Here is a 109,855-nt window from a genome sequence, read left to right on the forward strand (position 1 = left end):
AGTAATTCAAGATTTATTGAAATTTATCGGAAATTCTAATAAAACTGAAAGTGTAATTTCCAATACAGTAAAATATTTTATAAAAATTAATTAGAAACTTTTGAATATATCAGATTTTTTTTTTGTACTACTACAGATTACAGATAATTTTACCAAACCTGTCCAAACTTTTATCTGATTACAGATATACATCATTGCAGGTAAAGTCAAGAAACCGAAATCTGCATAGAACAAAAGATTGTAGATTCCTTCCAGATTTCAATTTTCACTAAATTTATTAAATTCAAAATAAGAGATACCTCCCCAAACAAAAAGCTGAATTAAATACAAAATCAAATCTTAGATACCAATAATAATATCCGTAATAATATCTATATATTATCCGAAACAACAAATCCAAGTATCCAACAGATACGTTCACAACGAAAACGCATCAATGCGATATTTTAAAAAAAACGCTCAACAAGTTTCCCGTTGGCAACGCACACGTGTTACTCACCAAAACGGAACGGAGTCTCAAAACCTCACTATAAAAACACCCCCGTTCGTTTCTTTCGTTTTTGTCTCAGACATCCTCAATCTCGAACACAAAATTAACAACTACTTCGTACAACAGGTTCTCACTCGTAAATTGTTATAACAATAACAATAATTTTCTTATTACACAACACATTTTCGGTCTTAATTTCATGAAATTGATCGTATTCTGAGCGGGATATATTATTTATCTTTATATTTTGTTATATATGTAACGATTTTGGTTCGATTTATCATCATCGAACACATTTTTGATTTTAGTGTCACCGTTTTTGTTATTACATGTTAAATTTCATTTTACGAGCGGGATATATCGGGTATGGTTGTACGCTGTTATATTCGGTTTCGGTTTGGTTCGGAAAAGTATATAAAGGGGCAAATTTGTATTTGCAGGGTGTGAGAAAAGAAAGCCCTATGGAAATGGGACGATCAAGCACTGGAGTCTCCGGCGATTCTGTGGCCGACGGTGTTGACTTGATGGCTTGTGATGAGCGTCTTTATGTTCAAGGTGAAAAAGTCTGGGCTTCTCATAAGGGAGAATGGTACCCGGCCAAGGTATATGTTTATCTGTGTGTTTGTGTGTGTGTGTTTTAGTGTGTGTTTAGAGTGTTTTTCATTTGTTTGGTTTTTTTTGATGTGTGTGATTTTGTATGGCTGATTACTTGTGTTTTTGTTGTGATTGTGAGTTTATGATGAATGAAAAAGTCGTTAGTGATATCCCCATGGTTTCCGAATTTTGTTAAAAATAAGATGGTCTCGTTTTTCGGATTTTGTCAAAAATTTTATGATTAATTGTTTTAATTTGGCATTCTGGTGTCATGTATAAGAGTTCTATTTTTATATATTTACAAGATTGATACACAGGTATTATTTATTTATTTGTCTATTTTGGATGTGATGACCCAATCACTAGGCTAAGATGAATAAAAAAAGTTCATATGTTGTATTTTTTGATTTATATTGGACTAGCAGTTTTGTGTTGGTTTTGACTTAAGTAGAGTCATATTTCTAAAACAAATGTTTTGTTTGATGAAGATTTTTTTTTTTTGACTGAATTTTTTTTTCCTCCCTAAATTTAAAGATTTGTAGTTTTTTTTTCATGCACATGTATATTTTTTTTTATAGAAACTGAAAATATTGATTTTTTGAAGAAACTTGAATTTGAAGAATTTCAGATGCATTAAAATAGAATAACTTACAACTGCTTCATGGATCCCAAAATGCTAAATGCTGGTTCACCTTGGTCACTTTTTCTAAGGCTTTACAGCATCTGAAGCCTAGAACAAGTATCTCTTATTGTCCTCATCGGTATTCACACTGTTTCAAGGAGCTAATACATTCTTGCAATGTGGTTATATCAGAAACAGAAACCATGACTTGGCTTTAAGCTTGCAATCTATGTACACTGTAAAAGTATTTGAATTTTCCTGTACAATCTTTCCTTCATAATTAAACAGCACAATTCATGGATTTAAGTCTCAATTATGTTGATGCAGCTCTGCTACTAGCTCTACTGGTGCCCAACCTTATGATGTGTGTACTTACTACCATTTAGTGTTTGTTCCTTCCAGTAACTGATGAAAGTCGTTTGATGCACTTTGATTGCCATTGACCATTATAGATAGGATTTGGAATTTTTTTCGTGCTTCTAAGGTTGCTACATGTGCATGCGTTATTGAGCAAATGGCTGTTTACCAATTTTCTTGCCTTTGTATATTTGACATACATTCTGGTGGGTTTTCACAACAAAAAGGGTAAAATCATGTTTCTTTCCTTTAAAGGTGCAGAAAGTCGAATCTCGGATGGAGGCATTTACATATTTTGTTCATTATCTTGTGAGTATATTTTTGTAACATTTACTGCTTTATTAGATCAGCCCTCTTTTTTTTGATAAGTGATGACTGTTTATATTAGAACCTTGTCGACTATTAATTATAATTTATTGACTTGGTCTCTTTATATCTGCAGGGTTGGAAGAAAAGGTTGGTATAATTTGCCATTTAAAGAGTAGATATGTGGATGCAGGTTCCAGTTGGAATTAAATGTTTATTCTTGTTTCTTGTTTTTTCAATTCTTTTTGTAAAGAATTGTGCCTGCAACCTTTACATTATGTTCAATCTTTTGTAATCTAGTCCAATATGCTATTTGCAGGCTGTTTGGCTCACCGTTTTCACTTCTTATAAGAGGCAAAAGTACCTCCTAAGGTACATGTTCATCTCTTATAGGAGGTGAAAACTTTGAATCAGACAGCAGTTCATGTCTTTATTTATTTCTGCAAAACAGGGCCACTTTTACAGAAGTTATTATATAGCTGTAGTTATATCAGTTAATCCTAATGTTATCTAACAAAGACTGCCCGCTCTGCAAGTAGTGAACAGTGAGGTCGATAAAAACTTTTGTGCAGGACAATCGTTTTAATTCTATCGTTGCCGAAGTGTTTAATTTTCAAGCTTACAAATATCTTTGAGCATGACAGTCCAGTTTTTAAAACTATTTATATTAGCAGATGGGATGAATGGCTGGATACTAAGAAGCTGATGAAATTTACTGAAGCGGATGTCCAAAAGCAGTTGGCGCAGTCTGATAGACCAGCTGTGGTGAAGAACATCAAGCCTGGCCAGAAGAATAAAACAAAAATATCTGCTGGTAGAACTACTTTATGTTTCATACATCCATTATGATAGAATATAAGCAGCTTTTTACGGACATCTCTCTCTCTCTCTCTCTCTCTCTAATTGTCTCTCTAATTGTTACAATCACTTTATTATTCTTTGTTATGGTTTCATGGTAGTCTGTACACCTATTCAGTCAAAAAACACATATTACATCGAAGAGAAGAATCGTTTTTACAGTCAGTAAGACAGTCTAATCCTAATTTTTGATAAAAAGCATGATTGAGTGGGGTTTTCCCAACCATATTGATGTCAATCTGTTGAGACTAAATAACTGATGCTTTATGATCGTAAACTTTGCATGCTTTTTATTTACTTACGCTTTCAAGTACCATTATATCCACTACTGTTTTTATTAGGCCTTTGTACATGATGTGCGTTAATAGTATTTAATGTCAGTTTTGCTACTTTGTTTTGGTGAGGCTACTTGAGTAGGTTTGCAGGAGCATAGAAAGCTTATAGTTAACGTGACTGCATATTTGAACAATTCTGAACTTTTCATGTAATGTTCTTGACAGCAGCTAGAGGCAAGAAAGGCAAGGGTGGAAGCAATTTCAAGGTACATCTTTGTTTTCAGTTCTCTTTTCACAGATTATATTGAGTTTTGACGTTATTTTATAATATATCTTCATTTCTATTACTTACTTTATTCATTTATGTTCAGAAGTTGAGTTGGTTTACAAATAACAATGTCATGTTCTTCACATGATTACAAGTTCTTTAGTTAAAAAGTTTTTCTTTGACAAATTACTTTGAATTACTTGAAGAATGCGAAGTCTTTCCAGCATAGGTTTGAACTCAGATAAACCACTTTAACTTCTCCAACTCTCATATCTGGTTCCTAAATTCTCTAAATTTTCATATAGATCTTGGCGACAGCTAACTACTTTTTTTGATCCTTAATTTACTATATTTTCAAGGAGATAAGTTATAAGTTTATTTCTTTTTATTTATCAGGAGAACTGTTTGATAACGGAGGAAAACATGTTGAATATTGAAATACCACCCACACTAAAGAAGCAACTCCTAGATGATTGTGAATTTGTAACTCATCTAGGCAAGGTACGCCAATCATTGTCCTTCATTTACCTAGTTAAATTATTCAATTGTTTTTCCTTAAATTTTATTGTATTGGTTTACTGTGCAATGCAATAATATTATCTTTTGCTATGTAAATCAAAGTTATTATTCTTTTACATTCATCCTTAGTTTGTAAGAAAACTAATCACAATATTTCATTTATCTGGGTATGGTATATTTAGTCGCAAGACTATTAAATACCTTTATCTGGGGCTATTTTGTTTTTATGGTTAGTTGAAATTGTTTTTACCTATTCAGGCACTTCTGAATTCTCATATATGCACATAGCTGGCTAGAAAATTCTAAGTAACATTTACAACTATGTCGGTTCAGGACACACTGAAAGTATTAGACCATTATCAGTTATTAAATGTTTTTCATCTACTATCAATTTTTAACATCCCCTTTTTGTTAAATAATGTCTGTCATAGTAATTTGACTTGTCTGGTGACTCCTTGCAGCTTGTTAAGCTCCCGCGTACGCCCACTGTTGATGACATACTGAAAAAGTATTTTGTGGCTAGAGTCAGAAAGAATGACGAGTAAGCTCTTGTTTCGTTATTGCTGTTTCCAATAATCTGAATTTTGTGACTGTCAAATCACCTAACAGCTATGTATATTATATATTATATTAATTAATATGTGTAAATATATAGGGCGACGAGAACCCTAGGGTACTAGTAATTAGTATGTAGTGAGAAAACCGGTAAGAAATATGCAGTGAATAGTAATCAGTTAAGAAATTATTAATGTAATAATCCCTGAATTTTGTGATCAGGCAGTGAATGATAGATCTTTCTGTCAGGAAGTTTTAAATTTGTAATTCCTTGCCAAAATCTGCAATTGTGTGCTATATATAGGCCTATATCTAAAAGACCTGCCTGACTTCTAGCTTTAGTATAAGCATGTTTATTATCTCATCTGATTAATTGAACATCATTATATATACATATAATTCTTGTTTAAGGTTATTTCTAAGAATAGACTATTACGAGCTAGGTTTTTAGCGTTTTTCCTGTTCATTTGGTGGTCATCTATATTCTGACCTGCTATATGGTGAAAGGTCTAAGGAGGCAATTCAAGAAATCCTAAGCGGGTTACGCTGTTACTTTGACAAAGCATTGCCTGCAATGCTCCTGTACAAAAGTGAGCGTAAACAATACGAAGAAGTGACTGCAGAGGACATTCCCCCTTCGACAGTATATGGAGCTGAACATTTGTTGCGCCTCTTCGGTAAGCTTAGCTAACCTTGAAGGGTTATCTTAATTATATTTTAATGAAGTTCATGGTATATTCTTTTCGATACTAATTTTTTATTCTTATTATATAATGGTCTGTTGCTGATTTCCGAAAAAAATCAGTTTTAATAGCATGGAAGGTACATTTTAATACCTATTAATCATTGATAGATTTTTTGTGGATTTATAGCTGATATATTTCTTACCTAAAAATCATGATTTTTCTTGAAGCAGCTTGATTGTAGTGCAAGGAAAAATAAAATAAAAATTAATGAAGTTATTAGTTACTAGGGATAGAGAAAGGTTTGAGATTCAGTGAAATGAAGGAACAATCTTGTAAAAGTTAAAACAGAGAGCCTGAGATTAAATATATTTACAATATTGCCATATTAGTATATTTGAGCCCCATGATATATTTGTGGTGCTGGTAACACGTCTTCTAATTCAGTTATCTTATTACTTGTTTAATTCATATAGTTATATATTCCCTGGAAACACTAAAGATATATTGAATCACACGCAGTTGCCATTTTTTTGCTAAATAGCAGTGCAATTTATGTAGGTTTAAAAGGTTCATTTTTTTTTTTTTTTGATTTAACACTTCATGTAGGAGAAAAGTTATGAATTATGATGTTGGTGGACGACAACACATTATGATTAGTTATAACATGCCTTTCAGCTAATTGCTTACTCTTTGCAATTACAGTTAAGTTGCCAGAGATATTGTATGATGCAAAGATTGAAGAGGAAACACTGATGAAGCTCCAGCCAAAGATACTTGACTTGCTGAAGTAAGTCTTATTCATCAAACTGCATTGCAGAAGATTTTTTTTATTTATTTTGCAAATAGGCCATTGAAACTAAATCCTTATGTTCATCTTCTAGCCAATTATCAGACAAACCCACATACACAAGAAGGATAATTGTGTAGGCAATGAGATGCGAAATGCTGTGAATTCCTAAGTAAAATATATTTGATCATCAAAGAAGCACCAAACCATAAAAGGTTGTTAGGTTTCTCGTCCATGGAAGAGGAAAATTTGGAATTAAGAAATGAGATTACCATTTCAACCCCACTAACACTAATAGATGAGAACTAGACTCGATTTCCATCAAAGGGGTTAAAATCCTTTTTACCATTTTTTCCTTTTACCTTTTCTTCAGTCTGATATCATCATATCTTAAGAATATTAAAAAATGAAACCATTTCAGCTCGGCAAATTCTGTTAATATGAGCCAAATAACTAACATTATGAATTATATTGTTGTGCAGGTTTTTGCAGAAGAACCAAAGTACCTACTTCCTTTCTACTTACCAGAGCCCTGAAGAGTTGGACCCTGAGATGCAAGAATGATGCTAAAGCTCGACACAGGCGTAAAAGCGTAATATAGATGTGTATAACATAATGGTGAGAAAGGATAGGTGGGTCAATCAGTATAGGTTAAACCGTGTGTTTTGGTTACCTAATCTTGAATTGATACTCAATTGTTTTGTAGCAGCAACTGCATCAGTTGTAATTGGCTGTAATCTGTTACTAGAATATTTGAATGACCAGGATTTTCATGATCAAGGTTTGATTATCTTTCTGCTCCCAGATGTTTGATTAAATTGCCTTGAAATATCAAAGGCTGAATAGCTATCAACAATGTTGTTTGTCTTTTCTAAATTACTATTTCTCCATATCAGGCACAATGCTCAATAATAATAATGACATACTAGGTCGAATATTTTCTTGTTTTGGTGGTGGGGAGTCTTTACCCCAACTTAGATATGAATTCTATATATATAGATATGAAGAAGGGGAAGATCAACATTTTATCCCTAGAGTAAATTTTATTCGTTGAGTGACTGCTCTTTCATTCGGTGCCGTCGGATCACTAAGGCCGACTTTCTTCCCTGCTCGATGGATGGTCTTGCAGTCAAGCTCCTTTCTGCCTTTGCACTCGAGGGCCGATCTCAGTCCGGTCTGAGGAAATCTTTGCACGCCTCCGTTAGACCTACGCCCCGTAGAAACTATCATCATGTCCGCTTGCCGTTTATGTTTTGTAATGTTTTATACACAGAACATATATTGCTAAGGAATTGATATGAGTATTTTCTAATATTTTATATGCAGAACATGTTAGAGAGGACATATATGTCTCTATTTAATACTCAATATAAACTACTCTATCGAAATTTAGCCCATCAAGTAAATGTATATAGAGTAAACTTTGAAGTTGTGGCCAAAGTTTACATCGATTTTCAAAACGTTGGCTGGAATTTAAAATTCTTAAAAAGATGGCCAAACTTTGGTTTCACTTTTTAAAAATATGCTCCCGTTAAATGTCACTAACGGGAGCCTAACGGGAGCCACATTTTTGAAAAGCGGACCAAAGTTTGGCCACTTTTTTGAGAATTTGAAACTCATTTTTACCCTTCTATTCGTTCCAAATTCTCAGAAAATTGGCCAAACTTTGATCCGCTTTTCAAAAATGTGGCTCCCGTTAGTGACATTTAACGGGAGCCACAATTTTAAAAAGCGGAGCCAAAGTTTGGCCATCTTTTTGGAAATTTGGAACTTTAGCCAACTTTTTAAAAATCGGTGTAAATTTTGGCCACAATTTTGATGTTTACTCATGTATATACCAGACTACAGATTTGAGTCTAAATAACTGCGCATTGTGTGATAATGTGTAATGAACTGAAGCACTGAACATGTGAAACAAGTCTATATCTTTCTGAGCAAAATTTTCTTTCCATAAATTGATGAAGAATGTAATGAAGTGATCTATTAACGAACAACAATGGCCTAAATGACAAGGATGGATTGTAGAATCAAAGAATATATCAACATTCTCACTAACTAGTGTCCCACACCCGGGCTCGGACCAGATTCATCACCACTTTCTTGAACGGGAACATCTGCTGCAATGCTCAGATCACCTCCAGTTTTCACTTCCGCGACATACAGAGCACCTAAAATTGTATTAGTTCCTCTGCCTGCAGAGTTCAGATCTTTGGCATCATCGAGAGGACGGGCTGTGGCTGCTAGAATCAGAGAGCATGCCATAAGCAGCACTAGTAATACCGTGACCTCGGGCTTGATACTCTTCGCCATCACTTCCAAATATCTTGATGCAAAATATAACTTCGATTAAGAGGGCAAAGTTACCTTAAATTGAATGCAATGAAACAATGCGTGCCTCGTGTCAATTGATTTTGTTTCAGAATTGAGAGGGAAATCTTGTAGTTGCCTTGTTTCAGAATGTTGATTCTAACTTTCTAAGTCTGTATATATACTATATGCATGCATGCATGGAATCTGAAGGCAACATATGAAGCTAATCTTGACCAGAAACAGAGGAAAAAGTGTTTAATTAGTTGTAAGCTGCCGCCACGCCAGCCCCCTAATGCATAACTGTCTGTAACAGAGATTCATAGACTAAACACTTGTATTTTAGTACATTTTCAAAGATTTCAACTATTTTAGTACTTGGATTGAGATTATACATATGTCGTTTACTCGTGATGATTCCCTAGCTGGATGAAAGAAATTCGATACTTTTAGCCGGATGTGATTAACCATTATGTCCATCATATGACTGCCTGGTCATCAAATTTCGACTCAAACATTTGACAGAATGCTCCAACGCGGTGAAATCTCACGTCCTGTACTTGCATCGGTTTAAACTTAATCTCCATGGACCGATCTGTTGAGTGACTAGTTCTCCTAAAACTTATCACTTATACCATGTCAAGTGACCAATTATCTTAAAACTTTGAAGTTTCAGGGAAAGACTTTTTACCAGGATTATTAAATTTTTAACACGATCTAACCGGCTTAAGTTTAATACTAGCAACATTGACGACATCATATATAATATACCTCTGTCCATGCGTGTGCAATTACGTTTCCAATATTATTGTTCTGTAGAGTACTGACATATGGAAGCACTCATGTTCTAACTGTTCGGCCGCACGGTGTGGCTTATTTAATTCGGAATGTTTATAAGCGTGTTGGCTGCACCAACTCGTCTGATTAATATATCAGAGCATTGCAGACTTTCCTCCTAACTTAATTATAATGACTACCTAATTGTTATACTTATACATATCCAGCTAACTAATTGCTTTTCAACCAATTAAAGGCGGGAAAAGTATTCTGAGACGAAGTCTTCAATTTCTTAGCGATTTTTTAAACTAATATTTCTTCGTTAAAATTTCAGCTCTGAAGAGTGAGTTTGACCATGTGTATGCAGGAATCAGGATACTTCCATGAAGGCATTTCACAAAGCACTTTTTTTTGCTGTCACCCTTGGTTCGCACTTCAGTAGATGTGTATCCACGGCCTAATGATGATTTCCCTTCTGTTCTCCAAGATCAAGCTCTAGCTTTAGATACATATATATTTGGAAAGTTAGAAGGGGATTCAATGTAAACGCTTTTCCTCGAACCTACTAAAGTTTTGTCTGCCCTCTTTAAACCTTAATTGTGTTCCGTCCAGCTTTGGTAATTTCGCGGTGATGGTAATGCCGTATGGACAGGGCTGGCCCTAGTGATTTGGATGCCCTAGATGAATTTTGAAAATGGTGCCCCTACTTTTCAAGATTGTAAAAGAAAATTTACATACATTTGAAATCCATATACAATGACATAATCAAAACATTGTTTTAAGATTAACAACACAATCAATTCAAGTTCAAGTAAATATGTATAGATTTTTTGGTGCCCCTGGGATAGTGGTGTCCTAGGCGTTCGCCTTGGTCGCCTTACCCAAGGGCCGGCCCTGCGTATGGACATGGTACCATCCGTCCATTAGTGACTACTGATACAAAAGTTGATGTGTCGTACCTGCAGCATTTCCTCGTATTTGCATGAACTGTAAGTTACTAAATTACTTAGCTATTAAATCCCCATCTTTCCATTTAACCACCCTTTGAGTGTAAATTGAAGAACTCACTCTATGTGCAAAAGAAGAAATTAAGGGATATTTTTCGTGTTTCGTTCAATCCACGTTTCTATAACCTTGCTGTGCATCAGGTATTAGTAGGGGATCTGAGTACTCCACATATTCTTCGATTTCACTGGAAGAAGGTAAATGTGCAAGCGCACTCCTTTAGCTTGGACATCCTACAACTTCAATACTTGTAATGTACAAACATAAACCACCTGTACGGCAGATAATGTTATGCATAAACCATCTGAATATGCATAAGCTAATGTTATGCTGATTAATAGGATTATATAATACAGAAGATACGTTTTTCCAAAGATTTTTCTGCATAAACATAATCCTGCAGATATGTTATCAAACCACAATTCCACAGATACGTACACTCAAAGATTTTTTTCTATAAAAACACCAACAGATACATATATAATGCTACACATAAACCACTTGTCCTCTCGGACAGTATGAGATTAAGGCCACATATTGGCACAATCAAATTCAGATTTTTGGAGGAAATTTTCACAACAACAAATTGGGCTATTTACGACGGAAATTAAGTCTTAAATCCGTCGTAAATTGTTTCCTTCATAAATTTTCAATTTACGACGGAAAATTTAAATCATTTTTACTCAAGTGGTAAGTTCAAAAAATTTCACAATTTTCCACGCGTCTCAAGTATGGTCAAGCGTCGTAAGTACGATCAAGCGTCATAAGTTGACCTGATAGGACCCATAATTTCATTATAATAACAGTTAAAATTACGACATATATTCCGTCGTATGTACATTATGGCCCCCCAATTTCACATTTTTGGTTTTGATCTTGCGACGGAAAGTTCCATCGGTAGTGAAAATTCAAATGTGGCCGGTGACATTAAATACGGTAGGTGAATTTATGACCTAATGTGATAGAAGTCGTAAGTTCCGGTAGAAAAATGCCACCGCTATCATGAATGGAATTTTTTGGAATAATTTTTAATCAAGAAAAATTATTTATATAAGTGAATTTGCAACGGAAAGTTTAGCCGTCATAAGTTCCAGTGCGCAAACCACGTCTTCTTACCAACGGGGACTTTTTGATTATTTTTTAATCAATAAAAAATTTAAATAAATGAATTTACGACGGATAGTTTTTTAGTCGTAAAAATTTACGACGGAATCCTACTTTCCGTCGTAAGTTGAGGCTTTTTTTACGCTAACATTTTCACAATCTTGGGCTCCAACCCTATTTAACTAGATAAGGAATTTTTTTAGTCACTTAACTTTTTCATTATAAAGCAGTTATTAGGATTGTTAGTAATTGACCAATTTTTCTAAATTTTCTCACTTTTACTTCGAACCAACTTTCATGAGGTGGAATGGTTTCCCTCGTCAGCAACACCCAACTAAAAATTTGATGAATTCACAATTGTGACTATTTAAAACCTAGCCCTAGCTTGTCCAAAACATACACCACAGAAAATGCAGTCATTTTTTATTGTCAAAAAATGGCCGCAAATGTAATTTTTCGAACAATTCTGGTTGAAATAAACTATTTTCGATCGAAATTTAAGTGGTCAAGAAAAGCTGAGTTAAAAATTAAAAAACGGCCAAATTTTAATAAATTCGACCGAACTTTTTGACCGCTCATTTTAGTGGAAAACCGAACAAAATTATTTTGCTGTTTTTTTGTCAAAAATTTAGAAACTCAGCCAAATCTTTGAAAATTTAAATTAACACCTAAAATTTCCCAAAGAATTGAATCTCACACCCGTTTCAGTCCAATCTAAATTATTTTAAACTATTATTCTTTTCAATATTTTGACCATCTTTTGATACCAAACTCCTATTTTGTAAGATTCATTAATTTTTTGATTAACCACTTTATCACCAATAAAGATAAATATTATTGTTCTACACCCTGCTGCCTTTCACTTCCATCACAAGGCAACCATCAATATTATTGAATGATTAACCAACCTTTTAAAAATCTTAAGGTAATAGTTGGTGTGATTTTAATTTAATTTGTTAGTTTATTCAGCATGGTTTCATTTGATATAATTTTTGTGATTTTGATTTTGACAACGATTTGCTCATCCCTAATTAGATTCTCCATTAATTTTGACTCATACCTAATTAAAAATAAACGAATTTTCTATGGTGTGCCCATAGGCACACAATAGTCACCGACTCCCATGATAATACTAGCTAAAAGTTGGTGCTTATTGTATGCCTTTGGGCACACATTAGAAAGACCGAAAAATAAATTCTTATACCTTGATGTAGGAAAATGACTCTTATTTTCCTTCAAACCAACTTTAATTAATGAGGTGGAATGGTTTCCCTCGTTCTGGATACCCAAGTAAAAACTGATGATGACTTCACAGTTCTTACTCTTTCAAAACTAGCCCTAGCCTGTTCAAAACACAGGTAATAAGGATATATAACCATTCTAAAGGTTGATGCTCTATACTGCAACTACCTCATTATTAAAATGTCTTAAAAGAAATAAGTTCATATCATATAGACAGGAGGAAGTTGATCAATTCAGGCTGACCAGTACTCCATGGTTGGATAGTATTTGGTTTTAAACATCCTTTGCTGGTATTAATGGTACGGTTGGTACTCAGCCATCGTCATCTTCCTTAATTTGCTTTTACAAGAATGAACTGTTCTTTAAGCTAATATTTAAGTTCTTAGACCATTTTAGGAAGGATTCAAATATAAAAACAAATCAATATGTAAGATTAAGTGTAATGTCATAAAAACTAAATGCTCCGAGTAATGATATAGCCTACTTATGATAATGATCAGTATATACAGTATGTTTATCCCTTCACTTGGCCCTATAAATTATGGTTTCAACCTAGAAACCTAAACTTAACTGTAGATTCATATTTACAAATCACCGGACATCAAGAAATAAACACCGTAAAACAAATCACTAGTTGTGTTTAATATTAATGATGTAGTCTTAACTAATATTGTTTGATTAGTATATTGCCCTACCCATTTCCATATTACTATTAGTTCCAACTCTTTTTTTCCATGGAGAAGAAAATCCAGGACTTCTATATATATAACAGCGGAAATTGGGAGCCAAATTGGTGCATCATTATGTAAATAATTTCATACCAAATTAAGGAGCAAAAAAGGATATACAGAGGCAACAAATTTACCCTAACCCTTGACCAATATGGCAATTTCCCTTGCATTGTCACCATAAGTGAACAGAAAGAGTCAACATAAGCTAGCAAGACTATCTACAGTGAATCTGAAATCTTCTGTATAAGATTTTACAAGACATGCCATGTCATTAAGTAAGATGACTCGGTTTAATTTTTTTTGGTCATATAGCAGATATATGGTATATTAATTTTGGACGGACATTTGAATGTATGAAACATCAAAATAAGGTTGATATAGCAGATTTAAAGTTTTGAGTTGAAGGCTACTAATAGAGAAGATATATATGAGCACAAAGGGGTGAAACTATCGTTTAACCTCTTCGAGAAATAGAAGCAAGTAGGAAGGGCTAGCTATTCCTTTCATTCATATATCAAGGTAAGCTAAAGCAACTATCATATTCCTGTTAATGAGGCATGAAAAAGGTGGGAAGTGGCATGAAGGGGGTCCTAACTTGTTAGAGAATACTTTCTTTAGTTACATTTTGTACCATATTCTTCAAAATTATAATTTAGGACAACATATAGTTAATCTCGAGATGTTCTGAGACAACTCTGTATTATCTGGTCATGAAGTACTCATGGTCAGTCAATTTTCAACAGAGGTAAAATTTAGGGCTAATTACAGAGAATTGTAAGTATTTCTATGACAATCTATGCCTTTTGTTCCAATATCAGGCTAAGCTAAAGCGACCATCACATTCCTATCTCAATGAACTTTTCATCTGTTTTAACAGCAAGACCCCTAATATATGTACTGACTACATCTTAACGAATCTATTCTGCAAGGCAGCATGAGTGAGGGCGCGGAGGTATGTAGAAAGGGATACGGAGACTTTTTCCATTTCCTCGTTCAACACTACAAGAAAAGCGGACATTTCCGACCGCACAATTCGGTCAGAAATGAACGAAATTCGGTCGGTTTTGAGGTCATAACCAACCACCGACCGACCGACCACGTCGGTCCCTTAAAATCGAGTCGGAAATGATGGATCGGTCCGAAATGAGACATATTTCTGACCGCTGCCTTTGGTCGGTAACGTTTTGTCATTTTCTTAGAAAGCTGGCCCCACCTTTGACGTGTCATACGCATGGATAGACCTAAAACCGACTACACAGGCGGTCGGAAATATAATTCAATATATAGTATACATATATTGTCAGAGTTTTGTTTAAATTAAACTAAATAGTCAATTAAATTAGATCTTACCCTTAATAATATGGTTGTTATTACTTGATAATACAACTAATGCGCTTTAACATATTTAATCGACTAAGTTACTAAATATCTAAGTTATGTTCTCACTTGTGGGTAAGAGAAGAATCCCCAGGAATCCATGTTCATCCAAAACATCTTGAAGTATTGGATGCGTAGTAGGTGGGAAATCCACTTCCTAGCTATTCTGGATTTAGTATTGACGAAAATTGATAGCATGGCCAGCTAATACAAAAAATTAAGCAAGCACGTAAAACCCTCATAAAGAGCAAAAATTCCAGTACGTTATAAGATCATAATTCTTAACAGGAAAAACATAAAAGAGAAACATAAAGAGAAAATATACAACATAAAAACGCACATAGATCATAATGCTTAATTAACAGAAAGAACATAAAAGAAACATAAAGAGAAAATATACAACATAACAACGCACCTGACCATAATTCTTAACAGAAAAAATATAAAAGAAACATATATAAAGAGAAAATATACAACATAACAACGCATCTAGACCATGTAATTCTTAACAGAAGAAACATAAGGAGAAACATATACAACATGGGTTGCATAACCGTTTCATTTTGGAGAATCAAAGACAAGCTTGTATGTGTCTCAAACTCCAAACTTAAACATTGTACCGCTGGTAACAGAAAACATGAGAAAATGCAGATAAGAGTTAATTTACAGTTGGAACAGTTTGTTAAAGTAGGAGTAAAACCAATATTTATAGCTAACCATCACACACCACTGGTGATCATGGAGGTTATTAGACAAGAAATTACTCGTCACATATCAATGACTGCTTGAGTGACTCCTTTCCTGGGGCGAGGAAGCGGTGCAGGCCACATGGAAAGCACAACTGGAATCACCACACGCCAAGAGAGGTCTCCAACGCCACCATCAACTTCACAAGTGACATCCATCCGTTTAGCTCTGAAATTAAAAGTTACAATACAAGACCGTTCCACACAGCGCATATACACAACATCAGCATCAAACTGGTGGAATGACAGAGGGATAAAAGTGGCTGTTGGCAACAAGTTGCTCAAACTCTCGTCATCTGAGAAGAGATCATTACGGCTTACTTGAAACTCCATAAGCCACTCCCCTTTCTCATAATCTTCGAGCACCCACATTTTAAAACAAATGAGTTCAGAAGGCTCCGGAGCTATTTCAAAATATCTTAGCTTCCCTTGACTCACATTGCATAACCGGTACAGACCGTCATGCTTTTCCACATTTTTAGTGTCGCAGCCATCTGGAAACTGAATAAACCGGCATTGGTTATCAGTCCTGTAGGGGTCAAAAGCCACCATCATGTCATGCACAAACCAATGCACTATCCCATTAAAATCGATAGGTCCAATGCCTCGCCTGAGCAACTGAATCTTCTTAGGGCAAACTAGCGTATGAGCTGTCCACACACCAGTTTCTGAGGCAAACACCTCCAGATCCATGGAAAAGGACTCCACATCTTGGCACTCAACGCGCACAGCCCTAAAGCTTGTAACAACATTATTCTCATTTACCTTACTAACAAGTCCCTCCCCAAAATACCTCCTTTGAAAAATCGAAGAATTCTGCCTCCCCCTAGGAAGACTCACCCACTGCCTAGTCACAGGATCACAAACAAAATAAACCAAAGGCGCAAACGAACAAAACATAACCAAACCATTAGTCACAGCCAGCACCTTAAACTGCTTGGACATCTGTTGTTCCTCCAAACTGGACAGAAACACCACGGAAAACTCCCTCGAAACAAGAACATCAGGCTTCAGCCTTCTCAAAACCTCCTCAAACTCAGGAGCATAGACATAACGATAAAATAATCTAAAGCCTGAGGAAGCCTTGAGCTTAGAAGACACATATAACCTCGAACACGAGGGATGTGAAATCAAATCCAACCAATTCTTGCACACACACTTATATCTAAACAAGGATTTGACAGGCAACCTAATCAAGATCTCTAGCAAAGCAGATTCGGCAAAATTAGACAAATCATAAAACCAATCAAGATCCTTACCAGACATTTCATTCTTATTCTCATCATCCTCGTCCCCCTTTAAAGTACCTGAATAAGATTCAAAGTAATGCCTATAATCTTCTTGCCTAGCTAAGCTCATCCAAGGTGACCATGGGGCAATTACTATATCATTTGCGTTCATTACAATTGGGTGGTTGTTCTGAAATGGGTTGATTTCATTTGGGTTGTTCTGATTTTCTTGGCCACCGTTTCCTCCGGCGGCAGCGGCATCCATTTTTCTGAAATGTACAGACACAAACAAGTATGTTCTTACTGCTGGGGTTAGGATTTCTAAACTTACCTTGTTTTCTGTATATTAGCTGAGTTTGTGGTAAATGTTAAGATTTATCCTGTTAATTTTATCACTAAAGTTACCTCAAGTGGATAAATGAAATTTTCAAATTTACCTTGTGTGTTAATGGATAATAGAAAATATGGTTTATAATTTTTAATAAAAATAATATTTTATAATTATAAATTTTATACCTTGTATTTCCATCACATTTGAAAAAAATTCGAAATATTTTATTAAAAGTTTTTATATCATGCAAACTCTTTTAATTAGATTTAAAGTTACAATTTCACTAAATAATAATATCTATTATTTATATTCAAAAAAATTGATTTACTTATAATTTCTCTTTATTATTGATTCACATGTCATGTATTTTTGAATTGTAAAAATTAAATATACATTAACATAAAGAAAGTTATTAAAGAAATTCAAATAACTCTCCTCTATAGTACAACCCGTTATAAGATAAAATTTAGTAAAATTATTAAAGCAATAACATGATTGTATAAAAACCATAATGAAAATATAAATATGATATTCAAATAATATTCATGACCATTAATTATATATATATATATATTTATTTAATTTTGTAAAATTATCAGATATTAAAAGTAAATTTTTTGTTCATCATTGGGCGAAAACAAATAATTTTTAATAATTAATAATAAAGTTTAAATTTTAATATAATATTTTGTGCAAACCTTACTTCTGATTTGAATTAAACTAATCAAATTTGTTCTTGGCATAATTCACGTAAATAGGTTATCTATATTTTTGTGAAATCGATCATTTATTTTAATTTTTGTATAAAATTTCAATTTTGATATGATATTGTGTATTATATCTTTTTTTAATTACACGGAACTAGCTTAAAGTTCAGTGGAGACATATGCCACTCATATAATATTGTTATTTATAATTTTTTTTTCATTTTTAAATCGAAAGTTTTAATTTTTTGACTTATGATTTGATTATTTTTTTCATGATACATTTTGAACTGCTGAAGTTGCTTGGTGGATTAAATTTTTTTGTTCTTCTCCTTCTTCAAAAATTAAAAAAAATACAAACATTTTAAAAATCTTAATATAATATTGTAGATTAAAAAAAAATACAAAATCTTAAAGATAGATTAGTTTAGTTAATGGGCTGGGCTCAGATAAGTTCATTTTATTTGGGGGCTCGTTTATAAATAAACATTTTTTAAATGAAGATGTTATGAACTGAGGCTGGGCCAAAGCCCTGGCCCCTTTTAAATGAAGATGTTATGAACTGAGGCTGGGCCAAAGCCCTGGCCCCTCCCAGCCCTGGCCCCTGGAAAGTAAAAGGGTGATCTTTAGAATTTTTGTCATATTGTAATTTCTAAAATTGACCTACAAAAATAATTTAAAATGAACAAGCTCGTAAATTGTCCAAATACCGATCATGACCGAAACTTTTAATGTTAGAAAATTAATAGTACAAAAGTGTTGAATTTCGACTTTTTATATAAATTGCTGAGTCACACACATATTGAAACATACATAGTTTCGATTTCAAATAAATTTAATTTAAATTAGTAAATAAAACTTATCATTCTTTGATATAACTGGAAAATTCGATTTAACTATATATCATTTAACAAATTTTCATTTGTTCATTAAACATATTTATAGAGTAAGTATTAATTTATTAAATTAATGAAATACATGTTTTAAAAATGATTGTAAAATAACATCAACAACAATAATTATATATTTTATATTTTTAAATTTTTTTATATTATAAAAGAGTATACCCACGCATTTTTAATAATTATCTTATTTTTCCAGAGCACTTCTCACTTAAATATTTTGAAAAATTTAACTTTAGCCTACCGGAAGACGTTCATACTTTACGAGAACAAAAAAAACCTAGTTTGGATAACATCTTTGCAATCTTAGGATTGATTTTAAAAAAAAGAAGATCTCCAATCTCTAAATAATTCAATAAACTAAATCTATGTTACTTTGTTTATTATACTCAAATTATTAATATAATTCATTCACATATATATATATATATATATATATATATATATATATATTCATATAAATATATAAATATATATGTATATATATACATACACACATATATATATTAATAAAATGTTAAAATTTTATATTAGAGAATAAATGTATATAATAAAAACACAATATGAACTATAAGATTTAAAATATTATTTTTTCGAGAGATTTTTTAACTAAAATATATAAAAAATATATATGTAATTATATATGTATAAAAATTAATGAACCCCTTTTTTAAGAAGACACGACTATTAGAACATCACATAACGAAAAGACGCGACTCTTGAGACAAGTTACCGTTGACATGTACACGTGTCAACTAGGTCAGGGCAAAAGGGAGCGGAGTTTTAAAATCTCACAGTATAAAAGGCCGCTTTCTGTTCTCAGACACAGTCACACAGCAAAGACAAAGCAACCCTAGTTTCTAGTATACTTACTCAGATATATAGGTCCTATCATCTATTTGCAGGTCGTAAAAACCAAGTCCTATGGAAGTGGGAGGATCAAACACTGGAGTTACCTTGATGAATTGTTCCTCTGACCGTTGCCTTTATCAAGAAGGTGAAAAAGTTTTGGCTTCTTACGGTGGCAAATGGTACGAGGCCAAGGTATGTATATATATACATGTGTGGACATACAAATTCACAGCTGTCATACGAATTTTTTGCAATTTAATCCTCGATTAAATATATTTATGGGTCGATGAATTAGATTGAAAGATGATGTTTTTATAAATATTATCAAGCATACAACTGATGGACTCGTCTATTATTTTTTTCCTAAATATCTTTTCTATTCTTTGGTGTCTTTGAATTTTTTTCATTGGCTAAATTTATGCTTTTTGTAGGTGCAGAAAGTTGAATCAACCAGGACAAAGGGATGCTTACACTTTGTTCATTATCCTGTGAGTACATCTTTGTAATATTAATCACATCTTTATTATGCCCCCTTATGATAATTGATGGCTTATTGTGTGGGAAAATTAAGAAAAGTCGGTCATATTTTAGTAACTTGGTCTTCTTATATTTTGCAGGGCTGGAATAAAAAGTGAGTACAGTTACATAATTAGAATATGGTTGAGGTTTGAATTTATTGTTTGTTGTTGTTTACCGTTTTTTCAATTATATGCTTTTTGTTGGTTTATTAGTGCATCTTTAAAAGTCTGTGTACATAAAATACTATGGAGTCATATATGAAATCTGGTACCAATTAATTTTGTTTCTTAAGTTTGAGTGACATCCTTTTACAACAAAAGGAACCTTAATTTGCTCCTATCCGAGGTAAAATCTCAGTCAATATATAGTCAAAGGACATGGCAAGTCTCTTTTTTACAATCCATATATAAGTCTTTTACTACTCCTATAATAAAAATTTGGTATCAATCAATGTATATGTTCTGTAGTTATACTTCTATTCTTAAACATTTGAAAACAATTTTTGTAAGTAGATGGGATGAATGGCTACAAGCTGAGCGTCTGAAGAAATTTACTGAAGAAACTGTTCCAAATCAGTCAAAGGAGTGTGGTGAATCAGCTAGGGCGAGGAACAGAAAATGTGGCATTAAGAATAAAGAAAAGCAATCCACTGGTTAGCGACGTTACTCTCTCACTCTTCCCCCCTCCCCCTCCCCCTCCCCACCATAATAACACTAAAGAAGTAAGAGGAAGTGAATCATCCATGATATATATAGGACTGTCATAACTGAGTAATCTTGAAAAGATTATAATACATTTTGTTTCTAATTTGACTATATTAATTCAGATATCTCACAGACCGAGAAAAATATAAATATTGAAATACCACCCACGCTGAAGAAACAACTGGTGGATGACTTTGAATTTGTAACCCGTCTGGGCCAGGTATATATACTTCTACCATTAAGTTAATTGAGTTATTGTGCAGTGGCACAAGATTATCATTGTTATCATTTCTGACATTCCTTGGAGAGAAATGTTGTCTATGGTATTGATTTGAGGTTTCTGGTGATGCCTTGCAGCTTGTTAACCTTCCTCGTACTCCAAATGTCAGTGACATATTGAACAAATATTCTGCATTTAGGGTGAAAAAAGATAACGGGTAAGTCTGTGTTCTATTTTATTATTGATTTGTGAATGCCAAAAAACCTAATTAACTTCTAAAATGGCCAAATAACATTATAAGGCAAAGAGAAAATTTTTGTACTCTAGACAATGTATGATATGTATAAACCTTAAGGCCCTAGTATGTAATATATACCGGGGAACAACAATCACCTCTCGTGAGGATTATCCATCCTTTTTGTTAAGAGATTTTTTGTGTCCTACTCCTACATATATGCATTGGTTGGAAAGAATCAGCTGGTTCTTTAATAGAATTAATTCAATTCATTTTTGTTTCTTACTATTCATTTATCATCAACTAAAAAACTGAACCATAATATACTTCTTACTTTATTATGTTTACCGGAGATTATATAGTCTTATGTACACATGTAGTTTTACAGCCTAGGGTTGTATTCGTCTATGTACTGACATTCTTTCCACTAAAAGGTTGAACGAGGAAATGGAAGAATTCTCAAGAGGGTTGTGTGGTTACTTTGACAAAGCACTGCCTGCAATGCTCCTGTATGACAGTGAGCGCAAACAGTATCAAGCATTGAGTGAAGAACACAAACCCCCTTCAGGTGTATATGGAGCTGAACATTTATTGCGTCTCTTCGGTATGGTTGACTATTCTTATTGATCATAGCTTTTCATATCTTACTAGTATTTCATTTATTTAAATAGCAGGCCTGCTACTATTAATTATAGTTCTCAAGGTGTGTTTTTGTCCGTGCTTCTAAATTGTGTTTTTCAATGGGCTTCTTAAATCTATCAAATTGGTTCATAATTCTTTCACTTGGTAAGAATTGGCGTATTTATGTAATTAAATTATTCTGAGGTAATTTGATTATTTTTTAATGACAGTTAAATTACCAGAGATACTGGAACCAGTAAAGATTGAAGAGGAAACACTGATAAAGCTCCAACATGAAATACAATTTTTGCTGAAGTATGTCTTACTCCTTCAAGCAATATTAGTCAAAACGACCAGAACTGTCTGTACTAATTAACATTAATGTTGTTCAGGTTTCTGAGGAAGAATCAAAGTAAATTTTTTCTTTCCACTTACCAGCGGATCCCTGAACATTCGGAGAGCCAGAATAGAGAATGAAGACAAAGCTAAAACCCCAGCTGAGTGGTTTAGCAGGATAGGCGGTTCGCAGACTTGTATGTGTCTGGCCTTGCTGCAGTGTTTATATATGTTTAATATTGGTTCAAACAGCTTGGCTTCAAGATGAAGTTCTGGAAGCTACAGTGCACATAGTGGAGCTAGGAAACATATTTTAAGTGCAAGGGACCAAATCTCTTGATCAACCTGCAGATTGCCGAGGTCTTCCACCAATCAATTATGTTTCTTATTGTAGTTCATCTTCCTATGAAAAGGAGATAGATGCCTCTTATGAGGTTTTTCTTGTAATGCTTGTGTTCTTGTTTAGTCCCCTTCATTTCGCACTCCCTCCCTCTTGTATGAGGTGTGTTGCCATCAGATCTCTCGGTTTGAGAAATCAAAATAAGAGGATCGGATCATCTCTTCTGATTCTTTTCCAAGCAAAAAAAAATGAAAATGGCCATTTTAAGAATTTTCTAAATCATGCAATTAATTGTCCTGGAACATCTTAGAATTATTATATATATAGTCATTTGTGGGTATATATGTGAGTACTTTTTTGTATACATAGTAACACTAATAAATTATCAAATTAATGTTATTTTCTCTTACAAATTAATTCACAACAAAAATGTATGAAATATATCTTGTATAATTACAATATATACATACATTATTTTTTGTAAAAATATTTTAACATGTGAATTATTAGTCCATAATATGAAATTAACAATAAAAAATATATAATTAACAATCATAACATAATAACCAAGTTAATTGTAAGACATCTGGATTAAAAAATGTAGAATATATTCTACGATATCAGTTGTACGTCTTTCTTATTTTCAATCATTTTTTATTGAATTAATTTAAAATGAATCTGAAATTTTCATTTCTAAGTAAGTGGTAAAATTCTTGACTGAAAATTTATTTTGTTTGACTTTAAATTTGACCAGATTCAGCGGTTGAAAATAGTCTGTCACTTTTAGCTAAATTTTCTTCTAGGGAGAAAATATGTAAATTACAAGCTCAAAATTTATGCAATAAGTAATACATGAATGTTAGGGAAGTATATAATGAGAGATATAACTTATTGAACTGTTAGCTGCACTTGAACTGCTAAGACATCAGTAAACATAGATTATAAAAGTATTGGTTGGAAAGAATTAAAATAAATAAACAATCAGGCATCCTTAGTACTAGTGATGAACACAATTCGTGCTAGTGTCCTTTTCCTCTAGGAGATGGTCCAGCAGTGTTCTCCTCCCCCAAAGTGTTAAACTCGTGTCCCTTTCCTCCTGCCCAAGGCCCTGAAATATTCTTAGCTTCTTCTATTTCGGCATTTGTCAATTCACTGCCTTTCCCCCCTGCAGATGGTTCAGCATTTTTCATTCCTTCTGTAGTTTCTGAGTTTACGAATGCATGTCCTTTTCCTCCAGCAGATGGCCCAGAATTCTTCATTTCTTCAGTAATGTCTGCATGTCCCTTCCCTCCTGCAGATGGTCCAGAATTCTTCATTTCTTCTGTAATTTCTGCATTAACGTATCCATGTCCATTTCCTCCAGCGGATGGCCCAGAATTTTTAATATCTCCAAAACCTACACGACTAGGATCACCACCGGTTCTCCTTGCAGCAACATTGAATTCAGAGAACAAATCTTGAATCGCGTTGTTCATATTGTTGGAAACGTGTATGGGCCTTAAACCAAAACTTTTGATAATAATAAGATTCAAACACACAACTACTATATTAATGTAACACGCAGCTACACTACTTATAATTTTGTTACACACGCTAGTTAGGCTTCAGCCTTTCTTGTTACACACAGAGATGGCACACGGCCTTTTCACTCAGAGCTTCAGCTCTTCTAAATTTCTCTCTACAACTGCTGTTGTAGTTTTTCTCAGTGTGTTCAATTTCTTCTTCCTCTAGCAGCCTTATATATAGGTCACAGATTACAACTTGTAACACATATTTATTGCTGTTCAAGTAAATATGTATAGATTTTTTGGTGCCCCTGGGATAGTGGTGTCCTAGGCGTTCGCCTTGGTCGCCTTACCCAAGGGCCGGCCCTGCGTATGGACATGGTACCATCCGTCCATTAGTGACTACTGATACAAAAGTTGATGTGTCGTACCTGCAGCATTTCCTCGTATTTGCATGAACTGTAAGTTACTAAATTACTTAGCTATTAAATCCCCATCTTTCCATTTAACCACCCTTTGAGTGTAAATTGAAGAACTCACTCTATGTGCAAAAGAAGAAATTAAGGGATATTTTTCGTGTTTCGTTCAATCCACGTTTCTATAACCTTGCTGTGCATCAGGTATTAGTAGGGGATCTGAGTACTCCACATATTCTTCGATTTCACTGGAAGAAGGTAAATGTGCAAGCGCACTCCTTTAGCTTGGACATCCTACAACTTCAATACTTGTAATGTACAAACATAAACCACCTGTACGGCAGATAATGTTATGCATAAACCATCTGAATATGCATAAGCTAATGTTATGCTGATTAATAGGATTATATAATACAGAAGATACGTTTTTCCAAAGATTTTTCTGCATAAACATAATCCTGCAGATATGTTATCAAACCACAATTCCACAGATACGTACACTCAAAGATTTTTTTCTATAAAAACACCAACAGATACATATATAATGCTACACATAAACCACTTGTCCTCTCGGACAGTATGAGATTAAGGCCACATATTGGCACAATCAAATTCAGATTTTTGGAGGAAATTTTCACAACAACAAATTGGGCTATTTACGACGGAAATTAAGTCTTAAATCCGTCGTAAATTGTTTCCTTCATAAATTTTCAATTTACGACGGAAAATTTAAATCATTTTTACTCAAGTGGTAAGTTCAAAAAATTTCACAATTTTCCACGCGTCTCAAGTATGGTCAAGCGTCGTAAGTACGATCAAGCGTCATAAGTTGACCTGATAGGACCCATAATTTCATTATAATAACAGTTAAAATTACGACATATATTCCGTCGTATGTACATTATGGCCCCCCAATTTCACATTTTTGGTTTTGATCTTGCGACGGAAAGTTCCATCGGTAGTGAAAATTCAAATGTGGCCGGTGACATTAAATACGGTAGGTGAATTTATGACCTAATGTGATAGAAGTCGTAAGTTCCGGTAGAAAAATGCCACCGCTATCATGAATGGAATTTTTTGGAATAATTTTTAATCAAGAAAAAATATTTATATAAGTGAATTTGCAACGGAAAGTTTAGCCGTCATAAGTTCCAGTGCGCAAACCACGTCTTCTTACCAACGGGGACTTTTTGATTATTTTTTAATCAATAAAAAATTTAAATAAATGAATTTACGACGGATAGTTTTTTAGTCGTAAAAATTTACGACGGAATCCTACTTTCCGTCGTAAGTTGAAGCTTTTTTTACGCTAACATTTTCACAATCTTGGGCTCCAACCCTATTTAACTAGATAAGGAATTTTTTTAGTCACTTAACTTTTTCATTATAAAGCAGTTATTAGGATTGTTAGTAATTGACCAATTTTTCTAAATTTTCTCACTTTTACTTCGAACCAACTTTCATGAGGTGGAATGGTTTCCCTCGTCAGCAACACCCAACTAAAAATTTGATGAATTCACAATTGTGACTATTTAAAACCTAGCCCTAGCTTGTCCAAAACATACACCACAGAAAATGCAGTCATTTTTTATTGTCAAAAAATGGCCGCAAATGTAATTTTTCGAACAATTCTGGTTGAAATAAACTATTTTCGATCGAAATTTAAGTGGTCAAGAAAAGCTGAGTTAAAAATTAAAAAACGGCCAAATTTTAATAAATTCGACCGAACTTTTTGACCGCTCATTTTAGTGGAAAACCGAACAAAATTATTTTGCTGTTTTTTTGTCAAAAATTTAGAAACTCAGCCAAATCTTTGAAAATTTAAATTAACACCTAAAATTTCCCAAAGAATTGAATCTCACACCCGTTTCAGTCCAATCTAAATTATTTTAAACTATTATTCTTTTCAATATTTTGACCATCTTTTGATACCAAACTCCAATTTTGTAAGATTCATTAATTTTTTGATTAACCACTTTATCACCAATAAAGATAAATATTATTGTTCTACACCCTGCTGCCTTTCACTTCCATCACAAGGCAACCATCAATATTATTGAATGATTAACCAACCTTTTAAAAATCTTAAGGTAATAGTTGGTGTGATTTTAATTTAATTTGTTAGTTTATTCAGCATGGTTTCATTTGATATAATTTTTGTGATTTTGATTTTGACAACGATTTGCTCATCCCTAATTAGATTCTCCATTAATTTTGACTCATACCTAATTAAAAATAAACGAATTTTCTATGGTGTGCCCATAGGCACACAATAGTCACTGACTCCCATGATAATACTAGCTAAAAGTTGGTGCTTATTGTATGCCTTTGGCACACATTAGAAAGACCGAAAAATAAATTCTTATACCTTGATGTAGGAAAATGACTCTTATTTTCCTTCAAACCAACTTTAATTAATGAGGTGGAATGGTTTCCCTCGTTCTGGATACCCAAGTAAAAACTGATGATGACTTCACAGTTCTTACTCTCTCAAAACTAGCCCTAGCCTGTTCAAAACACAGGTAATAAGGATATATAACCATTCTAAAGGTTGATGCTCTATACTGCAACTACCTCATTATTAAAATGTCTTAAAAGAAATAAGTTCATATCATATAGACAGGAGGAAGTTGATCAATTCAGGCTGACCAGTACTCCATGGTTGGATAGTATTTGGTTTTAAACATCCTTTGCTGGTATTAATGGTACGGTTGGTACTCAGCCATCGTCATCTTCCTTAATTTGCTTTTACAAGAATGAACTGTTCTTTAAGCTAATATTTAAGTTCTTAGACCATTTTAGGAAGGATTCAAATATAAAAACAAATCAATATTTAAGATTAAGTGTAATGTCATAAAAACTAAATGCTCCGAGTAATGATATAGCCTACTTATGATAATGATCAGTATATACAGTATGTTTATCCCTTCACTTGGCCCTATAAATTATGGTTTCAACCTAGAAACCTAAACTTAACTGTAGATTCATATTTACAAATCACCGGACATCAAGAAATAAACACCGTAAAACAAATCACTAGTTGTGTTTAATATTAATGATGTAGTCTTAACTAATATTGTTTGATTAGTATATTGCCCTACCCATTTCCATATATATTACTATTAGTTCCAACTCTTTTTTTCCATGGAGAAGAAAATCCAGGACTTCTATATATATAACAGCGGAAATTGGGAGCCAAATTGGTGCATCATTATGTAAATAATTTCATACCAAATTAAGGAGCAAAAAAGGATATACAGAGGCAACAAATTTACCCTAACCCTTGACCAATATGGCAATTTCCCTTGCATTGTCACCATAAGTGAACAGAAAGAGTCAACATAAGCTAGCAAGACTATCTACAGTGAATCTGAAATCTTCTGTATAAGATTTTACAAGACATGCCATGTCATTAAGTAAGATGACTCGGTTTAATTTTTTTTGGTCATATAGCAGATAAATGGTATATTAATTTTGGACGGACATTTGAATGTATGAAACATCAAAATAAGGTTGATATAGCAGATTTAAAGTTTTGAGTTGAGGGCTACTAATAGAGAAGATATATATGAGCACAAAGGGGTGAAACTATCGTTTAACCTCTTCGAGAAATAGAAGCAAGTAGGAAGGGCTAGCTATTCCTTTCATTCATATATCAAGGTAAGCTAACACTACAAGAAAAATAACTAAAAGCTACCAACGAAATCTGGTCGCTTTTACTTAAAAGCGACCGTATTTGGTCGCTTTTAAGTAAAAGCGACCGAAAAGAGTTGGTCGCTTTGAAGGGGGTCGCTTTTACTGATTTGGTCGCTTTTATATATAAAAGCTACCGCTTTGCTGGTCGCTTTTGTTGAAAAATAAATTCCTTTAAACCACTCCAAATTTTTGGCCATATTTTGAATTTCCCGCCTTACAAAATTGGTGGAATTTAAAAAGCGACCATAATTCATTCGGTAGCTTTTATATGGCTATTTTAAAAAAAAAAAATTATTTTTGTTGCTAACCCTGTTTAGTGCACAGCTCAATAAACCATTCAATCATCCAAATAAGTTACGTATCCATATACTAGGGAGAGGTGGGAACAAAATATAAATTAATAAACACAAAATATTAATAATAGATAAATCTTTATCAACAAACAACAACATTAGAACAGGATTCAGACACACACTCACAAGCACAGAAACGCATTACTCCCTACGCCACTAGGAAACTAGTGTAATCCATGGCTAAATGAAAGTTACTTCCAAGTTTACAACTCGTTCCAACCCAAGCACCAGCATGCTTGATGATGGTGATCTGCAACTCATCTTTCTTTGCACCATCAACCCTGTCCAGAATTTGCCCTTCTTTTATGAGCACAAAGGTTGGCATGGCTTCCACTTCATATTCCTTGGAAACAGCCTGAAATTGCGACTTACATATCACTATACTGAAAAAATAATAAATTTCAAACTCGAAGAAAACGAAAAAAACTGCCATAATGATTAAGCTGGCCTCTGAAAAGTTGGCTTACCTCAAGTTCATCAACATCGACTTTAAGAAAGATGACATGAGGCATCTTTTTAGCAAACTCTGCCAGAACTGGGGCAATGAAATGGCAAGGTCCACACCATGAAGCGGTGAAATCCACAACCACCCATCATCAAAATTCAACTAGCTAGTCAAATTCGTGACCATATCACCTGAGCTAACCAAAAAAGTTGAAAATGCACGACTAATAACACAATGAAAATTAATAAACAAGATATCACATAAAACTGAAGTAAATATGATGACTATTAGCCAATACATCATGAATATGCTAACCACTAACTAAACAGTATCTGCCACACGACAGACCATAAAAAAAGCCCAAAAAAATTGTATTCAACACAATTCTTGGCCCCAAAATTACACAAAATACCCAAATCCAAACCTCTGAAAAAACAAAACATACTAGCAGAGTTTGTCAAAGTAGTACCAGGCTTATTCATGTTATGGCGAACCATGGGAGTGTAAACAGTTATACCAGCACATAGCAAAGGCGCTGCTGATGCCGGAGGGTAGTTCTCAAGTATTTTATAACAGTACCTACTCAATAAAATAATACAGACTACATATAAACAGTTTCCTTTCAACTCCTGATCTTCAAAGGAAAAGCAAACTTCGATATACAAAAGCTCTGGGTATAAGATAAAATTTTAATTTTTCTCCTTAAAAACTTATTTTCAATGGACATAGGACATATGATAAACATTGATTCTGACACACAATCGGCAAATACAAAACCCAAAAAAATAGCAATTCGACAAATACGAAAAATAAGAAACCAACCAATTGAAACATAAACATTAAACCCGTATAAAACATACCAAACCCTCATTGTAAAAACATCAAAATCGAACCCACATAACTTACAAAAACATGGAAATCGACCAACGGAAACCCAAAATTCGAAGTCATACCAGAGAAAAGCGGAGTAAAACCCTAATTCTGAAAACGCCCCAATTGAAACCCTGATTCTCGGAGACAAAACATCGGACAGGTTGTGCGCGCACCTGGGCCGCCTATAAATTTCTCTCTGAAAACGATCTGAGGCTATACCCATCTCAAACCCTAGCTCTAGAAGCTAAAATCTCAGCAGGGCCGAATTCGGTGAAAACGGCACGGTCGATTTTGGGGATGACCATGTCGTTTTGGTGAGTGTTAAGGGCGGAGGAAGAGCAAAGGGAGCTGAGAGAGAAGAGTTTGACTCACAGGGAGGGGGGCCGTCGGTGACGTCTGCCGATGCCATAGGTGTTTTGGTCTGTGATATTTTGAGACAGAGAGCAAGAGATGGAGATGTTGACTCTGTGTGCGAGATTATGAGAAATATTATGAGAAATAAAAGGGATATAGAAAATCTTTTTTTTTTTTTTTTTTTTTTGCTAATCGATTACACACGCACACGTGGGGAGTCGAACTCCCGACCTCCCGCAAGGGGTACAAGAGCTCTACCACCACACGAAAATCTTATGTTCACCAAATTGAAGATTTTCATTAAATAGGAAAATTTTAAAATACTTTTAGAATCCCACTGATATAATTCTTTTAAAAATGAATTTTTTGAATAATATTTACTAACTCCAACACAATTTTTACAAATTAGCCACCTTTAATTGAAAGAAAAATCTAACGTTTTTTTGAATACCTCAAATATTTATATATTTCACAAAATTTAATCGATTATCACAAGATTTTGATATATAATTTATGATTTGATTATTAAATCTAACTATTTTTTAGTCTCCAATTCAAAAGATAGATGACAAGATTAATATATTTTACTTAAATTCTTATATTTTTTAAAAAATATTGTTAACTACTAATTTTGCTGTAACATCTAAACGGTGTCTAAATGGTGTATACTCCTGGTATGGTACTTTGAATTTTTTAAAAATATTTATCAATAATCCAACCTTACACATGTTAAGATTGATATATTTTAGTCATATTCTTAAAATTTCAATAAATATTTAGTTTATTTGATTTGAGATTTTAACAGTCAATTGATAATTTGACTATTACATCTTAATGGTGTATACTCCTGGTTTGACAGTTTGAATTTTTTAAAAATAATTATCAATGATCGAACCTTATAGATGTTAAGATCGATATATTTTAGTCATATTCCTAAAATTTCAATAAATATTCAATTTATATGAGTTGAGTTTTTAACAGTCAACTGATAATTTGACTATTACATCTAAATGGTGTATATTCCTGGTTTGGTAGTTTGAATTTTTTTAAAATAACTATCGATGATCCAACCTTATAGATGTCAAGATCAATATATTTTAGTTATATTCCAAAATTTTCAATAAATATTCAATTTATATGAGTTGAGTTTTTAACAGTCAACTGATAATTTGACTATTACATCTAAATGGTGTATATTCCTGGTTTGGTAGTTTGAATTTTTTTAAAAATAACTATCGATGATCCAACCTTATAGATGTCAAGATCAATATATTTTAGTCATATTCCAAAAAAATTAATAAATATTCAATTTATATAATTTGAGATTTTAACAGTCAACTGATAATTTGACTATTACGTTTCAATACAATCAAGTCGTTGCATGAAAAAATAATTTTCGAAAAATGGAAATAATCATGCGTGACAAGACTAGTTAAAAATAATTGTTTAATTTTCTTGACTATTATGAGAATACACAATTAAATTGTTATTTTTTATTTCTTCACATAACTAAAATCAACACATATTAAGATATTTATGATTGAATGGTAAAAAAAATAAATCAAATATCATAGACCACAAGACAAGTTATTTAAAAATAATTATTTAATCTTGACTATTATAATAAAATATAAATAAATATTTACTTTTATTTCTTTACATCACAAAAATCAACTCATAATATTTTTATAAAAATCATAAATTAATTATTCTTGACAAAAGCGACCGGCTATAACATGGTGGCTTTTGTTTTTATATAGTTTTACTTCTCTCAGGCGGGAAATTTCCCGCTCAAACACATGAAAGTTAAAAGCGACCGCAAGATTTAGCCGGTTGCTTTTATATTCAAAAGCCACCAAACAAAAGCGACCCCTCGTAAAAGCCACCAAACAAAAGCGACCGCCAATAAAAGCGACCAAACACGGTCGCTTTTGTTTATCAGTCAACTTAAATTTCTATTTTGAATAAAAGCCACCGTTTTTGGTGGCTTTTATACTTGGTCGCTTTTATTTGGTGGCTTTTAGTGTTTTTTCTTGTAGTGTAAAGCAACTATCATATTCCTGTAAATGAGGCATGAAAAAGGTGGGAAGTGGCATGAAGGGGGTCCTAACTTGTTAGAGAATACTTTCTTTAGTTACATTTTGTACCATATTCTTCAAAATTATAATTTAGGACAACATATAGTTAATCTCGAGATGTTATGAGACAACTCTGTATTATCTGGTCATGAAGTACACATGGTCAGTCAATTTTCAACAGAGGTAAAATTTAGGGCTAATTACAGAGAATTGTAAGTATTTCTATGACAATCTATGCCTTTTGTTCCAATATCAGGCTAAGCTAAAGCAACCATCACATTCCTATCTCAATGAACTTTTCATCTGTTTTAACAGCAAGACCCCTAATATATGTACTGACTACATCTTAACGAATCTATTCTGCAAGGCAGCATGAGTGAGGGCGCGGAGGTACGTAGAAAGGGATACGGAGACTTTTTCCATTTCCTCGTTCAACACTACAAGAAAAGCGGACATTTCCGACCGCACAATTCGGTCAGAAATGAACGAAATTCGGTCGGTTTTGAGGTCATAACCAACCACCGACGGACCGACCGACCACGTCGGTCCCTTAAAATCGAGTCGGAAATGATGGATCGGTCCGAAATGAGACATATTTCTGACCGCTGCCTTTGGTCGGTAACGTTTTGTCATTTTCTTAGAAAGCTGGCCCCACCTTTAACGTGTCATACGCATGGATAGACCTAAAACCGACTACAGGCGGTCGGAAATATAATTCAATATATAGTATACATATATTGTCAGAGTTTTGTTTAAATTAAACTAAATAGTCAATTAAATTAGATCTTACCCTTAATAATATGGTTGTTATTACTTGATAATACAACTAATGCGCTTTAACATATTTAATCGACTAAGTTACTAAATATCTAAGTTATGTTCTCACTTGTGGGTAAGAGAAGAATCCCCAGGAATCCATGTTCATCCAAAACATCTTGAAGTATTGGATGCGTAGTAGGTGGGAAATCCACTTCCTAGCTATTCTGGATTTAGTATTGACGAAAATTGATAGCATGGCCAGCTAATACAAAAAATTAAGCAAGCACGTAAAACCCTCATAAAGAGCAAAAATTCCAGTACGTTATAAGATCATAATTCTTAACAGGAAAAACATAAAAGAGAAACATAAAGAGAAAATATACAACATAAAAACGCACATAGATCATAATGCTTAATTAACAGAAAGAACATAAAAGAAACATAAAGAGAAAATATACAACATAACAACGCACCTGACCATAATTCTTAACAGAAAAAATATAAAAGAAACATATATAAAGAGAAAATATACAACATAACAACGCATCTAGACCATGTAATTCTTAACAGAAGAAACATAAGGAGAAACATATACAACATGGGTTGCATAACCGTTTCATTTTGGAGAATCAAAGACAAGCTTGTATGTGTCTCAAACTCCAAACTTAAACATTGTACCGCTGGTAACAGAAAACATGAGAAAATGCAGATAAGAGTTAATTTACAGTTGGAACAGTTTGTTAAAGTAGGAGTAAAACCAATATTTATAGCTAACCATCACACACCACTGGTGATCATGGAGGTTATTAGACAAGAAATTACTCGTCACATATCAATGACTGCTTGAGTGACTCCTTTCCTGGGGCGAGGAAGCGGTGCAGGCCACATGGAAAGCACAACTGGAATCACCACACGCCAAGAGAGGTCTCCAACGCCACCATCAACTTCACAAGTGACATCCATCCGTTTAGCTCTGAAATTAAAAGTTACAATACAAGACCGTTCCACACAGCGCATATACACAACATCAGCATCAAACTGGTGGAATGACAGAGGGATAAAAGTGGCTGTTGGCAACAAGTTGCTCAAACTCTCGTCATCTGAGAAGAGATCATTACGGCTTACTTGAAACTCCATAAGCCACTCCCCTTTCTCATAATCTTCGAGCACCCACATTTTAAAACAAATGAGTTCAGAAGGCTCCGGAGCTATTTCAAAATATCTTAGCTTCCCTTGACTCACATTGCATAACCGGTACAGACCGTCATGCTTTTCCACATTTTTAGTGTCGCAGCCATCTGGAAACTGAATAAACCGGCATTGGTTATCATTCCTGTAGGGGTCAAAAGCCACCATCATGTCATGCACAAACCAATGCACTATCCCATTAAAATCGATAGGTCCAATGCCTCGCCTGAGCAACTGAATCTTCTTAGGGCAAACTAGCGTATGAGCTGTCCACACACCAGTTTCTGAGGCAAACACCTCCAGATCCATGGAAAAGGACTCCACATCTTGGCACTCAACGCGCACAGCCCTAAAGCTTGTAACAACATTATTCTCATTTACCTTACTAACAAGTCCCTCCCCAAAATACCTCCTTTGAAAAATCGAAGAATTCTGCCTCCCCCTAGGAAGACTCACCCACTGCCTAGTCACAGGATCACAAACAAAATAAACCAAAGGCGCAAACGAACAAAACATAACCAAACCATTAGTCACAGCCAGCACCTTAAACTGCTTGGACATCTGTTGTTCCTCCAAACTGGACAGAAACACCACGGAAAACTCCCTCGAAACAAGAACATCAGGCTTCAGCCTTCTCAAAACCTCCTCAAACTCAGGAGCATAGACATAACGATAAAATAATCTAAAGCCTGAGGAAGCCTTGAGCTTAGAAGACACATATAACCTCGAACACGAGGGATGTGAAATCAAATCCAACCAATTCTTGCACACACACTCATATCTAAACAAGGATTTGACAGGCAACCTAATCAAGATCTCTAGCAAAGCAGATTCGGCAAAATTAGACAAATCATAAAACCAATCAAGATCCTTACCAGACATTTCATTCTTATTCTCATCATCCTCGTCCCCCTTTAAAGTACCTGAATAAGATTCAAAGTAATGCCTATAATCTTCTTGCCTAGCTAAGCTCATCCAAGGTGACCATGGGGCAATTACTATATCATTTGCGTTCATTACAATTGGGTGGTTGTTCTGAAATGGGTTGATTTCATTTGGGTTGTTCTGATTTTCTTGGCCACCGTTTCCTCCGGCGGCAGCGGCATCCATTTTTCTGAAATGTACAGACACAAACAAGTATGTTCTTACTGCTTGGGGTTATGGTTTCTAAACTTACCTTGTTTTCTGTATATTAGCTGAGTTTGTGGTAAATGTTAAGATTTATCCTGTTAATTTTATCACTAAAGTTACCTCAAGTGGATAAATGAAATTTTCAAGTTTACCTTGTGTGTTAATGGATAATAGAAAATATGGTTTATAATTTTTAATAAAAATAATATTTTATAATTATAAATTTTATACCTTGTATTTCCATCACATTTGAAAAAAATTCAAAATATTTTATTAAAAGTTTTTATATCATGCAAACTCTTTTAATTAGATTTAAAGTTACAATTTCACTAAATAATAATATCTATTATTTATATTCAAAAAAATTGATTTACTTATAATTTCTCTTTATTATTGATTCACATGTCATGTATTTTTGAATTGTAAAAATTAAATATACATTAACCATAAATAAAGTTATTAAAGAAATTCAAATAACTCTCCTCTATAGTACAACCCCGTTATAAGATAAAATTTAGTAAAATTATTAAAGCAATAACATGATTGTATAAAAACCATAATGAAAATATAAATATGATATTCAAATAATATTCATGACCATTAATTATATATATATATATTTATTTAATTTTGTAAAATTATCAGATATTAAAAGTAAATTTTTTGTTCATCATTGGGCGAAAACAAATAATTTTTAATAATTAATAATAAAGTTTAAATTTTAATATAATATTTTGTGCAAACCTTATTTCTGATTTGAATTAAACTAATCAAATTTGTTCTTGGCATAATTCACGTAAATAGGTTATCTATATTTTTGTGAAATCGATCATTTATTTTAATTTTTGTATAAAATTTCAATTTTGATATGATATTGTGTATTATATCTTTTTTTAATTACACGGAACTAGCTTAAAGTTCAGTGGAGACATATGCCACTCATATAATATTGTTATTTATAATTTTTTTTTCATTTTTAAATCGAAAGTTTTAATTTTTTGACTTATGATTTGATTATTTTTTTCATGATACATTTTGAACTGCTGAAGTTGCTTGTTGGATTAATTTTTTTTGTTCTTCTCCTTCTTCAAAAATTTAAAAAAAACACAAACATTTTAAAAATTTTAATATAATATTGTAGATTAAAAAAAAATACAAAATCTTAAAGATAGATTAGGTTAGTTAATGGGCTGGGCTCAGATGGGTTCATTTTATTTGGGGGCTCGTTTATAAATAAACATTTTTTAAATGAAGATGTTATGAACTGAGGCTGGGCCAAAGCCCAGGCCCCTTTTAAATGAAGATGTTATGAACTGGGCCAAAGCCCTGGCCCCTGGAAAGTAAAAGGGTGATCTTTAGTATTTTTCTCATATTGTAATTTCTAAAATTGACCTCCAAAAATAATTTAAAATGAACAAGCTCGTAAATTGTCCAAATACCGATCATGACCGAAACTTTTAATGTTAGAAAATTAATAGTACAAAAGTGTTGAATTTCGACTTTTTATATAAATTGCTGAGTCACACACATATTGAAACGTACATAGTTTCGATTTCAAATAAATTTAATTTAAATTAGTAAATAAAACTTATCATTCTTTGATATAACTGGAAAATTCGATTTAACTATATATCATTTAACAAATTTTCATTTGTTCATTAAACATATTTATAGAGTAAGTATTAATTTATTAAATTAATGAAATACATGTTTTAAAAATGATTGTAAAATAACATCAACAACAATAATTATATATTTTATATTTTTAAATTTTTTTATATTATAAAAGAGTATACCCACGCATTTTTAATAATTATCTTATTTTTCCAGAGCACTTCTCACTTAAATATTTTGAAAAATTTAACTTTAGCCTACCGGAAGACGTTCATACTTTACCAGAACAAAAAAAACCTAGTTTGGATAATATCTTTGCAATCTTAGGATTGATTTTAAATAAAAGAAGATCTCCAATCTCTAAATAATTCAATAAACTAAATCTATGTTACTTTGTTTATTATACTCAAATTATTAATATAATTCATTCACACACACATATATATATATATATATATATTCATATAAATATATAAATATATATGTATATATATACATACACATATATATATATATTAATAAAATGTTAAAATTTTATATTAGAGAATAAATGTATATAATAAAAACACAATATGAACTATAAGATTTAAAATATTATTTTTTCGAGAGATTTTTTAACTAAAATATATAAAAAATATATATGTAATTATATATGTATAAAAATTAATGAACCCCTTTTTTAAGAAGACACGACTATTAGAACATCATATAACGAAAAGACGCGACTCTTGAGACAAGTTACCGTTGACATGTACACGTGTCAACTAGGTCAGGGCAAAAGGGAGCGGAGTTTTAAAATCTCACAGTATAAAAGGCCGCTTTCTGTTCTCAGACACAGTCACACAGCAAAGACAAAGCAACCCTAGTTTCTAGTATACTTACTCAGATATATAGGTCCTATCATCTATTTGCAGGTCGTAAAAACCAAGTCCTATGGAAGTGGGAGGATCAAACACTGGAGTTACCTTGATGAATTGTTCCTCTGACCGTTGCCTTTATCAAGAAGGTGAAAAAGTTTTGGCTTCTTACGGTGGCAAATGGTACGAGGCCAAGGTATGTATATATATACATGTGTGGACATACAAATTCACAGCTGTCATACGAATTTTTTGCAATTTAATCCTCGATTAAATATATTTATGGGTCGATGAATTAGATTGAAAGATGTTGTTTTTATAAATATTATCAAGCATACAACTGATGGTCTCGTCTATTATTTTTTTCCTAAATATCTTTTCTATTCTTTGGTGTCTTTGAATTTTTTTCATTGGCTAAATTTATGCTTTTTGTAGGTGCAGAAAGTTGAATCAACCAGGACAAAGGGATGCTTACACTTTGTTCATTATCCTGTGAGTACATGTTTGTAATATTAATCACATCTTTATTATGCCCCCTTATGATAATTGATGGCTTATTGTGTGGGAAAATTAAGAAAAGTCGGTCATATTTTAGTAACTTGGTCTTCTTATATTTTGCAGGGCTGGAATAAAAAGTGAGTACAGTTACATAATTAGAATATGGTTGAGGTTTGAATTTATTGTTTGTTGTTGTTTACCGTTTTTTCAATTATATGCTTTTTGTTGGTTTATTAGTGCATCTTTAAAAGTCTGTGTACATAAAATACTATGGAGTCATATATGAAATCTGGTACCAATTAATTTTGTTTCTTAAGTTTGAGTGACATCCTTTTACAACAAAAGGAACCTTAATTTGCTCCTATCCGAGGTAAAATCTCAGTCAATATATAATCAAAGGACATGGCAAGTCTCTTTTTTACAATCCATATATAAGTCTTTTACTACTCCTATAATAAAAATTTGGTATCAATCAATGTATATGTTCTGTAGTTATACTTCTATTCTTAAACATTTGAAAACAATTTTTGTAAGTAGATGGGATGAATGGCTACAAGCTGAGCGTCTGAAGAAATTTACTGAAGAAACTGTTCCAAATCAGTCAAAGGAGTGTGGTGAATCAGCTAGGGCGAGGAACAGAAAATGTGGCATTAAGAATAAAGAAAAGCAATCCACTGGTTAGCGACGTTACTCTCTCACTCTTCCCCCCTCCCCCTCCCCCTCCCCACCATAATAACACTAAAGAAGTAAGAGGAAGTGAATCATCCATGATATATATAGGACTGTCATAACTGAGTAATCTTGAAAAGATTATAATACATTTTGTTTCTAATTTGACTATATTAATTCAGATATCTCACAGACCGAGAAAAATATAAATATTGAAATACCACCCACGCTGAAGAAACAACTGGTGGATGACTTTGAATTTGTAACCCGTCTGGGCCAGGTATATATACTTCTACCATTAAGTTAATTGAGTTATTGTGCAGTGGCACAAGATTATCATTGTTATCATTTCTGACATTCCTTGGAGAGAAATGTTGTCTATGGTATTGATTTGAGGTTTCTGGTGATGCCTTGCAGCTTGTTAACCTTCCTCGTACTCCAAATGTCAGTGACATATTGAACAAATATTCTGCATTTAGGGTGAAAAAAGATAACGGGTAAGTCTGTGTTCTATTTTATTATTGATTTGTGAATGCCAAAAAACCTAATTAACTTCTAAAATGGCCAAATAACATTATAAGGCAAAGAGAAAATTTTTGTACTCTAGACAATGTATGATATGTATAAACCTTAAGGCCCTAGTATGTAATATATACCGGGGAACAACAATCACCTCTCGTGAGGATTATCCATCCTTTTTGTTAAGAGATTTTTTGTGTCCTACTCCTACATATATGCATTGGTTGGAAAGAATCAGCTGGTTCTTTAATAGAATTAATTCAATTCATTTTTGTTTCTTACTATTCATTTATCATCAACTAAAAAACTGAACCATAATATACTTCTTACTTTATTATGTTTACCGGAGATTATATAGTCTTATGTACACATGTAGTTTTACAGCCTAGGGTTGTATTCGTCTATGTACTGACATTCTTTCCACTAAAAGGTTGAACGAGGAAATGGAAGAATTCTCAAGAGGGTTGTGTGGTTACTTTGACAAAGCACTGCCTGCAATGCTCCTGTATGACAGTGAGCGCAAACAGTATCAAGCATTGAGTGAAGAGCACAAACCCCCTTCAGGTGTATATGGAGCTGAACATTTATTGCGTCTCTTCGGTATGGTTAACTATTCTTATTGATCATAGCTTTTCATATCTTACTAGTATTTCATTTATTTAAATAGCAGGCCTGCTACTATTAATTATAGTTCTCAAGGTGTGTTTTTGTCCGTGCTTCCAAATTGTGTTTTTCAATGGGCTTCTTAAATCTATCAAATTGGTTCATAATTCTTTCATTTGGTAAGAATTGGCGTATTTATGTAATTAAATTATTCTGAGGTAATTTGATTATTTTTCAATGACAGTTAAATTACCAGAGATACTGGAACCAGTAAAGATTGAAGAGGAAACACTGATAAAGCTCCAACATGAAATACAATTTTTGTTGAAGTATGTCTTACTCCTTCAAGCAATATTAGTCAAAACGACCAGAACTGTCTGTACTAATTAACATTAATGTTGTTCAGGTTTCTGAGGAAGAATCAAAGTAAATTTTTTCTTTCCACTTACCAGCGGATCCCTGAACATTCGGAGAGCCAGAATAGAGAATGAAGACAAAGCTAAAACCCCAGCTGAGTGGTTTAGCAGGATAGGCGGTTCGCAGACTTGTATGTGTCTGGCCTTGCTGCAGTGTTTATATATGTTTAATATTGGTTCAAACAGCTTGGCTTCAAGATGAAGTTCTGGAAGCTACAGTGCACATAGTGGAGCTAGGAAACATATTTTAAGTGCAAGGGACCAAATCTCTTGATCAACCTGCAGATTGCCGAGGTCTTCCACCAATCAATTATGTTTCTTATTGTAGTTCATCTTCCTATGAAAAGGAGATAGATGCCTCTTATGAGGTTTTTCTTGTAATGCTTGTGTTCTTGTTTAGTCCCCTTCATTTCGCACTCCCTCCCTCTTGTATGAGGTGTGTTGCCATCAGATCTCTCGGTTTGAGAAATCAAAATAAGAGGATCGGATCATCTTTTCTGATTCTTTTTCAAGCAAAAAAAAATGAAAATGGCCATTTTAAGAATTTTCTAAATCATGCAATTAATTGTCCTGGAACATCTTAGAATTATTATATATATAGTCATTTGTGGGTATATATGTGAGTACTTTTTTGTATACATAGTAACACTAATAAATTATCAAATTAATGTTATTTTCTCTTACAAATTAATTCACAACAAAAATGTATGAAATATATCTTGTATAATTACAATATATACATACATTATTTTTTGTAAAAATATTTTAACATGTGAATTATTAGTCCATAATATGAAATTAACAATAAAAAATATATAATTAACAATCATAACATAATAACCAAGTTAATTGTAAGACATCTGGATTAAAAAATGTAGAATATATTCTACGATATCAGTTGTACGTCTTTCTTATTTTCAATCATTTTTTATTGAATTAATTTAAAATGAATCTGAAATTTTCATTTCTAAGTAAGTGGTAAAATTCTTGACTGAAAATTTATTTTGTTTGACTTTAAATTTGACCACATTCAGCGGTTGAAAATAGTCTGTCACTTTTAGCTAAATTTTCTTCTAGGGAGAAAATATGTAAATTACAAGCTCAAAATTTATGCAATAAGTAATACATGAATGTTAGGGAAGTATATAATGAGAGATATAACTTATTGAACTGTTAGCTGCACTTGAACTGCTAAGACATCAATAAACATAGATTATAAAAGTATTGGTTGGAAAGAATTAAAATAAATAAACAATCAGGCATCCTTAGTACTAGTGATGAACACAATTCGTGCTAGTGTCCTTTTCCTCTAGGAGATGGTCCAGCAGTGTTCTCCTCCCCCAAAGTGTTAAACTCGTGTCCCTTTCCTCCTGCCCAAGGCCCTGAAATATTCTTAGCTTCTTCTATTTCGGCATTTGTCAATTCACTGCCTTTCCCCCCTGCAGATGGTTCAGCATTTTTCATTCCTTCTGTAGTTTCTGAGTTTACGAATGCATGTCCTTTTCCTCCAGCAGATGGCCCAGAATTCTTCATTTCTTCAGTAATGTCTGCATGTCCCTTCCCTCCTGCAGATGGTCCAGAATTCTTCATTTCTTCTGTAATGTCTGCATTAACGTATCCATGTCCCTTTCCTCCAGCGGATGGCCCAGAATTTTTAATATCTCCAAAACCTACACGACTAGGATCACCACCGGTTCTCCTTGCAGCAACATTGAATTCAGAGAACAAATCTTGAATCGCGTTGTTCATATTGTTGGAAACGTGTATGGGCCTTAAACCAAAACTTTTGATAATAATAATATTCAAACACACAACTACTATATTAATGTAACACGCAGCTACACTACTTATAATTTTGTTACACACGCTAGTTAGGCTTCAGCCTTTCTTGTTACACACAGAGATGGCACACGGCCTTTTCACTCAGAGCTTCAGCTCTTCTAAATTTCTCTCTACAACTGCTGTTGTAGTTTTTCTCAGTGTGTTCAATTTCTTCTTCCTCTAGCAGCCTTATATATAGGTCACAGATTACAACTTGTAACACATATTTATTGCTGTTCAAGTAAATATGTATAGATTTTTTGGTGCCCCTGGGATAGTGGTGTCCTAGGCGTTCGCCTTGGTCGCCTTACCCAAGGGCCGGCCCTGCGTATGGACATGGTACCATCCGTCCATTAGTGACTACTGATACAAAAGTTGATGTGTCGTACCTGCAGCATTTCCTCGTATTTGCATGAACTGTAAGTTACTAAATTACTTAGCTATTAAATCCCCATCTTTCCATTTAACCACCCTTTGAGTGTAAATTGAAGAACTCACTCTATGTGCAAAAGAAGAAATTAAGGGATATTTTTCGTGTTTCGTTCAATCCACGTTTCTATAACCTTGCTGTGCATCAGGTATTAGTAGGGGATCTGAGTACTCCACATATTCTTCGATTTCACTGGAAGAAGGTAAATGTGCAAGCGCACTCCTTTAGCTTGGACATCCTACAACTTCAATACTTGTAATGTACAAACATAAACCACCTGTACGGCAGATAATGTTATGCATAAACCATCTGAATATGCATAAGCTAATGTTATGCTGATTAATAGGATTATATAATACAGAAGATACGTTTTTCCAAAGATTTTTCTGCATAAACATAATCCTGCAGATATGTTATCAAACCACAATTCCACAGATACGTACACTCAAAGATTTTTTCTATAAAAACACCAACAGATACATATATAATGCTACACATAAACCACTTGTCCTCTCGGACAGTATGAGATTAAGGCCACATATTGGCACAATCAAATTCAGATTTTTGGAGGAAATTTTCACAACAACAAATTGGGCTATTTACGACGGAAATTAAGTCTTAAATCCATCGTAAATTGTTTCCTTCATAAATTTTCAATTTACGACGGAAAATTTAAATCATTTTTACTCAAGTGGTAAGTTCAAAAAATTTTACAATTTTCCACGCGTCTCAAGTATGGTCAAGCGTCGTAAGTACGATCAAGCGTCATAAGTTGACCTGATAGGACCCATAATTTCATTATAATAACAGTTAAAATTACGACATATATTCCGTCGTATGTACATTATGGCCCCCCAATTTCACATTTTTGGTTTTGATCTTGCGACGGAAAGTTCCATCGGTAGTGAAAATTCAAATGTGGCCGGTGACATTAAATACGGTAGGTGAATTTATGACCTAATGTGATAGAAGTCGTAAGTTCCGGTAGAAAAATGCCACCGCTATCATGAATGGAATTTTTTGGAATAATTTTTAATCAAGAAAAATTATTTATATAAGTGAATTTGCAACGAAAGTTTAGCCGTCATAAGTTCCAGTGCGCAAACCACGTCTTCTTACCAACGGGGACTTTTTGATTATTTTTTAATCAATAAAAAATTTAAATAAATGAATTTACGACGGATAGTTTTTTAGTCGTAAAATTTACGACGGAATCCTACTTTCCGTCGTAAGTTGAGGCTTTTTTTACGCTAACATTTTCACAATCTTGGGCTCCAACCCTATTTAACTAGATAAGGAATTTTTTAGTCACTCAACTTTTTCATTATAAAGCAGTTATTAGGATTGTTAGTAATTGACCAATTTTTCTAAATTTTCTCACTTTTACTTCGAACCAACTTTCATGAGGTGGAATGGTTTCCCTCGTCAGCAACACCCAACTAAAAATTTGATGAATTCACAATTGTGACTATTTAAAACCTAGCCCTAGCTTGTCCAAAACATACACCACAGAAAATGCAGTCATTTTTTATTGTCAAAAAATGGCCGCAAATGTAATTTTTCGAACAATTCTGGTTGAAATAAACTATTTTCGATCGAAATTTAAGTGGTCAAGAAAAGCTGAGTTAAAAATTAAAAAGCGGCCAAATTTTAATAAATTCGACCGAACTTTTTGACCGCTCATTTTAGTGGAAAACCGAACAAAATTATTTTGCTGTTTTTTTGTCAAAAATTTAGAAACTCAGCCAAATCTTTGAAAATTTAAATTAACACCTAAAATTTCCCAAAGAATTGAATCTCACACCCGTTTCAGTCCAATCTAAATTATTTTAAACTATTATTCTTTTCAATATTTTGACCATCTTTTGATACCAAACTCCAATTTTGTAAGATTCATTAATTTTTTGATTAACCACTTTATCACCAATAAAGATAAATATTATTGTTCTACACCCTGCTGCCTTTCACTTCCATCACAAGGCAACCATCAATATTATTGAATGATTAACCAACCTTTTAAAAATCTTAAGGTAATAGTTGGTGTGATTTTAATTTAATTTGTTAGTTTATTCAGCATGGTTTCATTTGATATAATTTTTGTGATTTTGATTTTGACAACGATTTGCTCATCCCTAATTAGATTCTCCATTAATTTTGACTCATACCTAATTAAAAATAAACGAATTTTCTATGGTGTGCCCATAGGCACACAATAGTCACTGACTCCCATGATAATACTAGCTAAAAGTTGGTGCTTATTGTATGCCTTTGGGCACACATTAGAAAGACCGAAAAATAAATTCTTATACCTTGATGTAGGAAAATGACTCTTATTTCCTTCAAACCAACTTTAATTAATGAGGTGGAATGGTTTCCCTCGTTCTGGATACCCAAGTAAAAACTGATGATGACTTCACAGTTCTTACTCTCTCAAAACTAGCCCTAGCCTGTTCAAAACACAGGTAATAAGGATATATAACCATTCTAAAGGTTGATGCTCTATACTGCAACTACCTCATTATTAAAATGTCTTAAAAGAAATAAGTTCATATCATATAGACAGGAGGAAGTTGATCAATTCAGGCTGACCAGTACTCCATGGTTGGATAGTATTTGGTTTTAAACATCCTTTGCTGGTATTAATGGTACGGTTGGTACTCAGCCATCGTCATCTTCCTTAATTTGCTTTTACAAGAATGAACTGTTCTTTAAGCTAATATTTAAGTTCTTAGACCATTTTAGGAAGGATTCAAATATAAAAACAAATCAATATTTAAGATTAAGTGTAATGTCATAAAAACTAAATGCTCCGAGTAATGATATAGCCTACTTATGATAATGATCAGTATATACAGTATGTTTATCCCTTCACTTGGCCCTATAAATTATGGTTTCAACCTAGAAACCTAAACTTAACTGTAGATTCATATTTACAAATCACCGGACATCAAGAAATAAACACCGTAAAACAAATCACTAGTTGTGTTTAATATTAATGATGTAGTCTTAACTAATATTGTTTGATTAGTATATTGCCCTACCCATTTCCATATTACTATTAGTTCCAACTCTTTTTTTCCATGGAGAAGAAAATCCAGGACTTCTATATATATAACAGCGGAAATTGGGAGCCAAATTGGTGCATCATTATGTAAATAATTTCATACCAAATTAAGGAGCAAAAAAGGATATACAGAGGCAACAAATTTACCCTAACCCTTGACCAATATGGCAATTTCCCTTGCATTGTCACCATAAGTGAACAGAAAGAGTCAACATAAGCTAGCAAGACTATCTACAGTGAATCTGAAATCTTCTGTATAAGATTTTACAAGACATGCCATGTCATTAAGTAAGATGACTCGGTTTAATTTTTTTTGGTCATATAGCAGATAAATGGTATATTAATTTTGGACGGACATTTGAATGTATGAAACATCAAAATAAGGTTGATATAGCAGATTTAAAGTTTTGAGTTGAAGGCTACTAATAGAGAAGATATATATGAGCACAAAGGGGTGAAACTATCGTTTAACCTCTTCGAGAAATAGAAGCAAGTAGGAAGGGCTAGCTATTCCTTTCATTCATATATCAAGGTAAGCTAAAGCAACTATCATATTCCTGTAAATGAGGCATGAAAAAGGTGGGAAGTGGCATGAAGGGGGTCCTAACTTGTTAGAGAATACTTTCTTTAGTTACATTTTGTACCATATTCTTCAAAATTATAATTTAGGACAACATATAGTTAATCTCGAGATGTTATGAGACAACTCTGTATTATCTGGTCATGAAGTACACATGGTCAGTCAATTTTCAACAGAGGTAAAATTTAGGGCTAATTACAGAGAATTGTAAGTATTTCTATGACAATCTATGCCTTTTGTTCCAATATCAGGCTAAGCTAAAGCAACCATCACATTCCTATCTCAATGAACTTTTCATCTGTTTTAACAGCAAGACCCCTAATATATGTACTGACTACATCTTAACGAATCTATTCTGCAAGGCAGCATGAGTGAGGGCGCGGAGGTACGTAGAAAGGGATACGGAGACTTTTTCCATTTCCTCGTTCAACACTACATGAAAAGCGGACATTTCCGACCGCACAATTCGGTCAGAAATGAACGAAATTCGGTCGGTTTTGAGGTCATAACCAACCACCGACCGACCGACCGACCACGTCGGTCCCTTAAAATCGAGTCGGAAATGATGGATCGGTCCGAAATGAGACATATTTCTGACCGCTGCCTTTGGTCGGTAACGTTTTGTCATTTTCTTAGAAAGCTGGCCCCACCTTTGACGTGTCATACGCATGGATAGACCTAAAACCGACTACAGGCGGTCGGAAATATAATTCAATATATAGTATACATATATTGTCAGAGTTTTGTTTAAATTAAACTAAATAGTCAATTAAATTAGATCTTACCCTTAATAATATGGTTGTTATTACTTGATAATACAACTAATGCGCTTTAACATATTTAATCGACTAAGTTACTAAATATCTAAGTTATGTTCTCACTTGTGGGTAAGAGAAGAATCCCCAGGAATCCATGTTCATCCAAAACATCTTGAAGTATTGGATGCGTAGTAGGTGGGAAATCCACTTCCTAGCTATTCTGGATTTAGTATTGACGAAAATTGATAGCATGGCCAGCTAATACAAAAAATTAAGCAAGCAGGTAAAACTCTCATAAAGAGCAAAAATTCCAGTACGTTATAAGATCATAATTCTTAACTATACAACATAAAAACGCACATAGATCATAATGCTTAATTAACAGAAAGAACATAAAAGAAACATAAAGAGAAAATATACAACATAACAACGCACCTGACCATAATTCTTAACAGAAAAAATATAAAAGAAACATATATAAAGAGAAAATATACAACATAACAACGCATCTAGACCATGTAATTCTTAACAGAAGAAACATAAGGAGAAACATATACAACATGGGTTGCATAACCGTTTCATTTTGGAGAATCAAAGACAAGCTTGTATGTGTCTCAAACTCCAAACTTAAACATTGTACCGCTGGTAACAGAAAACATGAGAAAATGCAGATAAGAGTTAATTTACAGTTGGAACAGTTTGTTAAAGTAGGAGTAAAACCAATATTTATAGCTAACCATCACACACCACTGGTGATCATGGAGGTTATTAGACAAGAAATTACTCGTCACATATCAATGACTGCTTGAGTGACTCCTTTCCTGGGGCGAGGAAGCGGTGCAGGCCACATGGAAAGCACAACTGGAATCACCACACGCCAAGAGAGGTCTCCAACGCCACCATCAACTTCACAAGTGACATCCATCCGTTTAGCTCTGAAATTAAAAGTTACAATACAAGACCGTTCCACACAGCGCATATACACAACATCAGCATCAAACTGGTGGAATGACAGAGGGATAAAAGTGGCTGTTGGCAACAAGTTGCTCAAACTCTCGTCATCTGAGAAGAGATCATTACGGCTTACTTGAAACTCCATAAGCCACTCCCCTTTCTCATAATCTTCGAGCACCCACATTTTAAAACAAATGAGTTCAGAAGGCTCCGGAGCTATTTCAAAATATCTTAGCTTCCCTTGACTCACATTGCATAACCGGTACAGACCGTCATGCTTTTCCACATTTTTAGTGTCGCAGCCATCTGGAAACTGAATAAACCGGCATTGGTTATCAGTCCTGTAGGGGTCAAAAGCCACCATCATGTCATGCACAAACCAATGCACTATCCCATTAAAATCGATAGGTCCAATGCCTCGCCTGAGCAACTGAATCTTCTTAGGGCAAACTAGCGTATGAGCTGTCCACACACCAGTTTCTGAGGCAAACACCTCCAGATCCATGGAAAAGGACTCCACATCTTGGCACTCAACGCGCACAGCCCTAAAGCTTGTAACAACATTATTCTCATTTACCTTACTAACAAGTCCCTCCCCAAAATACCTCCTTTGAAAAATCGAAGAATTCTGCCTCCCCCTAGGAAGACTCACCCACTGCCTAGTCACAGGATCACAAACAAAATAAACCAAAGGCGCAAACGAACAAAACATAACCAAACCATTAGTCACAGCCAGCACCTTAAACTGCTTGGACATCTGTTGTTCCTCCAAACTGGACAGAAACACCACGGAAAACTCCCTCGAAACAAGAACATCAGGCTTCAGCCTTCTCAAAACCTCCTCAAACTCAGGAGCATAGACATAACGATAAAATAATATAAAACCTGAGGAAGCCTTGAGCTTAGAAGACACATATAACCTCGAACACGAGGGATGTGAAATCAAATCCAACCAATTCTTGCACACACACTTATATCTAAACAAGGATTTGACAGGCAACCTAATCAAGATCTCTAGCAAAGCAGATTCGGCAAAATTAGACAAATCATAAAACCAATCAAGATCCTTACCAGACATTTCATTCTTATTCTCATCATCCTCGTCCCCCTTTAAAGTACCTGAATAAGATTCAAAGTAATGCCTATAATCTTCTTGCCTAGCTAAGCTCACCCAAGGTGACCATGGGGCAATTACTATATCATTTGCGTTCATTACAATTGGGTGGTTGTTCTGAAATGGGTTGATTTCATTTGGGTTGTTCTGATTTTCTTGGCCACCGTTTCCTCCGGCGGCAGCGGCATCCATTTTTCTGAAATGTACAGACACAAACAAGTATGTTCTTAATGCTGGGGTTAGGGTTTTCTGTATATTAGCTGAGTTTGTGGTAAATGTTAAGATTTATCCTGTTAATTTTATCACTAAAGTTACCACAAGTGGATAAACGAAATTTTCAAGTTTACCTGGTAGGTTAATGGGTAATAGAAAATATGGTTTATAATTTTTAATAAAAATAATATTTTATAATTATAAATTTTATACCTTGAATTTCCATCACATTTGAAAAAAATTCAAAATATTTTCTTAAAAATTTTTATATCATGCAAACTCTTTTAATTAGATTTAAAATTACAATTTCACTAAATAATAATATCTATTATTTATATTCAAAAAAATTGATTTAATTACTTATAATTTCTCCTTATTATAGATTCACATGTCATGTATTTTTCAATAGTAAAAATTAAATATACATTAACATAAAGAAAGTTATTAAAGAAAATCAAATAACTGAAAATCAAATAACTTTCCTCTGTACTACAACCCCGTTATAAGATAAAATTTAGTAAAATTATTAAATCAATGACATGATTGTATTAAAACCATAATGAAAATATAAATATGATATTCAAATAATATTCATGACCATTATATATATATATATATATATATATATATATATATATATATATAATTTTGTAAAATTATCCGATATTAAAAGTAAATTTTTTGTTCAATATTGAGCGAAAACAAATAATTTTTAATAATTAATAATAAAGTTTAAATATAACATAATTTTTTGTGCAAACCTTACTTCTGATTTGAATTAAACAAATCAAATTTGTTCTCGACATAATTCACGTAAATAGGTTATCTATATTTTTGTGAAATCGATCATTTATTTTAATTTTTGTATAAAATTCCAATTTTGATATGATATTGTGTACTATATCTTTTTTTAATTACACGAAACTAGCCTAAAGTTCAGTGGAGACATATGACTCTCATATAATATTGTTATTTTTAAATTTGTTTTATTATTTTTAAATCGAAAAATTTAATTTTTTGACTCATGATTTGATTATTTTTTTCATGATACATTTTGAACGGCTGAAGTTGCTTGGTGGATTATTTTTTTTGTTCTTCCCCTTCTTGAAAAATTTAAAAAAAATATAAAATTTTCAAAAATCTTAATATAATATTGTAGCTTAAAAAAAATACAAAATCTGAAAGATAGATTAGTTTAGTTAATGGGCTGGGCTCAGATGGATTCATTTTATTTTGAGGCTTGTTTATAAATAAGTTTTTAAATAAAGATGTTATGAACTCAGGATGAGCCAAAGCCCTGGCCCCTTCTTTGGAAAGTAAAAGGGTGATCTTTAAAATGAACAAACTCGTAAATTGTCCAAATACCGATCATGACCGAAACTTTTAATATTAGGAAATTAATATTTGAGTACAAAAGTACGTGTTGAATTTCGACTTTTTATATAAATTGCTGAGTCACACACATAGTTTCGATTTCAAATAAATTTAATTTAAATTAGTAAATAAAACTTATCATTCTTTGATATAATTGGAAAATCCGATTTAACTATATATCATTTAACAAATTTTCATTTGTTCATTAAATACATTTATAAAGTAAGTATTAATTTATTAAATTAATGATATACATGTTTTAAAAATGATTGTAAAATAACATTAACAACAATAATTATATTTTTTATATTTTTAAAAATTTTTATATTATAAAAGAGTATACCCACGCATTTTTAATAATTATCTTATTTTTCGAGAGCACTTCTCACTTAGATATTTTGAGAAATTTAACTATTTTATTAGCCTACTCGAAGACGTTCATATTTTACAAGAAAAACGAAACCTAGTTTGGATAACATCTTTGCAATCTTAGGGTTGAAGAACCAAGATTTAAAATAAAAGAAGATCTCTAATCTCTAAATAATTCAATAAACTAAATCTATGTTATTTTGTTTATTATACTCAAATTAAATAATTCATTCATATATATATATATATATATATATATATATATTCATATAAATATATATGTATATATATACGTACATACATATATATTAATAAAATGTTAAAATTTTATATTATAGAATAAATGTATATAATAAAAACACAATATAAACTATAAGATTTAAAATATTACTTTTTCGAGAGATATATAAAAAATATGTAATTGTACATATATAAAAATTAATAAACCTTTAAGAAGACACGACTATTAGAACATCACATAACGAAAAGACGCGACTCTTAGAGACAAGTTACCGTTGACATGTACACGTGTCAACTAGGTCAGGGCAAAAGGGAGCGGAGTTTTAAAATCTCACAGTATAAAAGGCTGCTTTCTCTGTTCTCAGACACAGTCACACAGCAAAGATAAAGCAACCCTAGTTTCTAGTATACTTACACACACATATATATAGGTCCTATCATCTATTTGCAGGTCGTAAAAACCAAGTCCTATGGAAGTGGGAGGATCAAAGGCAGGTGTTACCTTGATGAATTGTCGCTCTGACCGTTGCCTTTATCAAGAAGGTGAAAAAGTTTTGGCTTCTTATGGTGGCAGATGGTACGAGGCCAAGGTATGTATATATATACATGTGTGCATGGACATACAAATTCACACCTGTCATACGATTTTTTTTGCTATTTAATCCTCAATTATATATATTTACGAGTTTGACGAATTAGATTGTATGATGATTTTTTCTAAATTTTTTATCTAGCATAGAACTGATTGTCTGGTCTATTGATGTTATTTTCTTAAATATCTTTTCTATTCTTCCGTGTCTTGGAAATTCTTTCATTGGCTAAATTTATGCTTTTTGTAGGTGCAGAAAGTTGAATCAACCAGGACAAAGGGATGCTTACACTTTGTTCATTATCTTGTGAGTACATCTTTGTAATATTCACATCTTTATTATGCCCCTTTATGATAAGTGATGGCTTATAATTATCGGGGAAAATTAATAAAAGTCAGTCTAATAACTTGGTCTTCTTATATTTTGCAGGGCTGGAATAAAAAGTGAGTACAGTTACATAATATTAGTATGTGGTTGAGGTTTGAATTTAATGTTTGTTGTTCTTTACCGTTTCTGCAGTTATATGCTTTTTGTTGGCTTGTTAGTGCATCTTTGAAAGTCTGTGTACATAAAATTTTATGGGGTCATATATAAAATTTTGTACCAAATTTGTTGCTTGAGTTTGAGTGACATCCTTTTTCAATGAAAAGAACCTTAATCTGCTCCTATAGGAGGTAAAATCTCCGTTAATAATCGAAGGACATGGCAAGTCTCATTCTGTAGTTATACTCCTATTCTTAAACAATTCGAAAACAATTTCTGTGAGCAGATGGGATGAATGGCTAGAAGCTGAGCGTCTGAAGAAATTTACTGAAGAAACTGTCCGAAATCAGTCAAAGGAGTGTGGTGAATCAGCTAGGGCGAGGAACAGGAAAATATCACAGACTGAGAAAAATATGAATATTGAAATACCACCCACACTGAAGAAACAACTGGTGGATGACTTTGAATTTGTAACCCATCTCGGCCAGGTACTTCTACCATATATTAAGTTATTTGAGTTATTGTGCAGTGGCACAAAATTATCATTACTATCATTTCTGACATTCCTTGGAGAGAAATGTTGTCTATGGTATTGACTTGAGGTTTCTGGTGATGCCTTGCAGCTTGTTAACCTTCCTCGCACTCCGAATGTCAATGACATATTGAACAAATATTCTGCATTTAGGGTGAAAACAAATAACGGGTAAGTCTGTGTTCTATTTTATTATTAATTTCTGAATGCCGAAAAACCTAATTAATTTCCAAATGACCAAATAACATAAGAAGGCAAAGGGAACATTTGTGTACTCTATACAATGTAAATACTTATAAACCTTAAGGTACTAGTATGTAATATATACCGGGGAACAACAATGATCTCTCATGAGGATTATCCATTTTTTGTTTAGAGATTTTTCGTGTCCAACATATAGGCATTGGTTGAAAAGAATCAGGTCCCTTAATAGAATTAATTTTCTTACTTATTCATTTATCATATCATCTGAAAAACTGAACCATGTTACTTCTTATTTTATCATGTTTACCGACGATTATATAGCCTTACACCTATGTAGTTTTACAGCCTAGGTTTGTATTCATACGTCTATGTACTGACATTCTTTCCACTAAAAGGTTGAACGAGGAAATGGAAGAATTCTCAAGAGGGTTGTGTGGTTACTTTGACAAAGCACTGCCTGCAATGCTCCTGTATGACAGTGAACGCACACAGTATCAAGCATTGAGTGAAGAGCACAAACCCCCTTCAAGTGTATATGGAGCTGAACATTTATTGCGTCTCTTCGGTATGGTTAACTATTCTTATAGACATAGCTTTTAATATCTTACTAGTATTTCATTAATTTAAATAGCAGGCCTGTTACTATTAATTATAGTTCTCAAGGTGTCTTTTTGTTCGTGCTCTGAAATTGTGTTTTTCAATGGGCTTCTAAATCCATCAATTGGTTCATAATTCTTTCATTTGGTAAGGATTGGCGTATTTATGTAATTAAATTATTCTGAGGTAATTTGATTATTTTTCAATGACAGTTAAATTACCAGAGATACTGGAATCAGTAAAGATTGAAGAGGAAACGCTGATAAAGCTCCAGCATGAAATAATAGGTTTGCTGAAGTATGTCTTACTCCTTCAAGCGGCATTTACAGCAAAAATATTTGTTTTTGATCCCTTTGTTTATCCAGTAGCTAGTACTTAATTATTAGGTAATACTTCAATAGTAAAATAAGGACAGTACGTTGTGTATGTAAGAATTGTCTGTACTAATTAACATGAATGTTGTTCAGGTTTCTGAGGAAGAATCAAAGTAAATTTTTTCTTTCCACTTACCAGCAGATCCCCGAATATTCCGAGACCCAGGATAGAGAATGAAGACAAAGCTAAAACCCCAGCGGAGTGGTTTAGCAGGAGATGGGCGGTTCCGAGACTTGTATATATGATTAATATTGGTTCAAACAGATTGGCTTCAAGATCAAGTTCTGGTAGCTACTGTGCACATAGTGGAGCTAGGAAACATTTTAAGTGCAAGGACCAAATCTCTTGTTCAACCTGCAGATCGCCAGTCTTCCACCAATAAATTATGTTTCTTATTGTAGTTCATCTTCCTATGAAAAGGAGATGACCACTTTACCAATTTTCTAAATCATGCAATTTAATTATCCTTGAACATCTTGGAATTATGATCATTTGTGAGTATATATGTGAGTACTTTTTTGTAAACATAGGAATACGAACAAATTATCAAATGTTATTTTCTCTTACAAATTCACAAAAAAATATATAAAATATATCCTTGTATAATTATAATATATACATACATTAATTTTTGTAAAATATTTTAACATGTGAATTATCAGTCCATAATATGAAATTAACAATATAAAATATTACAAAACTAATTAACAATCATAACATAATAACCAAGTTAATCGTAAAATATCCTGAATTAAAAAACAGTGGAATATTTTATATTCTACGATATCAGTCATCTTTCTTATTTTCAATCATTTATCATTGAATTAATTTAAAATGAATTTGAATTTTTTATTTCTGAATAAGTGGTAAAATTCCCTTGACTGAAAATTTATTTAATTTGACCTTAGTTTTGGCCAGATTCCACCGTTGAACTTTTAGCTGAACTTTCTTGTAAGGAGAGAATATGTAAATTTCAAGCTCAAAATTTATGTAATAAGTGCTACATGAATGTTAGGGAAGTATATAATGAGAGATATAACTTATTGTACTGTTACCTGCACTTGAAGTGCTAAGAAATCAATAAACATAGATTAATATAAAAAAATATATTGGTTGGAAAGAATTATTAAAATAAATAAACAATCAGGCATCCTTAGTACTAGCTAGTGATGAACACAACGTCTTAGTGTCCTTTTCCTCTAGGAGATGGTCCAGCAGTGTTCTCCTCCCCCAAAGTGTTAAACTCGTGTCCCTTCCCTCCTGCCCAAGGCCCTAAATTCTTAGCTTCTTCTCTTTCGGCATTTGTCAATTCACTACCTTTCCCCCCTTCAGATGGTTCAGCATTTTTCATTCCTTCTGCAGTATCTGCGTTTACGAATGCATGTCCTTTTCCTCCAGCAGATGGTCCGGAATATTTCTTTTCTTCAGTAATATCTGCATGTCCCTTCCCTCCGCTAGATGGTCCAGAATTCTTCATTTCTGCATTAACGTATCCATGTCCCCTTCCTCCAGCGGATGGCCCAGAATTTTTAATATCTCCGAAACCTACACCACTAGGACCACCGGTTCTCCTTGCAGCAACGTAGAATTCAGAGAACAAATCTTGAATCGCGATGTTCATATAACTCCGATCGGGCTTTGAATCAGTGAGGGGTCTGGATTCAATGAAATAGTTTGATGATGTGAGTAGATGAAAAATAAAAAAGATAGCAATAAATTTTGTTGCCATTGTAGGTTGAATTTGAGAGTACTTTAGGTATATTTAGAAGATGACTGATGAGAATGCTTAGAAGTGGAATGGTAATAGCTTATTTATAGTCCATTCATTCATGCAACATAGTAGCTAGTGACGTTAGGATTATTTGAGAAGGATTTGAAAAGTGGCAGTCAAATTTGCTGGTTATATATCGAAGCAGCCGCCTTTAGTTAAGGCCAAAACCTAGCTAGTTTTTTCTTCAAAAATATAAACTGAAGTAAATAACTATTCACACTTTCTGTAAGAAATTGTATATTAACTTATTTATAATATACAGATAATTAGTAAGAAACCTAACGTGGAGATTTTATATAATTTTCCCCTTAATTAGTTTTATAATTTCACTTAAAGATGAATCAGTGATTTCATTATAATATCAAATATAAAACGTAATAACTAAGTTCAATTGTCTATTATTGTTTCTATAATATCCTATGATACAATAATCAATTAAATTATTTATTATTATTGTTATTTTTGTAACAGTTGATTCAACCATATTGGCTCAAATGCACATGTTTTACTCTGATCAGTCAATAGTCGTATGGATTAGGTTTGTAACTTAAGACGAAGCTAATTTTGAATGTTTTACATAAAAGAGATTATCTTCCGGATAGAGGAGACCAAATCGAAGTTTTATATTTCTGAGTCATCAGTTTTGTCAAACCGGTCAAAATGTTTAATCTGATCTGTGAATATTAGACTGAATATATGTTTCTGGGAAACATCGTTTCTTCTGGATATTTTAATATAAGAATATTTAGCAATTTGTGATATAAAATGGTTATACATAATGTATCTTCGACTGTTGATTTTACCTACTTGCTTTTCTGTATAGTGATCAGCTCTCAATGCTCACAACAGTACATGAAAACAGGTCAAAACCGACCACTATTATCAATCAGTTATCAAAGATATCAGTCAAATAACCGTCGTCGGTTAAAACCTAATCGGTTATGTAAATTAGTCGTATTTAAAAGTTATAACCGACAGCATAGGTCGTCTTTAATATGATTTTGGATTCTCAGAAACGTACATCATGTGAGTTTAACTAAAACTAAAATCAATATAAAACAAGATTTATCCTTTTTAAAAAAAAACGAGATTTATCTTAATGTAACTATATCATAGCTATGCTTAATTATTTGTTTTATTTATATTTGTTAATATTTTTTAATTATAATATTGAACTTAACTAAGACAATGATTATGTTCCGCGTCTATGGCTAATTAATTATAAATGTTTCTAATCCAACAATGGGAACAATATATAGAGAAAATAAATATCTTTCTCATCCTATCTCCTTCATTCTAATTAAACTGTATCTATCTACTATATAACTAGTATCAAATCAAATATATTTTCTGGGGAAGAATGATAAATAAATTTATTGTTTTTTGAGAACTCTTACAAATAATGATTTGTATATATGTTATGACATTCTTTGAAAAAATGACCAAAATATCAACATTTTAAAAAGTGAATGTTCGGATTATCGATTACCATACAAGTTGCCCTGATTAACTACTAACATACGCATATTCCACTTGCGTATGTCTTGAAAATATCAGCACTAGTCTTTTCTCATCCTTGCTTAAAAAACAAAAAAATTTATCATCTCTCCTTTCTTGACTACTCTTTTTTAATTAGTATAGATATTTAAACATACACATGCTCCTCGATCTATGTGCACATGTTTAGTGCTATAGTTTTTATATAAATATTTCCAACAATTGATTTAAGTATCATGAAGTAAATGGATTGTATTCACATGTGTAAATAATGGTGCCCACAAGATGAAGAAAGAGTAATGACTGATACGTGAGAAACACTATAGTGTTGAAGATGTTGTTATTACTAATACTCTGACACGCATTACTATTATGCGTAAGCAGACACGCATTGTTATTATGCGTACAGTGACACTCATTATTATTGTTATCTGTGTGCATTATAATTGGAGAGAGATTGAAATTACATGTACAAACATGAGAGATGCATCACTAAAATGAGATGCATCACTAAAATACGTATAGGAGATACGCATTTGGAACATCGAGTACATGTCGTTATTTTTATTACGCATTCTGAAATTAGTTATTTTGATCAATCATATTTTGAATAACGTTAAATTGGACTTTCACCCACATTCTTTCTGTCTTGTAATAGATTTTCTTAATTACTATATTAATTAACCAACTCAGGACAATAAAAATTTATATGTATTCCTGTCAAACGTTGGGATAATATTTGTTTCTATAAAAATAAGTTGATAGAATAATTATTTATTTAAAATTACATTATTTAAATTAAATATACCCGATTTAAACTGAAAGGAAAATTCTTATGAAGTGATAGAATAATTTTTTCTGTTTTTGCTGTACATTTTTTTTAAAGAAATGGCTGGTCATATCTAGAAATAAATTTACTCTTTCAATGCAACCGAAGAATCATGGCTTGTGATTTTAGTTATTTTCAAATAAATAACAAAATTTAGAATTCAAGTGCTTCTCATTAGATAAAATACTAAAATGATTTCAACTTTGTATTGAACACTAAACAATGATAATTTTTCCTGCATTGCTTTTCCTGCATGTAATAAAGAACTATAATATTCTCAAAAAGAAAAAACTATAACAATGATAATTTTTTTTTTAACATACTCCTTATTTCCCATAGCGAATAGTTAACATCTATGTCGGATACGAAAATTAATTATATGCAAAAAATAAAAAAATAAAAAAGAATTTAATTACAGTCAAAAGATTTAAAAATACCTACAAAAATTCGAAAAGGGAGAAGTAATTGTCGGAGTCGAGCAGCACTCGAGCATACTACGGTCAAACCTAATGACAGGGCTGAAATCTGGGCGGTCCGAAAGGCAAACAGAGCAACTACCGACTCTCGTATATCCTTTCATTCTTCCTGTCCCTCCAATTTTTTTAAGTTATCCTCTTATTTATTGGTCAACCAATTCTAAAAACTACTTATAATATCATAACATAAAACAAATATGAAAAGTGCCAAATTTGTTATTCACTTGCTTATCTAATGCCTATCTTTCCATGGCAGGTGACTTTTTAGTTTAGATGGGGCTTAAGAGTGCTCTTTACGGAAGACCGACCTAAAAAATTACTGTTTTAAAGAATTTTCGATTATATTTTGAGATATGATATACAAATTTACTTATTTTTTGCAAGATTTGAGGAAATATTTCATAAAAACTAAAATACATATTATTTTAGAAATACAGGGGAGAATACCCCCTCTCTCAAATATTAGGTTTGAAAAACTGTCTCTCATCTTTTATCATTGTCCTTTTTCAAGCTAGTCGAGAGACTTTCACTAGTTTTTCTCCTGTGGGAAGCCCTACTCTTTTTATTTTTTCTTCATTAACTTTGTTTCAATAAAGCCTAAATTTCTGATCGTTATCGTTCTCCATCCGAAATAGTTGTTTTGTCTCTCTCTTTAAAGTGTTTGTTTATGTTTTTGTTTAGTTATACTCCCTCTGTTTTTTTTATATGACGCTTTGATTTTTGACATACACTTTTAAGTGTTTTGACCGGATAGTTAAAGATATTATTTTTTGAATTTTCTTTTTCTGGATAAAAATTTTGATTATATATTATTATTCAGAGAAGGAAATTTTAAAAAATAATTTTTTTAACTATCCGATCAAAGCACTTAAAAATGTGTGCCAAAAGTCAAAGCGTCATATAAGAAAACAGAAGGAGTATATATGTGGGAGATGTTTCCTTTACAAACTAAACAGCCGGTGTGTGTCCGTGGTGGGATATTCAGAAACTTGACTTTATTCCTCCACCGTCTTGTCGGAATCACAAGGCACTTTGGACTTTCCTTTGCACAAAAATAAAGAACACAGTTCAAAAGCATGAGATCCTAACTACCATCTTTTTGGATCCCTCACATTCCACACGCACAGACAAGACATCCTAGAAAAACATGCAAGGAAGACGAACTAGACACGTTACAGATGTATTGTACGCGTTGATCAGCGAGAGCCGTAGGTTGAACACCTTTATCAGGGGAATATTGAAAACAAAAAGCAGTTAATATTGGAACCAGTCTCCGAATTCATAAATTTATAATTTTTTGAGGAGCCTACTACTTACAATTTATAAATAAAAATTTTTCATCATTTTGTTTCAAATTTTAATATTTTGACTCCATAAAAAAGTAAATATCAATCTAATAGATAATTTATCATACTTTATTATAATTTTACTAAATTTCTATCAAATAAATTTATCAAAACTGAGAAATCAAATTTTTTGGTCTATTTATATATTTTTTAATTTTTAATAATAACTATTTTTTTTAAAAAAACTAAGTCAAATATAATTGTGGCGACATAAGCTGGCAAAAAAATCAAACAAATGGAGCGGAATTCTAGTGTGCAAGCTGAGAAAGAATGTACCCGTGACACGAGAAGTAATATATTTGCAAAATGTCAATATCAAACAGCATGGAATCAAGACTGGAGACACAGGATTTTCAAAGTAAAAGATTTACATGGAGTTTCCAAATTGTCTGGTTCTTGCTTTTAATTCACACACCTGCGGATATAAGCTTTCACATCACATAACTGCTTGCATCTTGCTCCCTATATAATACCAATATCTTCATTCCTTGATTCCTCATCTACACTTCACAAACTAAGATCTACTATATTATTAAGATCTACACTGCAGAATTTACGATGGCAATGAAGAGTTTGTCCACAATATTAATGAAGAGCTTCTCTCTAGTCTTTGTGATCATGGTCTTGCTCACTGGTTCACAGCTCAGAGTTGTCGAATGTCGAGCCTTGCGAGGAACGAGAGCTAATGGATGTGACCAAGCAGGTGAAGGAGCTGGCTTGATCGGAGTGACTCAGTTCGGTGTGGCTTCAGATGATAATTCGAGTACTGATGGGAGCAATGGTGGTTCTGCTATGAGGAGTTTGATGTTCAAGTTGGCTTCTGGACCTAGTAGAAAGGGTAAAGGACATTAGGTAGCATTTCCACAAGTTTATTTTCTTCTCATTTAGGTACATATAATCTATACTTTGAATTTAAGATACAGTACTCCATCTCCTCTAAAATAAGAAGGGTAAAGTATAAACAGAGATATTACTCGAAGTGAAGGAGTAATTAGTATATTGTTCATTTAAACATCATATGTAATTTTCCGGTTTTTTGATTCATACATATATATGTATATTTTATCCGGTTCATTAGTTTTGTGATCAATTTATTGTCAATATAGTACTCTTGCACATAGAGTGCAGTCCATATATACAAATGAAATTCTTACTTCCCAGCAACAAAACTGAGTACTTACGATAAATAACTTACAACGAGAAAGCCGGGCGCACATATAAATTATGATGGAAAGACAAAATCGTCGTATGACACATTGCAAACATATGACGAACACCGTCTATAATATGCACGTAATAAAATTTTGGCGCTAATAAATAAAATAACAATAATAAATTTTGGCGCTGAAGATCTCTTTTCGTCGTAAGTTAAAAATCGTTTTCAAAAGCGTTGTTTTTTAGAAATTTACAGTTCCAATAAAAACGAAGGTTTGCCATCATACATACAAATTATAGGCGAGCTCTTATTATTATAAATTAAAAATAAAATCAAATTAAAAAGCAGCTCTCCACAACTTACGACGATATTTTCGTCATAATATCACTGATACTACCGTCGAACTTACTGTCGTAAAATCTATCCCAAAAATATGTGAGGGTCTCATATATGACTAACGATGATAGTTCTGTTATAAAATACTATATCTAACGACAGTATATCTATCGTAAATATAATGAGCCCACACTAATATACGACGAAACTGCATCGTCGCATATATTGTGATTGATATATTGGGTTGTGGGAACTTACGACAGCATTGTGAACTCGCGACGGAAAGTAAACTATCAATCATTTTTTAACTTAAAACACTAGCAAAAACGATATAAAAGTTCTGTCATAATTGAGACGGAGGGAGTAGTAATTATGATGAAAAAGGCGTTAATTTTCCATCCTAATATACCCAACTTTCTTGTAGTGCTTGTAAGATTCTACGCTTCTCTCGATTTCTGTGAAGAAAAACATTTACATCTTATTTAATATGATATTATCAATTAATATTAGTTGTATATAATTTGATATGTGATTGGTAAGCTGTAACATTTTCTGTATGAGAATGGACATAGTAGCATGTTTCCTGCTTAGTTTCCTTATTATTCAGGTTCAATTTTCCTCCATGCGAGTTGAATCAATAGTTATTATTCTTAGATCAATATAAATCGAGTTGTTTGCCGGCTAAAAAAAAGGAAAAGCAGGTGCTTTAGGATGTAGTACAATGACATACATCGAGCGAAAAAATATTGATGAGAAAAATCTAGAATTAGTCCATTTTTGCTAGACTACACTGTAGCTCTGTTTATATTAATAAAAAATTTAGAATTAAAACTATCCAACAATTTTCGGGTTGATCCTGATATTCGTATGTCAACCCGTACCAAAAAATATCAATAATGACAATATATATTATAGGAAAAGAGGCTGATTTTGACCGGCAAAAACGATCGAAATTGATTGTTTTTAACAGATCTCCTCACATTCACTTATTTTCGACCAGGCCAACAATGGTCGAAATAAGGCTGGTCGAAAATAAGTGCCCGGTCAAAATTAAATTATTTTTGACTGCTTATATTCAATTCTTCACATGAAACTATCTTCGACCGCAGCTTGCCAATATATAATCGACTCTTTCATCGAAAATAAATCTCGTAAATTTTAAGTTGAATAATTGAATTTCCCCCTTTCTCCGAAACATTGATTTTCCAAATTAGACTTCTGACTAGATTTAGTTGTCGATTATTTTCGACCAACAACAGTCGCAACAACTTTTTCAACTTGATAGAGTTGATAGGATATTTTCGACCAAAATTGTCAAAAATATATTTTTGTACGGAAAAATGTTGGTGCTGGGTTGCAAAGAGTGGAGGTAAAATATTCTGTCAAAAACTTAAATTCAACTAGCATTAGTTTCGACCAAATCATCGATGGAAAACGTCCACAAAATCTTCGGAGGAATATTTTCGATTGAAGATACAACGGTCGATTATATCTTTACTTTTGATCGATTATTTTCGACAGTCGTGTATCAGTAAAAAAAAAGTTATTTTCGACCATTTTCATTGTTGATGAAACTCGGTCACCAAATTCAAATTCAACTAAGCATTTTTTACCGGCTTTATGTATTAAAATCCTGATCTAATAAGATGCTTTTGCAATGCCAATATCGAACAAAAGCATACTTACTGTTAAGAAACACAGCGGCCGATAAACTAACAGCGAAAATATCTATATCTTTATTTGTTTGTCTAGTGAGCACGCACTAAGAATAAAATTCTATGCATTTAGCTCATTTTAATTGGTGTGTTTGTCCACCATTATTAAAAAGTAAGAGCAAATCAAAATGAGTGAAATGCATAGAACTTGGTGTTTAGCATCTATGCCCATGGGCAAATCATTAAAAAAAAAAAAACGTACCTTTATTATTAGTTTCTTCTCTGTCTACACTTGACATAATCTGAAATATATACACAATCACAAATATATTAATCTATTGTTTTCAAGGTCTGCTGTATTGAAAAATATAAATTTAACCGAGACTGCTGCAGAATTAAGAATGGGAATTTTTAGAGTTCGCCCACAATAGCGAAGAGCTTCTATCTAGTCCTTGTAATCATGATCTTGCTCACCAACTAGTTCACAGCTCAGAGTCCAATGTCGAGCGATGAGATCAACCAGGTCAAGAAGCTGGCTCGCTTGGCATGACTCGGTAAACTAGTGTAGCTTTCCATGATACCTTGAGTACTAAGTAGTGTGTTTTTTTATATAATTTGGGGTTTCTAACATGTTGGGTTTATAAGAAATGGACATGCTAGCTGGTTTAAGTTATTAGCAGCTGAATATTGTGCAGATCAGTCTGCAAATATTTTCGGTCTTTTCTTAGTAAATTGATCTTTAAATCATGGCAGGTACTATAACAATACATGACTGGTCTCCTTCATTATAGTTCATATTTAATTTTTCAATTCTTTACATTTCAAGACTTTCTGAACGTAGCAAGTATTTTCATGATTTGAACTTCCAGTCGAATCATAATTGAACAAGAATAGAGCAAGTTTATTACTGCTTCTTAACTAACAAATAACAATGATAGAATACAGAAATGTAACTGACCTCATAATTCAAATTTCCTTAACATGACTGTACGCCATTACTCTCATCAACCAAGTCCATGTACTTGTCTGATGTGTTGGACTTTAGACCATTCCGGCTCACTTCCCTTCCTGTATCTTTCTTCTATTACAGGACATCCACATATCAACAGGAAATGAAAGTAGTCATGGAACTTTGGTAAGCTCTCCAAATTTTCACAAAACTCAATAGTTAACCTCTCCAGAAATGAAAGCTTTGCTAGTGAAATGGGAAGAGATTTCACTCCTTCAAAACTCCATATCACTGTATGATGTTACTCTCATCAGTCAAGCCCGCGTATTTGTTTGATGTGTTGGATTTTGGACCATTCCGCCCCACTTCCCTTCCTGTATCTTTCTTGTATTTTAGGACATTCATATATGTCCAGGTACTGAAAGTTGTCATGGAACTCTGGCAAACTCTCCAAATTTCCACAAAACTTGATAGATAACCGCTCTAGATATCGGTTACAACATCTCTATTGTAAACCATACGAGCAAGAGTTGTTTTGCCTTGACCTCCCATCCCCATTACAGCAATGACTGGTAAATCCTCCGCATGATTTGTGCACACTGCATCGACTAAAAATGATATATCATCATTTCTTCCAACTATGAGTGACTCGTCTTCAAAGGGGGGAGTATTGCGCATTTCCCTGGGCTGCACAGTAGTAGTTAATTGTGCCACAGGTTGAAGCCCGAGTTTTCCAGCCCATTCGAAAATTTTGTCGAAAGAAGAATTGATGGACTTGATCTTATTGGCAACTTTGAAACGATAAAGTACGCCCTTCTTAGTAGAAAAGAAGTCCCTCACCTTACTACGATTTTCAACCTTTCTTCGAGTGACTTCATAAGCAAGTTGATCCATAAAAGCATCAGCTATATGAGCAACGTCCGCCAGTTTGTTGAACCAGCTCTGGACAGCAAACATGTTTAGTCTTTTGCTATCAGCATCGGACAAGAGAGCATCAATGTCTTCCAACCTTTCTCGCAGCATTACCAAATCTTCCTGAATATTCCAAGCCTGAATCACTTCTTCAGCTGCAAGTTAAACAAGCTTGAAAACCAGGCCACCAGCAACATCAGCTACAAATACATCAGCCATCTTTATCAGTATAGCTCATGTATAGGAAAACAAATATTTGTTATGGATGAAAATTATAATTTGATACCCCAACAACTCCACCGCGTTGAAGTTAAATTACAAAGAAAAAATGCAGATTCTTGCTTCGTATAGGGTTCAGCAGAAACCAGTGAATGATGGGTACGTTTGCACTAAAAATACAATTTTTGTTAGCATCTACTTGGTCAACTCGTCGATAATTAATTTACACCCACCATAATCCAACATTTTCCTCAATGACCAACCACCCTAGTATCGACTCCCCGTGCCAACTCGTCTCGCCAGATACAATACATTATTACTCTGGCACTATAAGTTGAACCCCAGAATATACCCTTGCCTAAAAATTACTTAATTTTGACTTTGTTTAAAAATGAAGAATTTTTTGAAACACAAATCTTTAGAAGTAAGTTTTCGGAATATTATTTTCCCAGAAAATATTTCCCATCACCTGACTATTGCAATTTTTTCCTGAAAATTGGTGAAAAATATCTTCCACTACCGACGTTTTGTCATTTTTCCAGAAATCATGTTATATTTTAGAGAAATTTTCCTCCCACAATAAATATTTCAAATTCCAGAAAGTACACAAGCCTACAAATTTTTTCCATAAGTTTTGACTATAAGCAGAAGTCGAGTCTTAAGAAAAGCCAGGTTTTTATAACTTCTTTTCTGAACTTCTTTTGCTTTTATTAGGGGCTTCATTTCTTTTGCCAAACAGCCAACGAAAAAGAGGAAGTGAGCTTCTAGGCTTTTAAGCTCAGAAGCTTCATTCCCAAACATCCACAACATCATCTTTAAAATGATATGGGACAAGTAGAAAATTGTGATTGGGTGATTGATGTATATACAAGAGGTCTCATTCTTATTGGAGTGAATGCAACAAATTAGGTTTCGACACATCATTTGAGAAAATAATATGAGATAACAGGTTGAGGCAGTACTTAGCATTTTCCACCGATGTGTTTCTACAATCATAAAAGAACTAATACAATCATGTACTCTCGTTATGTCATTTAAAATCATTCCCGTCATCAAAACTTCGATAAATGATCCTATACATGATTTCCTATTCCATTTTCTCGTTTTGACCTTATCCTAATTACGGACTTCAGAAATCAGAAGTCCATTTTCTAGTTGCACAGATCTATAATAATTTTAAAATTATCTCAATTTTGTAATTCTCTCTATATAACCATAGAGATTGCAATCACTTGATATGGATGGGTGTGTGTAAAAAGAAAAGAATTTATCACAGAGTAATATGATGCCAACCATTTAACAATTATAACATTTTTAGCCTAGCTTTCGCAGAACCATTTGCGAAAATGAATTTATCTAAGAGTAATATGATGCATCAAATATTTACAATGAGAGCAAGTTATTATTGCTTGTTAACTACTCACAAATAAAAATGACAGAATACAGTAATGTAACATACCTCATTCAAATTTCCTTAACATCACTGTGTACTGTGTTACGTTACTGTTACTCTCATCAATCAAGGCCATTTATTTGTTTGATATGTTGGATTTTGGACCATTCCGGCCCACTTCCCTTCTTATATCTTTCTTCTATTATAGGAGATCCATATATTTCCAGGAACTGAAATTTGTCATGGAATTTTGGCAAGCTCTCCAAGTTTCCACAACGTATGATAGATAACCGCTCCAGAAATGGAAGCTTTGCCAGTGAAATGGGAAGAGATTTCACTCCTTTAAAACTGTCTATGCGTAATTGACGCAATGCAGGGAAGATGGAGGTGAGATAATCATCAGGTTGCCTTTCATCCACTATCCACTTTAGCTTTTCCCACCCCCACACTGTTAGGTTGATTAGATTGGGAAATGAAAAGGATAAGGGCCATGGGAATTCATCTAAATTCTCCGAGAAGGGGCCTAATTCCAATCTTTCAATTGTAGAACTCACACTTTGGGCAAACACCACATAGTTCGGACATCTCGAAACAGAAAGATCTTTTAGACCATCCGACCCTTTGATAACATTAATAGTATTCAGGTCATGCAAATCATGTACCCTCAATCCTCAAAGTTTCCAAAGTCACAGAATTGTTTTTCAAGAGCTCGCCCATTATGCAGTTCATACTTGAAGAAGAAGAGGAGGAGGAAGAGCATCCTACCCCGCCACTGATATTCAGGAGTTGTCAATCTGTGAGACCACATGCCTTTGTGCTTATTGATTCCAGTAGCTTGCTCCTGTCCTATTTCTCCTCATCTTTTTCCCTGCGATTTTCTCTATAGTAGATATTTAACATGCAGAAAATTAGAGTTACATGGAAGAAATATGAATTTATTTTATGTGCTAAGCAGTCGAGAATTAGAAGTTCAGAAGCTCTAATTTTAGTGTTATTATATAACAAAGATTTGCTAAGTAAAGAAATTGCTAAACATACAGTAGTAAGAGCATCTCCAACCATCTAAAGCCCTTGGCTAAAAGATGAGTTGGCTTACTTAAAATAAAAAAATTTAGTCAACAGCTCCAAAAACTCAACTCCAACCATGCTCACCTGTTGTCTGTAAATTTAGCCAACCTCCTATGGATGGCTAAATTTGTCGAACCTCTACAGGTCTGTAAGAAAATCTGTAGGAAGATTGTACATCATTTATTACCATATTGAACTGATATATTCTATTTTAACAATTTAAAATATTAATAACATACTATTTTTAAATTATAGCCAACCAATATAGTCAGTACCATTGAAGCAAAATGTCTTGCAGGTTCAGCAAATTTTACATAATGTCTTACAGGTTCAATTTAGCCAACGATTATAGCGAACGCCGTTGGAGATGCTCTAATCCGTAACCTGTAAATACAAGTTTATTATCTAAAAGAACAAAGAGATAAATATCACATAATTAACGTGGCATCCTCTGCACGTCCTCCAGCCATGTCTGATATGCTATCTTTGCGGGTGAATATGACTGTCATGACATTACTCTCATCAATCAAGCCCATCTATTTGTTTGATGTGTTGGATTTTTGACCATTCCGGCCCACTTCCCTTCCTGTATCTTTCTTTTATTATAGGACAGTTAAATATATTCAGAAACTGAAAGTTGTGATGGAACTTTGGTAAACTCTCCAAATTTCCACAACTCTCAATATATAACCTTTCCAGAAATGGAAGTTTTTCTAGTGAAATGGGAAGAGTTTTCACTCCTTCAAACCTCCTTATACTCAAATCACGCAAGGCAGGGAAGATGGAGGTGAGATAATCATCAGGCTGCCCTTCATCCACTATCCACTCTAGCTTTTCCCACCCCCACAATGTTAGCTTGATTACATTCGGAAAAGAAAAGGATAAGGGCCATGGGAATTTATCTAAATCCTCCGAGGAGCGTCCTAATTCCAAAATTTCAATTGTTGAACTCACACTTGAGGCAAACACCTCATAGTTCGGACACCTCGAAATAGAGAGATCTTTTAGAGCATCCGACCCTTTGACAACATTAATAGTATTCAGCTCTAGCAAATTAGTCAATCTTAAGCTCTTTAAACCTGCACCAAGTGTCAGGTATGTCAATCCCTGTAACTTTCCTACACACAAAGTTTCCAAAGACACAGAATTGTTTTTCAAGAGCTCGCCCATTATGAAGTTCATACTCGAAGAAGAGGAGCATCCTACTCCGCCACTGATATTCTGGAGTTGTAAATCTTTGAGACCGCATGCCTTTTCGCTCATTGATTCCAGTAGCTTGCTGCTGTCCAAGTCTGTGATATGCAGTGTCTTCATCAATGGATAACAACTACCCGGAATCCTTGTCAACTTTGGACATTCTAGAATCCGTAACTCCTCGAGTTTAGGAAATACTAGCACATTATCCATAGCTGGGTCTTGCCATTCTTCTAGATTTGGCAAAATGCGTAAATGAAGATTTTTCAATGACGGATACATTGTTGCAACTGTTTCTTCTTCCCCATTTTCACCACTAATGCTACTTTGACTTCCACATAAATGGCTCCTGATAACCTTGACGTTATCCATCCCCTCTATCCAGATCTTCCTCAATTTAGGAAGATGACCCAGCTGTGGAAACTCTTCACATCTTTTGCAATTGTCAAATGTGATCACTTCCAAGTTTATCATCATTATAATCCAAGTTGCAAACTTCTTTCCCCAAAAGATCTCAACAGCCAATTCTTTTAGATTTGTGTGAGGTTGTAATCCTTCCATCACATCCTCATGGTTGTTTTCTTTTTCTTCCATCACATCTATATTCCAGCTCCAGACTAACTTTAAATGCTCAATATTAGATTTTGTATGCAAACTCGCCTTTCTTGCTTCTTCCATATTCTCTACATCATTAAGCCCATAAATCTTCAGAGTACCTTGAAGATTTTTTAAACTTCCCAATTGTCCGATAAGACACTGATGATCTCTACTCACAACATATTGAGGCAGTGTTTGAAGACAAGTTAACCTCTCTATCTTAGAAAACATGTCCGAACTCCCCAACTCAACGTCATGAACGACAAGAATATGTCTTAAATTGATTAAGTTGCAAATCTTTCTTGGAAGCTGTGTTGTAATCCAAACGCTCAATGTCTGCAAGTTGTAGAGTCTCGTGAAGTAATCAGGCAATTTATAAATAATGCCGAAATTTGAGATATCCAAATACTTAAGATACTTCAGATTGCTCAATGAATTTGGCAACTCACCCCTTAAGCTATGTTTTAGAACCAAACCAATCAAGTGACTGGGGTAAGGCACCAAGTCGTTGACGATGTAGGCCTCTGCGTACAATACTTGTACTTTCTCAAACTTTCTCTTAAGAATGGGTGGTTTAATATTCGAAATCCCTTCATCAACCCTCACATATATGGCGTTGGAAATATGGTTTAACTCATGATCAGCCTCCACAGTTACAGAATGATTTTTAGAAAGATCTAGTGCTAGATCGTGCACTAGATCATGCATCTTGCAACTGGTACCATATTTATTCCTTCTCACATCTTGTAACAAACAATTCCACACCAATATGTTAAAGTATTCGCTCCCAACGTCTTCCATGAGAATATTGCTACCTTTAGGAGGCAAAAGGAATCCTAATGCCATCCATATACGTATCATTTCATTTTTCCAAACAGTAGAATCCTTTGGCAAAATTGAACAATATGTAAAACATTTTTTTAGAGAAGAATAAGGTAGATTATCATAAGACAGTCTCAAGGAAGACAATACACCATCCGAATTCCACCTTGGATTATTTTGAATCCCCCTAGTGTCTTTATTGCCAAAGGCAGGCCACCACACCTTTCCACCATTCTTTTTCCCATGGCCGTAAATTTTGGCGTTTCTAAAACTCCTCCTGGTGAAAATGCTCTTCGCTTGAACAATTCCCAACTATCTTCTTCTGATAATTTGCCCACCTTATAAGAAATAACACTTCGCATGGCATTAACGACTTCCTGTTTGCGAGTAGTAACTAAAATCTTGCTTCCACTCGCTCCACGAACACCGAGCAAGGAATTCCTTAAGTTATCCCACTCCTCTGGTCTCTCATTCCAGACATCATCTAAGACGAGTAAAAACTTTACCCCGCTTAGAGAGTTTTGAAGTTTTTTAATGACGCCTTCTGGATTTTCTATCGAGGAGGCAGTTGAAGTGAGTGAAGCTACCATTTGATTTAAAATCTTCATGAAATCAAAATCATCTGAGACAGAGACCCAGATCCTCTCGGTGAACATATCAGTTACAACATCTCTATTGTAAACCATACGAGCAAGAGTTGTTTTGCCTTGACCTCCCATCCCCATTACAGCAATTACTGGTAAATCCTCCGCATGATTTGTGCACACTGTTTCGACCAAAAATGATATATCATCCTCTCTTCCAACTATCTGTGACTCATCTTCACAGGGGGGAGTATTGCGGATTTCCCTGGGCTGCACAGTACTAGTTAACTGCGCCACAGGCTGAAGCCCGAGTTTTCCAGCCCATTCAAAAATTTTGTCGAAAGAAGAATTGATAGACTTGATCTTTTGAGCAACTTTAAAACGATAAAGTATGCTATTCTTAGTAGAAAACAAGTCCCTCAACGTACTGCGATTTTCAACCTTTCGCCGAGTGATTTCATAAGCAAGTTGATCCATGAAAGCATCAGCTACACGAGCAACAGCCTCCAGTTTGCTGAACCAGCTCTGGACAGCAGACAGCTTTAGTCTTTTGCTATCAGCATCGGACAAGAGAGCATTAATCTCTTCCAACCTTTCTTGCAGCGTTACCAGATCTTCCTGAAGATTCCAAGCCTGGATCAATTCTTCAGCTGCAAGTGAAACAAGCCTGAAAACCAGGCCACTAGCAAGATCAACTACCAATGCATCAGCCATCTTTATGAGCACAGGAAAAGAAATGTTTGTAATGTATGGAGATTATAATTTGATACAGTGTAATACAAGTTCAATTACAATGTAAGAATACAGATTCTTGGCCCGAATAAGCAGGGGCGGTCCTGGCCCAGTGCAGCCAGTGCCCCCGCACTTGGCCCACTGGAGTCGAGGGCCCAAAATAAAGTTCACAGTTAAGATGGCCTGATGAGTGATGCAGCCATCCCATGCAGAGTTTTATATGTATTTCAGTTTTTATCACCTACGTTTCAGACTTTCTGTTGCTAGTAATCAGTCCTACTTAATTTAAAATTTATTTTATACTTTTTATTTATTTTAATTAATTTGGACATGTAAATTCAATTAAAACTTACGTGCTTATTCTGCATAATTATTAATTTTATAGCGAATGCTTATCAATAATGTCCTCATATAACACACTATAGAAAAATTAAAATTTTAATTACTATAAAAGAATTTTAAGGTTTTTCATTGTATCATTTGATTTCCTCTTATTTCTTGTTCTATTTTTCATTTCTCTAAAGTAAGACTTTTATGCAGTTCATTATTCTTTTTATCCAAACTTTAGCATTATCATTTAATCATCCTTACCAATTTTTTGAGTTTCATAATAATTTTGCTAATTCATATTTATTTGATATGAATTATATATTAATTTGAATTTAAATGTGAGTAATACTTTTAAATAAGTTAAAATATGATTAATCTATTTTATAAAAGGGCCCAAAATTATTTTTCGCGCCGGGCCCTATAATCCTCAGGACCGGCCCTGCGAATAAGGTTTGCATTAAAAATTCAACTTGCCCAATTAATTAACATATTTCCCAGTACCCTAGTACCGACACCCAGTGGCAACTCCCATACATTACCACTACCTCTAGCACTAAAAGTTAAACCCGAGGTAATGAAAAATACAATCCATTTGTTTCTTTCATTTCTTATGACTTAGCCTGGTCTTTGTGATCATGCTCCTACTCACATGTCCACGGCTGAGCATTGTAGAAAGTCGAGCCTTGTGGTCAATCACGCTAATGAATGTGATCAAGCACGTGACAGAGCTGGCTCTATTAGCGTGGCAACTCCAATATAACCCCTAGCAGCTAGCACTGTAAGTTAAACCCGAGGAAATAAAAAATACAATCCGCGTGGTCCTTTCATTTCTTACGACTTTCCACTTTTTTATCTCCTTATTTTTTGTCTCAAAATAACTTGATTTTCCACTGTTAAAGAGGAGAACCTGAATTCATTTTCCAGAAATCATGTCACAGATATATTTTTTTTCCTTGAACTAAGCAAGTGTGGGAAAATATATCCCAGAAATTTTTGCTTTAAACCATGAAAATATTTTTTTAGGATATTAAAATACGCTAGGAAAAAAGAGCATCAATAGTTTCCAACCTTTCTTGCAGCGTTACCAGATGTTCCTGAATGTTAAGCCTGGATCACTTGTTCAGTTGCAAGTGAAACAAGCTTGAAAAGCAGGCCACTAGCAAGATCAGCTACCAATGCATCAGCCATGTTTATGAGTATAGCTGTTTAGTAAAACAAATGTTTGTAATGTATGGAAATGTATAGCAGATTACAATGAAATAATATTGCAGATTCTTGCTTCGAACTGGGTTGAGCAGAAGCCAGTGAATGATGGGTAGGGTAGTTAAATTACAAGTTAAAATGCAAATTTCAATGTGTAGTAATGCAGATTCCAAAGATTTTCGCCAGAAACGAGTGAATATTTGCATTAAAAATTCAATTTTTGCCAATTAATTAATACTAATCTCCCAGTACCCTCCAACTCCAATACATTACCTCTAGCACTAGCTATAAGTTATCCCTGAGGAAATAAGAAATACAATTCACGTGATCCTTTCATTTCTTATGACTTTCCACTTTTATATTTCCTTATTTTTTGTCTCAAAATAATTTGATTTCCATTATTAATTAAAGCGGAGAATGTGAAGTCATTTTCCAGTCTCCAGAAATCATGTCATATATTTCAGAGAAATTATTCTAGGATAATAAATATTTTACTTTCTAGGAACTAAACATAAAACAAGTGCAGGAAAATATCATAAGTTTATCTATGCACCAGCTCTCCCTTTGGACATTCTGGTATGTAGGTTGGAGTAGTAGGTTGAATGCATTGCATCTAATAAATCCTCCCAGAAGGGTCCTAATTCCAGATATTTTAGACCATATATCCAACCCTTTAATGACATTAATAGTATTCAGGTCAGGCAAATCATGCACACTCTTTAAGCCTACGTCAGGTGTCAAGTATGTCGATCCCCGTAACTTATAAGTAATCCTTAATATTAAATTAAAATCATTAATCTATCAAATTTTTTAAAATCAATAATCTATCAAATTTATTTTATTAATATTTTAGTAACTTATAAGTACTCCATAATATTAAATTAAAATCAATAATCTGTCAAACTTTCTATTATTATTATGTTAATAACTCGGAAATCATCTATAATACTTAATTATCCAAACAGACATTTTAAGCGAGGCACTTACTACAAGAGCATCTCCAATGAGGATCTTAAATCACTCTTTAAAATATAATATAATATGTGGCTCATACTGAGTTAAGATATTAAAAAAAGATGACAACTCTTATCTATACTTGCTCCTTATTCATATTTTATTCCTACAAATGAGAGGGAAAGTACAAAAACAGAAATGTTGGAGATAAAATTGGAAGAAAATTAATATTATATTCATAAATAAAAAGCTAAGAGCTACTAGATGCTCTTTAAAGAGAGGAAAAATGCCGGCTCTTACATTTTTAAAGAGTTTTCAGGAGCCCAGTCGAGCTCTAATTTTCATCTTACTCTTTAAATTTGAAATTAAAAGCTTGTTTAGAGAGTCTGTTGAAAATACGAGGCATACCCATATATTGAAGGATGAAGGCTGGTGCACCATTTGCGAAATGAATTAAGTATTTGGTAAAATTCAAATGTAGGAGTAATATATATGATGCATCAAATATTTATCATGAGACCATGAGTAAAATTAACTTGACATATACGTATTATTTTATCAACTTCAACGAAATAACGAATGTCTTTTATTATTTCTTAACTATTATATTGCATGATTAGATGTCAAAGTGCATGATAATTGCCTCGCTTGATTCGTATTTAGAATAGAGCAAGTTTATTATGTGTTGTTAACTAACAAATAACAATGATAGAATACAGAAATGTAACAGACCTCATTCAAATTTTCTTAACATCACTGTATGACGTTACTCTCATCAGCCGAGCCCCACTATTTGTTTGATGTGTTGGATTTTGGACCATTCCGGCCCACTTCCCCTCCTGTATCTTTCTTTTATTATAGGACATCCAATTATATCCAGGTACTGAAAGTTGTGATGGAACTTTGGCAAACTCTCCAAATTTCCACAATTCCAAATATATAAACTCTCCAGAAATGGAAGCTTTGCTAGTGAGATGGGAAGAGATTTCACTCCTTTAAAACTGTCTATCCATAATTGACGCAAGGCAGGGAAGATGGAGGAGAGATAATCATCAGGTTGGCCTTCATCCACTATCCACTTTAGCTTTTCCCACCCACTCACTGTTAGCTTGATTACATTGGGAAAAGAAAAAGACAAAGGCCATGGGAATTCATCTAAATCCTCTGAGAATGGTCCTAATTCCAATCTTTCAATTGTACAACTCACACTTTGGGCAAACACCTCATAGTTCAGACACTTCGAAATGGAAAGATATTTTAGAGCATCCGACCCTTTGACAATATTAATAGTATTCAGGTCTGGCAAATCACTCACACATAAACTCTTTAAACCTGCGCCGAGTGTCAAATGTGTCAATCCCTGTAACTTTATTACCCTCAAAGTTTCCAAAGAGACAGAATTGTTTTTCAAGAGCTTGCCGATTATGCAGTTCATACTTGAAGAAGAACAAGATGAGGAGGAGGAGCATCCTACTCTGCCACTGATATTATCGAGGTATACACCTGTGAGGCCGCATGCCTTTTCGCTCATTGATTCCAGTAGCTTGCTGTTGTCCAAGTCTTTGATCTTCAGAGTCTTCATCAACGGATAACAACTTCCCGGAATCCTTGTCAACTTTGGACATCCCCAAATAATTAACTCCACGAGTTCAGAAAATGCTAGCACATTATTTCGGTCTTCATCGCTTGTATCCGTGGCTGGGTCTAGCCATTCTTCTAGCTTTGGCATATTGTTTAAAGAAAGATTTTTCAATGACGGATACATTGTTAAAACTGTTTCTTCTGCCCCATCATCATTTAACTCACCACTAATGCTACCCTGTCTACCTCCACATAAATGGCTGCTTATAACCTTGACGTTATCCATCCCTTCTATATCGATCATCCGCAATTTAGGAAGATGACCCAGCTGTGGAAACTCTTCACATCTGTTGCAATTTATGAAGGTGATAACTTCCAAGTTTGTCATGATTGTAATCCATGCTGCAAACTTCTTTCCCATAAAGTTCTCAACAATCAATTCTCTTAGATTTGCATGAGGTTCTAATCCTTCCATCACATCCTCATGGTTGTTTTCTTTTTCTTCCATCACATCTTTATTCTTTCTCCAGTCTAACTGTAATCGCTCAATATTCGATTTTGTAAGCAAACTCGCCTTCCTGGCTTCTTCCATATTCTCTACATCACTAAGGCCATAAAGCGTCAGAGTACCTTGAAGATTTCTTAAACTTCCCAGTTGTCCAATAACACATTGATGATCTCTACTCACAATAAAAAAAGGCAGCGTTTGGAGACAAGTTAACCTCTCTATCCGAGAAAACACAGTGATGATGTCCGAATTCTCAAAGTCGTAGTAAGGCGCATCGACCAGAATATGTCTTAAATTGATTAAGTTGCAAATATTTCTTGGAAGCTGTGTTACACTCCGAACGCTCAATGTCTGCAAGTTGTAGAGTCTCGTAATGTAATCAGGTAATTTATTCTTAGTCATGTAGCATCTTGAGATATCCAGATACTTAAGATACTTCAGAGTGCTCAATGAACTTGGCAACGGATCATCTTCGAAGGTTCCTTCGAGAACCAAACCAATTAAGTGACTGGGGTAAGGCACCAAGTCCTTGACGATGGGAGCATCTGCGTATAATACTTGTACTTTCTCAAAATTTCTCTTAAGAAGGGGTGGCTTAATATTTGTAATCCCTTTATCAACCTTCACATATATGGCCTTGGAAATATCGTTTAACTCATGACCATCAGCCTTCACCGTTGCAGAATGATTTCTGGATAGATCTAGTGCTAGATCATGCACCAGATCATGCATCTTGTAATCACGTATGTCGCCATTTTGTAACAAACAATTCCACAACAATATGTTAAAGTATTCCCTCCCTATATCTTCCATCAGCTTATTGCTACCTTTAGGGGGCAAAAGGAATCCTAATGCCATCCATATACGTACCATTTCATCTTTTGAGATACGAGAATCCTTTGGCAAAATTGAACAATATGCAAAACATTTCTTTAGAGAAGAATGAGGTAGATTATCATAAGACAACCTCAAGGAAGGCAATACATCATCGTTCGAATCCCACGTTGCACTATCTTGAATCCGCAACCACTCTTGCTCAGACTTCTTAGAGTGCAGTAAACCCCCTAGTGCATTTATTGCCAAAGGCAGGCCACCACACCTTTCCACCATTTCTCTTCCCATGGCAGCAAATCTCGCCGTCTCTATGACTCCTCCTCGTGAAAATGCTCTTCGCTTGAACAATTCCCAGCTATCTTCTTCTGATAGTTTCTCCACCCTATGAGTAATAAAACAGCGCATGACATCAACGACTTTCTGTTTGCGAGTCGTAACTAAAATCATGCTTCCACTCGCTCCACCAACCCCGAGCAAGGAATCCCTTAACTTATTCCACTTCTCTGTTCTCTCATTCCAGACATCATCTAAGACGAGTAAAAACTTTACGTCCCTTAGAAAGCTTTGAAGTTTCTTAATGAGTCCCTCTGTATTTTCCAACACCGAAGCAGTTGAAGTGAGTGATGCTACCATTTGATTTAAAATTTTCATGAAATCAAAGTCATCCGATACAGTGACCCACATCCTCTTCTTGAACATATCGGTTACAACATCTCTGTTGTAAACCATACGAGCAAGAGTTGTTTTGCCTTGACCTCCCATCCCCATTACAGCAATGACTGGTAAATCCTCTGCATGATTTGTGCACACTGTTTTGACTAAAAATGATATTTCATCATCTCTTCCAACTATTAGTGACTCGTCTTCAAAGGGGGGAGTATTGCGGATTTCCCTGGCCTGCACAGTAGTAGTTAATTGCGCCAAAGTCCCAGATCTCTGGCCAATTGAAAAATTTTGTCGAAAGAAGTATGGATAGACTTGATCTTATGAGCAACCTTAAAACGATAAAGTATGCTCTTCTTCGTAGAAAAAAAGTCCCTCACCTTACTACGATTTTCAACCTTTTGCCGAGTGACTTCGTAAGCAAGTTCATCCATGAAAGCATCAGCTACATGAGCAACATCCTCCAGCTTGTTGAACCAGCTCTGGACAGCAGACATGTTTAGCCTTTTGCTATCAGCATCGGACAAGAGAGCATCAATAGTTTCCAACCTTTCTCCCAGCGTTACCAAATCTTCCTGAAGATTCCAAGCCTGGATCAATTCTTCAGCTGCAAGTGAAACAAGCTTGACAACCAGGCCACTAGCAAGATCAGCCACAAATGCATCAACCATGTTTGTATAGCTGTATAGGAAAAGAAATGTTTGTAATGTATGGAGATTATAATTTGATACTCCAGAACTTCCAATGCGTTGAAGTTAAGTAACAATGAAATAATGCAGATTCTTGGCCCGAATACAATTTGCACAAAAAATACAATTTGTGTCAGCATCAACTCGTCAACTGAATCAACTACCCTTGCCAACTAATCTCACCAACTCCAGTACATTACCTCTAGCACTATATATAAGTTAATGCCCAGGAAATTAAAAATGACCATCCGTCTACCCCTGCTTATTGGTTTGTTTCTTGTGACTTTCCATTTTCTTATTTCCACATTTTTTTGCCCAAAAATAAATTGATTTTCCAGAAACTAAGAACCAACTCCGCCGTGAAAAGCCCTTAGACTATAAATTGAGTTAGATGCCAAAAATAAAAAAATATAGATAATTTTTTTAAAACTCACTCAAAACATATATGTAACTGCCACATCATCAATTACCATATTAAAAAAATACATTTTATTTATAATAATTTCAAAATAATAATATATTATTTTTAAAATATAACCAATCAATATTATCGAAATAAAAAGTTTTACAGCTTGAGCAAATTTTACATAATGTTTCAATTTAGCCAAACATATAACCGACCTAATTAGAGATGCTCTCAACAAGCGTTGAACATATTTTTCAAAAGTTTTGATTTTGAACAATAAAAATATTTTTAAGAATCAATACCCTTTATTAATAAGCGAAACCACGTTTCAGTTGAACATCAGTACGAAAACACCAAAATTTGGTCATCATATATTATATTTAATTATTATTATTATATCATTATTATACTCCTATTAAAAGTATTATACTCCAATTAAAAGATATAAGACATATATATTGTTCAGGACTTTTTTACATAACAATTATTCATGATATCATTCTATCCCAATATAACTAAATATTTTAATTTAGGGTAAGAAGGGTAGTTTATAAACAGAGATATTACTCGAAGTGAAGGTACTCTAATTAGTATATTGTTCATTTAAACATTATATGTAATTTTTCGAGTTTTTTGATTCATATATATATGTATATTTTATCTGGTTCTTTAGTTTTGTGATCAATTTATTGTCCATATATAATACTCTTGCACGAGTCCATATATACAAATGAAATTCTTACTTCGCTGCAATAAACATGGGTATTTATGATGGATAACTTATTACGAAAAAGGTGGGCGCACATAATTAACTTATAATGGAAAGACAAAATCGTCAAATGATATAATACAAACATATGACAGACACAGCTCCCGTCGTATTATAAGATGTGTGTAATAAAATTTTAGCACTAACAGATAAAATAGCAATAATATTATTTCACGCATCAAAATCGTCGCAAGTTCGCGTCGTAATATTGCTGAAGACCAAGTTAAATGTCGTTCTAAAAGCGTTGTCTTAAAAAAATGCGCGGTCCAAATAAATATGATAGCTTTTACCGTAATATATACAAATGATAGTCCAACTCTTATAATTATAAATCCAAAATCAGCCCTCCACAACTTACGACCGTATTTTTGTCGTAATATCAATGATACTACCGTCGAACCTATCATCGTAAAATCTATTCCAAAAAGTGAGTGAGGGTCCCATATATTACTAACGACGACAATTTTGTCGTAAAATACTATAACTAACGATAGTATATTTGTCGTAAATATATTGGTCCCACAGTAATAAGGGTAATGAATTCTATTTTTATTTATTAAAAAGTTTTGAAGACACGTATTATTTTTATTTCTTAGTCTTTTTTAGTAAAAAATGCTTTGCTTATACTTTCTTACTACACGTGGTTGATAACAATGCTTGCAACTTCAAAATATATAACATTTATCAATAGTTTAATTTCAAAAGTTTATATTAATTAATCCAAATGTAAGTGTCACTTATTTCTTTTATTTATTAAATGTATCAAAGACCAATCTCTAATAAGAAGATATGAAGAATGTGAATTAACTATCTTGCAATATTTGATTATCCACGTAACTACATAATAATAAAGTGTACATGTCTATATACCTATCATTATACGTAGATACAGTCATTCAGACTTATTTATTTAGTTTAACGTATAATTTAAAATTCTATTAATATAATGTCCAGATTGACGTATAATGTTGAGTTTGATGAATAATTTCACTTTAATGTTCTTGACATATAATAAACTTAAATATTACAAAATTATGTCTAACATAAAATTTTCGACCTAATTTGTATGTGAAAATTAAAATATTATTTAGTATCAAATTTATTTTGAAATAATAATAAACAAACAATAAATAATTGACGCCCGTGCGCGGAACGTAATACTCTGTCTCCTAATAATAGTGGGACGATGCATTCTCAGAGCATGTTACCTGGCTCAATGCTGAACGCGGGCCTCTATTTTAAACTAATTAAATCAATTTGTGATATATACTATGATTGATAGATCAAATCATCACAGATGACAAAACTATCTTCTAATATGTGTGTTCTGTAGAAAAAGGAAGGATAGAATTTCAGACCGCATGCATTGATGCTAACCAAGATTTAAAAACACTCAAGACAATAGTTTTGATCAATATTGGTAAGGTTGTCTAACAAACCACTATTAATGCTGAGGATCTAAACTTCTTCTGTTTAAAGTTTTTGTTTTTCTATCTCTCTTTATATACTAATATAGGACAATCAAGCCCAAATATTTGTTTGATGTGTTGGATTTTGGACCATTCCGGGCCACTTCCCTTCATGTATCTTTCTTCTATTATAGGACAGTCAAATATCATCAGGTACTGAAGATTGTCATGGAACTTTAGCAAACTCTCCAAATTTGCACAACCAGTAATAGATAAGCTCTCTAGAAATGGAAGCTTTGCTAGTGAAATGGGAAGAGATTTCACTCCTCTAAACAAATCTATGTGTAATTGACGCAAGGCAGGAAAGATGGAGAAGAGATAATCATCAGGTTTCCCTTCATCCACTATCCACTTTAGCTTTTTCCACCCAGTCACTGTTAGCTTGATTACATTGGGAAAAGAAAAGGATGAGGGCCATGGGAATTCATCTAAATCCTCCGAGAAGTCTCCTAATTCCAAAGATTCAATTGTAGAACTCACATTTTGGGCAAGCACCTCATTGTTCGGACACCTCAAAATAGAAAGATCTTTTAGAGCATCGACCATTTGATTGTTTTCAGGTCAGGCAAATCATGCACACTTAAGCTCTTTAAACCTACTCCAAGTGTCAAGTGTGTCAATCCTTGTAACTTTCGTACACTCAAAGTTTTCAAAGACACAGAATTGTTTTTCAAGAGCTCGCCCATTATGCAGTTCATGCTTGAAGAAGAAGAAGAACATCCCACTCCTCCATTGATATTCTGGAGGAGTACATCTGTGAGACCGCATGCCTTTTCGCTCAATGATTCCAGTAACTTGCTGCTATCCAAGTCTGTGATGTGCAGTGTATTGATCATCAACGGATAACGTACAACTACTTGGAATCCTTATCAACTTTGAACAGCACGAAATACGTAACACTTTGAGTTTAGCAAATGCTAGCACATTATGTGGGTCTTCACCGCTTGTATCCATAACTGGGTCTAGCCATTCTTCTAGCTTTGGCAAATCCTGTAAATCTAATCTTTCCAATGACGGATACATTGTTGCAATTGTTTCTTCTGCCCCATTTTCACCACTAATGCTACCTTCACCTCCACATAAATGGCTCCTTATGACCTTGACGTTATCCATCCCCTCTATCTCTATTGTAAATTATACGAGCAAGAGTTGTTTTGCCTTGACCTCCCATTCCCATTACAGCAATGACTGGTAAATCCTCTGCATGATTTGTGCACACTGTTTCGACTAAAAATGATATTTCATCCTCTCTTCCAACTATCTGTGACTCATCTTCAAAGGGGGGGAGTATTGAGGACTTCGTTGAGTAGTCGTTAAATGCGCCACAGGCTGAAGTCCGAGATCTCTGGCCAATTGAAAAATTTTGTCGAAAGAGGAATGGATAGACTTGATCTTATGAGCAACCTTAAAACGATAAAGTATGCTCTTTTTAGAAGAAAAGAAGTGCTTCAACGTACCAAGATTTTCAACCTTTCGCCGAGTGACTTCATAAGCAAGTTCATCCATGAAAACATCAGCTACACGAGCAACATCCTCCAGTTTGCTGAACCAGCTCTGGACAGCAGACATCTTTAGCCTTTTGCTATCCGCATCGGACAGAAGAGCATCAATGGTTTCCAACCTTTCTTGCAGGGTTACCAGATCTTCCTGCAGATTCCAAGCCTGGATGACTTCATCAGCTGCAAGAGAAACAAGCTTGAAAACCAGGCCACTAGCACAGATAAAGAAATGTTTGTAATGTATGGAGATTATAATTTGATACAGTGTAATAGAAGTTAAATTACAATGTAAGAATACAGATTCTTGGCCCGAATAAGGTTCGCATTAGAGTTTAGAAATCAATTAACATTTTTCCCAGTACCCTAGTACCGACACCCAGTGCCAACTCCCATACATTACCACTACCTCTGGCACTAAAAGTTAAACCCGAGGTAATGAAAAATACAATGCGCTTGGTTCTTTCATTTCTTATGACTTAGCCTGGTCTTTGTGATCATGCTCCTACTCACATGTCCGCGGCTGAGCATTGTAGAAAGTCGGGCCTTGTGGTCAATCACGCTAATGAATGTGATCAAGCACGTGACAGAGCTGGCTCTATTAGCGTGGCAACTCCAATATAACCTCTAGCAGCTGCACTGTAAGTTAAACCCGGGGAAATAACAAATACAATCCGCGTGGTCCTTTCATTTCTTACGACTTTCCACTTTTTTATCTCCTTATTTTTTGTCTCAAAATAACTTGATTTTCCACTGTTAAAGAGGAGAACCTGAATTCATTTTCCAGAAATCATGTCACAGATATATTTTTTTTCCTTGAACTAAGCAAGTGTGGGCAAATATTTTCCAGAAATTTTTGCTTTAAACCATGAAAATATTTTTTTAGGATATTAAAATACGCTAGAAAAAAAGAGCATCAATAGTTTCCAACCTTTCTTGCAGCGTTACCAGATGTTCCTGAATGTTAAGCCTGGATCACTTGTTCAGTTGCAAGTGAAACAAGCTTGAAAAGCAGGCCACTAGCAAGATCAGCTACCAATGCATCAGCCATGTTTATGAGTATAGCTGTTTAGTAAAACAAATGTTTGTAATGTATGGAAATGTATAGCAGATTACAATGAAATAATATTGCAGATTCTTGCTTCGAACTGGGTTGAGCAGAAGCCAGTGAATGATGGGTAGGGTAGTTAAATTACAAGTTAAAATGCAAATTTCAATGTGTAGTAATGCAGATTCCAAAGATTTTCGCCAGAAACGAGTGAATATTTGCATTAAAAATTCAATTTTTGCCAATTAATTAATACTAATCTCCCAGTACCCTCCAACTCCAATACATTACCTCTAGCACTAGCTATAAGTTATCCCTGAGGAAATAAGAAATACAATTCACGTGATCCTTTCATTTCTTATGACTTTCCACTTTTATATTTCCTTATTTTTTGTCTCAAAATAATTTGATTTCCATTATTAATTAAAGCGGAGAATGTGAAGTCATTTTCCAGTCTCCAGAAATCATGTCATATATTTCAGAGAAATTATTCTAGGATAATAAATATTTTACTTTCTAGGAACTAAACATAAAACAAGTGCAGGAAAATATCATAAGTTTATCTATGCACCAGCTCTCCCTTTGGACATTCTGGTATGTAGGTTGGAGTAGTAGGTTGAATGCATTGCATCTAATAAATCCTCCCAGAAGGGTCCTAATTCCAGATATTTTAGACCATATATCCAACCCTTTAATGACATTAATAGTATTCAGGTCAGGCAAATCATGCACACTTGAGCTCTTTAAACCTACGTCAGGTGTCAAGTATGTCAATCCCCGTAACTTATAAGTAATCTTTAATTAAATTAAAATCATTAATCTATCACATTTTTTAAAATCAATAATCTATCAAATTTATTTTATTATTATTTTAGTAACTTATAAGTACTCCATAATATTAAATTAAAATCAATAATCTGTCAAACTTTCTATTATTATTATGTTAATAACTCGGAAATCATGTATAATACTTAATTATCCAAGCATTAATCCAAACAGAGGCACTTACTACAAGAGCATCTCCAATGAGGATCTTAAATCACTCTTTAAAATATAATATAATATGTGGCTCCTACTGAGTTAAGATATTAAAAAAAGATGACAACTCCAATACGCCTTATTTTATTCCTACAAATGAGAGGGAAAAGTACAAAAACAAAGATGCTAGAGATAAAATTGGAGGGAAACTAATATTATATTCATAAATAAAAAGTTAAGAGCTACTCGATGCTCTTTAAAAGAGAGGAAAGATGCGGGCTCTCACATTTTTAAAGAGCTTTTTAGGAGCCAAGTCGAGCTCTAATTTTTCGTCTTAATCTTTAAATTTGAAATTAAAAGCTTGTTTAGAGAGTACCTTGAAAATATGAGGCATACCCATATATTGAAGGATGAAGGCTGGTGCACCTCTTTAAAAAGACTCAGATGTATTGTTTTATTAGACTGAAGTTGAAAGCCTTTCTTAAAACCTGCTTAAGTCTATGATTCCGAAACTGCATGAAAGGTATATCCATATTCCATATATAAAAGAAAGTAAAGTTTTACGTTTATTAGTATTGTATAAATATTCATTCATTTAATTATTAGTTAAATCATTTTTGGCCATGCATGTTCTCCTAGAAGTAGAACCATTTGCGAAATGAATTAAGTATTTTGTAAAATTCAAATGTAGGAGTAATATATATGATGCATAAAATATTTATCATGAGACCATGAGTAAAATATAACTTGACATATACGTATTATTTTATCAACTTCAACGAAATAACGAATGTCTTTTATTATTTCTTAACTATTATATTGCATGATTAGATGTCAAAGTGCATGATAATTGCCTCGCTTGATTCGTATTTAGAATAGAGCAAGTTTATTATGTGTTGTTAACTAACAAATAACAATGATAGAATACAGAAATGTAAAAGACCTCATTCAAATTTTCTTAACATCACTGTATGACGTTACTCTCATCAGTCAAGCCCATGTATTTGTTTGATGTGTTGGATTTTGGACCATTCCGGTCCGCTTCCCTTCATGTATCTTTCTTTTATTATAGGACAGCTATATATCTCCAGGTACTGCAAGTTGTGATGGAACTTTGGCAAACTCTCCAAATTTCCACAAAGATCAATTGATAATCTCTCCAGGAATGGAAGCTTTGCTAGTGAGATGGGAAGAGATTTCACTCCTTCAAACACCTGTATGTCTAATTGACGCAAGGCAGGGAAGATGGAGGAGAGATAATCATCAGGTTGGCCTTCATCCACTATCCACTTTAGCTTTTCCCACCCACACACTCTTAGGTAGATTACATTGGGAAAAGAGAAGGACGAGGGCCATGGGAATTCATCTAAATCCTCCGAGAAGGGTCCTAAGTCCAATCTTTCAACTGTAGAACTCACACTTTGGGCAAACACCTCATAGTTCAGACACTCCGAAATGGAAAGATCTTTTAGAGCATCCGACCCTTTGACAATATTAATAGTATTCAGGTCTGGCAAATCACTCACACATAAACTCTTTAAACCTGCGCCGAGTGTCAAATGTGTCAATCCCTGTAACTTTATTACAGTCAAAGTTTCCAAAGACACAGAATTGTTTTTCAAGAGCTTGCCGATTATGCAGTTCATACTTGAAGAAGAAGAAGATGAGGAGGAGGAGCATCCTACTCCGCCACTGATATTCTCGAGTCGTAGATCTGTGAGACCGCATGCCTTTTCGCTCAACGATTCCAGTAGCTTGCTGCTGTCCAAGTCTCCGATGTCCAGTGTCTTCAACAACGGATAACAACTTCCCGGAATCCTTGTCAACTTTGGACATTCCCAAATATATAACTCCACGAGTTTAGGAAACACTAGCACATTATTCGGGTCTTCACCGCTTGTATCCGTAGCTGGGTCTAGCCATTCTTCTAGCTTTGGCAAATGGCCTAAAGAGAGATTTTTCAATGACGGATACATTGTTAAAACTGTTTCTTCTGCCCCATTATCATTTAACTCACCACTAATGCTACCTTGTCTACCTCCACATAAATCGCTGCTTATAACCTTGACGTTATCCATCCTGTATATACTAATCTCTCTCAATTTAGGAAGATGACCCAGCTGTGGAAACTCTTCACATCTTTTGCAATTTTTGAAGGTGATAACTTCCAAGTTTGTCATGATTGTAATCCATGCTGCAAACTTCTTTCCCATAAAGTTGCCAACATCCAATGCTTTTAGATTTGCATGAGGTTCTAATCCTTCCATCACATCCTCATGGTTGTTTTCTTTTTCTTCCATCACATCTTTATTCTTTCTCCAGTCTAACGTTAAATGCTCAATATTCGATTTTGTAAGCAAACTCGCCTTCCTGGCTTCTTCCATATTCTCTACATCACTAAGGCCATAAAGCTTCAGAGTACCTTGAAGATATTTTAAACTTCCCAGTTGTCCAATAACACATTGATGATCTCTAGTCGCAATAAAATAAGGCAGCGTTTGGAGACAAGTTAACCTCTCTATCCGAGAAAACACAGTGATGATGTCCGAATTCTTAAAGTCGTAGTTATAAGGCTCATCGACCAGAATATGTCTTAAATTGATTAAGTTGCAAATATTTCTTGGAAGCTGTGTTGCACTCCGAACGCTCAATGTCTGCAAGTTGTAGAGTCTCGTAATGTAATCAGGTAATTTATTCTTAGTCATGTAGCATCTTGAGATATCCAGATACTTAAGATACTTCAGAGTGCTCAATGAACTTGGCAACGGATCATCTTCGAAGGTTCCTTCGAGAACCAAACCAATTAAGTGACTGGGGTAAGGCACCAAGTCCTTGACGATGCGAGCATCTGCATATAATACTTGTACTTTCTCAAAATTTCTCTTAAGAAGGGGTGGCTTAATATTTGTAATCCCTACATCAACCTTCACATATATGGCCTTGGAAATATCGTCTAACTCATGACCATCAGCCTTCACTGTTGCAGAATGATTTTTGGATAGATCTAGTGCTAGATCATGCACCAGATCATGCATCTTGTAATCACGTATGTCGCCATTTTGTAACAAACAATTCCACAACAATATGTTAAAGTATTCCCTCCCTATATCTTCCATTAGCTTATTGCTACCTTTAGGGGGCACAAGGAATCCTAATGCCATCCATATACGTACCATTTCACCTTTTGAGATAAGAGAATCCTTTGGCAAAATTGAACAATATGCAAAACATTTCTTTAGAGAAGAATGAGGTAGATTATCATAAGACAACCTCAAGGAAGGCAATACATCATCATTCGAATCCCACGTTGCACTATTTTGAATCCGCAACCACTCTTGCTCAGACTTCTTAGAGTGCAGTAAACCTCCAAGTGCTTTTATTGCCAAAGGCAGGCCACCACACCTTCCCACCATTTTTCTTCCCATGGCTACAAATCTCGCCGTCTCTAAAACTCCTCCTCGTGAAAATGCTCTTCGCTTGAACAATTCCCAGCTATCTTCTTTTGATAATTTCTCCACCCTATGAGAAATAAGACATCGCATGACATCAACGACTTCCTGTTTACGAGTTGTAACTAAAATCTTGCTACCACTCGCTCCACCAACCCCGAGCAAAGAATTCCTTAACTTATCCCACTCCTCTGGTCTCTCATTCCAGACATCATCTAAGACGAGTAAAAACTTTACGTCCCTTAGAAAGCTTTGAAGTTTCTTAATGAGTCCCTCTGTATTTTCCAACACCGAAGTAGTTGAAGTGAGTGATGCTACCATTTGATTTAAAATTTTCATGAAATCAAAGTCATCCGATACAGTGACCCACATCCTCTTCTTGAACATATCGGTGACAACATCTCTGTTGTAAACCATACGAGCAAGAGTTGTTTTGCCTTGACCTCCCATCCCCATTACAGCAATGACTGGTAAATCCTCTGCATGATTTGTGCACACTGTTTTGACTAAAAATGATATTTCATCATCTCTTCCAACTATTAGTGACTCGTCTTCAAAGGGGGGAGTATTGCGGATTTCCCTGGGCTGCACAGCAGTAGTTAATTGCGCCACAGGCTGAAGTCCGAGATCTCTGGCCAATTGAAAAATATTGTCGAGAGAAGTATGGATAGACTTGATCTTATGAGCAACCTTAGAACGATAAAGTACGCTGTTTTTAGTAGAAAATAAATGCCTCAACGTACCGCGATTTTCAACCTTTCGCCGAGTGACTTCATAAGCAAGTTCATCCATGAAAGCATCAGCTACATGAGCAACATCCTCCAGCTTGTTGAACCAGCTCTGGACAGCAGACATCTTTAGCTTTTTGCTATCAGCATCGGATAATAGAGCATCAATGGTTTCCAACCTTTCTCGCAGTGTTACTAGATGTTCCTGAAGATTCCAAGCCTGAATGACTTCTTCAGCCGCAAGTGAAACAAGCTTGAAAACCAGGCCACTGGCAAGATCAGTTACAAATGCATCAGCCATGAGTATAGGAAAAGAAATGTTTGTAATGTATGGAGATTATAATTTGATACTCCAGCAATTTCACTGCTTAGAAGAGGGTTCAGCAGACAAGAGTGAATGATGAGTACTAAAAAATCAAATTGTGGTCAGCAACAACATGGCCAACTCGTCAACTTGGCCGACTCGTCAACTTTGGCAACTTGTCAACTAGGCCACTATACACCTACCATAATCCAATAATTTCATGTATAAATACAAACTATAATTTACTACTTTATAAGCCGGGCCAAGCACGAGATTATATAAATTTTTTAAGTTTATTATTTATTAAAAATATAATATATTTGATATAATTATTTAAATTATTTACCGCTTGGTCATTTTTCATTTCTTTCTTCTTATGGCTTTCCAAATTTTATTTCCGTATTCTTTGCCTGAAACTTACTTGATCTTGAAAAAGATTTTTGAAATTGAAATTCTCAAAAATTAGTTTTTTGGAATATTATTTTTGAGAAAAATATTTCCGCCACTTCAAGTTTTAAACTTTTTTTCTTAAAAACCGTTTTCCAGTACTGTAAAGGGGAGAAAGGAGAAACCATATCATATTTTAGAGAAATTATCCTCCGATAATACGTATCTTAATTTCTAGAAACTCAACAAGTGCAGGAAAATATTTTACAGAAGTTTTTGACCTAAAACAACGATTTTTTTACTTCTCAATAGTGATGAAGTTTTTTCAAAATCTCAGGTGATAACTCTAAAATCGACTATACTAACTCCAAAAAATCTCCTTTTAAGTCTATATAAAATTTATTCTATACCCACCTTCTACTTTCAAACTCCATATTCCACCAGAAAGAGTACATTTTCTAGTTCTTAAATCACCTCCCCTGCCTTGAAAAGTCCTTCTTTCTAGTCTTTGTGATCATGTCCCTACTCACATGTTCACGGCACAGAGTTGTCGAAAGTGGAGGCTTGCTGTCAATCTCAGCTAATGAATGTGATCAAGGACGGGACAGAGCTGGCCCTATTAGCGTCTCAGTTCCGTGTAGAATCAATTAACAGGAGCTGGTCCTGCCATAAGGAGCTATACATTCAAGTCGATATAACTATGCACAACTTATCTTTCTCGTCTGGTACAAATTATTATCCCCTTACCTAACTTTTATTTCATTTTTCTTATGTTTCCTGCGAACTCGGAAAATCCTTCTTCCGTTCAGTAGCCTAAACGTTAACCTGTCAGGGAAAACACTTAGTGACGGGTTAATATGAAGAGTTGATAGAAAATAGAAAAAATATTTGACACAACTTGTTCCGGAGGTATTATTTCTCCTCGTCTTTTTCTCGGCCATTTCCTGGTTAGTAAATATTTAACGGTTTTTCTGTGGTGTGCCCATGGGCACACACTAAGCGCTAACTTTCATGAGTATGATGCATTTTTATTGGTCCTCCAATCATAAATATGGATGGCCCCCTGCATTTGCATCAAGTCCACCAATAAAAACCCACCAAACTCATCAGTTTATTGTGTGCCCTTGGGCACACATTAGAAAGACCCAATATTTAATATGCAAAAAGATAGAGTTACATGGAAGAAATATGAAGTTATTTTAGGTGCCAAGTAGTCCAGAATTAGAAGATCACAAGCTCTTATAAATAATTTTAGTGCTATTATATAACAAAGATTTGCCATGTAAAGAAATTGCTCAACATACAGTAGTAATCTATAGAATTATCAAAGAACTCATGCAACCTGTAAATACAAGTTTATTATCCAAAAGAAAAAAGAGATTAATGTCTCATAATTAACGTGGCATCCTCTGCACGTCCTCCAGCCATGTCTGATATGCTATCTTTGCTGGTGAAAATGACTGTCATGACATTACTCTCATCAATCAAGTCCATCTATTTGTTTGATGTGTTGGATTTTGGACCATTCCGCCCCACTTCCCTTCCTGTATCTTTCTTGTATTATCGGACAATGAGATATCTCCATTGTCGAGAGAAGTATGGATAGACTTGATCTTATGAGCAACCTTAGAACGATAAAGTACGCTGTTTTTAGTAGAAAATAAATGCCTCAACGTACCGCGATTTTCAACCTTTCGCCGAGTGACTTCATAAGCAAGTTCATCCATGAAAGCATCAGCTACATGAGCAACATCCTCCAGCTTGTTGAACCAGCTCTGGACAGCAGACATGTTTAGCTTTTTGCTATCAGCATCGGATGATAGAGCATCAATGGTTTCCAACCTTTAATATCCGAGCTTATCCCGGTTTTAATCAATGCCTCATCAATGTTTAGCTTTTTAGTATCCGAGCTTTATCCCGGTTTTAATCCAGGCCGGTTTTTGTGAAAATGAGTCTTGGAGAGAGTATTAGGTTTGGATCCTTGCTGTTACAATGTGGTACAAAGAATTTTTATTATTTAAGCATTGCACTTATCATAATGTGAGTTAAGAAATAGATGTTCATGAAATATTAAAAGTAAAGTGTTAGATGTGTCTAACTAAATGATATTACCAATGTTAGACTTGCCTATTCGTGAAAATTATTCTCTAAGAAAATAATACTAATTTTATATATTATCATCTTGCCTACAAAAATTCCTATTTGTGAACAAATATGATTTACTTGATAAATGAAAATATCTAATTTGATAATTACTTCAAGCACCTAAATTGATAATTTCCAACTTGATAAATAATTATGAAGTACTCTCTCCGTTCCCCACAATTGTCATTGGAGGGGGACACGGAGACCAAGATAATGTATAAAAAATGAGTAAAGTTAGACGAAAAGTGGGTAAAGTGGTGGATTTAATAATAAATTTGAGATATTGGAGGAAAGTAGTGGGTGTAATAGTAGTTTTTATTGTTAAATATGAGATAGTGGGGAAGATAATGTGTGTAATGATGGGAAAAACTTGCTATTTATGGTAATGTAAATAAATGAGAGGGACATCCCAAAATAATAACAATAAAGAAATAAGAGGGACAGACGGAGTATTCTAATTTTAAATCACCCGCTACCTCTTTACCTATCTTATAAAATCCGTACCCTGATTTCAAACTCCATATTCCACCAGAAAGAGTGCATTCTCTAGTTTTGAAATCACCTCCCCTGCCTTGAAAAGTCCTTCTTTCTAGTCTTTGTGCATGTCCCTACTCACATGTTCACGGCGTAGCGTTGTCCTTCTTTCTAGGCTTGCTGTCAACCACAGCCAATGAATGTGATCAAGGACGTGACAGAGCTGGCCCTATTCGCGCCTCAGTTCCTTGTAGGGAGTGAGTATCAATTAACAGGAGCAATGGTGGTCCTCCCATAAGGAGCTTTACAGTCAAGTAGGCTTCCACGACCCGGTAAAAGGGTAAAGGACATCATATAATGCACAACTTTTCTTTCTCGTCTGGTACAATTATTTATCCCCTCACCTAACTTCATTTTCATTTTATTTTTTTTATGTTTCCTTCGTGACTTCTTATTTAAAATAAATTAAAGGAAGTGACTCTTTATTTAAATTAAAGAAGTGTAGTAGAAGTGAGAAGTAAATAAGTTTATAAATTGTTTGGAAAAAAAGTAGAAGCTCGGAAGAAAAAGCTAGCATTCTCAACTTCTTAAAAATGCTTATTTACACAAACGGATCAAGAAAAGCAGAAGACAGAAGCAGCTTCTGCTTCCGCGAAACAAACAGCCACTCTATCTACAAAATTTATTGTAAAATGTATCATTTCCCTTTACTAGCCTCTATCTACAAATTTTTTTGTAAAATGTATCACATACACATGACATGAGCCCATCAGGGAAAACACTTAGGCCCCATTTGTTTATTGCTTATTGGTAGCTTAATGGGATTAAATGACCCCTTAAGCTAATTCATCTTATTTGGCAATTTTTTCCATATAACTGAGCGGGCTGAGCGAAACATATATACTGCTGACCCATTCTTGCTTGAATTTCTATCTCATTAGTTCAGCTATGTGTATTATCATTAAGTAGTTTCAGGAAAGAAAATTAATGCCCATTTTGCAGCTTTGTGGTGTGAAAAAAAATATTTTTACAATTTATTAGTGAGTTATTACTTATTTGCATGAAACTATTAAAAGATTCTTTCATTATTTATTAATTAATAAAGATTTTTTTTATAATTTTCTCAATTTAAATAAATATGATTACATTCGATAACATGATAATAATAATTATTACTCCCTCTGTCCCATTTAATTGTATACGTTTCTTTTCAACTGCTCGACACGCATTTCAATACTCTTATAAAATATAGTTCCGTAACTTATTTTTGAGATTTTCTTTTTGTGAATAAAAATATAACATCCAAACTTTAATTCAGAAAAAGAAAATTTTAAAAATAAATTACACAACTACACATTACAGGAGCATTAAAGTCCGTGCCGCGTCCCTGTTCCCCAATGTATACTATTCAGGGGGACGGAGGGAGCATATGACAATTACTTAAGTTCAAAATAATTAATTAATTAATTAATGAGAAAATTAGGAAATAAAATCATTCAGATATTATAAAAATTTATATGTCAAATGATATTTACTATTCAGCATTCAGATATTGTATTGATTCAGATTATTCGGATATATTATTCAGTCCGATATAACTCATTCGGATTTGCCAAATGACCTCTTAGTGCCTGTTTGGTTATCTGAAATCCTGGCTTTTTTTATAAGAAGTCAGATTCTATTTTTCTTAACCCGTTTGTATAAAAAGTCAGAGGCAATATAAAAAGCTGATAATGCCAGTTTTTTTTTCGAGACTTCTACTTTTTTCTCAAACAGTTTAATTACTTATGAGTCTTAATTTACTTCTCACTTCTAGGCTACTTCTTTACTTTAACCAAGAAGCACATTTTTTTAATCTTATTTAAACGGCCCTTAATGACGCTTTAATATGAAGAAGTGATAGAAAATAGAAAAAATTATTGACCTAAATCATTCGGGAGGTAATATTTCTCCTCACACCCCCCCCCCCATCCCATTTTATGGTTAGTAAATATTTGACATGCAGGAAAATAGAGTTGCATGGAAGAAATATGAATTTATTTTATGTGTTAAGTAGTCCTAAATTAAAAGTTCACGAGCTCAGATAATTTTAGTGTTTAGTGTTATTATGTACTCCCTCCGTCCCTCCCATTTCTTATCAAATAGGTTGGGACTCATTTTTTGGTTCAAACCGAACCACGCTCATCCCTAGGTTGGGTAAGAAGGTTAAGAAATATGTGAATTGATGGGACCCATCGATTTTTAATATATAAAAAGAAGATGGTGGAGTAAATGTAGTGTGAAAAGGGAAGAAAAATGGAGAAGAAATTAGGGCTGACAATTTCGGGTTTCGGGTCAGGTTGACAGTCGCGGGTCAAAAATTTTACCCAGCCCTAAATTTTAATGGGTCCGAATACCCAACCCGAACCAGACCCGCACTACCCGCGGATAACCCGAACCCGACCTTAAAGATAATATTTATTAATAAATATTTTTTTAATAATAAATATATATTGTTTTAATTCAGATAAATTTATTTATATTAAATTAAATAATTTTTTTATTAAATTTAAGTAATAAATATTACAAAAATAATATAAATATATGCACTTTATATAAATATATATGTAACATTTATATTATATATCAATTTTCGGGTAATTTCGGGTAACCCGAATTCAGATGACCCTTTTTTTCGGGTTGATTTTGTGTCAACCCAAATTCAACCCGAACCCGAAAATTCCAACCCGAATTCGTATTTCACGGGTCGAATTCGTGTCGGGTTGTTGGGTCAGGTCCAATATTGCCACCCCTAGAAGTGATGGACTCATTGGCTATTTTTGATAAGTTTTGAAATGTAAAGAATTGGATGGGACACACCAAAAAGAAAAGTGTAAGGAAATGGTTGGGAAGGAGGGAGTAACAAATATTTACCATGTAAAGATAGTGTAAGGTAGTTTGTGTTTTTTTTTATCTATTTCCGCTTGTTCTGGCGTTTTGATTAATTAGGATTACATTGTTGATATTGTTGTGTTGTTTTGATTAGGAATACAATGTTGATACGAGGGTAATTTACACCGAGTATGAGGCTCTGGATTACATTTGTATGTATAGTTTCTAGGTGTAGAGAGTAATTACATTAATTATTTACATTTCAAAATTTATCAAATAAAGTAGGATTTTATAATATAAAATCGATTACCCGCTACTTTTCTCCGTTATACTTACTTTATACATTAAATATTAATCGGATGGACGGAAAGAGTATATTTCAAGAGTTCTGGGTCGTTAGGTAGTCTATTTTTTTTTTTCCGTTTTGCTTTGTGATGTTCAAATTCAGAATAAGTAGTTCATGTATGAGCTATTCAGATTTGAATACTGATCTGATCGTGTTACAGAGAAGATTGACGATTATCCAGTTCTGAGATATCCACTCACATTATACGCATCGTCGTGGACAAATAAAATGAAGGAATCAATTTACATTATGTTAGAAATATATTGTATATACTATATATAATATAAATATGGGAGAGTAGACATCACATGAGATTGTATTTCATTCAAGTGTATATCTTACAAGATGACTTGAGGCCTATTTATAGGCTCACTAGAACACACACAGAGAAACTCAAAAGCCAAAGTACATAGATTTGAAAAGCCAAAAGCCAAGAGTTATGTCTTGGGAAAATCAAGAGGTTGCTCTAGAAAAATCTAGAGACATCCATATTATAACAAAACTAAAAGTCAAAGGTCATGGAGAAAACTAAAAGCCAAAAGTCATCCATCATTTCATTTCATAACACTCCCCCTTGGATGACTTGTATCAACATCATGCATCGTTAAAACCTTCCTAGGAAAAACTCAGTGGGAAAAACCCTAGTGAAGGAAAAAGAGTACATGAGTTGTACAAAAGAAAAGTCTATCATTTATGTCTCCCCCTCATCACGATATAACAAAAAATCAGTTAATCTCTTGAAATCTGCGCACTCGATCTGGTGTACCAATTTCTCGAAATGAATGGTAGGAAGTATCTTTGTGAACAAACTTTTGGATTCCCATATATATGAATTTGACAATCATTGATTGCTCTCCAGGTTTATATGTTTCATCATGTCACCTTTAATGTATTCTTCCTTGCAGGTGATGTTGCCTCTCTAAAATTTGCCTGCAACAATTTATTTCATAACAAAAATCTCTAATATGCTTTATATAAATATTCAATTTCGGATCTCTTGTTGTCATAATTGAAATAACCACTCTGCTCCTGCAAAATTAACTAAAAACCTTATAAGATAGGTTAGTGGAGATCGAATAAAATTATATTTATGTAACTTCATAATTCACACATGTTTAGTGAAGACATTCTTATAATTATGTCAAGACATATATAATTGATAAAACATATTTTACTTTACTTAAGTACGGTACGTCAGGACCGAGAATTTTTCTAACTGTTCATAAAAGTTAGTGTACTATCTGTATTTATAATCCTTCTGGGATTCACATATAACAATATATCATTCATCCAGGAGTAATCCTTCTTTCAATATATACAATAAGAAATGTATTTTGATTATGAGGTGCAACTCAATTCTATGTAAACTAGAAACACATTCTAGTTTCCATCAGCTCTGGCCAGAGATTTTTTGAGTTGTCACCTATAATTTGATATATAATGATAACATTTATTTGTCAAAATAATTTTGTGTTGGACTGCTGGTCCAAATCACTTTCCCATTTGAGAGGGTATAGTTCTCGAGAGTTTGTTATACTGCTTTTGGCACTTAAGATCCTTCTAGGATGATTATGTCAAGTGGGTCGTATAAAACTTAAACTGAACCTTCACATATTGTGGGACTATTTCGCAATCAAATAATCATTTCCACCATAAATACTATTACTCTTCATAACCAACACAAGGTTATCATACAATTATTTGAGCTTTACATTTCTATAATTTCATTTTTCGCACATCATTCATATCCCACTGACTTGACACCTTTGGGTGTGTGAACTGCAGTTTCGAAAATTTCTCTATTTTTAAGAGATAATGATTCATAGGGTGCACTACTTTCACAACTTCAGGTGTGAGAGGACTGCTGGTCCAAATAATTGCCTCAATTATATCCTTTATTGCCAATCTACTTCATGATCCTCATTATTATCAATAACCTCAAGATCTATACATATCATCGACGTCGATTTGATTTATGGTTCCACTTTATTCTGGACAAGACATAATATATCGAGATCTCAATATATTTCATCACTTTTATTTTCTCTAATTTGTCATGTCTATAATCTCTTCCGGAGATCCTTCAATGTCATGTCTATAATCTCTTCCGGAGATCCTTCAATATCATGTCTATAATCTCTTCCAGAGATCCTAGCCATCATCAATTATTAATGCTCCTTTTCATCACTTTTTTTTTGTATAAGATATATATGGAACCAACTTGCCTATCACGCTTCAGGCGTTCTTTAGACATAGTAGTATCTTGAGATTGTCCTTCTGCGACATTAATATCATAGGAGCATATGTAGCCGGTGTTTGTGACATAATCACTATTTATGGTCATTTTATCTTATAAACTTCTGGTTCATATTCTTTATTTTTGAGGATCAAGATGAGGCAAAATGTAATTCATTCTTATATATCTATGTTCACCGGCTATTTATTTTCTCCCCCTGATCTTGGGAAAACAAACTCATTAAATCAAGTCATAATAAATATATATTGATGATTCCAAATACACACATATGTAATATATATCCAATTGAGGAATCCATCTTACTAACATGGTGGAAAATTTGTGATGACCAAATAATTTGTTTATGATTGGGAGAAATTATGAAAATTGATTTATACGATGCGAATCGATAAATATGTGATACAAAATACTCATTAATTTTTATGGACGAGATAATACTCATTGGACCAACATTATCAATTGTTATTTTACACCAACTATGAGAAAGATTGTAGAAGGGGGGGTTGAATACAATCTTTTACAAATTTAAAAGATTCAAGAATGATACACTAAAAACACAGTAAACAGAAAAACACCAAGTATTAAAAATACGGGTGGATTGAATGATCCACCCGTGAGATTTTATATAGAAGAATCTGTGGATTGTTTACAATTCGCACAGCTGCTGGTTCATCACTCAACAAGTTCTAACTCTCAGATTTTTCTCTCAAGTAATTTGAACAAGTTCAACTGATGCTACTAACTTGGTTATATACCCCAAGTTTTACAAAGCTTTTAGCTAGATTACAAAATGCACTCTAATCTAAAAACAATGCTGCACAACTTTGTCTTATGCATGCTTTCTGAGATGTCTTCATCTTTGACCATCATCTTGATTTGATCCAGATTGCACTGCATGAGATAAGTATGTTTCTGCTTCTTCTTTATTTTCCTAATTAGGCTTCCATGTCTATTTTAGTGTAATTCGATCCATGTGATTTGTCAGACTTAAGCTCTAGTCACTTTCAACTGCTATTTGCTTCATCAGTTGAAGGTTCTGTTTGCTTTCAACTGCTATTGACTTTATCAGTTGAATGCCTGGCTCATCAGTTGAATGAATTACAAACTCCATCCGTTGAATGCTGTTCCAGTCTTATCAGTTGAATTCCTCAGCATTATCCGTTGAACACTTTGTCTTCAGTTGAATGCTTGATTTTCATCAGTTGAAACATCATCCAGTCTTTATCAGTTGAACAGTTACATCTCATCAGTTGAATATCCTTCACTTAGATAAAATTACATGGCATTGGATATTTACAATTAGCCATCCTATTCTACCCATCCGTTGATAATTCCCAAAGACAAGAATTGTAACAATTACAACTGAAATTTGATAAAGATTCTAAGTAAGACATGTTACAAAAATGTTTATGTTATCATCAAAATTATTGATTCCTAACAATCTCCCCCAATTTATGACTGGAGAAGATGCAGACATAAATTCTACACTTGATGATAACAAAACATTACTAAAATAAAATGCAGAATTTAAATACTAGAGTTAGAAAAGATTACAGATGATTATGCTCCTCTAGACTGAGCAGTTACTTGTTCCTAGAAGATCTTCTTCTTCTGGACTTAAGTTTTTCTTCAAGAATATTGATCTGTTTCTGAAAGATCCTGTAGAACCATTCTTCATCACTATCTTGTCTGTTGAGCTTGGATTGGAGAGTCTTCAGAGTATTCAAGCTAGCAACCTTGAGTTGATCTTTAGGTCTGAAAAATCTCCTAACACCTTGATTGTCCCTAAATTCCATGACTGGAGTAGGTTCATGATGAATTTTCTTTCCAGTGTAGGGAATTTTCAGCCTTCTTTGTAGACTAGCATCTGAGTTCCATTCCTTCCTGATCTCAAGGATTCTCTTTAGTACCATTTGCTTTGCAGGTGGTGTAAATCCTCCAGTCCTCTTCATAGATCCATATATTTTTGTTAGAGAACTGAATCCCTCAGAATTCAGAACTCTGTGAAGAGGCCAGATGACATCACCCTTGTTTTTGTAAGAGAATACCAATCTTTCAGGTAACTTTGAAGTTGCTTCTATTCCTCTTACTTCTTGAAGATCATCCAGCTCCAGCTCCAACTCAGAAATTTCTTCAATGTTAGCAATGATCAGATAGTCATCAGGATTTTCAGGTTCTTTTGGAGGTTTAGGAGGGTTAGCCATCCTCTTAGCAACAGACTTGACTTTCTTCTTTGGCTTGGAAGGTTCTTGAACAAGAAAAGCTGGAATTGGGATATCTTCCAAGTCAACTGGCTCCTCCTTTGGCATTATTGGCTCATCATGGAAGTTGACATCTGGATGTACCACTGTGGTGTCCTTGATTGGAGAAGAAGGCTTTGAGATAGGCTTTTCTGGCACTTCTTCTCTTCTCTTGGCTGCCTCAGGCATCTTAGTCTTAGATTTGACTCTCTTTTTCTTTGGAGATGATTCAAGAGGCAATCTTTCCTCATTTAAAAGCTCAGCTGCCAACTCCTCTTCCAGCTCAATAGCAAACCTTTCATCCACCTCTATTTGGTTTAAAGAGAGTTGGGATTCAAACTCCTCTTTTTCACATTCTCTGGCCACCTCTTCAGCTTTTGCATATGAGTAATGAGGATGGCCAGTTCCAATAAACAACTTCTGGCCTTCTCTGTAGATGATGGCAAAATGAGTCTTTAAGGCCACATCTGCACAATCTTTATAACTTTTGATTTCTTGGCCCAAAAGCTTGTATTCATTTTTGTCAGGCCTGGCTAATGGAAAGTAGATTGAGCTTGAGTCTTTTCCAGGCCTGGAGTAACCACAATTGTTTGGAAACAGAGTTGGCTTGAACTCATTCAGAAATGATGGCTCACCCTTCTCTGTCTTGGAGGGAATAACAATCTCAGGTGTAATCACCCTGAGAATTGTGGTTGTGGTTGGAAAAGAGATTTGAGCTGTAGTGGCTGTAGAAGATGTAGATGATTTCTTGCCCAGTTGAGCCACTCTCTTTGCAATGGAGTCCAATTCTTTCATCCTTTCAATCTTTTGCTTTTCCCTTTCAGTGTGGAAAGGAGGAGGAATTTGACTGATTAATTCTGCAGGAGTTGGTAATTCTTTCTCCCCCTTTTTGTTAGCAGCAAGTGTAAGGGATGGACTGGGAAGAGAAGCACCAGAGGCAAGAAGAAGATGTTGAAGGAGTCCAGTTTGAATTCTTTGATGCTGCAACATCTCATCCATTCTAGAGTTTAAGATATAGACATTGCCTTCCAGAGCTTCTACTTGCTTTTCCAATTGCAGTTGTTTTTGCTCAGAACCAGAAAGAGCTGATTTGACCTGAGCTGGAAGCTTTTCATCAATTTGTTTGGTCAGATCAGTCTTAACAGAGGCAATGAGAGAATTGAGATGCTCTATCTCTTTCTGAAAGTGGAGAGATTGATATTTGTGAAGCTTGAGGTTTTCCAGAGCTTGACTGGCAATGGTGGCAGAGATGGCTTGAGAGGAGGATGAGCTTCCAGGTTGTGATTGAAGAAGAGTGGAGGCTTGCCTTTCCAGCTCCATGCTAACAACAATTGCATTTGCAGACTGCATGGAGAGCCATGAAGGTAGAGAAGTGGTAGGTTGTTCACCAAGAGATTCCTCAAGAGCATCATTGAGGTCTTCATCACTATCATCATAATGAAAATCATCTCCAGCATTGGCAGGCAGAGCTGTAAATGCCTCCTTTGCTCTAAGCATAGAAGATGTAGTGTGAATCAGATTGAGGTGCCTCTCAGCTGCTTGATTGTCCAATCTGGCAAATTCTTGAATAGAGGACATCCCATGAGTAAAAGTCTCAGGGTCTAGTGAAACACTATCCAAAATGGATCTATATTCAGCTTGAATCTCTTGTTCACTATACCCTTCATTGACACCTGCATTTCTCTCAATTTCTCTCTGTTCTTGCATCAAGGGCTCCCCTTGGCTCACAACACAACTCACCTCTCCCTCACTTACCCTTACTAAAGGGTCACTCTTATCCTCTCCTTTTTCCTGGCTAGAAGAAAATGCCAGACTCTCCACACCCTCTCCTTTTGCCAGCTCACTAGGCTGCCTCTCCACTCCATAGCTCACTCCACTCAATCCTAAAAGTGTTTGTGCTACCATGTGATCAACTGCTGTAGAAGAAGGTAAAGTAATTGAAGTAGCAGCAGTTGTCAACTGATGAGAGACATCAGTTGAAACATGAGTAGAGGAAGCATTCAACTGATGAGAGCTGTTAAGCAGATCAGTTGAAGGACAAACACTTGTCAACTGATGAGGGAGATCAGTTGAAGAAAATGAAGAAATAGGTTTAGAGGCTGTGATAGTTGAGTCTGTGGTGATTGATTTTAATGGTATATCCACAGAGCACACTGTCACAAAAGAAGGAATTGGAAGAGAAAGATCCAACAAATCATCAAAGTGATGATGATCAATCTCAGAGGGGGACTTCTCCATGAAATCTAAAGATGGAGAATTTACAAGTGTGGTGTGGATCAATTCCACATCCACAGAAGAGGTTGGGGATTGTGTTTGAGTTGTGGAAATAGTAAGATCATGAATATGGGTGATTGGTTGAGATGAAGAGAGGGGCTGTGACTCCACATTTATTGGAGTCACATCAATCTGACTTTGAGAAGTTAAAGGCATAAAATCCAGAATGGATGCCTGTGTGTGTGCAGAGTGCTTCAGTTTGTCACTTCTTGGCTTCTTTCTCCCATAGGCTTTTATTGGTGAAGAAGTGGTGTCCCTCCCCCTTTTTGACTGTGTCCTTGGCTGAGGACTGTTTTCAATAACAACATCCTTTTGGGAGGATGCTGCTAGGGATGTGCTTAAATCCATATTAACATCTACAGTCTTTTGGGAGACTGCAGAGTGGCTAGGCTGGTTAGCACTCACCTCTCCATCCTTATCCTTAGGGTTTCTTTGATGATCACCCTTTCCCTCCCCCTCACTTCCTCCAATCACACTCCCCTCAGGCTTGTGTTTCTTAGTTTTTACAACAGATGCCTTTTGGGAGGCATCTGAGGTTGGTTTAGAAGACTTGGTTTTAGAGGGTTTTGCTACTTGTGTAGGCTGTTGATGGGCCTCTTCAACAGCCCTGATAGCAGAAAGCAAAGAAGGTGAGGGTTGAGAAAGAGTAGTAGGAAAGCCATGTACCTCTTTGTGCTTTCCAGCCTCCATTGTTGGCAGGAACACCACCTCCAAGGAGGGGTATAAATTCATCCTAAAGAGGTCTTTAAAGACCCTCTTTTCCTGCACAAAACTGGGAAGCTTGGCTTCCTTGTTAGTAATAACTAGCTTATCATTGAGATGATTAGCTAGCATCATAAGAAATCTGACATAATAAATATTCCTAGGCCTATCAGTTTTATCACCTAGTTTCTCCCCAATTTCTTGGATCATCAAACCACCAAAATTGAAATATTCATTAGTCAGGTACATGTAAAGCATTTGTAAGATCTGGGAAGTAAGGGCATTAAAATTACTAATTTTACCAGAAAATGCTTTAATAAATGCATCACATAAGTAACTCCATTCTCTCCTAAGACCCCTTCTTTCTATTTTACCTAAGGCATCAGTTGGCAAAACATAATTCATGGCATAAAGTAAATTAACCAACTGATTATCACTAGGCAAAGATAAAACAGTATTTTCAGGAATCTTAAAGCATGCTTTCATAACATCAGCATTGACAGAGTGAGTTTTATTATTGACAGAGAAAGTTAGAGTTTCATGCTCACTATTAAACTCTGCAGAGGTCCACATTTCCTCAACTATTTCATGGTAGATGATGGGAGCTTCAGTCATAGCATAAGAGAGCTGGCTTGACTTGATGAACTCCATCATCCTGTGATACTCCTTTTCCTCCACAGCTTTAGTATCCACAAATGACGCAAAGTTGTTCTTCTCATAGATAAACCCACTTGGTGCAGTGTACTTCTTCATTGGTGCCATTGCAGTTACAGAGAAAGCTTGAAGAGAAATTAGAACTTGTTTTTGCACAGAGAGAGAAGAGAGCTTTGAGAATTCGAAAGAGTGAGATGAAAAGAATGAAAATAGATTAAAACACTTAAATACTTTCTCAGAAAATTGCTGTGATTGGCTGAGAAATTACCGTTGAGAAGAAATTACTCTTATTTATCTCTACAAAAATTACACACACGATCGTGTATATAAAGTAAGAGAGAGACAAAAGAAATTTCAACGGCTAAGATCTGATAATACTTTCAACGGATGAAATAAGCGCCTCTTTAAACTTCCTAGTCAACTGATGAAGATCAGTTGAAGGCGTCTTCAACTGGTGTCATCAGTTGAATGAAAAACAACGCAAGAGGATATTGTTTCAATCATCAGTTGAAACAATTTCACTAGTTCATCAGTTGAAATATTATAGACTTTATCCAGAATTATAATTAATTCAATTTTGATAAATTAAAATTAATCAAATTCTGGCTGCCAAATTACAGAAAAATTCACTCTAAATTAGGAGAAATTTAACATACCTAATTTACTTACCAACCTTGTGAATGTGGATTCATCAAGAGGCTTTGTAAAAATATCTGCAATCTGTTCTTCACTTGGAACAAAATGCATTTCAACAGTACCAGCCATCACATGTTCCCTTATGAAGTGGTATTTGATGTCAATGTGCTTGGTTCTTGAGTGTTGTACTGGATTTTCAGTTATAGCAATAGCACTGGTGTTGTCACAAAATATTGGGATTTTTGAGAGATTTAATCCATAATCAAGTAATTGATTTCTCATCCACAATAATTGTGCACAACAGCTTCCAGCTGCAATGTACTCAGCCTCAGCTGTAGAGGTTGATACAGAATTTTGCTTTTTGCTAAACCAAGAAATCAATCTGTCACCAAGAAATTGACAAGTGCCAGTTGTACTTTTTCTATCAATTTTGCATCCTGCAAAATCAGCATCTGAATATCCAATTAGATCAAATCCAGAGTCTTTAGGGTACCAAATGCCAAGATTTGGTGTTCCCTTAAGATATCTGAATATTCTTTTTATAGCAATAAGATGTGATTCTTTAGGATCAGATTGAAATCTAGCACAGAGGCATGTAGAAAACATAATATCTGGTCTACTAGCTGTCAAATATAAAAGAGAACCAACCATGCCTCTATAATTAGAGATGTCCACAGATTTCTCATTAGGACTTAACTCTAATTTGGTGGCTGTTGGCATGGGAGTCTTAGCTTCTTTGCAATCCAATAAATCAAACTTTTTAAGTAGATCATAAATGTACTTAGTTTGATTTATGAATATACCTTCCTTTACTTGTTTAACTTGTAAACCAAGAAAGTAGGTGAGCTCTCCCATCATGCTCATTTCATACTGACTCTTCATAAGATTAGCAAACTTCTTGCAAAGTTTCTCATCTGTAGAACCAAAAATTATATCATCTACATAAATTTGAACCAGAATAAAGGCACCATTTACATTTCTGTAAAATAGTGTTTTATCCACAGTTCCTCTGGAAAAATGATTATCTAATAAGAATTGAGACAGAGTGTCATACCATGCCCTTGGTGCTTGCTTTAGTCCATAGAGTGCTTTTAATAAAAAGTAAACATACTCTGGAAATTCTGGATCTTCAAAACCAGGAGGCTGACTGACATATACCTCCTCTTCCAGTTCACCATTTAGAAAAGCACTCTTGACATCCATTTGATAAACTTTAAAGTTGGCATGAGCAGCATAAGCTAGGAACATTCTTATTGCTTCCAGTCTTGCAACTGGTGCAAAGGTCTCATCAAAATCAATTCCTTCAGATTGAGAGTATCCTTTAGCAACAAGTCTGGCCTTGTTCCTGGTGACAACTCCATTCTCATCCACCTTGTTTCTGAATACCCACCTTACTCCTACAATTGTTTTATTTTTAGGCTTAGGCACCAGCTTCCAAACATTGTTTCTCTCAAATTGATTTAATTCTTCTTGCATAGCAAGAACCCAATCAGCATCTTTGAGAGCATCTTCTATGACTTTAGGTTCATCCTGTGAAAGGAATGCACTGTACAAACACTCATCTTGAGTTGCTCTTCTTGTTTGTACAGATGCATTTGCATCTCCAATAATCAGCTCAAAAGGGTGATCTCTTGTCCACTTTCTTTGTGGGGGAAGTGATTGTCTTGATGATGTGGCTTCATTGTTGAAGTTCAGGTTTCCATGTTGGAAAGCTCCCCCTGAATTTGACATCTCATTATTTCTAGACTGATTGAAACTTTGAGACATTCTTTCAACTGATGATCCTTGAGGTGTTTCAACTGATCCCTCCAATGTAGTTTCAACTGATGCTTCAGTTGAATTTCCAATTGTAGTTGTTTCTTGCACCAGAGAGTCATCAGTTGGAATATTAATTCCAGGATTAATTCCAACATTTTGAATAATGTCATCATCATCATCACTGTCATACAGATCACCTTCACCTTCATTCTCAAATCTGAGATTATCATGAAATCCTTCATCTGAGAATCCTTGAATCTTCTTATCATCAAAAACCACATGGATTGATTCCATAACAATGTTGGTTCTCAGATTATATACTCTAAATGATTTTCCATCAGAGTATCCAACAAAAATAGCTTCATCTGCCTTGGCCTCAAATTTTCCAAGATTTTCACCTTGATTTCTTAGAACATAACACTTGCATCCAAATACATGAAGAAAGCTAATTGTTGGCTTCTTTCCTTTGAAGAGTTGAAAGGGAGTTAGATTATGAGGTTTGGTAATTAGTGAAATGTTTTGAGTGAAGCAAGCAGTGTTCACAGCTTCAGCCCAAAAATAGGTTGGAAGTTGAGCTTCATTAATCATGGTTCTTGCAGCCTCAATAAGAGTTCTATTCTTCCTTTCAACAACACCATTTTGTTGTGGAGTTCTTGGTGCAGAGAACTCATGAGTAATTCCCTCTTCTTCACAAAATTCTTTCATCACAGAGTTCTTGAATTCTGTTCCATTGTCACTTCTTATCCTTCCAACTTTGACATCTGGATTGTTGTTTAATGCTTTGATGTGATTGATGATGATTTTCCCAGCTTCATCCTTAGAATGCAGGAAGAAAGTCCAAGTGAATTTAGAAAAATCATCAACAATCACTAAGCAATATTTCTTCTTTGAAATGGACATTATGTTGACTGGTCCAAACAAATCCATATGCAAGAGCTGAAGGGGCTTCACAATTGATGAAAGAGTTTTGCTTTTGAAAGAGCTTCTCTTTTGCTTTCCTAGCTGACAAGCTCCACAAAGTCCATCTTTGGAGAATTCCAGCTTAGGTAGACCTCTTACCAAGTCCTTCTTTACTAACTCATTCAAGGTTTTGAAATTTAGATGTGACAATCTCTTATGCCATAGCCAACTGTCATCTGAGCTTGCTTTGCTGAGAAGGCAAGTGATAGATTCAGACTTGACAGAATTGAAGTCAGCTACATACACATTTCCTTTTCTTTGTCCAATCAGAACCACATTGTTGTCATCTCCTTTGGTGACAACACAGGCTGCAGAAGTGAAATTGACTTTGTAACCTTTGTCACAGAGCTGACTGATGCTAAGCAAGTTGTGCTTAAGACCAGACACCAATGCAACTTCATCAATGATGACATTCTCTTTTGCAATCAAGCCATATCCCATAGTATATCCTTTGCTGTCATCTCCAAAGGTAATGCTAGGGCCAGCTTTCTCCACAAACTTTGTGAGCAGGGAGGAATCACCAGTCATGTGCCTGGAGCATCCACTATCCAAGTACCACAAATTCTTCTTGTGGTTTCCCTGCACACATTTCACAAACAGATCAAGTTGATTTTGGTACCCAAATTGCTTTGGGTCCAGATTTGTTAGTCTTAGCAGCCTTTTCCACCTTCTCAACCTTTTCCTTGGATTGAATAGGTTCAATCTTTGGTTTTGGTTGAGAAACTGGAATATCAACTTTGTTTTCAAACACAGGCCTTTGAGGCATGCATACATTGTTCATTCCATGCAAATTTGAATGAAATTGAGGCATGTTAAAGGCATTGAAATAAGGATTGAACATATATGGCATGTTAGGCTGAGAATAAGGATTGTGAGGCAATAAACCAGGCATCATATTCATAGCAGATAAATTCATGTGAGGAACAGATGTCATAGGAATAGGCAAAGACAAATTAGGAGCAACCACAGTTTTACAATTAGCAGATAAATGATTTACACTACCACACTTACTGCAAGTTTTCCTAAGAGCACTAGCATTGGGAGTGTAATTGGTGTGCTTGTTAACTCCTATTTTGCCATTTCTATTTCCTTTCTTCTTTTTAGTCTCCTCAGATTTATGCTCACTAGTATCCAACTTCTTCTTGTTCTTGTTACTGGAATTAAGAGTGTTATTAACACTATTACTGGTCTCAGAAGAACTATTCTCACCTTTAACAAAATTCTTTTTAACAGGACCATATTTCTTGTTAAGCTTCTTGAGAACATTCTTGTCAACTGATGAGTTTTTGTTCAACTGATGACTCTCATCAGTTGAGACTTTGTTCTTCAACTGATGATCATCATCAGTATTCTCATCACCTGAACTGTTCTCAGATATCTTAAGCACTTTCTTATTCCTCTTCCATTCATTCTCCACAAAGGTTTCTCTGCCTTGCATGTTGATGATATTGGTGGAAACATTTCTACCAGATTTCCATTTGGCAATGATCTCTTGTTCCTTATCAAGCTGCTTTCTTATGACCTCTTCTCTCTTCAGAACAACCAAGAGATCATCCTTGGCTGTCTGACACTCAATCTTCAGCTTCTCAAATTCAATAAATTGAGCTTCTAAGGCACTGTTTCTATCACTAAGAAAGGTGTTAGCTTCCTTAATTCTACTGTTTTCCTTAGTAAGAGATTTTAAAGAAACATGCAAATGATACAGTTCAGTAGACATTTCATTAATGGTAGCATTGCATTCATCTTTAGTTAACTCAACTAGGTTTGTAGTGAATACCTGACTACTGCTTCCAGTGTTTTCTTCTTGATCTGTGGAGTTGGCCATTAGAGCTAGATTGACAAACTCCTCCTCTTCATCAGAATCATCTCCAGCTGCCCAATCATCCTTTGTGATGAATGCTCTTTCTTTTTGTTTGAGAAGTTCATAATATTTCTTTTTGTAGTCAATGTTTTCACTTGACTTCTTCTCAACTTTAGGCTTTCTGCACTCATTTGCAAAGTGACCTGCATTCCCACAGTTGAAGCACTTGAATTTTGATCTGTCTACCATGCTTCTATCAGACTTGGGATTGCCTTTAAAAGATTTTGCAGAATTAAAATTCTTTTTGAATTTCAGTTTGGAGAATCTTCTTGACAGGAAGGCTAGATGTTCATCAATTCCATCACTTTCTTCACCAGAATCAGCTACTTCTTTCTCCTTTCTTCTTCCTTTGCTTGACTCTGAGCTCTCCTCTTTGACCAACTTCTCAGTTTCTTCAACTTGAGACTTTCCCTTGTCCTTGACAGTATCCTCCAGAGATGCAACTAGAGCCACAGATGAATGCCCTTTCTTTTGGCTTTTCTCAATCTCTTCATCTTGTTCCATTTCAAGCTCATAAGTCTTTAAGGTTCCATACAGTCTCTCTAGAGTATAGTCTTTAAACTCTTGTGTATTTCTGAGAGAGACTGTCATGGGCTTCCATTCTTTGGGAAGAGCCCTTAAGAATTTCAAGTTTGAATCCTTAACTTGATATATTCTTCCAAAGAGCTTTAGGCCATTTAACAGTTTTTGAAATCTGTTAAATGTATCACTCAAACTTTCACCAGCCTTGAAATGGAATGACTCATATTGTTGAATCAGAAGCTGCATCTTGTTTTCTCTCACTTGCTCATTCCCTTCACAGATAGTCCTGATGGTGTCCCAAACTTCTTTGGCACTTGTGCAGCTAATAACACTATCAATCATTTCTTGATCCAAACCATTGAACAGAAGGTTCATGGTTTTCTTGTCCTTGTGCACCTCCTCAGTATCTTCTTGAGAATATTCATGGACAGGTTTTGGAATCATCTTACCTACCATGTCTTCACCATCAGCTCCCATGCTTGTGCAGACCTTCATGGGGACATGAGGTCCTTTTTCAATGCAGTTCACATAGCTTTCATCAATGGACAGCAG

At 34.2% G+C, this 109,855-nt stretch overlaps 7 protein-coding genes, 1 long non-coding RNA gene and 1 other non-coding gene across 14 annotated transcripts; 4 read left to right on the forward strand and 5 right to left on the reverse strand.

Moving 5' to 3' along the window:
- The first annotated feature begins 421 nt into the window (after positions 1-421).
- On the forward strand, positions 422-7,121 carry LOC108211794 (protein MRG2). 4 transcript variants are annotated; one of them, XM_017383479.2, is made up of 11 exons: positions 422-616; positions 931-1,092; positions 2,319-2,372; positions 2,506-2,519; positions 3,044-3,183; positions 3,728-3,768; positions 4,167-4,271; positions 4,751-4,830; positions 5,352-5,521; positions 6,233-6,317; positions 6,800-7,121. In XM_017383479.2, exons 1-11 carry the CDS (start codon positions 437-439, stop codon positions 6,879-6,881), a joined length of 1,113 nt encoding a protein of 370 aa, XP_017238968.1. In that variant the 5' UTR covers positions 422-436; the 3' UTR covers positions 6,882-7,121. The 4 variants fall into 4 exon arrangements, with proteins under 4 accessions (XP_017238968.1, XP_017238969.1, XP_063944607.1 ...); XM_017383480.2 differs by having other exon boundaries at positions 3,731-3,768; XM_017383481.2 differs by lacking the exon at positions 422-616 and adding an exon at positions 719-854.
- Positions 7,122-15,495: 8,374 nt separating this feature from the next.
- LOC108212016 (F-box protein At1g49990) lies at positions 15,496-17,122 on the reverse strand. The gene has a single exon (XM_017383748.2). The coding sequence runs from the start codon at positions 17,098-17,100 to the stop codon at positions 15,628-15,630; it is 1,473 nt and encodes a 490-aa protein (XP_017239237.2). The 5' UTR covers positions 17,101-17,122; the 3' UTR covers positions 15,496-15,627.
- A 2,574-nt stretch (positions 17,123-19,696) lies between these two features.
- On the forward strand, positions 19,697-21,929 carry LOC135151766 (protein MRG1-like). The gene is made up of 7 exons (XM_064090974.1): positions 19,697-19,816; positions 20,056-20,112; positions 20,242-20,255; positions 20,656-20,795; positions 20,970-21,067; positions 21,205-21,284; positions 21,737-21,929. The coding sequence occupies exons 1-7, from the start codon at positions 19,697-19,699 to the stop codon at positions 21,927-21,929; spliced, it is 702 nt and encodes a 233-aa protein (XP_063947044.1).
- Positions 21,930-28,596: 6,667 nt separating this feature from the next.
- LOC108211168 (uncharacterized) lies at positions 28,597-30,499 on the reverse strand. The gene is made up of 2 exons (XR_010290599.1): positions 29,037-30,499; positions 28,597-28,924 (listed from the first exon to the last, which is right to left on the reverse strand). It is a non-coding gene; the product is annotated as an uncharacterized LOC108211168 (transcript).
- Positions 30,500-37,944: 7,445 nt separating this feature from the next.
- On the forward strand, positions 37,945-40,648 carry LOC108212015 (protein MRG2-like). The gene is made up of 9 exons (XM_017383747.2): positions 37,945-38,064; positions 38,304-38,360; positions 38,490-38,503; positions 38,904-39,043; positions 39,218-39,315; positions 39,453-39,532; positions 39,985-40,154; positions 40,402-40,486; positions 40,564-40,648. The coding sequence occupies exons 1-9, from the start codon at positions 37,945-37,947 to the stop codon at positions 40,646-40,648; spliced, it is 849 nt and encodes a 282-aa protein (XP_017239236.2).
- Positions 40,649-51,960: 11,312 nt separating this feature from the next.
- Positions 51,961-54,387, forward strand: LOC108212017 (protein MRG1-like). Its single transcript, XM_017383749.1, has 8 exons — positions 51,961-52,080; positions 52,330-52,386; positions 52,510-52,523; positions 52,850-53,051; positions 53,187-53,266; positions 53,695-53,864; positions 54,109-54,260; positions 54,364-54,387. The coding sequence occupies exons 1-8, from the start codon at positions 51,961-51,963 to the stop codon at positions 54,385-54,387; spliced, it is 819 nt and encodes a 272-aa protein (XP_017239238.1).
- Positions 54,388-60,473: 6,086 nt separating this feature from the next.
- On the reverse strand, positions 60,474-65,643 carry LOC135151174 (uncharacterized). The gene is made up of 3 exons (XR_010289733.1): positions 64,296-65,643; positions 63,600-63,639; positions 60,474-61,016 (listed from the first exon to the last, which is right to left on the reverse strand). It is a non-coding gene; the product is annotated as an uncharacterized LOC135151174 (long non-coding RNA).
- A 2,658-nt stretch (positions 65,644-68,301) lies between these two features.
- On the reverse strand, positions 68,302-78,683 carry LOC108212020 (uncharacterized). The gene is made up of 3 exons (XM_064090984.1): positions 75,075-78,683; positions 70,845-71,770; positions 68,302-70,803 (listed from the first exon to the last, which is right to left on the reverse strand). The coding sequence occupies exons 1-3, from the start codon at positions 77,983-77,985 to the stop codon at positions 68,401-68,403; spliced, it is 6,240 nt and encodes a 2,079-aa protein (XP_063947054.1). The 5' UTR covers positions 77,986-78,683; the 3' UTR covers positions 68,302-68,400.
- A 4,242-nt stretch (positions 78,684-82,925) lies between these two features.
- Positions 82,926-89,396, reverse strand: LOC108214503 (putative disease resistance protein RGA4). 3 transcript variants are annotated; one of them, XR_010289797.1, is made up of 4 exons: positions 88,928-89,066; positions 85,679-88,815; positions 83,641-83,774; positions 82,926-83,479 (listed from the first exon to the last, which is right to left on the reverse strand). XR_010289797.1 is itself a non-coding variant. In XM_017386519.2 (2 exons), exon 1 carries the CDS (start codon positions 89,211-89,213, stop codon positions 85,722-85,724), a length of 3,492 nt encoding a protein of 1,163 aa, XP_017242008.1. In that variant the 5' UTR covers positions 89,214-89,396; the 3' UTR covers positions 83,522-83,774; positions 85,679-85,721. The 3 variants fall into 3 exon arrangements, 1 of the variants encoding a protein (XP_017242008.1); XR_010289796.1 differs by having other exon boundaries at positions 85,679-89,396; XM_017386519.2 differs by lacking the exon at positions 82,926-83,479 and having other exon boundaries at positions 83,522-83,774; positions 85,679-89,396.
- Between the last annotated feature and the right edge of the window lie 20,459 nt (positions 89,397-109,855).

Source organism: Daucus carota, chromosome 3 (assembly GCF_001625215.2).
Source record: "Daucus carota subsp. sativus chromosome 3, DH1 v3.0, whole genome shotgun sequence".
Classification (NCBI taxonomy): Eukaryota; Viridiplantae; Streptophyta; class Magnoliopsida; order Apiales; family Apiaceae; genus Daucus; species Daucus carota.

Excerpts from the sequence above, each read along its gene's own strand:
- LOC108211794 (XM_017383479.2), top strand. The coding sequence starts at position 437 with ATGCGATATTTTAAAAAAAACGCTCAACAAGTTTCCCGTTGGCAACGC. Across the intron at positions 3,769-4,166 it reads AGGGTGGAAGCAATTTCAAG|GAGAACTGTTTGATAACGGA; the intron begins GTACATCTTTGT and ends TTTATTTATCAG. Across the intron at positions 6,318-6,799 it reads AAGATACTTGACTTGCTGAA|GTTTTTGCAGAAGAACCAAA; the intron begins GTAAGTCTTATT and ends ATTGTTGTGCAG.
- LOC108212016 (XM_017383748.2), bottom strand. The coding sequence starts at position 17,100 with ATGGATGCCGCTGCCGCCGGAGGAAACGGTGGCCAAGAAAATCAGAAC.
- LOC135151766 (XM_064090974.1), top strand. The coding sequence starts at position 19,697 with ATGGAAGTGGGAGGATCAAACACTGGAGTTACCTTGATGAATTGTTCC. Across the intron at positions 19,817-20,055 it reads GCAAATGGTACGAGGCCAAG|GTGCAGAAAGTTGAATCAAC; the intron begins GTATGTATATAT and ends TGCTTTTTGTAG. Across the intron at positions 20,796-20,969 it reads TAAAGAAAAGCAATCCACTG|ATATCTCACAGACCGAGAAA; the intron begins GTTAGCGACGTT and ends ATATTAATTCAG.
- LOC108212015 (XM_017383747.2), top strand. The coding sequence starts at position 37,945 with ATGGAAGTGGGAGGATCAAACACTGGAGTTACCTTGATGAATTGTTCC. Across the intron at positions 39,044-39,217 it reads TAAAGAAAAGCAATCCACTG|ATATCTCACAGACCGAGAAA; the intron begins GTTAGCGACGTT and ends ATATTAATTCAG. Across the intron at positions 39,533-39,984 it reads AGGGTGAAAAAAGATAACGG|GTTGAACGAGGAAATGGAAG; the intron begins GTAAGTCTGTGT and ends TTCCACTAAAAG.
- LOC108212017 (XM_017383749.1), top strand. The coding sequence starts at position 51,961 with ATGGAAGTGGGAGGATCAAAGGCAGGTGTTACCTTGATGAATTGTCGC. Across the intron at positions 53,267-53,694 it reads AGGGTGAAAACAAATAACGG|GTTGAACGAGGAAATGGAAG; the intron begins GTAAGTCTGTGT and ends TTCCACTAAAAG. Across the intron at positions 53,865-54,108 it reads ACATTTATTGCGTCTCTTCG|TTAAATTACCAGAGATACTG; the intron begins GTATGGTTAACT and ends TTTCAATGACAG.
- LOC108212020 (XM_064090984.1), bottom strand. The coding sequence starts at position 77,985 with ATGGGGATGGGAGGTCAAGGCAAAACAACTCTTGCTCGTATGGTTTAC. Across the intron at positions 71,771-75,074 it reads CAAACAAATAGTGGGGCTCG|TTGATCTTGCTAGTGGCCTG; the intron begins GCTGATGAGAGT and ends ATGCATTGGTAG. Across the intron at positions 70,804-70,844 it reads TCGTTAATGCCATGCGAAGT|TTGGGAATTGTTCAAGCGAA; the intron begins GTTATTTCTTAT and ends AGAAGAAGATAG.
- LOC108214503 (XM_017386519.2), bottom strand. The coding sequence starts at position 89,213 with ATGGCTGATGCATTTGTAACTGATCTTGCCAGTGGCCTGGTTTTCAAG.